This window comes from Lissotriton vulgaris, chromosome 1_1 (assembly GCF_964263255.1).
Source record: "Lissotriton vulgaris chromosome 1_1, aLisVul1.2, whole genome shotgun sequence".
Classification (NCBI taxonomy): Eukaryota; Metazoa; Chordata; class Amphibia; order Caudata; family Salamandridae; genus Lissotriton; species Lissotriton vulgaris.
The window spans coordinates 1,365,432,979-1,365,577,157 of record NC_141685.1 but is presented as its reverse complement, the minus strand read 5'-3'; the positions used below and the strand labels follow the sequence as shown (position 1 = coordinate 1,365,577,157).

Genomic DNA, 144,179 nt, shown 5'->3' with positions numbered 1-144,179 from the left:
ATGCCACCAACTAGTTTGGTGGGTGAGGTTTCTTCGATAAACCAAATGGGTTCCCTGCAAGGCAGACTTTTTCTGATGACCATGATGACTGGGTTGATTGAAACTTAGCTTTGATCTTGTTCTCTTTGTTTGTTGAATCTACTGGAATCTACATTACTTTTAGGTCTGACTGCAAATAGTGTTATCTTACTATGGCTCATGCCATCACCACACTCAAATACACAGAGAGTGGGCTTTGAAACATGTTCCAACAGATGTTGGCTTGTTCATTTAGGTCCCTTAATACATTGCTTGTGAAAGGTTTTTCACATATTGAATAAACCAATGACAGTATTGTGGATTTATACATTTTATAGTGGTGATTGAAAATGGGTCAATCACTAGCATTGCATATACAATACAAATTGGAAGCAGAAAAAAGCCATACACAGTAATTTTAAGTTCTCTCCTACAAATATTTCAAACAATGGCGGCATTGAAAATAGAGGCCCGTGCATTTTTGTCATTTTAACCTGCATATTTAAAACACTTCATTTTTGAGGAATGTGACAACTGAAATGAAGGAAATAAAACATCACTACTATGCTTTTCTACCAAGTGTCATAATGGGTATACACATAAACTCTAAAATGATTCCTTTTTAGACAGTGCTCATGAAAGAAACAAGCATGCCATCAGGAAGCTTCAAAATATGCAACTCCAGCAAGAGGCCTTAGAAGTGTATGGTTGTAACTTTAGCTAAATACAGGTCCACTGACAGCCACTTTTGAAGGACAAAATGTATTGCTGCTATTTTGGGTATTATGTTAAAATGATGAATATTGTTTTAGATTTGTTGACGTTTGTGGTCATTTCAAATTGCAGATACACATTTCAGCACCACATACCAGCAGAAGATGTTCCTTACAAGTGTTATTTCATTATGTCGCTTGCTAAAAAACAGTTAAAAAGTAAAACAGCTCTACACCAACTAGCTACTTAACTATTATTATTAAGCCTTTATTTGTACAAGGAAATGCAGCAACTCTGCTATAATTCTGAACTCCTTAATCACCGTCATAAAAAGGTGCAAGTGAATCCAGGGAAAAAACAATGTGAAACTTTCTTTTCTGCCTACTGATAAAGGTCGATTGCGTAACGTGCGTTGTGAAAAGATGCATTGTGGGAACATTGTTTTGGCTTGGCTTAGGCAACAGAGGCTCCCTTGGCTAGACTCCCTACTTGCTTTCTCCAGAACTGTTAGTATAAACGTTGCTGTACATGCAGAAAAGTGTTGACTACACCAAGATGCAAAAATTGTAGTAACGTCTTACTTGTGTGAGTCATGTTAAGGAAGAGTTGCAGTCATTTTGTCAGAAAAGAAAGGTCCTCATTTCTCTGTATCAAAGTTGGTGAAACCTGGTTCCCATATACCTGGAGGGTTTGAAGTTTTATGGTCTGCTGAGTAGAACATTTAGAAAGCAATACATCAAGTTATTTTACAAAATGTATTATAAAAAAACATAAGCTTTACAGCACACTCTTTATTTCAAGTTTTTATTCATCTTTTTTTTTTATTATTGATGTTTTTTCTATTTTCTCTTTTAGAACCAGAAATGGAACAATGCCTCAGTCTTATTCTCAGAACGTTCTGTCCTGTAATGAAGACTGCTTCTACAGTCAACCAGAAATTTTGGTTTAGCCTTGGTGTGTACTTGCAATGGTGTAACGGTGGGGCTCTGTTTGATGCTTGGGGAGTGTGGGGAGAGTACACTTTTATTAAGTTCTCTTTTGTAACATTACCTGAGAATACCCTTCATGCAAAGAGATGCAATTTCTGTTTGATGCAGCGAATACCAGTCCATATTCATCTTTTTTTTAATCTACATTGAACTCTCATTTGTTGCCCAAATCAGAATTCAACTGCAACATTGGTCTGCATAAAGTGTAACTCCCCTACTTTCTAGTACATCTGCATATTGAACTGGCATGCTGAGCTGCTGTGTCAAGTTTGCTATGTCATGACTGGAACACATCTCTTGTCTGAAGAGTACACCTCTGAGAGACACCCTATTAATTTCCGTACCAAAAATCTAAGGGTCTGATTTAAAGTTTTGGGGGACATGTTGCTCCATCACAAACGTGACGTATGTTCCATCAACTGATTTATTATAAGTTCTTTATAACATATTGTATTTGTAATAAGACGGAAGGGGCTATCCCGTCATGCTTTTGATGGGATACCCATCTGTAGAGGATGTATCCTTATGGCTAGATCAGATGATCTCGAAGCTGGGGAACAGGGTTCAAGTCTCGGCAACGACTCTGAACATCCTGTGATTCTGGGCAAATCACTTAATCTCCCTGTGCCTAACAAAATGAATATGTCCTTGTGTAATGAAACTGGTGCTCATGTACAGCACTCTGATACCTGATATCTTCGGGTCTAGTATGCGCTATATAACACTAAAAAAATACAGGCCTTATGTTGTGAAATCACATCCATGGAAAGAGGAGAATTAAAGCCTGTAGAAATTGTACATACATTTCAAGAGGTCATTGTTCATTTCCATGGCACAGACATCTAGTTGCAACCTACAGCTCGCACAATTGCAAACTCGGCACCATATTAAGTAAAGGTTTAGACTGGTGCAAATCAGGGAGTACACATATTTTAACCATTTTTCCCACAGGAAAAATAAAGAATGCAGGAAGCAAGATCTGCACCCAAAAAACATGTGCAATAATAGGACATAAAAAGGAGAAATGTAATTTCACACTTTTTGCTATGTTTAAAATAGGAAATTGAGTGAATTAGTGTTTTTTCAGATATGTGATATTAAATCAGTCCAGTTTCTTCCTGCCTGAGCAGTAAAATAGTGTATAACCACTATACCACATTTTTACTCTGAATCAGCACTTCTTTGTTAACCACATAAAATGATTCACAAAATTACTAATAAGGAATGTTTTAATGCATCATTTTTTATATTTTTACATGCACTTTTTTTATTTTGCCCAGAGGGCCAATATCTTCATACACTATGAACTTGTGCAAATCTGATTTATCCACTCTTATTTCAAAAACAACAATACTGTGCAAAATGGAATTGCTTTGCAACAAATTTTAAGTAGAAAGCAACCTGGTGACACGAATTCGGCCTTTCATTTCCTTTGAGTTCAAAACAATGAGTTGCATTAATGTGGAATTATTACCATGTATTGTCTAGAATGCTACAAAAGTGCAATAGGATGCAGAAGCGAAATGGAAACCATTACATGACCCATGAGAGTCAGAGAAAAGCTATGTGTATTGAGACTATTACCTGTGAATAATCGTTTAATATCAGCAGACACATTGCACTGTTTTTGCTCAGTATGTCCTATGCACTACCAGGCAAGGTGGGAAATATGTAGATAAATGCAACACTTAAGCCTTTGAGCTTTAACTGTGATTTTCTGTTTTTCTGCAAGTCATTGAGATGTTATCAGGCCAGTTTGCTGCCAGTGTAGACACTCCTGTAGTCATACTTTTCTTTGAAGCCTACTCAACCTGTAAGGCATTTCTTCTAGAAACCATCCCCAATCTCCAGGAGGTAAGTTGGGAAAGTGGGAAAAGAACAGAGCGCAGTGGATGAAGGTTGAGAGCTGTTACGTTTTGTGAGATGACTGATGCATACACATTGACTGCCCCTTCCTCTACCTTTGCATATGTACTTCATTTGATGAAATACAAAAAAAGGAAATTCATTCTCTTGACCCACATTTGTGATCGCCATTATTGTAGATAACTAAAATGTGTAAAAACCTTTATTGTACCACACCAAGTATCAAAAGAATATCAGGTCCGCTATATCAGACAAAATCAAAGCTAAACCATGTTAGAATACTAAAGTATTAAGCAACACTTTTAAGTCTAATAAGCATTTTTGAAAAACGAAAGTGCCATAGAGAGATTCTATGGCAATTTAATAAAATAAGTGTTACAGTAGTCTCTTTTTTATGTCTACCACAGCCTGTACATGAAGAGGAGTCAGAGAGGACATTGGGATAAAATGATGGCACAGCTGAAAAGTGGTTGTGAGGGTTAATGGCAGGAGTTGTAATGAGGAGCTTCTGGGAAGAGATGACTTAAGTAGGGGAGTAGAAATTGTTAAAAACAGCTGAGAGACATGGTGGAGTGGCAGGGGAAATACATACATTTAAAGAATGGATGAGGGGGAGAAAACAAAGAGGGTGGGTGGGGACCCTCATCCAAGTAAAACAAGAGAGGGTTGTGAGGGGTGCAGCATAGGAAGGTATGGTGGCGAACAAAAGGATCAATGCAATTTTAGCAAAGGAATATGAGGCAATTACTCTGATATTACATTCAATAATTATTATAAATATAACAACTTGGTACTATAATTTATTTGAAATATTTGTGGAAACAAATTCTTGGATAACATTTCAAATTTGTCTTGTAGATTATGCTGCCAGTAAAAACAAACCACTGCCTTTGCATGGCAGAATCACCTCCTAGGTAACAGATGTCTAGTGCAGCTGCCTCTCCAGGGAACCCCCACCTTCCACATGTGGCTCATGTTTTCTTAGTAGTTAATGTCTAGTGTGTGGAACTGAAAACCTGCTGTGATTTATCTTAACAGGTCTGGGGACAGGTCATCACCACTCTGGGACATTTGGCCTCCGTCCTGCCAGAGGAGCAACTAGATAAAGAGCTTCCATGGTTGGTCAATGAGGTTAAAAGGCTCCAGCCCCAACTGCCTGCTGATATGGCATTTCGTTTGCTCACGGTGAGTGTGACCTCTATTTGCTGTCCATGCATGTCACTGCAACCAATCCCAAGTGATCCACTCATAATGAACACCGTCTCCTATAGTGAGTGATTAGCTGCAATGAAACAATACATTATTGAGAAATGAAGGCTGAATACAGAACTAAAGGGTTCTATTGGTGAGTCAGTTACACCACATTTAGAGTCCGAGATGGTTCAGGCCTCCATCATGTGACTATTAGGTCATCACATTGGTATTCCACACCTGACAGTACAAATGTTGCGGGTATCAATAATTTTGAGATGTAAGAAAAATGCATGATTCCAAGCTTGCTCCTTAGGTACCCGTGAGAAATAGAAATACTATACAATTCAGACTGTAGTACCCCACTATTTGACACATTCAAGCATGGTAGTTTCTTAAGCATTGATCTGGTGTATTGTTTGGGGAGATTAAGGGATTAGGGGGAATATAGTTTTCCAGCATTCAGTCTAAATACTGAACTAAATACATTTTGATTTGTACACAATACGTGAAGGCAGCCTGAGAAGCAAAACTAACATTTTTATTTGTTACATATGAAATTGGGATAAATAAAAAATAAATATGAACCAAACAGTGGTGTTGAAATTTAAATAAACATTAGCATTGCAGTATTTTTCTCCACCTGTTGTTGTGATACTGAGTAAGTAAAATGTGGTTATGGAAGTGAAATCAAGCATACTGACGCTCCATATTGGTGCGTTGATCATAACGAAACAGCAAATCTTCAGACACTAGAGCCCTGTGATAGATCCTGAGCAGTTGGGAGGCTTACTGAAGCCTCAGTGTGCTCTTGAAAGTATGCTGTTTTAATTGTGCATACAGCAAGATCATTACAGCAGCATTTAACCCTTGTTGTTGTTGTTGATTTTATAAATAGCTTGGACCTGCGACCAATTTTATTAAATCCCATGTTATGAACCTGACACTAAAGTACATAAAAAGTGCCACTTTTTGCCCCAGGGCCATATTTAAGTAAGGTGGACAACTTTCCGTATTTAAGTATCGTATTAGCTGGCAGCCATTAGTTAAAAAGAACATATGTTCCTTTATGAGAGCACGTGCAGGTGTTAATGAATTCTCCTCCTGTTTGTGCCACAAACCTCTGAAAATTATTCTGGATATATACAAAGGCAAATGCATACCAATTGCAACCTTTGGCAGTGAAATATGGGGTAATCGAATATAAAACAACTAATGATAGCAGAGAATAACAATCTCAGAGGACTTTTGGCATTGGGACAATATATCATCACTGAAATTATACATTAGGAATTAAGTATCAGTTGCATTATGGATTATATTAGGTCACAGCTCTAACAGCTCTGGTGTAGCGTTTGGTTAAAAGAAGTTCTAAACCTAAACAGATTAATCATACTTGATTGCATGAAATTAGCCAATATATGCAATATACCATGGCTGGTTTACATCAGAGATAATTTTATAAACTTAGAAAGACCAGGTTTATTTTCTAATCCATCCAACATTACCAAACAAGACAGGACCTGGTTAAAGGAAGCTTTTAATGTAAGAATGGCTGCTGAGCGAGAAGCATGTAATCTCTTTATTGTTTAGTTAATTAAAACCATACCATTTTTTTTACATGTATCAACTTTGATTAAAAACATACATTGACATTATTTCATCAACCCAATATGTCACAATATAATATCACACAGTCATAAAACTAAAATCCTCAATTATCAGTGTTGGCAGAAACTCTCAAAATTGGTATGTAAACTATGTAAGACTATTGATTTGTTTGGGACTGACATGGAAAACCATCAAATAATGGGTGACAAAAGTATTAGTTTCATTTATGATAGGAGTAATTAATAAATTAAATGTTGGGGCCCTAGGTCTATTATATTAGTCATTAGGACCGGTTGCTGTAGGCATTGTTTCTTCAGTGGATGAACCCTCACATGGTGGCTAAGACTTCAGAGCCTGATCATGTATATGAAGAAACTTAACCAGTTTCGGTTCATCTGAGGGTCAGATGGATCAAGCCCTGTAATAACAGCGGCCCTGGGGGATCATATTCCTCTAATCCAGAAGGCTTCCTTTAGTAAATTGACACATTCTGGATGAAGTTTCTGACAGGTATATATCAGGTGTGTAAGATCTTCCTGATGACTACCACACAAGCAACGCATTTTTAAGCCAATGTTTTTCCACCTGGGAGCGCCTGATAGTGAGGGATAATTTCCAAACCGTAGTGCCATCAGCCTTTTTTTGTGGACTTAAAAAGTTAGGTCTAAATAAGCCGCTAGTTTGAGGACTTTATAGTTGTTGAGTACTGTCCAGGAATGAGATCTTTGACTAAAAGTACTTTTGTTCAATCATAAAGAATGGAGTTTTGCAGCTTTGTTTGGTGCTAACTTAATTGTTAAAAAGGAAAGATTTTTATTCCAAAGGCCCAAAGTGCAAGAGGATTTAAGTGCGTTGTGCAAAAAAACAGTGTATGGTGATTTATTCCCTTTCTCGAGTTCTTGCCACAATGCCTCATTAAGGCTAGCATTTTCCACATATTGTTTTATCCTATACCAAACTTTTATTGATGAGTAAAGTCGGCCCAGTGTTTCATTAATTAGGCCAAATTGTAAGGGCATTTGAGCTGGCGAAGCGGTTTAAGGGAGTTGGAAGACCTTTTTAAAAATAATAGTTATTAAGTTATTCAGAAAAGTTGAGTCTTTTCGTAAAGGGCAGCACTGGCATACATTAAACTTGGGAGTGTTTTGGCTGCCATTACTGAAATCAGTGGTCTGAATGATTGGCCCTCCAGTTTTTTTGCAAGTGAATTATAAGCAAAAGTTAGTGCACTTTCCTGTTGATCCATATAATTCTGCTGTTCGCAATGAGTCAGTTTATTGCCAATGTAATATCCTAGATATTTGTAGCTAGACACATTTTCTAAGGATTTTTCTTTCAGACAGATGTTATACAGGCGGGCTACCCGATGACTAATAAGCATGGTTTTTGTTTTTGTTGTGTTGGGTTCTAACTTGTTTGCTGTTAGAAATTGTGGAAGTTCGGGGGGCGGAGCTTGCGGCGAAGAAAATGGCCGCATAAGCCTCGAGCTCCGCTCGGTGATATCAATAATCCTGCACTAATCCTACATTAGCAGTAAATATAGCGTGCAAATTCTGACCTCCTGTCTGGAGGAGAGCTGTGCTGTGCCGAGTGGGAATCCCGACTCTGCGCCGACCCTGGATCCCTGCGAACGAGAAGTAGGCAGGGCCGAGCTGCGGTGGGCCGAGAAGCAGCAGCCTCGAGTGCTGAGGCGATCTGCACGCTGTAGCAGTGCGTGCAGCCGAGGAGTGAAGTCCACCCGGGAGTGTTGCGGACCCTAACCAGCTGCCCGAAACGGGTGCTGAGGGACAACGGCTGAGACTGCCTTGTGACGTAGCATCGCTGCCGCGAAGCCGGAGGACTTAATTTGAGCTTCCACCGCGAGATAGACCGTGTTTGGCGGCTGAGGCGATTCAAGAACAAAGGAGGCCTGGCGAAAGGGGGAGCGTAGCACGGCGCTTGCTGCTGTCTGGTTTGGGCGCCACATTGAGGGGTTTGACTGCGGGGCCCGAGTCAACTAAGGCGGTCGGCGTTGGCAGTGTTCACCCTCGAAAGTGCCCAGGGGTAGTAACCCATAACTTGGAGTTTGCTGGGCACCTGCTAAGACAGGAAGGCGGACGCCAGCGGGTGAGCCTAAATTGACAGCCTTACTGTGCTTCGGGACTGAACTCCTGGAGCTTATACATAATAAATTGGGCATAATTTGGCTGGAGGTGAAAGTCGGGCACTAAGGACGGATCTAGCGGGTCCGTGCTCTGGAATGCACATGGGGTGCCTGACCCGAGCCTTCCACTTCTCGATAGCCGAAACAACGGAGGTGTGGGGCCCTGCTGGATAGTTGCCAAGCACTAGGGCAGTAGTTGCGACCTAATCCCGCTGATAGCCCGATACTAGGCTGTAACGAACCCGGATCGTTATCCGGAAGACGGAGCCGCCCGGCGGCGACAGAGTTGGGGCCAACATTAAGGCAAGGGCACGACAGCACCAGATAAACACCGCCCTAGCCCAGAGTGCTGCACGGCTATTGTGCGCTCATCAAAGGTACACATTTTGCATCGCGGGGAGGGCTACCCCTGCAGGTGCCATACATGATGGGTCGAGGAGACAAGTCTCAGACTAAACTTTCCTTTGATCAACGGCGGTCTAAGTCACAGGACGCAGTTCACACGAAAAATGGCGCTTCACAGGAGGGCGAAGGCGCCGACGGAGATGCTGACATAAAATCTATGCTGCTAGCGATGGACAAGGGCCTTCAAAATAGCATGGCGGCATTGGGGTCTAAAATTGACGCCCTTACATACCGAATGGACCGGATGGCTGAAAGAATAGACAAGCATGCAGAAAGACTTGATATGTCGGAGCGGAGGCTAACTGAAGTGGAGGAAGCGCACATGGAGCTGAACACCGGGCATCAAAAAATTGAATCATTGATGAAGGCCCTGCAGGACAAGACTGAGGACTTGGAGGCGTGGTCTCGACGCTGTAACCTACGGATCACGGGTCTTCCGGAAACAACACAGACGGGAAACATGGAGAGATTTGTGGAAAAGCTACTCATCACTCTGCTTGGTGAGGAAACTTTTTCTCCGCTGTTTGTGATCGAGCGCGCCCACCGATCCTTGGGACCGTGACCGAAGCCGGGTGCCACCCCAAGCCCAATCATTGCTAAAGTGCTGAATTACAGGGACAGGGACGCGGCTCTACGACAAGCCAGAGACAAGAAAACGCTCCAATATGAGGGATCGGAGATCTCGTTGTACCCGGATTACACCACCAGAGTACAGGAAGCTCGCAAACATTTTGCTCCATATAAGAAACAGTTGCGAGACTTAGGCTTGGACTACGCGATGTTGTACCCGGCGAAGCTAAGGGTCAATAGTAATAGCACTCTCACCTGTTTACGGACCCACACGCCCTGCAGCAGGCTCTAAAAGGTTGGTCGAGGGAAAATCGCAAGGCTGCTGACGTACCTAGCAGCAAGGCTGAAGGGAGCAGTCAACTGGACGAGCAGGAGTGATTCGCCGCTTACAACTGTTCCTGTGTTACGGTGAGGTACAGGGGTAGTGCCTCATGGAGGAGCAATTCCAGACTGCCAGGGATTGAGGGGAGGGGGGATTTTGCCTGAAGGACTGCGCAGATTTCAAAGCTGCTGTGGAGAGACTAACGTTACAAGTGAATTTACAGCAGCAGTCACAAGAGATTAAGGGTCCGGGAAGTGCTCTATGCACACAGGCTACGCACTGTTGATATGGGGTCTGAAATGCAATATTATGCTGTAGTTTTGCTATGATTACTCACAAGGATGGGGGTTGTTGCACTATGCTTGCAGATTTTTCTTTGCACTCACTTACTCTAAGTGTGAGTGACCAGTTCCCCCCTAGAACTGCTGATGTGTGATTAACACCGTTGTGGGCAGTGGGTTTCATGTCTCCGGCGTAGTGCGACTTAGCACTGTTTGCTGACAACATGGCAACCTCGGCCCCAGCGCTTAATGCTCTTATTTGACTCTCAGGAGTTGGAACCGGTTGGGGAGGGAAAGAGAGGGAGGGGGGATGGGATAGGGTTCGGCAAGATCAGGTTTTGGGAGGTCTGCTGTGGGAGGGGGGAGGTTACTGCTGGTTATTGTTATTTTGAGGGGGGATTTATTGTTTGCGCAGACTGCCTGCCCTGGGCTTAAGCATCTCTCTGCCACCTATGTTACACGCGCTCCTGACAGATAGCAAATTCCTTGTTGGGGTCTCACGACACTGTCTGCCACTCAACTCACACTTCGATCGACCTGATGTTGGGTGCACTTAACTCGAACACACACGACTCACCTACTAGGCTTCGGGCTCTTACGTGGAACGTACGTGGCCTCAATGACTATCTGAAGCTTAGGAAGGTAGTCAGCTACTTGCAGCGACAGAGGATAGACTCAGCACTCTCGCAAGAGACACACCTACCACTCACAAGCAAGATGTTACAGAGCAGAGGTCTGGTGGGTTGTATAGCGGCGGCAGGATTCACGTCGCACTCCAGGGGAGTGTTAACCTGGGTCAACCCTAGATCGAAGCTGACACTGAAGCCACTACAAGCAGACAGGGAGGGCCGTTATGTGATCACACGGTGTACAGGGATGGGACTGGATTTACTAGTCATTAATGTGTATGGCCCTAACTACTGAGTTCTACCGTAACTTGGCCAGTGTGGCTCGCACCTTTCCCACGTCGCAGTCGCTGTGGGGGGGAGATTTAAACTTAATACTAGACCCGGCTCTGGATAGATCAGCTGGCCCCAATTCTAATGTAAAAACGTTCCTGCGGTGGCCTACTAATTCAATTACACAATTATGTTTATAAATATCTAACCAGGTGACAAAAAATGGAAAAAATACTGATATTATTCAAAACGTATAAAAATTTATTTTTCTCTTTTTATCTTTCAGTTCATATGAGTTCTGTTATCAATCAGAAATCACAAGACAAACATTTTTTCAATTCATATCAATTTTCAATTCATATCAAAAATTTCAGGACAAGTACAGTTAAATCATAAATATCTACAACAAAAAATTATGTACAACATACAAAATTATTTAATAGTAACCCTTGGTAACACCCATATCTCTCAACACACTCATGTGCTAACAATCATACCACACTCAAACTCCAAACTAGGATGGTGAAAGGAACTGAATTGATATTTTAGCAAGATGACAACGCTAAAAAGAGTTGGGCCAAGATGTAACTTAAGGCTCCCGTCGCAGATCAGCTGGCCCACCACGTAGACCTTCTGCTGCAGCGCAGGCGATGCAAGCTGAAATGATTAGCCATGACGTGGAAGATGTATGGAGGTATAAACACAAATCACAGGGTGGATTTACGCACTACTCTGCCTACCATGACATTCACACGCGAATAGACTACTGGCTGGCAAGTTCCTGTTTGCTGCGGCGCGTCAGTGCTTGCACAGTTCTGGCGCACACTCTCTCAGAACACTCTCCGCTTCTGCTGGAGTTGGAGTCCCCTAAAAAGGCATTTCCCCCGTTCACATGGCGCTTCCCCCCGTTTTCGCTTCTAGACCCACAGTTCCGAGGTGAGCTTGCAGAAGAGATCAATGTCTTTTTTGAAGCTAACATAGGGTCTGTAGACAATTTCCAATCAATCTGGGAGGCCTTTAAAGTATACATTAGGGGCATAGCTATGCCCAAGCACTCGAGCGTCCTTAAATCCATCCGGCAAAGACTGTCATTGTTAGAAAAGAAACTAGCTATATTGGAGGAACGACAAAGGAACACCACGGACTTAGCGATAGTTGAGGAAATTAAAGCACTTATAATCGAATACAACAAGGAGGCGGACAGAGAGGTACAACACATGGGCAAATATGCCACAGCACGAACGTATGGAGAGGGAGACCGAACTAGCTCACTCCTAGCCAGAATACAGAAGGGCAACAGGGGGAGGTCTCAGATTTCGGAGTTGAAGACGACAGATGGTAAAGTAATTACAGACGAGAGGGAGATAGCTACTGAGTTTAGGAACTATTATACTGACCTGTACTCCTCCAGAGGCGGAGACCTATTGGATGAAATCTCAGACTATCTTGAACACATATCATTGCCCATGCTTACTAACGCGCACCTGGAGTTCCTCATGCAGCCCATAGACAAAGATGAAATAGTTGAGGCCCTGTCGGGTATGCGCTCTGGCAGTGCTCCGGGAGCGGATGGACTCACAGTGGGATTTTATAAAGCATTCCAGGAGAAACTAATCCTGCACTTGTCCACACTGTTTGATGACATCTGCGTGGAGGGGAGCATGCCACGATCAATGAGAGAAGCTCTAATAGTCACAATTCTTTAACCCGGAAAAGCTCCCAATGAGTGCAGCTCCTATAGGCCACTTACGTTATTAAATGTTGAAGCTAAGCTATATGCGAAGGTATTGGCTACTCACCTCGCACTTCTGGCCCCCGAGCTGGTCGCACCGGAGCAGGCGGGTTTCATATCGGAGAGAAATTTGACCTATAATATTTGAACAGTGCTAGATACTATGCAACTCATCAGGCAGGACACTGAGGCCATCGCGGTCTTTCTCGACATGGAGAAGGCCTTCAACTCCGTCGAGTGGCCATTCTTAAGTAGAGTACTGCGACGAATGGGACTGGACGAGCCATTTCTCCAAATGCTAGGCGCTCTATATCACAAACCAACGGCCAGGCTCCGACTGGGGGATCTGGTGACAGACTCGCTCCCTATTAGCAGGGGTACTAGGCAGGGCTGCCCATTGTCTCCCCTGTTATATAAGCTGGTGGCAGAGCCTCTTGCCTGTGCGCTCCGGGAATACCATGGGAATGAAGGAGTCAGCTTTCCAACATATAAGATAGTTGTGTCGACATACGCAGACAACACACAGCTGTATGTTCGTGACCCAGAAAATAATTTGTCATCAATGTTGAGAGACGTGGTACATTTTGGAGCTCTATCGGGTCTTAGAGTCAATTGGACGAAATCAGTAGCATTTCCCCTCACCCCAGTGACCTATAGGGTTGACATGGAATATCCATTGCAGTGGTCCACAGACCCGTTTCGATACTTAGGAGTCAAGCTGCACATAGATTCAGAAATATTACTACGAGAAAACTATGGGGTGGCATATGGTAGGCTGGAGGGCGATGTAGAAGCGGGGTGCAAGCTCCCGCACTCCATCCTAGGACGTATAGCCATCATGAAAATGGTGGTCCTCCCCAGATTCCTCTTCTTGTTTAGCGCCATTCCAATGGTACTCTCTAAAACCTTCTTCCAGACCATGATACAACTCATGATTAAGCTAGCGTGGGGAGACAAACAACCCAGAGCGAAGTGGACTCTGCTTACGCTGCCGTGCGACATGGCGGACTGGGTGTCCCTGATCTAGAACTATATTACAGAGTGGCACAGGCATCCCACCTTCACACGTGGATCCACGGAGATGCAAGGATCCCCCACCTCCGCATGGAAAGGCTCTTTGCGGACCCTCTGCCACTCCCAGCCACAGTCTTCAGACCAGTAGATCGAAGAACGGGTGTCTTGGACTCCATTGCAGCTACCAATCATGCATGGTACTCTCTTTTGCAGTCTCGGAGGTGCGCGCTTTTATATTCTCCTAGCATGCCCATTGAGTGTGCCTTGTGGATAGCGCCGGGGAGAGAAAAAGGCGTGGTGCAAGCGTTAAGCAAACTGCACATCAAGATGGCGGGAGACTTATTCGCGGATGGGACAGTGAAAATAAGCGAGCAAATAACAATGGAGGGAGGTGAAGTACCCCTGCTATACCGCTTCCAATAACATAGGGTGCATAGTGCATTAACGGACCTGTTAAGCCCTGACATGGCGGAACCGCCGGAGGTCCCAGAACTCACATGTGTGATCAGAGCTGAGACCCCCAGGAATTTGATCACTAAGCTGTATAAACTTGCTCTGGAGCACAAAGGGTCTCAATTCACGAAAGCGAGAACGGCATGGCAAACTGACCTGCAAGTCGAAATCAATGATGACATGTGGAGGTACTGCTGTGCGAACACTAAGAAGGTGTCGCTGAATGGTAGGCATAGGTTGGCGCATTTCAAGTTTCTCCAGAGGGTTTATTACACCCGGAGCATCTACACAGATATGGCCTGAGACAATCTGCTGAATGTGAAAGATGCCATGAGCCGGTTGCAGATTTTATGCACCTAGCGTGGTATTGCCCAGGGGTACTGCAATATTGGGTCTATATCTTCACAGCCATAAACACGATCCTGGACCTTCAGCTGACCCCAGACCCGGCGCTTGTGCTGCTAGGATATTCCAGAGGCTTGCCGGTAGCAGTCAGACGACTCACAGATATGGGTATGTTAATAGCCAGGAGAGTTGTGGCGAGGTGCTAGATGAGGGGGCCACTACCAACAGCCAAAAGATGGGCTAATGACATGCTGTATTGCTGTACACAATCTGAGCTTTATAGCGACCTTCTCCTCCCCATGTCCCAACCCAAGAACTTCTGGGGCCTGTATCTGACGCACTTTAAGGCTGGGGATACAAACGATGATGCAGGTATAGCCCAGAACGGGGAAGGAAAGAGTCCTGATGTACTTACACACACAGGGGATGCACAACACACCAACGCTACGGGGTAACGTACTTGAGGCGACACATGGGAGAAATTCGCAGATAGGGGGTGGCGGTTTTCAGCAACTCGGAGAGGCAGACAGAGACCAACAGGTCATGATCACATTTAAGAGACATGAGTTGGCTCGTGCTACACTGTGCGGCACTGTCCGGCTGCAGACATAAGTGAGAATGCTACTTGATTACCCAGCCAACACAGGGATATCTGGGGGCACTTGGACTCCAATCCTAGATGGAAAGTCCACAGGGAAGGGAGTAGGTTAGCGCAGGACAGTTGGGGGGGGAGGGGATAGTTAATACATGCTACATGGTTTTCTCTAGACGGTAACATAACATGAATGCAATAGCACCTAGTGGGGCTAGATACATACGCACTGGGGGATAAGTTCAGTGTGACACAAGATTAACCCCTTCCCTGCTCATGACGAGCTCAGCTCGTCATGAGGCACAGTAGAGCTGTGCTTATGACGAGCTGAGCTCGTCATGAACAATGGTAAATCTGGAGTAACAGCACAGGAGGTGAAATCCATAGCAGCCAAGGTGTTAACAGAGGGGTAGGGATTCCCCATTACTTTTGCAATGGCAGCATAGACTTGATTTCTGAATGAACAGTTTGCCGCCGAACCCCAGGGTTGTCGGCTAAATGGCTGTGTCATGCTACTGTAAAGTTTCTTGTTTTGGATTCGAGATACTCTGCCGCCGGTCCCCCTGGGTTGTAGGCTACAGGCTGTGTACATCCATTGAAAGAAAACAATAAAGGTTGTTTGAAAATTTAAAAAAAAAAAAAAAGAAATTGTGCAAGTTCAGTTAATATTCTGGTTAGGCCAATCTTGGTTAAGCTGACTAACACAATATCATCAGCGTGAGCAAGGTGTGATAGGGCTAAGGTGCCAAGATATGGGGAATGAGAGTTAATTGCATTAAGGTTTATTGACAGATCAGATATGAAAAGATTAAATAGATGTGGGGCCAGCACATATCCCTGCATCAGGCCTTTGTTCATATATATTTTTCTTGAGACTCTTGAACTGTCCCCGAGTTATACTCTTACCCATGTATCAGTATAAAATAACATTTAGTCCGTTCAGAATTCTTTCTAGAATGTTCCATGCTCGCAGTTTAGTCCACAGAAGATTCCGGTCCACGCTATCAAATGCAGCTTTTAGATCAATAAAAACGAGATGCAGATTCTGTTTGTTTTGTCTTGCATTTCTCTGCAATTAGGGAGATGGATAAAATGTTAGATATAGTTCCTATCCCTTCTCTAAAGCCTGGTTGATTTGCAGGAATCAGATTGAGTTTGTTAGACCAATTATTCAGATCTCCCAGGATCAGGGAGGCAAGGTAATTTGATTCGACATCCAGCAGTACTATTAGCCTATAGTTGGATGGGTTTGTTTGTTCTCCTTCTTTGTATATTGGTGTAAAAATAGATCCTTGCCAGCTCTCTGGAATTTGGTTTAGGAGCTCAGCCTAAAAAAAAGGTTCTCTAGTGTTGAGCTCCAGAAAGCTGGGTCATGTTTAACAAAGGCTTACGGGACACCATTGTGCCCCGTTGCTTCATCTCTTTTGCTTTGTTTTTTTATACTTTTTATTGCATCTGCTGTGTAAGGGGACTTCTTTGTATTAGATTCCGTTATTTTGCCAAAGATCTTGTTTGTGGCATATGCAAAGGTGGTTGGTCGTCAGCACCTGGTTGCTGTGGATGACTTATGTGAACCTGCACTGTCTGTGTCCGTTGGGAAATATGGTGCTGTATTCCAAATTTCTAATTTATATAGTTTGTCCATTCCTGTTCCTGCATATTTAATGTTAGAGTGTTCCTTGGCCGATTCAATTCGTTTATTGTTTGCCAACATTTGTTTGAGTTATGATTTCTTGTGTTGTGTAATAGTTTTACCCAGAAGTTATCCGCTTTTGATCTTTTGTACCCCCATAGCTTTTTTAATAATGTTTTCTCTGCTCTTATAATGCTTCCCATGCAGGGCATTACTGTTTTTTGTTTGTAGCTTCCTTAGTGTTTTATTTAAGTCTCTTCTTAATTGTTGTACCTCACTTGTTAATCCTTTATGTGGGTTGAAGCATGGTATCTTGTGACAAGGTTTAATCCTTACAGTTGCTTGAGTAGACTCACCGAGTTGCACTTTCGCTGTTGTAAATTGCAGCTGATTGCTTCCTCTCGACAAGGTGAGGCATTTTAGTTTTATTGTGTTCAGGTTGCCTTACTGAGATGTAGAGGCTTGAAATCGTGTCAAGTTCAAGTTAAAAACAATGTGCTGAATTGAATGGTCGCTCAGTGTGGTGTATTCAATATAATAATGAGTAAGAAGTGGCGTTAATGGTAGCGTTATGATCGTTTAATCTAGTGTCGGCTGTGACATTGGGCCGTGGTATGTGTATTTGGGTGGGGTATCTTCTTCCGATCTTCCATTAATCACACACATTCCCTGGTATTCTAGAGCTTTTACCAGCTGTCGCTGATTTTGTCCTGTTGAGTCGGTCTATTTGAGAGCTGTTGCAGTACGCTCCAGAAAATATTGTCAGATCCCAGAATTTCATCTTCTTCAGATGTGTGGAACAAGTTTAGTTGAAATCCCCAGTTAGAACTATATCCCATGCTGGTTCAGCCCAATGTTATTCCACGATGGTTTTAAGTAAAAGTGCGTTGTTGTTCTTTTTGGAGGGGACATTCGGCTGCGTGTAGTAGTTGATCAATATTACTGATGTCTTTTTCCCAAGCAATGGTATGTAAGTTTAATATGTTGAATACTCTAATCTGGAGAATTCAACTATTAAGAGGTAAAGTTTAGAGCAAATGCAAACTGTCAGGACCCCATTGTCCAGCCATGTTGTTTGCATTTTTCTGCCACCACTGTGTAATGAGCAAATCCAACTATAGGAAGGTCTTCCAATGCCTATGTCTCCTGTAAGGTTAATTATGTCACAGAAGACCCACTCTTGTAGTGGAAGACCTTCTTCAAGAAATGTATTTGCCCCAGCTATATTCCAGGATAGAATGTGAATCTCGTTCTCGTAAGGATTTCTAGTTTTGTTTGTTCTTTGTCATTCTCTGTTACTGGGGGGCTAGTGTACCCGGAAGCCAGTGTCATTCATTTAAGCTTCAGTTGTTTACTGAGTGACGATCTATGGCTATTCTGTCCAATGTTGCATGTGAACTGCTGCGTCCCTTAGCGCTCTGCAGTATGGAATAAACTTGTTTAGTAACCAGAAGATTGTTGAGATCTTGTTTAGGTTGATGTAAGTGATTATCAATCAGTGGAGAGGGGTAGCAAGGGCTTGTTGGTATAGATAGTTTTATACCGCAGTCCGCATATTGTTGGGAGCTGTTTATTATTAGCTGAGCAATTTCTGCTGATTGCCATGTAGTTAATGTTTGTTCCCTAGAGTCTTTTCGGTCTGCTGTAAGGAACTGGACTGCCAGAATTTTAAGTTGTATGTATCAGTTTTAGGTTCCGGGATTACAGCCATGAGCCTTAGTATCTTACTTCTGTTCAAGATATCATGGCTGCCTTGTAAATTATATTCTGGAGTCCATATTATCTGCTAAATTGGGCTGTTGAGCTCAGTTATGTCCCTTAAGCTTTCCTTAAGTGTACTCTCCTTTGATACAGGGTTTATCTGGCTTGCAATATGATATCGTAGTGGTACTTGTGATAGCTGGGTTCCCTTTATCGTTTCTTGGCTTACGGCAATGATTCCGGAAATCTCTGGTGGGTCTGTATTATTATTTATTTCCTGCTGCTGGGAGCCCAGTGTATCGTCGTTGATTAGTTGACAGGTTTAGGACCTACTGTTATTCTGGGTAAAAGATTCCGAACTGGAGGCAGTGAGTGTGCGGTTGATCAGAGATGCAAGTTTAAAGGAGCTTGGTTTCCCCTTTTTTTGGATCCTTCTCTGTCTGTTCGCCTCTTGAGTTCTGATGCACACAAACCAGCTCTGTCAACTGACTTGTGTATTTCCATTTCCTCCTGGGGTTATAGCATAAACCGAGACAGTGGTATCAGTGGTTTTGTTTTTAAGAGACCCAGAGCCTTCTGTATTCATTCCTCCGGTCTCTTTAATTGAATTAGTTTGGATTAGCGGGGGATTTGCAAGTGTTGATGACGATAGACTCTCATCTAAGTTTTTAGTTTGACATGATGTAGTAAAGATTGGGTATAGTTTGGTGAAGCTTTTCAGTAGGATGTTCCTTTATTCTATTTCTTGCTTTCCTTACTCTCTTTTTTTGCCTTCTGGATTGCAACAGTGTGTTTGGTTGACCTGGATATAGCAATAGTTTTGTTAATTGCTCCGCATTTGCATATTCACCAGTTTCTGCGGTAGAAGACTGGGTTGTGCTATTAATTCCAAGTGCGGAGACTGGCACTACTTATGAGGCTGCTTGTTTGAAGTTGAATCGGTATGATCTGTAATGATACTCTCCGGATGGGGGTTAAAGTGAACCATGTGTTTGTTAAGACAAAGAATCTGTTCCATTAAAGCTGGTAGAAAGCTTACCTTATCTAGTATTGGGCCGCATGCACATGAAGTGGGCTGGGTGGAGTCAATGGATGGTTTTGACTTTATACCTGCAATGTAAGATGCAATAAAGTTTATTAGGTCTATTTGAATGTCAAGCCTGTCTGACTGCATAATCAGAGTTTCTGTTGATGCTTGCAGCAACAGGGGTATGAGTTCCATCGGAATCTGTGTCGTGGTCCTTGCCCCTCTGTCTGTTAGGGGAATTTGTCTGGCATTTTCCTTAGGTCTGAGTGGAAAATTTGCACCTAAACTGGCAATTACAGTGAGCTCTGGGAGTCCTAGAGAGTGCCCCAGGTGGGATGTCTTGTGCTTGTTTCTCTTGTTTAGTGACTAGACTTACTGGGATATTGTCTCCTTCAGTTTTTATTAGCCTAAGTGGCTGGACATGGGTTCCCCTTATATTGTTTTCTTTGCAGTCTGTGTGTACAAGAGCTGTTGTTGTTGAGATGTTATCTCTTGTTATAATTGGACTGAGTGGCAGCAAATGGGGAGTCACTAAACCTGGAGTATCTCCTGTTGCTGCAAAGATTACTAAACCCGGGTCCTTGAGCAACTGAAATATGAGGTGTTTCGTATTGCCTGAGTGCTCTTAGTCGATCTTCCAAACATAGTGGCTATTGGTGAGATCAATGGACTCCTTCATGTAGTACTAGCGCCGGTTGTTTTGGACGCTTCCCTAGTGTTTTGTTTTCCTTTAGTTCCTTTTTTGTGGGCTCCTGGTTTGTCGCCTGGTCCTTCCTGACCTTGCAAGATCACATATTTCTTGAGTTCCTGTTGAGTTTTCGTATTTGCCTTAAACAGGTTATGTTTACTCGTTTCTGTAGGAGAGTAGGATCTGCTTACTATGGCACTTTTTGCTGGTGTTTCACTGTTTTTCAACTTAAGTCTAGCTGGGACCCTGCTATTCAGGACCCCAGCCCAGCTGCTTCCTCTCTAACTTGATTTCATGTACTTTAGGTACACTCCAGATTGGTTACTTGTTTACCCTTGTGAGTCCCTAGTATGTGGTACGTAGGCACCAAGGGCATATGTACCCAAGAGGCCTACCAGAGGCTGAGGCATGTACTATGCCACTTCTGGGAAGCCTTCCAAAATGGCACCATAGGTCTACTACTGCAGCCTGGGTAAGGTGGCGCTTGCACCCCTTACTAGGATATAGGTTAGCTATATCGACCTTCAATCACTGACACATATAAAGCTATAAGTCACTCCTATGGCAGGCCTTATCAATCCTGAAGGCATAGTGCTTGGTTTTGTGTGAAAGGGTGCCCAATCATGAGATGAGCCACTCTGCAGCTTTCTGAATCTATTCTCTGAGGCTGTTCTGTGATGCAGCATGACCATATATTCTTAAGCTCATTATATCCTTGTGGTAAATGCTAACTTTGAAATGGCTGCATGGAAACATGTGTCAAACACTTTGGAATCCTGCCCCCCCCCCCCCCACCCCCACCGGTCCTGGTGGCGGGGGTAGAATTCCACCCTTCTAGAGGGAGAAGACATGTACACACTTACCTAACCGGTAATAGTTTAAAAGAGCCCCAGTATCACAAAACGGATGCTGCAGCCACAGACACGGGTCTAACCTCCTGCTGCTGGATGAAACCCCGGCATGGGAGGACTAGACAATAGGTTTCCTGTCACAGGGAGGTGTAACCACCATCCAGACAGGCTGTAGAGTATTGGGGCTGGATGGGTGCATTCATAGAATGCTTTTCAGACAGTGCTGGGGGCACACTTGGTGTCCCTGTGCATACCCCAGTTCAAACCGGTTGCAGGGGCACTCAGCCCCTGCTCTGATGCGCAACTGGACAAAGGGAAAGGGGTGTTACCACCCCCTCCCTGGGTCCTCCCATAGGTGGGCCCCTAGAGTAAGTCCAACCCCTAAACATAGTATGAGATTAGGAAACCAGTCCTTAAGACTTTAGATTATATCTGGACGAAATTCTGCAACATATATCCTGGAAATTTGACATTCTATTTCGACTAGAAGACAGACAGATCTCCCTTGGGGGTCAAGGAGTGACTCCCCTGTTCAATCAAGCACCAAAGAAGCATCTTGCCAGTCTGCATTTCCTAGGCTTCCGCTGGATCCCGATGGATTTGCGACACAAGACATAGAGTTGCAGACTTCTCCAAAGCCAACACGAGATCACAGCAAAGCTGAGACCCGCAGCCCTCACGAGTGACGTGGAACCGGAACTCCTGGACACCATGCGCATTTGCTAATGCATCGACTTCTCGAGCTTTCCCGAAGTTGCGCATTGGGCTAATTATAGTACAATACCGAGACCATCTGCACCAAAGATTGTGTGCCTACACTCCACGATTGTTCAGAGAGCCCGCCACCGCTCCCACCCAAGCTGCTTTTGGGGGTCCTGTAGGGGCTCTCCAGTGCATGGCTATGTTTATTTTTGCTAGGAGGATAGCTAGGGATGCGAATCGCCACTGCAGCTTATCAGACTTGTTTTCGGTAAATTCCAAAGGCACACTCCTCCTATGTGGTAATGTTTGGCAGGTTGACTATTGTTTGTAGTGTGCGATGTATTTTGTCCCCATTGCCTTGTATGGATGGGCAGTCCCAGAACATGTGTCTGAAGTTCGCCTCTAGTGTCAGGATATTAAACTGTATGATTTGAAACGTGTATTCCTGTAAACCTTTTTAGGGTATTCTGAGGCCAGGGACCATTCTTTGTCGTGGAGGGCTCGACCCACTTCGTCCTCCCACGAATGTCTCAATCTGTCCAGGGAGACATTGGTCAATTCCCCGATCGCTTTGTAATGCCATGTTACCAGGTGTCTGCCTGCCCCCATTCGTAATATCGTGTGCAGTACCGGGTGTGTTGGGGGTTCCCCATCTCGTAGGTCCCAGCATTGGCGACCACTATCCAAGAGTTGCCTTTGTGTTAAGAATTGCCCCTGCGGGAGGTCGTACCATTCAACCATTTGCTCATATGCTTTTAGTTGCCCTTCGTGGAACAGAGCTTCTACTTCCGTCACGTTGTGATCGGTCCATACCTGCAGGGCTCTCGCGGTGTAGTAGTCTTCCTTTCGGGGGAGGCCCACCAAGGGAAGCAGTGGGGAGTATAGCAGCCGCCATTTCAACATTCTGTGCACTCGCATCATGGGAGGAACGAGGTGGGATCACTGGAAGATTTGTGAAGTAATATAGCATTCTGGGAACCATAATCATTTTAGCTATAGCTACCCACCAATAGGTGCCAGGGGTAGTGTCTTCCAGAAGCCCACCGCTGATCGTAGGCCTGCTAACACTTCGCAATGGTTACATTCATAGAGGTCCTCCAGGGAGTGATATAGGCGTACTCCCAGATATCCGGGGTCGCTTCGCTCCACTTCAATGTCTGTGTGCCTATCTCTATGTTCTGTGGCGCCAATTGCGGACCGAGTGGGTAAACTGTTTATTTTCCCCAGTTGACTTTGAGACCGGATGTCTCTCCAAATTCCTGTAAAGCTGCCCATATTGAGGTGAAGCTGCCTGTTACGTCCTGAACGTATATCAGCAGATCATCTGCGTATAGCGATACGCAGTGTAGTGTTTCCGCTATCGGGATACCCCATGCTTCCCCCTCTCGTCGTAATCGTATGGCCAGGGGTTCCACTGCCAGTGCAAAAAGGAGGGGGGAGAGGGGGCACCCCGTCTAGTCCCCCTCTCCACCGGGAATGGGGCTGAGATAAGTTTGCTGACTCTCCCCCTAGAGGTGACGCCTCTGTATAGGAGCTTTGTGTATGCCATCAGTGTTGGGCCAATATTTATTTTCCAAGGGACTTCAAACAGAGGGGGCCATGTCAGTGTGTTAAATGCCTTTTCTAAATCAAGGATCAGGCACGCCGCAAGTGGGAATCTGTCTTTTACCCTGTCCTGTATATGAAACAGTCTACGTAAATTATGCGAAGTATTAAATCGTGGCACGAAGCCGCATTGGTCAGGATGTACCAAGGCTGGGAGAATTTGACTGTAGCGATTGGCCAACAGCTTTCCCAGGATCTTGCAGTCTGCGTTCAGAAGTGTTATCGGCCTGTAAGAGGCCGGGAGTGTTGGGTCTCTATGGGGTTTCGGAAATGTCACCAACACCGATTCGCAGAACGACTCCGGTAAAATGCCTCTGGTTAGGGTGTCGTCGTATGTGGATGCTAGGTGGGGCACTATCTGGGCAGCAAACGTGCTTTAGTACTCTAGTGGGAATCCGTCCATACCCGGCGCTTTTTTCTTTGCTAACGGCCCGATTGCATGCTTTATGTCGGAGGGTGTAATTTTGCTGTCTAAATCATTCCTATCTGCCAGGGAGATTGTGGGCATAGGCGATGGGTCCATAAATTGTGCCAGCTCACTTGGTGTCTTCGGTGTCGGGGCACGGTATACTTCTGTATAATAGTCCTGAACTATGTGCAAGATGTCGATTTGGGAGTGTTTTAGGTGCCCATTCCTGACTGTGAGCTCTGTGATGGGATGTGACGCCGTTTCCTGTTTGACTACCCATGCCAGTAACGCTCCCATTCTATTGCCCTCCCTGTGTGCCCTGGTTGCATATGCACCGAAGTTGTATTTGCGTAGGTCTCGTAGCGCCTCTGCGTGTAAGAGTTTTGCCACTGAGAGCTGCGCTAGTGTGGCCATCCCCTGGTCCGTGTCTCGGGACATGTCTGCCAATGTTTTCTCCGCTCCGTTTAGTGTCTGTTCTAGTGTTCTCCGTACCCCCACCACCTGTTGGATACATTGTCCTCTGGCGCTGACCTTATATGCATCCTACTCTATTGCCCTGGAGGAGGCCGAGCCAGCGTTCCGTAGAAAATGTTCCTGGATATATTCCCCATGGATGTGGCGAAAGGCCTGATCAGTGAGACAGTCTTGGGGCAGTTTCCATGTTGGGACTGGGGGTTGGGGCGGTCTCCATCTAAGGGTCCCTATGTGTGCATCATGGTCCGACACTATCCTTCCCATATAGTAAGCGTATTGCATCTTGGGTAAGAGGTCTGTGGAGCACAGGAACCTATTATGTCTAGCTCGCAAGTTGTGAGGGATGGAGTGAAAGGAGTACATCCTGGCATCTGGGTTCCGCGCCCTCCAGGCATCCACTAGTGTCCAGTGCTCTACCCATCTACGGAAGCGGTCAGTTTGTTTATGCGCAGGCGAGTATAGTGGTGGTGGATGTGATCTATCTAGGTGTAAATCTAGTACGCAGTTGTAGTCTCCCCCTAGGAGCCATGGGATGGCTGTGTAGTGAGCTAGCACTTTTGTAAGTTTGTCCCAATACTGGTCTTGTTCCACATTGGGGGCGTATATACATCCTATGAGTATAGGTTGACCCTCTAATAGCCCTGTCATGATTACATATCACCCTTCCCTATCTATGTGTCAAGTTTGTTCCTTAAAGGGCACCCCTGGTCTTATCCATATAAGTGTACCTCTGGTGAAGGCGGAGTACACAGTGGCACAAGAGTATGCCCGCCATTTTTTTGTGCAGGCGGCCTACTTCCTGTTCTGTCAGATGTGTCTCCTGTAGAGAAAACTAAAAATACGACTTAATGAACATAAGTCCAACATTAGAACCAAACAAGCCAAATCATCTGTCGCTCAGCATTTCCTAGAAGCAGGTCACGGCATTAGTCAAATACGATATTGCGCTTTGGAAACAGTTACCAAACAAGAAGGCAAAGACAATCATATTGAACTGCTAAGGAGAGAGAACTATTGGATTTTCACACTATCCAGCATGAAGCCACATGGTCTTAATGACCGCGTGGAATACTTATGTTATTTGTAAAACGCTGTGTTCAAGTTAACAGCTCCCAGAATGCGAGTAGTGACTAGCTCTCTTACTCTATGGTTATACTTTATCCTGTTAGCTATGATGAGAATTAGCATTGTTGATTTTATGTTAGATTTTATGTTATATTATTTGTTATACAATGTGGCAATTCATCAGCAGATCCGAGAACATTCGGTACTGTTCAGTAAACCACCTAACTGTTTAGAGTTTGTTACATTTTGCTTAATCCGACATATCCTGTTATATTTATGACATCACCTCCACTTCCTTTCGTTATTTTTATCTTTTATCTCTTCTCATTACACTCTTCGAGTTTTTTCAGTTACTCACGAGCGTTACACAATAGACACCCTGTACCTTTAACTAGGCGCCAGACGTTGCCCCGCAACCTCTTGGGTTTTAACTACATCCGGGGATTAGTCACGCCCAAACCCGGTCGAGAACAGTAACATCCACGATTAAACCCGTCCATGCATGCCAGGGTAAACCGCACTTGTTTTCGTGTAAATATTACTTTCTCTTGAGATTAATCAGCATGCGCCTGCATTCACCTTTGTTTATACTTTCACCAGAGCACTTTGGGTTCATTGTATATTATTCTACACCAGGCTTTTCGCTCCAAACAGCCATTTTTTATCGTATATTACACGCCGCCTTTGCAAAGTTTCACGGGGCTGAGCACCGATAGGAGCCACACTTTCTCACCAATCGTCCACCAGCATGATTTTCTTTTCACAGAGTCTCGCATTTAACTAGTTTGTTTTAGCCATTCAGACCCCTAGTACATCAATGTTTCTCTTTGTTGACAGAATATATATCCCCAGAAGAAGGCATGTGTGAAATGCCGAAATGCATTGGGATGGTTTGAGTGCATTTTTCCAACTTGGATGTTACCATCGAATATACACTTGTGAATACAACAAGATGCATTAAGAATACAAGATTAAAAATATGAGCATTACAAAATATGAACTTTTTCGTTTACTTTATGTGAATCATAAATGAAACCTTTATATAAGGACATTTGAGGAGCCCGGAGGACATTTCTCAATTTTGAGAGTGCTACCCTATTGTATCTACCACGCCCCCAGCCAGAGGGCGATTCTCTGGAGCACCACACAGATTTGAAACTTTATTAAATAGCTGTGCGTCCAGTAATAACCCTTTCATTCTCCTGTAGGAGGGCCACTTGGGTCTGTTGCCTCTTAACATAGGCGTAGACAGAGTAAAGTTTTGTAGCTGTATGCATACCCCTGACGTTCAGTGTGACAAATTTTATGTCTGTGTTTGGTGTTTTATGTGTCGTGTCACATGAACAATCCGCGTTCTTCTCTAGCTGTACTGTCCCCTTCCCCCTACCCACCCCACCCGCCCCCACCGCTCACCGTCTCTGAGAACTCTGTATTGTCCAGTCTCTTCACATCTCACCCGCTTAAGGATATCTGGGAAATTTAGGAAAGAAAGGGGGACAAACGGCAACTCTGGGGAACAGTCCCAACTTGGGGGACCTACTGCTGGATGCAATACGTTCAAACTGGTCATCATAGGTAGACTTTAGTTCATTGTTGTGGGGTAGTGGCGGTTTCTCTCCTTGACTTCTGCCGGTGCGGCCGCACATTCATAAAAGACTGCGGGAATGTGCCCCCTTGCATCACAGTGAATGTTGATTGTTTTCACTGGATTAGAGTGTGTTATAATCATCATAATAAGTCCTGACGGTCGCCGCTCTACATCCCGGTGACTGGATGCCATTGCGCATGCACGCGGTTCAGTTCCGGGCCATGCAACTCTCACTGTGTGTCCTGGGCGCCCACTAGACTGTTATATCAATGTGTCAGCTGTTTGAGGAGTCACTATTGGAGGCGTCATTGAGCCTTCTCAAGATGCAGGTGCGTCACAGCCCTCATCGTCAGAGCTGAACAGGCGAGGGCCTCCCTCCACGTCCGATCCTGACCCTGAGGCACTTAAAAGATCAGGGCGCCTCCCGCAGCGCGAGAAACTTTTACTTGCATTCTCTGGATAATCCTACCTGTTTGGGGACATCAGCAGTATCGCCGCTGGTCCGGCTCACCTGCCGGAGTGAACCGCCGCCCACGCAGCACCGTGACTCGCAGACTACACCTCCCAGGGTGCTTTGGGGGCCGCGCACCTGATTGACATCACCTCTAAGCGCCCGGAGGCGCTTAAAAGATAAGGGCGCCTCCCATGGTGCAGGAAACCTTTACTTGCATTCTCTGGATAATCCTACCTGTTTGGGGACATCAGCAGTATCGCCGCTGGTCTGGCTCGCCTGCCGGAGTGAACTGCCGCCCATGCACCACCGGAACCCGCAGACTACACCTCCCAGGGTGCTTTGGGGGCCGCGCACCTGATTGACATCACCTCTAAGCGCCCGGAGGCGTTTAAAAGATCAGGGCGCCTCCTGCGGCGCGGAACACTTTTACTTGCATTCTCTGGATAATCCTACTTGTTTGGGGACATCAGCAGTATCGCTGCTGGTCCGGCTCGCCTGCCAGAGTGAACTGCCGCCCACGCAGCACCGGAACCAGCAGACTACAACTCCCAGGGTGCTTTGGGGGCAGGGCACCTTATTGACATCACCTCTAAGCGCCCAGAGGCAATTAAAAGATCAGGGCGCCTCCCGTCCGCGCCCGTCACAGGCCGGAGGAGGCTGGGCTGGGCTGGGCTGGACCAGGTCTTTTGGTTTCATCACTAGCTTTGGAGCGGATTGAAATACTGAACCACGGGTAAATTACACTATAGACTTTATTGTATGTAATCCTTGCTGTCTGCAATAACCCATAATCGACTCGGGGTCTGCAACCCCATATTCTTATTGGGTCTGCTAATCAACCTAGAGGGCCAACAGGGGGACCAGGAAAGAAAGCTGGTGATAATTATCAACCGCACTGTAAGTTAAATACCCGGATATTTACTTGTGCACTCTATCTATTGTGTCTAGTTTGTACATGTAAGTGGCGAGGGTGTGCAGGGCTGTTTACTCATAAGTAAGTACCAACTTTGTGAAACAACAGCAAGGGTATAGTTCCATCAACCGATCAGGGTATAGCAGTTACTAACTGGCCTTTTGTTAAATGGGGAAAAGAAAGCTACACACTAGCCCACCGGGCAAGAAAACGTCTATTGTTAAAGAGTCGAGTACGACCCTAATGAAATATTTGACGGGTGCAGTAGGAGCCATAGAGAAGCGAATTTCTAACGTAGAGGAAAAACTCAATATAGGGCTGTCCGCAACAAGCATCATTGAACCTGTTAGAAACGAGTTGAGTGATGTACCTGCAATTTTTATAGCAAATGTATCTCCCCTGGATCACCACAATGTGTGTTTACAGCAGGGTAGCGACGAGATTTCTGTAATTGACCTAGAGGGCTCTGATCTCCCCTGCCAAAAAAGAGTATGCGTGTCTAAGAATCCTCCCCACACTATTTTAGTACCTCAGATCCATGAATTTCCAGCAACCCCAAATGTCCTAAAGATTAAAAGTAAATCACATATAGGGAAAGAGGTAAAAAAAGCAGAAAGGAACAAAAGAAAAATGTGTCCAAAATCCACTAACGATGAACGCTTAAGCAAGGGCCAAAACTACACTGATTATGGAGACATCATGAAGTCAATAGTTGATCTCACCATATTCGTGAAAGAAGCTATAACTTTGATGGGGAACAGATTGGGACAGATAGAATCCACTTTGATAATACTCACAGTGCAAGGGAAAGAGGTACACAGTAAACAGGTTGCTCCTAGTAGTAGTAGCAACACTCAGCCTAGCCGGCCTTGCAGTCCGCACAAAGTTAGGCCCCCACTTCTGCCAGTCAAAATAATAGTGGGCATCGTTCTTCCATGCCCATGGTAGATGGACCTGGAAAAACGGGGAGTAGTACACTTCCTTACCAAGATGGCGGCTATATTTTGCCAAATCTGAACCTCCCACCCGCGGCAGCTCCTTATACGTTGGTTTTGGCCAACGTTCCCATAGTGGAGGACGGGGTGCGGGAAAACTGGGAAACACTGAGAAACACAGCTATTCATTTCCTGGGTCAGAAAACGGGATTAACATGAGATATGTTCCATTCATTTAAAATGGCAAAGCGAGTAAGGTGGCTTGCCCCAAATAATAAGTCCTTTGTTGGGGACTGCTTAGTTTTATCATTTGCCTCCCCACCCTTAGTCAAAGAAATCTTGGATCGGGACGGGGATAATAGAAGGCGGACGGCGGGCATAAATGTGCTCCCACTTGGTTTTTCTACTATCCCAAAATGCCAAATAATTTTAATATTCACCCGTTTGGTCACCCTCTTAACAATCCACTGAGGTATAATTTGGAAGTTACAAATAGGTTTGCCCCTCTACACTCGCTAGATGAAGTAGATTTACCTATACTGGCAAGGGTCTTCCGGGAATGTAGTATTTCAACCAGCTACCCAACGCCCCCAATTATAAAAGACCCAGGGCATGAGGGAGTATTCATTTACGAGGTTAGGAATGCTAACGACAAAACCTTAAAATTGGTTGCTCCCCATTTTCTACCCCCCGTGGATGCTGACATGGGAATGACCACCTCAGAACAGGCACAAAAAGTACTGCTGAACAAACTGCCGCAATTAGGCCCTGGAACTTCTGGCAGTGATGGAGGTGTCACCCCGGTTTCCATAGTAACAATCGGGGAGGAACACAGGGCAGGGAGTGTGGTTACCCATGGCACCCAAGAGTCGTTTGTAAAGGGACGGGCGAGGGTAGTATTTTGGAATATTTCGGGTCTTCGTTCCAAGACTATTAACCCAATTTGGGTAGATTTCATTAAAAATGTTGACATCCTTTGCCTGCAGGAGACATGGTCTTTGGAGGAAATTCATCTTAGCGGTTTTAAAACGTTTCATGTTCCTGCGGGTTACTCAAGTCATGGAAGGAATAAAGGGGGGATCTGTGTGTATGTCACAAATCTTTTGGGGGCAGTTGGGATAAAAATGGTGAAAGCGTCCAGTTATTACGAAATTATTGTCATCAAAATGTCCTCACTGGTTGAGTTAACAATCATTAACATGTATAATAATCTGGATAAGGGCCAGGTTTGTGATATGCTCCGTGACTCAACGAGGACCTTAAGAGTGTGAGCGATAACTCAGGGAAGGATTGCATCCTCATATAGGGCAGCGATTTTCATCACAACCTCTGCCAACATTTCTTGAGCGGATGTGGCGATTGTGAGGTTGATGATGATGACCACCAGCCCCACTTTATCTACACTAATGGGGGCGACAGCTTTAACGAAGTCATGGCAACACATAACCTAGGTTTCTCTAACTGTTGATTTTAGTCCAACATTTGTAGGGAGAAGACTCAGTACCCTGATCGATTCATTGTTTGTTCAAACAGCTACGCAACCTGGGTAGCGGATTTCGCTACCCATACAGTTGGGATCAGTGACCATCTCCCGCTCAGTATTAACATCTTATTCCCTCATAAAAAGGCAAGCTCGCTGGTAGAGAGCTTAGCCTGGACTCAAGGGTGCATATTGTATAGACAAAATGGGTATTCCCTTCAATGGGCTAAGAGCGACCCTGAGGTCACTAATAAGAAAATAATCATGGAGGCTATAACTCCAATTTTAAAGTGTCTGCAGGAAGAGGCATCACACTTAGACATACTGGGTTCTTTTGCCGATATTACAAGGATAATCCAAAAAATCCTACAGCGCCCCAACAGAGATTTTAAATCCAACAAGAATGGATCGTTCGACTCTGACTGTACAAGGGCCTACTCCCAACATAAAAAGGCCTCACATAGTACCTGGAGGGATTCTGAAGAAGTTAGGAGTTGCAGGAAGGAATACTATTTAGCAAGAAAGAGATGCAAGCTGGCTTGGACCAATCTATATGATGCTTCGTTAAAGAAGGATAGCTCACTCTTTTGAGGAGCAGTTAAGGCATCGTTTTTTAGCACGGGGGATGGGGCGAGAATTGAGGTGGCTATATCAGAAGATCTATGGGTAGACTTCTTCGCAGAAGTATATAATCCTGGGAGGACTGATAAAATTGCATACACGGGGATCGCAACCCAGGAGGGTCCAGAAAAATGTGCACAAATTAAAATTAATATCAGTAACAAGGAAATATTAGAAGCCATAAAACAAAGTAAGGGAGGTAAAGCGCCGGGCCCCGACGGCACCCCGATCGACTTATTAAAGTACTCGGTTGAACTTTGGTCCCCACTATTAACCCGAGTTCTTGAATCAAGTTGCAAGTTGGGCTTCATTAAAACCTGGTCCGAATCAGTAATTATCCCTATATTTAAAAAGGGGGACCAGGATAATCCTTCCTGTTATTGTCCTATATCCCTGCTTGACTCCTTTATGAAAGTTACTGGCAGGGTTATTTTGAGCAGCCTCCAACAATGGGCAGAAGATACTAACGTATTAAGTCCAGTACAATACGGGTTTAGGGAGGGGCGGGGCACTATAGAGCAGGTGCTAAATTTTTCCATTTTACATGGAAAATATACTCAGGCTAAGGGAGGCAAATTATACTCAGCGTTTGTCGACTTAAGCGCTGCTTTTGACTGCGTAATCCATAGTCGTTTATGGCAGATTTTATCAGACATGAAGGTGGATGAGGTACTTATATTATTTTTAAAACAACTCTATGCAGGTGCTACAGCCAAGGTGAGATTTGGTTTAAAAGGTAAATGTACCAAGCCTTTTCATGTGAGGAGAGGCGACAGACAAGGCTGCGTACTCGCCCCTTTTCTTTTTACCTTATATACCAACGATTTGGAAAAAGAACTGGTGGCCAAAGTACGAGACTCACCCCAGGTTAACCATAAACAGATGGTTTCACTCCTGTATGCCGACGATGCCGTCTTAATGGCGAGAACACAAATTGGCCATCAGACGGCACTAGACACCTATATAAACTTTATGGATAATAGGGGCTTGAAACTTAATGATAAAAAAAGTTTGTTATGACCTGTGGGAGGGGCAAGGATAGATCCTGCGCCCTGTTTGCCGGGAATGAAAAATTTGCACCCACTAAAACATTCTCCTATTTAGGCATCATTTTAGAAGAATTGGGATCCTGGGGACCAGCTATTAGAAGCAGGACATTGCCGTTTAAAAGAGCAATGGCAGCAGTCATGATATTTGCAAGAAAAATGGGGGAAAGGCCCCCAGAAATCCTGCTAAAAATCTATCAGGCTAAGTGCATGAGCACAGCTATTTATGGAGCAGGCGTTTGGGGAGCCTGTGATAGCTCATCCATTCAAAAAGTAGAAAATGCTTTTTTAAGATTTTTTTTAGCTATTCCTCAATGTACTCCTGTTTTTAATTGTCATTCTGAACTGGGCACGGCCATGTCAGCGACTTGATAAGCATGCAACCAATACTGTTATAGCACAGAGCCTGGACCTCACCTGTCCTAGTTTTAAATAGAGATATAAATAAAGATTCCTTGGGTTTGGATCAGGCCGCCAACATTCCATGGTTGTGTTATATTCGCAAGTTTACAATTGACTTGGGGACACCAGAGTTTTACCATAAGCCAGACTCCCTAAACAACATAACGAGGAAAGATTTAAAGTCACTTTGCTGGAACCATCTCGAAACATTAAGGCTAGGAGTGGAATTAAATAAAAAAACTGTATTACAACACCAACTCACCCTGGTCTCGGCCTCAATTCAACCCTATTTGGTTTAGTGTCAGGAGGGCTATGATAGGTATATCCTGACAAGATTTAGATTCTACTATTTCTTTCGCTTAACTACATTTTCTAAAGTAAACGATTGGTCCAGAATGCTCTGCAAATGCCCGTGCGATAATATATCAGACCAATCTACTCTGCATGTAATATGTTTTGGTAAATTTTATTCAACAGAAAGGACAAGATGGATCAAACCGTTTTAAAAAAAACAAGGTTCATGGCATCAATGTCGCCCGGCTCTATTGTTTCTACAATCTTTAAATGATACATACTGTGTTGGAACAATGACAGGTTTTTTAAAAAGTATCTTGAGGAAAAGGAATAGTTTAATTAGCTCTTAAAACTATTATGAACCTATTTACTGTTCTCATCTGTAATTCATTGGAATGTTTGACTTAACAAATGAATTGTCGCTTTTATGATTTTATATTTTGTGAAATCGAATAAAGCTTTTCTACTACTACTACTACACTGCCACCTATAAACCTATAAGTCACTCCTTGGCAGGCCTTATCAATCCTGAAGGCAGAGTGCTTGGTTTTGTGTGAGAGGGTGCCCAAGTATGAGCTGAGCCACTCTGCACCTTTCGGAATCTATTCTCTGATGCTGTTCTGTGATGCGGCCAGACCATATACTCTTAAATGCATTATAACCTCGCGGTAAATGCTAACCTTGGAACAGCTGTATGGAAACATGTGTTTGGTGTCAAACACTTTGGAATCCTACACCCCACCAGTCCTGGCGGCGGGGGTAGAATTTCACCCTTCTAGAGGGAGAAGACATGTACACACTTACCTAACTGGTAATAGTTTAAAAGAACCCCAGCATCACAAAATGGATGCTGCAGCCACAGACACGGGCCTGACCTCCTGCTGCTGGACCAAACTCCAGCAGGGAAGGCCTGGGCAATAGGTTTCCTGTCACAGGGAGGTGTAACCACCTCCCAGGTAGGCTTTAGTGTATTGGGGCCGGGTGGGTGCATTTATAGAATGCTTTTCAGACAGTGCTGCGGACACACTTGGTGTCCCTGTGCATAGCCAAGTTCAAACCAGTTGCAGGGGCACTCAGCCCCTGCTCTGGCGCGAAAATGGACAAGGGGAAAGGGGTGTAACCACCCCCTCCCTGGGTCCTCCAGTAGTTGGGACCCTAGAGTAAGTCCAACCACTAAACTTAGAATAAGTATAGGAACCCAGTCCTTAATACTTTGGATTATACCTGGACGAAACTCTACAACATATATCCTGGAACTTTGACATTCTATTTCGACTAGAAGACGGAAGGATCTCCCTTGTGGTCAAGGAGTGACTCCCCTGTTCAAACCGGCACCAAAGAAGCATCTTGCGGGTCTGCATTTCCAAGGCTCCCGCCGGATCCCGACAGATTTGCAACACAGGACACAGACTTCCAGACTTCCCCGAGGCCGACATGAGATCCCAGCAAAGCTGAGACCCGCAGCCCTCACAAGTGACTTGAAATCTGAACTCCTGGACACTATGCACATTTGCTAGTGCATCAACTTACCAAGCTTTCCCAAAGTTGTGCATTGGGCTAATTATAGTCCAAGCCCCGAGCACCATTTGCACTGAAGATTGTGGGCCTACACTCCTCTAGTGTTCTGTGAGCCCGCTTCAAACATTTCTGCTTGAGCCCCCTTTGCGATCCCTGGGCCGTCGACTGGTGGGTCCCCATGAAGGTAAATCTTTTGTTTCTTGGGCTTCCCTGATTGCTCCAGATGTGCCCCGACTCCCCTCCAAAATGTGAGTCCCTCAGACCTTTCTGGTCTGCACCGAAGCCAATTTATTTGCTTTCTACATGGGTTGCTGTTGCCAAGGCTTGTTGGGTCCAATCCAGATACCGACACCACAGCACTCGACATCCCTCATGGCCTGCTCAAATCCAGCTCCTTATTGTTGTTGAGGCATCCTGGTCCTCATTGCTGAAGAGTCAAGCTTCACCTTCTGCACCTGAAATCACCGAACATCGGTGGGCATCTGCTCATCGCCTTCCTGGTCACTGTCTAGTAACCCAGACTCTGTCCTCTCTGCTTTCAGGTTCTTCATCTCTCTGATCCACCCTTGGATCCATCCGGACACTTTCTACTTGGTCGCTGCAGCTCTTTTCCGCAGCTCACCATAGAAAACGACGACGAAACCTGACACAAAAAGACACCTATGCACCCGGCTTCCACGGGTGATGTAACTCGAGTACTCGGGTGCTCCCGTGGGTATTGACTCTAGAACTGCCTAGTTCTAAATGGGTTTGCTCCAAGTCCACTTCTAAGTGTCCCTAATCTTTAAAATTCTAACCTCAACTTTCTCCATAGAGGTCAATGGTGATTCTCGGCTGTGTTTAGACACTGCACGTGTGCCCCGTGGGTCATCTCTGTCACTTCCTTGGATGGTTCCTGGTTGCCCCAGCGGTTTTACAGGCCCTAGGCCTTGTCTCTATGTCTATTGTAGTTCTTATACTACTTTATTAGTATATGGTTTATTACGCCCCTAGGGCTAATCATATAGTGTGCTAATTTACTGTGTGCTAAATAAGTTTACCAAATGTACTTTCGCCTCTAGCCTCATAAAGAGACTAGAGGGATGTGTTTAGAATAAATACATATATGCTATATATATACCTAGTGTGGTTCTCCTTTCAATTGGTCATTCATGAGATTATAGACTGGCAAAACAAGCTGCTTTACATACCTTCAAGACTTAGCCTGAAGGTTGCTCTCCACAGCTACCACTAGGATAGCTTTCTATATAGGTTATCTTTAAACCTACCATCAATAAGGGTCGTTTGGACTGGTGCAAGGTGCCCACTAGAATAGTGGACAGCATATGCCAGGCCAACTTCTCACAGTTTCACTTCCAGTGGATCTGCTTCTTGGCTCTAGTTGCATCTTAGTGTACCAGACAGTTTCACCAGCAAGGAGGAATAGACGCTGAGAGCAGAGGACAGCTGGTCAGCCACCATTAAGTGCACTGAGAAACACCTACTGGAACCCCTCTTGGACTAGGTGCAGTAAGAAGCCGGGGGCCCGAGTCTCTCAACCCCCAGCGACAGGACAAGAAAGAACTCTTAACCCCACAGGGCTGCTACCATCTCTGGTTGTCTTTGTACACCGCTTTGCCCTTGTTTTATTCTCTGCTGCTAATCTGCTCTCCTTTCTGTTTCTGCGATGCTGCTCCTGAATGCAAGAGGAGAAGTGGGAGGCAATCGGGGCCAACAAGTGGGGACAATGCAGTTCGCTTGCAAGCTGCACCCGGTCCTGTTCGGGCCGCTTCTGCTGGCTACCGGGTCTCTCACTTAGCAGCCACCTACTAATGGTGGCTGCGCTTGTGCTTGGCTTCCCAACCTGCTGGTCCCGCGACCCGTCTAATTAGCCTGACGGCTGCTCTACTGTGGCTGATGCTGCATCTCTGGATTTCAGGGGGCTTAGTCCTCCTGACTACCGTTTACTCCTCTGCACGGGTCCCCAGGCAGGAATTCGTTAAGAGTTGAGGCAGCAGGACGAGAAAGAGCAATAGGGCCTTATGGCCATCAGGGTTTGAAGAGGGGCTGGGCAGAGCCAAGAGGGTCAAGTGGGATTCAAGAGGGGGCCGCAACTAAGCGAAAGTAAGTACTTGACCATGGCTCTCCCCTCAGCTTAGCTCACCCCTCTCTCTTCTCCTCACCTCCAGATGACATTGATGCTCCGTGTTCTTTGCCGGCACAAGGGCTCTTGGCTCATATCACTTCAGCTGCAACTGCAATTGCTGCTGCAAGAGGCTGCAAAAGGCCGCGAGCAACCGTGGCACACACCGCCTGGTTCTTGAAGGAGCAGCACCAGCAGCGGGAGTGCCCAACACAGCCCTCAGAGGAGTGGCAGAGGAGTTATGGTTACGGCTACGGCTACAATGAGGCAAATCCAGCAATGTCACTTCCAAACGGCCGTTCCACTCTCCAACACCGCAGCCTCACTCGCTTGCTGACAAGAATGCACATGACCGCAGGGAGGAGTCCAACAGACAGTTAGTTCCAGGCTGCTGAGAGAGAAGCTCTATCACTGGCCAAACCATTATTTAAAAAAATTATCATGTTTAAGACAGTTCCAGTCATACTTACTCTATGGGATGCCTGTTCACCAGTACTGTCTTTTAACTTTTTTAGGCTGGGTCTGTTTCATCAGTTGTTAAATCCAGAGGAAAAATGGTTTAAGTATACCGATTCTCCATTTTGTTCCTGTAATTTGTCTTTTAAAAGTGATATTTTGCACATCGTGATGATATGTCCAATGTTTGAACATCTCCATCGCAAATTTTCAAATCCACTTCTTTTAATTGGTTCCTTTGATTGGGACAGGGCAACTTTTTTGTTTTACAACTTCTAAATTCGCAATTAATATATTATAAAGTATCAATGTTTCATATGAGGGGTTCATAAAGTGGTACGATAGGGGACAATACCACTTGTATTGTATGCCATATGAATCTATTCATATACTTATTTTTACTGTGATGGATTCTCTTATGTACTTGTATGATTGTATCGCAAAATCGAATATAAGTCTCCTATCATTATATTAGGACGAGCAGCTAGGTGAAATGTATCAGTATAATGACATCCATTTATGTTTTATTGCTTGAAAATTATATTATTTCAATCATTGCAGGGCTCATTAGTACCCCACCTATTTTAGTGAATATTTTTGACCTCCCCATACTAGACAATAAAATAGATCACACAGGTAACATTGGCGACCCCTAATGAGCCCACTTCCTAGAACTTTTTTCTGAGGTTTTTGTCCCTTCGGCTTTCGTCTTAGTATTGTTTTAGCATTTTCACAATCAATGTATTATTAATGTAATTGTTTTATATATTACACTGCTATGACCTGTAATTCGTATCTATTGTGCTTTTATGTATTTATATTGCTTTTGTCCTGTGCACTTTTATGGTTTCTTGAAACGAAATAAAGTTGGTTGAAGAAGAAGACCTCTTAGAACAAACTGTGTGCCATTGTATCTTCTCTAGTCTTGACGTAAATAATTAATTTACTCTCTTAATTTCTATGCAGGTAAGTACTTAATCAATAATAACTCAAATCGGAAAGAAAGAACCAGAGTCCGTGGTGTTAGAGTTCTTAGGGGTTTTATTCCTCAAAAAGGAAGGGTCAGGACCATAATATCATGTTCTTCCCACCGCAGGGGTGGAAGAAGGGATAGAGCGCTACATTTTATTGACAGTACATAGCTTATATACTTAATTCATGTCATAGGAAACAGTGCAGGAGGCGTAACAGCTGAGAGAAGACAAGATAACAGTATACACGTGTTACTAGTACGTAATCAAAAGGCGTGAACTAGGCGTGAACTGGAGGTGTGTGCTAGAAACGTCACAGATGGGTGTCACAAAGGGGTGGCACTAACAGAAATGTTGCAATGTCAGCAGAAATCGGAAGCTTGGATGCGCGCGCAGCTGCATGACGTGTGATTGACGTGAAGCTGGAGGGTGCAGGGGACTTGACATTTACACTGACGGAAAGAGACAGAAGTCTGGCATGTCAGATCAACTTGTACTTCTATCATATCTGATATCTGATGTTTAGGAACCATATTATCTGGACGGAAAGGTCTCTAGGGCAGAAGCTATTCTATGCTAACTGTGGATGCGTGTATAAGCGCCTAAGTGTCTGCATGAGAAGCGTGGGGGCACGGGGCCTTCCATGGAAGCATGGTAACAGAAGCTATGAATTACTTGCACTGAGACAGGTCGGCCCTTTGGCTCTGCAGCTGGAGAGGATGTTTACTGAAGCTAGTAGGCAGGAATGCATTTTCGAGGAGCGGAACAGATAACTCGAAGGTTATAGTCAGTTTTGGCAGAAAGCAGGCTGAGCTGAGCGCGAGGGGCCGCGCTGGAAGTAAGTCAGAGTTCATGGGTACAGAGGCAGCCTGGGCTGAGACTGTCAGAGTCAGAAGCCAGAAAAAGGCTCGATGGCAGAAATTCAGGGCCTACTTTGCCAGAGCAGAAAAACATGTAAAGTACACTACAAAAAGACGTTGGCATAGCATACATAGGAACGGACTATTTAATCCATTCAGGGTGGATCTGAAAGAGGACATGTTAACGTTGGACGCAAACGTATTTGCGTCTTCATAGCTGACACAGGAGGGAAGTTACATGCACTTTAAGCTGGTACATGGAGTCGGTGGGGTACGCGCTAGGGAACACAATTTGACCATAAAATTTATATCTCCTCAGTCTGAGGGGCTGCATACACCCTTTGAAATAAAAGTTAGACAGTCCAAGTAAATGTATAAATGACCTTCACTAAAGATCACAATGACTTTGCATTACACTCCTGGTGACCAAACAGGTAAAACAAAGCAGTCTTAAGAGGAGCCCTTGAAATGTACCATGTTGGAAATCAATAATGTGTTTGCATTATTGAATACTATTTGTGGTTGCGGTGTGAACTTAAAAAATATTTTTGCAAATTAAATAGTCTACAGTTACTGGGGTGTGAATTGTATTTGCTGGAAAAGCAAGAGAGACAGACCTTGGTGGATTCGCTATTGGAACCATTACTTCTTGAATCTGCCAATTTTCATTTGCACAGAAATATACTTTTATGAGCCTTGAGACTAGAAGATTAATGTTGAGGTCCAAAGTGATTCAGTTTCTGCCTGGTCTGAGCTCTTACAGTTCAAAGGACAGGGTGTTACGATTCCCTTATGGGCCTTCTTTTGAAAGCCTCCACTTAGAATAAAAAATTGAAAGCCAGCTACAAACCAAAAACAAATGACAACATTTTGGTGTAAACCCTACTGGCCATGCACATTTGAGGCTGTTCCCCTGATGAGTCTTCTGAGCCTTCACTGCAGGTGATCATTCTCCTCATTAACATCTGTGAACCTAAATGTGTTCCTAAATCTGCTTTCAGTCACCCATCTTATGTGCTGCAGCTACTGCCTCTAAGTCACCGCGGTGTCTCTTCTAAGCAACCCCTCCCCCTATTAGGCACATCTGCACTCCCTTGGTTCACAAAGTGCAGGGCTGCAAGAGGGACATTGAAAAATCCCTTATCCACTAATGCTAATACTGAAACAGGTGTAGTGGCACCTAGGTCCAGGGTTTAGGGGAACATCCAAATTATGACTGTATTTTACTGTCTAAATGTAAACAAGGGGCTAATTTCCTTTCAATGGTGTCCATCTAAACATTCTCAATCTCAGTGTGTCCTCTGACTGGAGGCTGTATCTGGTTGACTTTGGATGAGGATATATTGGTGAAGCACTTGCAGAATCAGGCAGATACCCAGAGGACCTGTGGGATGAAGAGGGAGAACTAAGGGGTGAAGAGGTTACACAGACGAGGAGGACAAGGGTACAAGAATCTCACAAAGGACCAGAAAAAGGGCCAGTACAACTGAATGGAGGAGGAGGCGAATGACCAGGTCCACCAGTAGGGTTAGGAACTGGATGTCCAAAAGAAGGAAGAGAAAGCAATATCAGTAGGGCCATGAAAAAGACCTGGAGGATCAGGCACCAAAGACCAAGTCTGCTAGAATGACTGAGGCCACAAGGACATGAGGACCAGCATGCCCAAGACAAAGGGGAGGATCAGTAAAACCAGGAGGAGAATTAGAATGAGGAATACCAAAACCAGGAGGCCAAAGAGGAGGAGAATGATTGGCAAGTGGAAAACGAGGGGCATCAGGAGGACTAGGACACAAGAACAAGAAGGAAGAAGACGGCCAGATCCACAAGGAGGACTTAGACCACTACAAAGACCACACACAGGATGAGGAGAAGGAAGATGGCCATGAGGATGACTAGAGGAGTTGAAGGGGGTCCAGGACCACTAAGAAGTTTATGAACTCCAGGACCACCAGAAGGATTTGGGTCACTTGACCAACAGGGGGCCAATACCTTGTCCAAGTACTAGGGAAACCAAGAGGATCAAGACCAGGAGGACTGGGAAAAGGACTTCCAAGAAGACTAGGAGAATAAGGAGGAAAACCAGGAGGAGCAGGAACAGAAAAAGGAGGAGAATTAGGAAGAGAAGGAGAAAGAGGAGGCCAGGAGGAACAGAACAGCAGTCACCGCCATGATCACCATGAGGGTCAACACCAGGACCGCTAGGAGGAATGGCACTAGAGGATCCAGAGGACTAGGAAGAGGATGACCAAGACTAGCTGGACCATAAGCACAAGGACAAGCAAGATCATGAGGACCAGCAGGACTGGGAACAGAAGGATGAAAAGTTCCAAGAACACCAGGGCAAGATCACCAGAAGAACAACAAGGAGGGACACAGCAAGAAGCACCATGGTAAAGATAATATTTACCAACAGGACAAGGGTCTCAGGAGGATGAGGGCCACTTATGACCAATTATCAATACCCAGAAGATCAGGACCAAGAATATGTGGATGAAGACCAGAAGTATGAGTTTGAGGAAAACTACGAGGTGGGACAGGGTAAAGAAGATTAAGAAGATAATCAGGAGGAAGAGATCTAGAAAAAAGGATAGCTTGAAAACCAACATGAAATTAGGAGAACTAGGAAAAGGAAGAGCTGGTAAACCAGGAGCATGAAGAGGAAAACCTGCTGGTGGAAGACCAGGATGAGGAGAATGACCAGGAGGAGCAGAGGGACCAGGGCAGCCGAGAAGACTAGGAGCACTAGGATTACCAGGTCCACCAAGAGAATCAGTCGACCATGACCTGGAGGACCAGGATACAAGCAACAAGAGAATCGTGAGAACAAGCATTAGGAGGACTAGGGATGGGTGTAGCAAATGCGGAATAAGGATTTGAAAAAGGAAAGGGAGAGCAACAAAACTGGTTAGTACCATCAAGACCAGCAGGAGGATGAGGAACAAGAAGACCATGACTGGGGGGAGGGACTAAAATGGCCAAGAGGATCTAGACAAGAGTGCCATAAGAAGCAGGCATAGCAGACAACCCAGAGAACTAGAATCACCAAGAGAACTAGGACAACCAAAACGAGGGCCTTCAGCAACTATGGTTAGGAATGCAGGGCCCACAATGACAAGAAGTGATTCTAGGCTACATGCGTTAGGGCATGCCCCAGTTAAATGCAAAAGAAACAATTGATGGACAGAATTCTGGACAATCCAAACATTCACCCACAGTCACAAAGACCTGGGTTAAATCCATAATTCTTTTGTTCACCACACCACCACAGTTTGGACCCAGCCATATGCAATTCAGTCTTAGACCTGTTCCTTGTGGGAACAGTCCAGCCTGAGCTACCAAGCCAGGTCCTCCCTGGACTGGAAGCAAGCATCCTAGGACCAGTTTCAGGGCATCACCCTTCATCAGCCAGGCTAGCTTGAATCCAGTGGTGAATTGAGCACGGCGCCCTCGTCTGGGCATACCCTTCCCACTTAGGGCGACATTTGCAAAGGAACAATTGATGAGCGGGCTGCTGGGCAATGGAAACCTTCAAGCCCAGTTACAGGGATCTGGGTTAAATCCATCATTCTATTGCTCACCACACCACCCCAGTGTGGACCCAGACTTAAGCAAATCAGTCTTCACCCTGTTCCTTATAGGAACCATCCAGCCTGAACTGCAAAGCCTTTCTTCCCATGGACTAGAAACAAGCATCCTGGGACCCGTTTCAGGACATCACCCTTCATCAGCCAGGCTAGTTTGAATCCAGTGGTGTAATGAGCACCAGACCCACGTCTGGGCATACCCTTCCCACTTGGGGTGACATATGCAAAGGAGCAATTGATGGACGGAATGCTGGACAATGCAAACAGTAACCCCAAGTCACAAAGATCTGGGTTAAATCCATCATTCCTTTGCTCACCACACCACCTCAATTTGGACCCAGCCATATGCAAATCAGTCTTGACCAAGTTCCTTGAGGGAACAGTCCAACACGAACTGCCAAGCCAGGTCTTCCCTGGACCAGAAACAAGCACCTTGGGACCGGTTTCAGGGCATCTCCCTTCATCCTCCAGGCTAGCTTGAATCCAGTGGTGTAGTGCACACGGGACCCACATCTGGGCATACCCGTACTACTCAGGACGACATATGCAAAAGGAACAATTGATGGATAGAATGGTGGACAATACAAACATTCACCCCAAGTCACAACAATCTGTGTCAAATCCATCATTCTTTTGCTAACAAACTACCCCAGTTTGGACCCATCCATATGCAAATCAGTCTTGACCCAGTTCCTTGTGGGAACTTCCAGCCCAAACTGCCATGCCAGGCCCTCCATGGACTGGAAACAATCATCCTGGGACTGGTTTCAGAGCATCACCCTGCATCAGCCAGGCTAGCTTGAATCCAGTGGTGTAGTGAGCATGGGACCCACCCACTTAGGGCGACATATGTAAAGGAACAATTGATGGACGAAATGCTGGACAATGCAAACATTCACTCCCTGTCACAAGGATTTGGGTTAAATCTATCATTCTTTTGCTCACCGCACCACCCCAGTTGCGACACAGCCATATGCAAATCAGTCTTGACCCTGTTCCTTGTGAGAACCATCCAGCTCAAACTGCCAAGCCAGGTCCTCCGTGGACCGGAAACAAGCATCCTGGGACCGGTTTCAGGGCATCACCCTTCATCAGCCAAGCTAGCTTGAATCCAGTGGTGTAGTGAGTTAGGGACCAACGTCTGGGCATACCCTTCCAACTTGGGGTGACATACGCAAAGGAAACCCAGATCTCTTGACTGGGGGAGAATGTTTGAATCATTCAGCATTCCGTCCATCATTTGTTGCAGTTACACTTATCGCCCTAAGTGGGATGAGTATGCGCCAGACGTGGGCCCCTTGCTCAGTGTGCCACTGGATTCAAGCTAGCTTGGCTGATGAAGGGTGAAATAAAACCGGTCCCAGGATGCTTGTTTCCTGTCCAGGGAGACCTGGCTTGGCAGTTTGTTCTGGACTGTTCCCATGAGGCACAAGGTCAAGGCTGATTGCATATGGGTGGGTCCAAACTGGGGTGCAGCAGTGGGCAAAAGAACAATGGATTTAACCCAGATCTCTTGACTTGGGGAGTATGTTTTAATCATTCAGCATTCCGTCCATCATTTGTTGCAGTTACACTTTTCACCCTAAGTGGGAAGGACATTCACAGACATGGGTCCCTTGCTCACTGTGCCACTGTATTGAAGCTAGCCTGGCTGATAAAGGGTGACATAACCTGAAACCGGTCCCAGGATGCTTGTTTCTGGTCCAGGGAGGACCTGGTTTGGCGATTTGCTCTGGACTGTTCCCATGAGACACAGTGTCAAGACTGATTTGCATAAGGCTGCGTCCAAACTCTGGTGGCATAGTGGGCAGAAGAATGATGGATTTAAACCATATCTCTTGACTGGGAGAGAATGTTTGAATCATTCAGCATTCCATCCATCATTTATTACAGTTACACCAGTTAAATGCTCCATGTGTCCTCTTGTGGTTCCTTGAAGGTCTATAATCCAAAATCTGACTCCATTAGGTAACCTCTACAGAAATCCCTATGCACATTAGAGATCTTGATTGCTGACAGGCATTAATTATAAAAGGGTACTCCTGTGTGAGGCACTGTGAGTCAAAAAAACAGAGCCATCAATGAAGAAACAATTAGACATATTAATGGTCACCTTCAAAAAATACTTATGGTCATGTGTATTTAGAATTAGTACATAAGAGAGCTTGTTCACACACAAACTCACTCTAGCATTCATACAGAATGTATAATTTGATGTTTGTCATTTACCATTGACCCTCACCATGTCCTCAATTTTGCCCTTTGGCCTCATCTCAATTGACTTATCTCCTTGCAGACCCTTGAGTTATGCATGAAGGCAGCTGTTACCAAGAGTTGCAGAGCACTGAAGGAAACTGTGCCAACCGTGCTTACGGCTCTGCATCACCTGTTAAGTATATACATGAGGACATGCAAAGTATTTCAGCAGGAGACAACTGACATTTCCTAACAAAGAGGGTCCTGCATTAATCCAATTTATAGTAAGAGTATTTTTAGAGGGGAACATTTGGGAACTCGCTTGTATAAAATATTAAATTATCACCCATAAAGAGCCTACATGAACCAATTTGCTTCAAGGATGCAAAGAAAGAATACAATGCAAATACCTCTGTCAGATCTTTCAGCGTTGAGAGGTCATCAGCAGGAACCACCCATAAGTCTACCTCTCAGCAACTTTGGCTCTGATAATAGGTAGCAACAGAGTGGCCTGACAAGGGAAGGGACACAGGGAGGTACACCAAGGATGGAGACATGAAAAAGAAAAGATTTGCCCAATAACAATGGTTTACAAACAAATATATAATCACTAACAATGATTATCTCTGAGGGTCAATTGTCCATCTAGACTTTACTATATAACATATACTTATATAAATAATGATAAATAGTATATATCATATACATCTGATTAATGTCATCGATCAAAGTAAATTCATTATTTATCCAGCTGGGGTTCCTAAAGTCAATATGTACAGAAACTACCCTACAAATAAGTTCAAACAATCCAAATGCATAATTCAAAATCAAGTTAAAGCCATTCGCTTTGCTATACAATAGCATTAGCAAAGCTAATGCCTTTAACTTAATCAAAAGCAAGACCTATGCATTTTCAATGCTTGTTTTTTTATTGCTGCTATGAGTACTTTCCAAGAGACTGGGAGCATACTACATTTACTCAGATCCTGCTTAATATCTTTTACTAATGCTAACCATTTATCAGGGACCATCTTTGGCAGTGATGGAGTGATGCAAAGTCTTTAATATTTAGTGTAATAGAAGTTATTTTTTAAATCCCTTCACTTCTGTTTGTGCAGGCATCAGTGCAAGTGTTTTAGATTTATTTATATTTAGACAAAACCATGCTATCCCATAAACAGTCTACTTGTTCCGAGAGTCGTGTATCAAGTCTTGGAAAACCATCCCTTTACAGGTTCCTCTTTGAATGGTCTTCTGTTTGCTCCTCTCTGCAAGAATTAATATATTCAGATGGTATGTGGTATCTTGGCAAACACAAGGAGATCTTTGCCACAATGTCCTGAGGTCTAGCTTTGTCATATAGCTCTTTCTCCCCCTTTGTGGTCTCTTTCAATCCCTATAGGGAAGTCTAAAGAGCTGTTCAAGCACTCCACCACATATTCTCCTTCTTCTCCCTTTCCTTTTCCATATTACAGCCTCTTAGATTGCCTGTCTGGACCTATTTTCTAGGTCTTCACATCTATTAATTAATTATATGCTCTCGGTCTCCGGAGTAACTATCGACGTGGTGGCAACCTGGCTCATGTTACATGAAAATTGCTCTTCAAAGCCATGCCTCCAGCCTGGTAATATAGATTCTACCATCTAGTGCAGTGGTTCTTAACCTGGATTCTGCAACACCTACTCAGGCTGCCCACAATAGAAAATCAAATCAAATAGCAAATTAATTAAGCAAACCTAGCTAAACATCGAAAATGTATTAACCCCTTCCATGCTGGTGACGAACCCCAGCCGTCATGCACTACGGTGCTCGTGTGCTGATGACGGCTGGGGTTCGTCATGTCCGGCGGCCGCACACGGGAAAAATCGCGGCCGCACGGAAGGGGTTAATGTTCTATAAATTAGTAGGAATTTGCAACTGGGAGTCTAAAAATTAAGTTGGTACTGTTAGCACGATTCGTGGGAGCAGCACAAGAACAGCAACTAGAATTCAGTTGGACAAATGGTGGCCTCAACTGGAGCACTGCTAGACACGAAAAACGCCAGCAGTAGGAACAAAAAAGAAAGTGATTTGCAACAGTCTAGCATATTGTTTTGAATCTGAGAAATAAAAACACATTTTGAAAAGTTCCAACCTTCCAATTAAAATGTCAACTTTTTCATAGTTTTTTATTTGTGAGTGAAATAATTGCATATGTTGTGTATTTTTTTTGATGTACACTTGTTTCTTTATTTTCCTGTATTGTTTAGATGTTTGAATCGAAGCAATTGTGCTCAGGCAGGGTCCAGCTTCTAGTAGTGATTCAGTCGGTGTCTGTTTACAGATGTCAAAAGTTTAAACACCACTTAATTGTAGTGGCAATTCCGCCTCACTTCAACATATGCAATGTTCCTAACCCCTTCCTACTAGTGTCATGCTTATCACCCACTTAAAGTTGTTCAGTATTTTCATGTGTCACGCTGTGTCTTCCCGGTAGCAAGCCTCAATGTGCAGGTGTTCCGCTACTAGCAGTTGTCATCATGCATCAAGCCGTCTCCCTTACGCCATGTCAAAGTCCTCATGCCCTAGTCTCTCTTCCTCCACCCATAACAATACATATAACCCTCATACACTGCCTGTCATTCTTCATAACCCACCTTGTCGCACACCATACCCGGATGGTGTCAGGCTTCAATCGGGGTAGAACGCATCTGAGCTGGGTTTTGCTTCTAACATCTGAAGTCACAGGTCTCGCCTTTTCAGACGAATAGCCAAGGCTATTGTGAAATATCCTTCAGGCTTAAAGAGCATCTTCATGCGTCCCAGACATACCAACTTTCAATGCATGTACCTGTCTTGTCATTCTCTATATCTCCTATTGTGTCACAATCCTTGTCCCCGTCTCGGACTTTAACCTGCAAGCAGCATACCTACAAGCCAAGTTGTCAAAATCCCATGATTTCAAACTCCTAGAATCACCTCGAACCACGAGTATCATAGGGTTTTACCAATTGTCTCTAGAAGGAAATGCCACTGTTCAGTGGAGTCGCTCTATCCATTACTGTTTCGGTTTCATCCAATCACCTACAAGATGCTGCTTTAGGTTTCACACGTGTTCAAAGATGACTTACAAAGATGTCGTGCTCATGTCAAAACATACCTGCTGTTATCATGGAATGTATGACCTTACAACGCGGTCTTTACACCGCGATACGTTCACAACGCGGTCATTACAATGCAAGTTGTTAGAACGACTTGCGCTAGAGGCGAGGGACTTAGGAATAGTATGATTTACTATTCCAACTCCAGCTACGTAACAGTAGGGAAGGTATTGGAATAGTAAATCATACTATTCCTTACTATATAGCGCCATCCAGCGCAAGTCGTTGTAACGACTTGCGTTGTAATGACCGCGTTGTAAACATATCGCGGTGTAAAGACCGCGTTGTAACTGTTGTCTCCCATTATCATGCTCTTCCCTACTAACAGACCTACATAGTCATCTTCCGTGCGGCTGCTCACCCGCAATTATGGCACCAACCAGTCATCAGAATGGCTGGAGTCGAAGACCAGTGTCACAACTCCTTAAATGACCAGTTCAGGTGTGGCACGTTCTGCCAGAATAATTGATGACAAATCACCTTAAAGTAATATTCAGTATTCCCTTCTACATAAGTATGTGTCGCTTAATAGCTACTACATAAAACAAGCTTACAAAAAAAAGTGCTGCAATTAACAAAATAAATAATTATGAGAAGCATACGCTTACCGTCATGGCGGCAGAGAATAAAGAAGCTTACAAAAAAAGTGTGGCAAGCTGATAATATACCTACTGTGTCACGCCACGGGTAAGAGATCCAATCCCGCTAGGCATGGCTAAAAGGAGACAGGATGGCAACAAGCAGTGATTTACATGCCTTGCATGCAATCATTGCACTGCTATCGGCATAATTTGTGATGCCAAACGTCGCGCACGAATCAAAGCTGAAGGTGGAGCTAAGACGAGGCTTTTGGAATTGTATCAATTCCAAGAAGATTCGTAAGACGAGAGCAGCACATGCGCTGCCTATGTCACAAGACCTAAAAAAGGAAGTACACAACTTGACGACCATGGCATGAAATTCTAAATAGCAATGCTGGTGTGCGGAATTTGCAATGAACAGGAACCAAAAAGACATGCAGCTCTGATGGGGACCAATCTGCGAGAACTGAATGCAAGCAAAGAACAAAAAAAAGAAATTATTGCTAGCGGTACGGCAGAAGCAGCGAGTGGCGGTGAGACCTGAAAAAGACCCTAATGCAGGCACCAACAGAAACACTCGCTCACTACTCTGCCAACCAGAAACTGGGGACACAAAAGGGAGGAAAAGTGCACAAAAGAGGCCCGCTCTGAAAAGCATGCAACCCACCTTGCTCGCCAGACACTGTGAGATGCAAAGGGGGAACGCACTTACAGTCCCTGGAGATAAACTAAGTTGAAGTGCAACAACAGCCTCTGTCTTGATTTCCTTGAACAGCAGACGCTGTCACTAGTGCCAACTGTGTTAAATAGCATTCAGTACGACTGCCTGCTGCAATGTTGTGAGACTTCAGTCTCCAAACCATGCAGAAACCATAGGAAACTAAGGCGTTAATCTTAGAATGGCAACTGAGAATTTGCAATTCCACCATCATGGCCCCACAAATCCTGACAAACTCTTATGCCGTCATTTCCCCACTGAATGGAATTTGCTTTCCAGATGTATAGGGTTGGCTTTCAAATAGCCTAGCTTCCATTATTGTTTAATATGGCTTTGTTATTGACAGATCTGCGCACCCTACCGTGGAGGTTCAGATGAAAGGGAAGAGTCAGTCAAGGTGTCCACGGCCATTATCCTGTCACTGGGTGAGTTGGTCATAAATGTATATATGTATATATTTGTGATACTGCAAGTATATGACGGTCTTTACCAGTGATCGGGTCCTCCGAAACATTAATTTCTGTCCACTGCTCTGCACATCACTTGATCTTCTTAAAAGCTATTGTTGCTTCAGTAATTACCTCCCTTCCCAGTGCATTTGTTAGCTTTCTATTAGAACACGTTGTCCAATTTACTATATACAGCTATAGTAGTCACATGAGTACCATGTGCTCCACCGATCATCATTAAATGTTGTAAACTATTGATATTGTACCTCCTGGATATGCGTTGAAAATTTCCTTACATTTGGCCTTGATGACCTGCTCCCCTGCGTTTAGTTCCTCCGTGCATGATTTTATTGTATGTCATTTTTCATGTATGTCTATTTTTCTCTTCACTTTACTCTTGCAGCCCATTCTAGCTCTAGTGAGGTCCTTAAATATTTTGGAAGTAGCTTGATCCATATGGGTGCAGAGTCCCGTGCCACAACAATAAAGCTGCTCTGCAAGCTTCTTGCTGAAACTGGTAAGCCTCTCAGTGGGTGGGTGGCAGCATGTGATTTCGATAGACATGGAAGATAGTTAAAGGACTGAATGCTTTCATGGAATGTGGAGCCCTAAGTTATAATTCCAACTTACCCTCTTACTTAACCAACATGGTGCAGCTATGAGCAAATCACCTCAATTTCATATTCCTCAGCTACACTGACTGCCAACAGTTCCTGGTAGAGCACAGTAATTTAAGAATAAATCCTCCCATCGTTAACATGAGTCGTGGTGAAGAAATAAAGTAGTGGTCAAACATTTCCACATCTGTCTTTTTGATAAATTGTTCCCACTGTGAGCCAATAATGGGACAGGGACACTGTGGAAAGAGATCCTGACATAGACTTTGGTGAGGAACAAAAAGGGACATAAAATATGGGGCAGGAAGACACAGACCCACTCAGTGGTACATGATGGCACAGACATGCACAGTAGAACAGGAAGACATTGATAGGCCCATGAGGCTCACAGTCACAGACACACACACCAAGACTTGACAGGACCCTCAAGTAGGTAGGCACATGTAATAGTGGAAGCTTCATCTACTTATCTATTATTCCTGATCGTACTAGACAAAGACAATATCTATGTGTTATGAACATTTGATGTATGGCTTCATTTCATAGATTCAGAAGGTGCCTCTTATCTGGATGCTGTCCGTCACGTGCTTGAGGATGACAATCACAAGGTACCATCAAGTTATTATGTGTGCAGCATTCTGTGGTCAAGCAGTTTCATAATTAGCAACACAATCTAATTTAAGTTATGCACTTTTTGAATAGTGCAGTATTCTCTACTTACGTGGACTCATTGCAGTGGTGCGTATACCACAGTCTGTTGTATTTTTCTAAGGCTGGTCTTTCGTGCAGGTGTTGGGTCATGCAACCTCCATCCATGTGTGTCTCCTCAGTGTCTTGTGTCTACTGTTTCCCTGTTCAAGTGGACATATCCAAGTTTTCCTGTCCTTCTCTGTGTCAACTCATTTTCAGGCCCAATCCCATAGAAAGTCCCTGTTCCCTAATTGCTGAATAAGTGTGTGTTAAGAAACAATTCTCACCAAACATGGTTCAATAATACAGGATAATATTCAATGTGCACATTTGAAAAGTCTGATTGTGATATAAAAGATGTATTTTGTGTAGAAATTGGAATATATATAACTCTGTTGACTCCATGTATGTCCACAATGTGCCCAATGTCAGTGCAATTGAGAAAGCAGGCAACTTCAGCATCAGCATCACCGTGTTCAGCATGTAAGCAAGCACAGGATATAGGCATGAAGGAAAATCAACAAAGTCATTTTCTTTGGTTAACCAACAAAAACTTGTATTTCCATGACTGGGTCTCTAGTGTATTCTCTTTGAGAGGTTTATTGAGTTGACCATTTTTTAACCTCAGGGCATGATATAAACCTTAAATTCTTGGTAGACTAAACCAGAAACATCAGACACAGAACTCTACCAGAAATATAAGAATCAAAGCAATAAAACATGGACGTATTCTTTGGAGGTTGAAGCCATTGGGTCCAGCCTGTGCAAATATGCAGCGAACAGAGTCATGTTAGGGATGTGAATTTTAACCAGGCTACTAGAGGAGACTGTGACTATATACGGTCTTGAGCCAAAATGATTTCTTGAAAGTGACATGGATCAACCAAACAACAAGGTGTGGGACAATGGACACTGAGTACTTTAACCCATTTGTTATCTGCTGGCCGTGTTGGGATAGTGTAGGTCTGCTAAATCCTGCAGGTTGAGTTAGACAGTGGCCATCATTTTTCCCACAGACTATTCTAGGTTTTTTTCATTTCCACATTATTGGAATCTACAGCCTACTGATTTCTCATTTGCATTTTTGTAATCAATACAAGGTCCTGAGAGCTTCTTTGCTAGTTGTAACCTACCTAGACATCTTTTGCAATGTATCTTTCAATCTTTTACCAAGTTCCAATCACCTATAGAAGGCGTACACCACCTGGAATGTTTGAATATTCCCTCAATCACGCTTTGGTCAGACATTCTGTAAAAACAGTTTAATTAAATTGATTCAAGTTTTATTCTCAGAGTGTCTTAATAACCATTTTCCAATATTTTTTCAAAGGCTATATCCAGGTACTAGCTTTCCACACATACAAGTGTATTTCTATTTCCTCTATGAACAAAAAGGAAGGAGAGATTGTATGGTTTTCTCACACTCCCGTGCTGCTCCCTCACCAGAATGTGGGATTTGGTTTTATTTATACATCAAAAGGGTTTCTCACTAACTATTTTTTGCTTCATCACAGGTTATTCTTGCCACTTTAAGTTTAATATCCAATTTAACAACCAAAGGATATTATGATATGAATGGAAGAGCTTTGATGGAATATGTGCTTAGGAAAAACAGTCTCATCATTGAAGAACAGGTAAGTGGCAGATGTACATATTTGGGTGGGTGAATGTGTTAGGGGAACAGCAACCGTAGTCAGCCCAAAAGAAATAAGTGGACCTTTTAGCCCCCTTGTGCCCCAATGTAGCTTGTTTGCCACGTAATACAGATCTGCAGTGTTCCATATTTGCCCCTGGTGGTGGAATATAGACCTTATGTACCTCTATTTAGTTCACATAGGCCCACTTAACATTCCATGTTCTCCATTTGAGCCTGATGTTCCCCACTTGCATTCCAGTGCGTCTTTCACCCTCCCTCAACCGTATGGGTCTCCCTTGCTCCATCAGGCTGATTACATTTGAACCTGAAATTCAGCTGCTGACTACCAGTGTCAACACTGTATATGCCATTTCTTTATGTCTTGTTCTTTCAGGGTGCCCATGACGTGAACCAAGCCACTCAAGTGCTTTCCAGTATATTTACTTGTAGCTTCACTTGGACAGTCATCCTTTCAGTATACCTAGGCTTTCCTGTTTTCAGTTTCTATTTGTGGTCCATTCTCGTGTTTTTTTTCAATGTTTTCAAGTTATTTCAATACCTTTAAAAAACAAGCATTGGCATAGTCAATAGAGCTCGCCTTTGGGACCTTTGGGACCTTATAAGTGTTTAGTTATCCAGCACAATATCCTGGTGCAACAGCAAGTGTTGCATGGCTAAACACTTATAAGGTCCCAGAGGAAATACATATTGGCTATGCCAATGCTTGTTTTAAAATCCCTTCTCAATGGTTTATACAATGATCAAAATTACAGCTTTCCTAGAAAATCTCATATCTCCACAATTTCCCAAGCAAAACACCCGGTAAGTAGGAGTAAATGTAAATTCTGCTGTGCAAATCACCAATATCCCTGTTATGCCCTCTTTTTAAGGGCACCACTTGTAACAGGCAAAAATGATGGCACCTTTTAATTTCCGATCCCCGTGGTGTTAGATGTAAAAGAATGCCATAAATATCTCATCCCCAGCAGGCCACTCGCAATGAGCTCCTAAACCATCCTTTCCGATTAGGATGTTTAAGAACTACTGATAAAAGGGATTCCAAAGGGAGTAAATGTGTTAATTTATTGAGCATAATGGAGCATAATGGTGGAAAGAATTGGCAGAGGTGGGCTGCAGAGTTCCTCACAGAACGCTAGCAGCTTAAAGCCATCTGTGGCTACACCAGGACTGGTAAGGGGCGAGATAGGACTGGGCAAATGTGTCGGAATTATTATGATTTATGGAGTCCTGCAGCAGGGTAGCAGCACCGGCCCAGCTCCGAAACAACTATCTCGCACTTCCATGTAAAAGAAGATGTGTGCCCACACTTTTCATCAGTTGTTCATGATAAATGTGCAGATAGTGCGGTTTTAATATTACATAAAGTTCCATGCAGCAGGACCATGACTCGGATAAGGCGAAATGAGGCAGCAATGTTAGGGTATTAGGACTAGGTGGCGCAATAAATCAAGGAAAGGCCATTAAAATAGACGGCTTTCCTTCTTTGCCTGGAGCACCGAGTATGCTAAACAAAATGGACTACTAGTGAGGAACAACAGTGGCTTGTGAGCTGCACTGCTTTAACAATGCTTTTGTTTACTTTTAACAATAACGGGAAAAATAGAGACTATGGGGATACGGAAAACAATATGGTTTATCTGTTAAACTTTTGTAGATCAGAAGTTGGCGTTGCACCTATAAAGCACTTCAAAATCCTAGAAAGGTGCAAAGACGCGATTTGACAGACTGGTACCCCAGTACTCATTTGCTTGGGCTTGTTTGGAAGCTCTGTGGGATCCAATATTTAATTACTTCCAGGGCTTACCAGCCTAGAAAACACATTACAAATCTACAGTCACACATCCTGCACAGCTTGAGTAAATATCTATTGCCAGTCTTTTACAAGACATACGTTAAGCGACGAGCGACCACGTTTACCCAGTCAAATGCAGCACTGAATAATCCAAACATACCAATGCTCGAATTGATAGGCAGGTTCTCTCTGCTCGCTACCTCCACTAGGTGGAGCCTAACCTCCATCACAGCTTCCTTGTGGTGCAGACTGAGCATGGACTCCCACAGGGCCTTCTCGCCAAAGAATGTAAGAAAACTAGAAACAACCGGAACTAAACAAAACCATGCATTTGTATTCTACCATTTGCTTTAGAATCTGCCCGGCACATAACAGAGAGCATACAGCTGCATGCTGGAAGAAACAGAGACGCCACATGTATCTCACTTGGTTTCATTATAGATGAACATTGAAAGTATAATAGTGAAAGAAACAGAAAAAAATACAAGCTTCAGCAGCACACGAGTGGTGCGCGCACGAGGCAAGAAGTAAACGAGAGGGAGGGGTGGGAGAGTGCCCGCGCGCATGCTAAACATCTAAAGGACATTTTGAAAAAAGCACGTAGGTGGTGGCCGAAAAAGCATTGTAGGTGCAAATGATGTTTAAACATGAAGCACAGCAACCTAAAGTGGGTCATCGCGATCGTTGTGAAAACGAAAGTGATTGCGATGACGTGCCAAAACACGTAAGGGATGCGCGCGCAGCAGGCCGCATGCTTGTGCGCATTCTAGCAAGCTGGTGGCTGCTTTGGGAGCACTTCCCAAAGCCGCTACTATATGGACAGCGCATGCGCGCTGACTCATCGAGACCTAATCAGTGGTGTCAGGGGTTACAACTTTTTCGCGCCATGAAAAGCAACAGAATCAGTGTTTTTCTGGTGTGTATGGAACATTTTGCTTTTATTATTGCTTGCTTTCTACACTGATAATGCATGGTATATAGACAGTGTATGTACAATGTATATGAGGTCCAAATACATTTTTGCAAATCAAACGTATTGTAGTACACCATAGACCAGAGACTTCAATGAGTCTTTGGTCATGTGCGCTCGCTTTTTCCTTCCCATGTCCCTTTTTTCTGTGAAAAGGCCCTCTCAACATTGGCACTTGAAATGGGCAATGACAAGACAGCCAGTACACTATTTGCTAACGCTGGCCACTGACATAGCTTTCTATACCTACACTGTGCCCTTGAAGATTGCAATTCTCTGGACAGGTTCTGCAGCATTTGCTTTGAACTGGGCGATTCTGCCCTCCGAGTTATTGAAGTGGTCAAAAATTAAGCAGCACTTTTGAAACTACTGAGAAAATTCCCCTTTACTGAAGGGAACTAGAACTTGCACAGTGTACCACAGTGAGGATTCATTGACTTTAAATGCCATGGTTGATGAAGGGACATTTCTATGTCAAGCCGTTTCTCGTACATTGGAAAATAAAAGTTCCTGAATTGCTCTTCAACACTGATTTGTTTACCATATGGCAAGCACTCTAACATGGAACATGTTGCAGTGCCAAAGTCAATTTAAGGTGTCACCCAGACAACTCTCAAGACGATGTTTCACATTTACATCAAGTATGCAGAACACTTGGCAGACCAGGGTGTTTTCCGCCTCTAGTTTTTTTTATGTCCACTACAGCAGTTATGTTTTCCTGTAAACATCTAAGACTTTAGTAGAGTGTACTTCTTTTCACATCACTAGTAATTTGCGAACAAATATCCTCACATTTCTTGCCTTTGGCATCATCATTCAGCAAACATGTTGTAAACGGTTTCCACATGGGTACTATAGCATTTCACAGCCCCTTGGTCCAAGAACCATCAGCTAAGTGACACAGTTCACAGTGGGATGACTTTTTCTTTGATGCCACACAAAGCACAAAATGAGAAATATTTGTGTTTTAGTCCCCTCGCACAACAAAACAGTGCACTAGGATGGACTAAAAAGTCAATAGCATTCTTCATTAACTCTGAAGATTGTAAAGATGCTTTTAGCATACCATCTAACAAGTGGAAAGGATCTCTTACAGGTATCAATTTTGAAAGGTCATTACACAGCTTTTTTGTATATGTAGCTGAATCACTGCAAGTACAATCAAAATCACTCCAATCTGTGTTGAATTTAGAAAGAAACATTTTGCAGCGGCATACCGAGTGACACTGCGATCCATGTTTCATCCTGTCATGTTTTCCCCACTATCCCAGATGCTTGGCGATAGCACTTTTTTCACATATACTTGTCATTATACATTGCATTGAATGTTTAAAGCCTGTGGTGTTGTCAATTCACCTACTATCAATACTGACTCACTAGAAACTTGGGGCTGATCTATCAAGGGCTTTTACCCATTCTCTGTGGATAAATGTGTTGGCACATTTTGGGACAGATTTGTATGAAACCAGCCATTTTACCTATCAGTAAAAGAATCAAACACAGCCAAAATATCAAATATGATTTTGATATTTCCTGATTCTCTACAGTTTATCAAATTATTAAACACGACCTAAAACATGCTTCTAAACTCTGCATCTTTAGACCAAAGACCACAAAACTTCAAAAAGCAAAAGGAAGAAAAAACATTATTTCAGTGACATCCCTCAACAGCAAAACTCAAGCAGAATAATGTTAGCCCAGTCTTTCTTGCTGCCACCTTATATAACAAAGTTATATTGTATAGGCCCCCTCAGGAAAAAATGACTCTTTCACTCTCCTTTTCCTTTCTTTGAATGGCATTTAATTAGTGGTACGCAGGTGTTTTTTCAGTGTTTATAAGTTTAAACTGGTGAGGGTTTATCAGTTATTATAGGTTTAAAACTAAGACAGCCAAAGTATACCCTATCCATGGTTTTTCAATTATTGCGAAACGATTAACACAGTGTACCCTTACTATTGTGGGGTCCGAGTTTTGATGTCAAACACAAGTGCAGTCAGTGTCCCCAAATAAGAGTCATTGCCACTGGTTTGAGTAGGACTGTGGCCCTTCTGATCCTTTGATGGCTTTCATCAAGCTCTTGTGGTGTGAAAAATTGTTCAATGTTGTGAACAACGCACATCAGAAAAGGGTCCAATAATATCCTTTAGTTATTCTCATTCTAATTATTTGCCCTCCTCTTCCTCCACAGATCCAATGAGTGATTTTGTATTGGGCACGTCTTCTGCCTCTTCTCTTTTCTTGGACCTTCTCAAGTCCTATGGACGCTTACACTTTGATCATATCTCTAGTCGCTGTAGAAACACCTGTCATCTGACTAGGGGACGGGAATGAGTTTTGGATCAGTGCCCTTCACCAGTGTTTGTGGGGCTGCAGGTGATGGTGTGAAAGCATGGGCAATGGGAGGTGGCATGGTGCCTGAAGGCTGCAGCACACTTGGCTTTGTCAGTGTCCCTGTGAGAGTAGGCCACAGTTGCTTATGCTCTCCCCAATCCTTTCAGAACAGCAAACGTACCATGTCCTTTTTGATCACTGTGAAAGATGGCGGGACCTTATTGAAGCTTGTAAGGAGAGGAACATGCACCACTTTTGGAGCCTGATAAAATGGGGTGCAGGAAGCACATGTAATCACTGCAAAATCATGTGGAGCCTGCTCTGTAGGTTAAGTTTTTTCAGATCAATATGCATCTAATAATAAAATTGATTATGACCCTTCTTGGGTTTATTTTAAATCATCGGATACTGTCTTCAACTTAGCTGATGTGACAATGGCGCTGAGCACTGTTACCATTGGGAGAGCGCCAGGCATAGTCAAGGTCCCCGCAGATATTTTTCTCCAGGATAAAGACAATGGAATTAAAACATAATGTTTTTAGCAAATGCAATTGCTCATGGAGCTCTGATCCCGGATACCTGGAGAGGGGCGGAAATCATCCCGATTTATAAAAAAAGGAGATACATCCTTACCCGGGAACTACAGGCAAATAAGCCTGTTAAACTCAATCCAGAAAGTCGTAGCTCAACTTATCTTGGCAAAAATTAAAACCTGTATTGATGATAATGACATTTTGAGTCCTCTTCTGGGCTAATATGAGCACTATTTATAAAGTATTCCGATTAATTAAAATTTATCGGTGGACAGTAACACTTGGAAAAGGAAGCCTTTATGCAGCCTTTGTTGATCTTAAGTCTGCTTTTGACTTGATATCACAGCCCAAACTGTGGAGGGTACTGCAGGAACTCGGCTTGCCCCCGACCTACTTTTCCTAATTGTGCGCCTCTACGAATACAACTATGACCACATTTGTTGGGGGGCGCCAGGAAACAAGACTGACCAGTTCCCGGTAATGATGGGAGTACGTCAGGGTTGCGTTTTAGCACCTACGTTATTCTCACTCCTTATTAATGGTATTATTAGCTTTTTAGCTTCCTTTTCCACAGATGCTCCAGTTTTAGCAGGCACAAAAAGTCCCATAATAATGTTTGCGGACGATATGCTTATACTGTCTAAAACACTGAGTGGGCTACAGCATTCGCTGTTGCATTTTGAAGAATTTTGCTTATTGCCTGGCCTAACAGTCAATAGTTCAAATAAAAGTTCATGACCTTTAAACCACATAGGTCATTTAATGGGGGGTAATGGATGGGCAATCCGTGGATCAGGTTGATGCATTACTTATCTAGGCATCACCCTGCATAAACGACTTAGCTGGAGGCCGCATATTGACACCATGGCCTTAAAGCACATGCAGTTGGCCGGAGCCATGAAAAAAAGGAACATAAGACATCACTGACTAAGCCCCTTTACCCCGGCACTGCACATCTATATTATGGGGCTTAGAGAAAATGCATCCTCTAGCTTTCTCCGAGAATAAGTTCCTGAGTGGGATAACAAGCCTACATCAAAGTACCCCTATGATTTAGGCAGAAAAGCCATAGTAGACCTTGCAAGGCTATGCCCTATTCTCTTCTGGCGTAGAATCTGGCGTACCCCAGAATTGGCCATCTTTGCAGACGGTCTTAAAGATATAATGGAGGCAGATCACTTCCACAAGATTGGCTGGCTATGCAACATCAGATCATTACTAATTAGCATGGGTATGCCATCACTGTGGGATGATCCTAGTGCTACTGGGTTCCCACCAAAACATTTAATTAAGCAAAAGTACTGGGAACCGATGGTGCAAGAAGCAAATAGAATGAGCGATGCCACCTCTCTAACAGGGAAGTTCTAACAAATTAAACCAAATCCATGTTTTACTGTGACGTAATTAGTACTAAGCCGCTAGATCGCAAACTGTGTTTTCAGTTTAGAGCAGGCTGCTTACCTTTGAAGTCCTTTACAGCTGCATGGTCCACTGCGGCCGATGACAAATGTCTAAACTGCACTGACACTGAAGAATCATACGCGCATGTGCTGTTTGTCTGTCTGGTGTACGCTGCTCCCCGCAAAGCCTGGCTGACACCCATTTGTAGGAACATGGGTACTCACTTGTTAAGTGTAGCAATGAGAATATTGTGTTCTGATCCATCAGTCCAGTGCGCAGTATCAGTGGAAACGTTTTTGAGATGGATGTGGACAATTAGATCTAGGCTCCTTTTGTACCTCTGTAAATGAAGTCTCCTACCGATAATAATAATAATATGCTATATTTTAATGCTTGGACACTTTTTTAAACTATCTATCAATTAGTAGCATTAATTTTGTCTATCAACATATAGTGTATGCTCTTTTAATGTGTTTGATTATCTCTTTTTATTGAAATTTTCAATTTATTGTATTTTTTTTATAACTTCAATCGTTTTTATGTGAATTGCTTTTGTGACGTCTGTCGAATAAAGCTCATGTTGACTGACAGTTAAGCAAGGCCCAACCTTAAAAAAACAAAACCTATGAAAAGCCATTTTTTGGAAAGGCAAGGGTCAGTTTTGGTCATGATTCAAAATGGTGGCCAAAGATAAAATGGTGCCGCAAATGCAAATTTTTACATGAATAAGTGCATAATCAAAACAGCAAAAACTATTTTATTCTAACAAGGTCTGATGCTGGGGACAATTCAGATGCCTGTCCTTGTGTTGCATCGCACTGTAAGAATGATGCTTGTACACCTAGATCCCATCTTAGTTAACCTGATGCACATGTTGACTGGCTTAAGCGCAAAGAAATAAAATGCTCAGACACTTTGGGAATGGGACTGGCTCAACAGCAGTGCTCACAGGCAGTACAGAGGCCAACCACACAATCCAGCCTATGAGATCCAACTGCCCCTTAGACTTTACCAAGGCTAACTGGGCTATTTCTGGGGTGATTGGGGAAGGCACATGGGCATTCAGCTACTGCACTGATAAGCTGGGCTTTTCACTGACAGTGCATTATCTAGTGGGTTATTTTCTGTTGCATACCCCACTTTACAGTTTAAATGCCTAACATGGCAAACCACCAAATCCAGCGCAAAGTAGCATGAACATACTTCAAATCAGTATTTTATATCAAAACTACCTACCATAAACGTGGTTCCTGGTATTCTTTAGTCTTTATTGAGTGTATTAAGTCCCATAAGGTATCACATACTTCCTCATCAAGTCATAGGGGAAGGGCAAATCTGTGTGGTGAGCACGAGATACTACTGTGTGGTGCCAGAGGCGCAATTTCTCAGGGGTAGTGTCCCATGTATCAGAACCTTATATATTATAAGTGAGTCCACCGGTATTTTGACAGTATATGAATGCTATACCCTCCCACGCCTAATGGCTGGGTACTTTTATACTCAACAGAGCGGAGCATGGGAGCATAATCGCATTTGTACATTTCTATTTACATGTTTGAGGCTAGTAGTTTTGCTTTCACATTTGGATTTGTCAAGAGGTTCTCTTTGTGCTTGACAACCTTGATTAGAAAGTTGTGATGTTTTAACTCTCAAATCTCTTGTCCCTCCATAAGGAGAGAAAACACAATTAAAATTATGTGCAAATACATCGTATTTTACTTTGCTTTCTTTTCCACATTTCCACAGAACGCTAGTCACCTGGATGATGAATCTGATGTTGAGGAAGAGACCATCCTCATCCAAATCTCTCAGCTCCTCAATACAATTGCATTACACCATAGAAATACTGATGAGGTAAGCAAGGGGGATGTGAAACAAGGTGGGTTATTTAACTAGGTGTATAGAAAATATAACTTGCAGAATGTCCAAAGACTCCTAAATTCCCGGGTGATCTTCATTATCCTCCGGCTCAAATACAAGCACATTTTTGTAAAGCTCCCTCTGCTGCAGGGTTGTATGTTGGAACCATGCAGGAATTTATCACACCTGCCTTAACAACGTGTTCTGAACCACGATTGCATGTTTGAAACGCATTCCTTTACCAGAGAAGTCGTTACAATGAATTGCCTTAGGGAAAGCGCTGGACTTTGGAATAGTAAAATGTACTATTCCAACTCCATTATGTGCAACAGTAGGGAAAGTGTTGGCCTTAAAGTCCAAAATTAGTCCAACAACGCTTTCCTTTAGGCGAGGCATCGCAACTACCTGTGTGGTAAAGGAATACATTGTAAAGATGCATTAGTGAGTTGGATCACATTGTTAATGCACACAGTGGTTCGAGATACGATGTAAAAGTTGTGTCCTCTGATGGAGGAATGGAGGTCTGCTGTCCCATGCAGAACTTCCCAGGGTTTGGAGCATTTGTACAAGAGCACCAATTGAATCCTACCTCATTCATTAGAATGAGGCAGAAGGGTTTGCAGCTTCTTCTAAATAGACTGAAATGAGACTTAATGGTACACCGGTTATATTGCATAACTTTGCTTCTCAATTTGCATCTCCTATTTGCTACCTGTCCCATGATACATCAGGCACCAATATTTCATATCAACATGGTTGTTCATTCCCAGCCATTGCTTTTCGTATTCTGGCACATTCCTAAAGATGATTCTATGAAGATTCCAACAGATAATGAGCTAATTTGCAAACTTCAGCTCACTTGTAGGGTTTTTGGAAAGTAACATGTTTCACACATTCTCTGCACATAATGGGTTCATTTTGATTGGATGCAGAATCCCAGATTGTAGCATTAAACACGGTTAGTGCTACATCAGTGTAATACTAGGCATCTGCCTTGGACCCCATCAGCGAGGAATTATATCAGCAAGGGGATGAATCAAATATAGCCCCATCTCTTGGATATGGGAGCTTGCAAAATGCCCTATGAACTAAATAAAATGCCAAAAACCCTCCCACCAGCCATGATTGTTTATCTGTGGGAATAAAGCCTTATTAAATGCTAATGATACAAATAACACGTTCACCACTCTTTCTTGCAGGACTTTTGGAAAGAGATTTTGCTCTACATGCTGGAAGAGGGCTATACTTCATCTGTGCCAGCACTGTGCCAGATGGTACTTGTTGTAGATAAGAAAGCAAGCATCAACTTTAAGGAATGTGGTGAGTCTTAAACATCCTACTCATTGATGCCGTGGGATCTACCATTGAAGGTGGTTAATGCTTCCTCCTCCTCTCCCCAGATTCCCTCATATTTAGTAATGATCTGGCATGAGGTGAAGAACCAGTCCATTAGCTCAGGAGTTTGGTTAATTTACTATAGTATGTGGGTGTCATTCTTTCAATAACAGTGTTTGCTCTCACTTTAGTGATATATGTATCTGTGTTGATGTTGCTGCTTTCTATATAATAATAAATCTTCATTCGGAAGTAGTCACATCCATAAAAGATTCAAAAAAATATAAAATATAACTATAAGAAGAACTTCATTACATTAAAAGAGATACTGTGCAAATTTGCATGGTCCAAGCTGACGTCAGTCGCATCTTGAGCTTCTTGATCTAAAAGAATCCCTCAGGAAATTTGTGGCAACAAAAAGGGTATGGTTGTTAGGCAAAAGCTGCAAATGCATTACTACAACCCAGGCTTGTCTAAATTTCATGGCTTTTAAAAGGAGCCTAAGAATCAATCTCCTGGGGTGGGGAAAATATTTACATAAGAAGACAAAGTGTAAGGTGTCCTGTGGCGGCCAAAAGTGTGGCAGGGTATGCTCAGACGTGAGTCCCTTGCTCACTTTGCCACTGGATTCAATCAAGCCGGGCTGAAGACGGCTGGAATGCCAGAAACCGGTCCTCGGAAGCTTGTTTCCGGGCCAGGGAAGGCATGGCTTGGCAGTTTGGGCTGGACTGTTCCCATGAGGCACAGGGTCAGACTAATTAGCATATAGCCATGTCTGAACTGGGGGGGGGGCAGAGTGGGCTAAAGAATGGTGATGGATTAAACCCAGATCTTTTGACTGGGTGTGAGTGTTTGATTGGTTTAGATGCTCCGTCCATTACCACCCCCTTTTGTACTGCTATTGGCCGCCATAAGTGTGGCAGGGTATGCTCAGACGTGAGTCCCTTGCTCACTTTGCCACTGGATTCAAGCAAGCCGGGCTGAAGACGGCTGGAATGCCAGAAAACGGTCCTCGGAAGCTTGTTTCCGGTCCAGGGAAGGCATGGCTTGGCAGTTTGGACTGGACTGTTCCCATGAGGCACAGGGTCAGACTGATTTGCATATAGCCATGTCTGAACTGGGGTGGCAGAGTGGGCTAAAGAACGGTGATGGATTAAACCCAGATCTTTTGACTGGGTGTGAGTGTTTGATTGGTTCAGATGCTCCGTCCATTACCACCCCCTTTTGTACTTCTATCTGTGACTAGCATAGATGCCTCCCCTGGTCGCTTAAAGATAATGTGCCCAGTGATATGGGAGGGTCCGCCGCCTTGTTCTCTATATACTTATTGTAGTTTGTCAGCCATAAAGTTACTTTCTGTTGGTTTCAGCTCTTCATCTGGTTATTACCCTCACGCCACTTAAATGCAATGTGCTGACTGTCTCAGGTTTCCACACTCTGTGAGACTTCTCAGGCCTCTAATGGTCCTCTTCAAACCTTGGAGTATTCTTGCTCTCCATGGAGTTACCTATCTCTGGTATGGTGATCAGACCTTTCTGGGTATGGTACCTATTTATACGCTTTTACTTTAGTCAGCCGCAAAATGGATGTATTTTATTTCTCTATGGAGTTACTTTTGGTTATGATATTTGTCTCTTCAATGTTTCTGGTTCATTATTTTGGACTTCAGATCCAGACTAAATTGCTAGTTATTGGCTCTCACTTGACATATGGACCTGATAGACAGGGAGGCCTACTCAATGAGGGTAAGTGAAAATAATTATTTGGACTGACTCCAAGGTCAAGAAGTAGATTTGCATCATGTGGTGAGAACCTGTAATTGAAAACTACATTTCCAGAGCTCCAATTAGCAGTCCCCACTCAACTTTCCAATGAATATGTTGATAAAGTACAAGTAACCTGGGCAGATGGTATCATAGTCTATTTCTTTGTCACTCATGTAAAGGGTCCTAAGCAGAACAGAACAGGTAATTATGTATTCATTATAGCCTGCTCCCCAGGTGGTTAACATTATTAGAAAATGGTTATGCAAGAACATGTTTTGGTGTCCTCTTTCTGTTGGGATATCCGCTGTCGCAGAATGACTCCTCTTTAGCATGGTCCATTCAATATGTAGGGCGTGTCCACGGCTCCTGTTGCATCCTCTCTTATCCCACTGTAGTCTTCTGTCACTCAATGACAGCTGAAGCAGGACCATTGCATGACAGCTTAGGTATCATCTTCTGCGGCTGTCATTCCTTGACAGCAATTGTTGGGGTAGGGAGGTGGAGCATTGTAGCACAGACCATTGAGGTACTGTATACCACTAGCAGCATCCTTTGTGGTGGGGTTGTCTTTGTCAGTATCTGCAGGGACATTAAAGCATCCTCATGACCTCTAGTGCCTTATTGAAATACCACCCATCACTCCATCCTCTTCTTTGCAGATACTACTGAGTGTCTTAAGTGTGTTTGTCAGCCACATGTCTTCCTTTGGCAAGTGTTGCTCAGTATTTTATGGACTGAGTATGACATGTCTTCTTTCTTTTGTATCTAAACAGCTAAAGGAATTCCAATACACAGCCTCTTCATAAGATTGCTTGTGAGTATCCACCCCCACCATATTCCAACAGATCCCTCTCCTCAAGTTCTTTGCTGGCATTTCTATGCAACCTGCCCATGGAGAGCTTGCATTCAACTCGGCTTTTATCCTTTTGAACTTGATGGTTTTATTTCTAGTCAATTGGTTATCAGTAAGACATACTATTTATATCACACAGAAACAGCCAAAATGAGGTATTAAGTACTGTATAGAAAACAAGGTAGCATTTCCAGATGCTTTAAAGACCAGTGAGTATTCTCTTGCTGAATTCTTTGTTGTGTGTTTTCAGGTCATTTCTTCACATCCTCGCTGGGATGTCGAAAAGGGAACCGCTGTCTTGGCTCTTCTCGAACGCCTGATTCCTGCAAACTACCCGTTTTTAGCGAGGCTCATCAGAATGAAGATCCCCCCATTGATAACATATTTGGAAGGTGAGTTCCCAAAGCACAAGCCATTGAGCACCCAATTTAAACAAGCATTAATGGTATTTCAAACAAGCATTGACAAAGCTATTAAGCCTGGTGTTGGCTGCTAGTTTTTAGGCTTTGTCCACGCTTGTTTTTTTTCACAGTTTTTGTAAGCCTTTACTGTGGGAGGAGATGCCAGGTACTCAAAAAGCCCACATTCCTTTAGTAGTCCCTGGAACTAAAGAAAAATACTTTGTGGATGTGCTCCTTGTGACCCTCACGGGTGAGTAGTGCGCTCTACAAGTGTATTGATTGATTGATTGAAAAAGCAGAATGCCATCACTTACAGTGAAGTTAGCTTAAGGCTGATTTGGCCCATGATGAATGCTGTGGAGGGCAGAAGAGAATGTGAATGATATGAAACAATAGGTCAACAGATGAGGAGGTCGAACTATGAAGTGTTATAATCATTTTGGTCTTTGTTATAATAAAGGAGTATTTTTCTATATGTATGTAATTTTAGAGCAGGTATGCACTTTTTATCTCTGAACCACGACGGCCATCCCCTATGTGATCAAGGCTGCATCTGACAGCCAAATGCTTTCAGGCTAAAGCTCTGTAAAATAGATCTTCTGCAAACAAGTGATGTGGCAGCCTTTCGGTTATATAAGAAAGGAAACAAAAATATATAAACCTAAAATTACAACCAGATATAAGGATGTAAGAGTGACATCAAGGGCACATGAACAACTGATGACATTGAATTCAAATCCCAGGACAGGCTGAGCCAACAGCCAGATTTTGCACACTTTGAATTGTGTGACTCTACTTCTGCTAGTGCTTGGTATTTAAGCCCATGGCATTTGAAATGTTGCCTGCTGTTCACTTTTACTTACATATTTTCTTTTTTCCCAACTGCTATTTCAGCTGCAACTGAAAGAAACTTTGACTTGGAACAGTGGAAATGCGCGCTTGTTTCAGTAAGGATTAATTGCTAATGAATGTCACACATGGCTCTTAACGCATTGTCTTTCATATTCACTCATTTAGAGTGAATTAATGCAGATATTAAATTCACCCCATCATAGTGCTGTTCTGCTATGTGGTTGCAATATGTTCACCATATGCCTATTGTTTCTCTGGATTGTGAATGGGCACGGTGAGGGAGAAGCCAATCTCGGTACACAACTTTTTCCTAGAATGCAATATTTACCAGAACCATTTAAAACCTCATTGGCCATATTCACATTCAGAACCTTGGAATTACGTGCTTACTGCAGATAGTCCTGCATGTATAAGATTTTATCTCCATGTTTTACCTACATAAATTACAGGCACTGCAGTGATTATTGCATTAAATCAATCTGACTGTTTTTACACAGGGTTAGAAATGTAGCCCCGTGTTGGAAATCAGGTCCTCTGACTCTTTTTGTCCCCAGGATAGTCACACTAGCACAACATTCTTCTTTCCCTGGATTGTCACAATATCACTCTTCCGGGTCTGCCAACTGCTTTTCACATAATCAGAATTTTTATATTCTGCAATCAGTTTGGCATGTGATCAGTGCTCCCCATATTCATCTGAATTGTTAATCTGTCACTGTTCTAGTTTAACCTTGGAATGGTCAGGTTATAACTGTCTCTATTCAATCCTTGGTTATCGCACTCCTACTTGGTTCCTTTGTAACAGTGTATTCTTTGCCAGGTCATCACACTTCACTTTGCTTTTATTGTGCTCCTGTGAGGTAATTTTCTTTTCCTTGTGTTCAGTCTTCACCCTTATTAACACTACATTTTCATTCAGCCCTAACTCTGGTGATCTAAGGGTATATGGAGCAGATTTACAACCCTGTCCGCCCCTTTTGCGTCACTTTTCCCACTTTTCACATGTTAAAAGTGGCTCAAGGGGCTTGTAAATCAGCCCCTAGAGGTTTGCATTCTGCTCCTAAGTATATGATATAGCTGCAAAATCCCCATGTGTTTTCTGTCTGGATGGCTGCACTGTAACTCTTTTCACAATAATTTGCAGGTAGCATGCTTTTGGTGCGTATGTTTCTGTGTAAATCACTGCCACTGTAAAGGCATCCTATTTCTTCTGACCACTGATTTCACACCACACTATTTACGTGCTGCTCTATGTGTTCTCTGGTTCTTCTGTCCACACATTATTTCATCATTACTGAGGTTGTTGTCAGCTGAAGTTTGTTTTCCCATATCTTCTCAAAGTCACTGCAAACATCAGCTGTGGATACTGCATTAATGTTTATATTACTGCATTAAAGTCTCTCACTGTTTTCTTTTTAGTTCCTGGGGACTATCCTGAAGCAAGCACCATACAGAAAATGGCATGCCTTTTTTATGGAAGAACTCACCGCACAAATTGACAGTTTTGCCCATCATGAGAATGAGGAGGTTAGTGCTCTCAAGGGTCATTTGGAAAGGCAGTTTAATACAAAGTCAGAGAAGGATATAACTTTGTATTCCAATCGCACTGTGATTGGTAAACTACACTTGTATACTATGGGTGCACAGCACTGGAATTAGTCAGTCGGGAAAATCAGGTATGGTTCTCCAACTCCCTGGAAAAGCCAACCTTCTTAGAGTCAGATGGAGATAAACACCATGAGGTAATTCCTCTCCACCTGGCTCGTTAGGAGACACCACATACCAGGGCTATACTCCTTGCCCTAATGGATCTTCTTTAGCCAATAGGTATTATTCATTAGAGCCACTCCCCATTCAGTGGATGTAAGGTCATATTCATGCAAAAATCAGTGGAGCTATTGTTCCTATTGAAAAGCAAGGATGAAAGAAAGGCAGACAAGAAGGGGGAACCCTAAGGATTATTTCTTGGTGCCCTCACACATCAATGAGGATGTCATGCTTCATAGTGGGCGTGCTCCTTGTAAGACCATCACTGTAATGCTCTATGGGCCCCACAAAGAGTCGCTTTAGCGGGGATCTTTTTATTTTTGCTGTCTGATGAAAAGTGTCTGTGTGAGGGCATTTTGAATGTGGGGGTGGAGTGAAAGTCTAAAGTGAAGGGAAGGGAGACTAAAACTATCTAAGAGATACCAAACTGGACCTTAATGTGATGGGTCCCTTGCAAGGATTAAAAAACATAATTTAGTAGGGTGATGTACCCAAGTAGCCTAAAGTGTGGGCAGGTCGCTATGTTTCACGCCCAATGGCCTAAAAAGGATCCACAATGCTTCTTCAGTACCTAAAAAACGGGTGGATAACCCTTTCCCACACCTAAGGCGTGACATCCAGTGTAGGTATTCCCTCAAAAGAAAATACCCGGTTCAACAAGTTAAAAATTGATCATCCAATCTAGAAAATAAATGAGAATATAAAAAAAAACACACAGTAAGCAAATGTTTTGTATATATGGTCCAATGATTCACTGGAATCGCTTTTCCAGCTCACTGTATCACATTGTCTCCAAAGGTACAAATGTTCATGCTAATATTGGTGCTGATCAGTCACCACAATGTGAAAAATGTGAAAAACACACTTGTACTTACAATATAACAGATAAAGCAAGTGGACATATGTGGAACAGACAACATAAAACCAATCTCTGGTGGTGTTACACATCGCTTCATGAGTGATTGGTTGTCTTCAGGTGTGAGTGCAGGGTCTTACACTTTGATACAATGTATTATGCCCCATAGTTCAAAAGCACAAGAGTCTATTCTCCTCTGCTTTAAGGTGCAGGTAATTGGAGTGATTTTTACAGGTGTGGTGTGTGCATTTGCGGGAAGAAGTGATGACCAAATGGCCAATGAGGAGAGGAGGGGTAACCTTGAGCCAGTAGGAGCAAGCCCCTCACGTGCTGGTGTAACAGAGGTATCATCCCTCATTGGCGGCCATCTCAGAGTGTGTAGTGCTGAAATGCTGGCCGACCCAAAGTCAACCATGGTTTTTGAAAGGTGGCATCTAAGCAGTAAACTAAGACAGTTGAAGGTTTTCTTAATGGAAGGTGATGGTAAGAGAAATGTATGGGGCACCTAAGTGCTCACGCATATATAGTGACGGGAAGCAAGTCAGGTGCACATAAGTGCTTGCCATCCCTCATGGATTATTCTAGGCATATTGGCGTCTATGTTCATGTTGTAAATATGGGCGGTCACATTTAATAAGTAACAAGGGCGGCTAACTGGTCTACTGCCAATGGATTTGCATGCTTGGAGAGCACTGTTGGGCAAATGGCTAATGAGGATAAGAGAGAAGAGTAGGGGTGTGCTAGAAGTCATAGGAGTGAGACCCTCATGTGCTGGTGTAACAGAAGTATCATCCTTCAGTGGTGGCCATCCTGGAGTCTGTGGTGCGGTTAAATGTGGGCTGGCCCAAAGTCATCAATTATATTAGTAAAACGGCGTCTAAAACAGTAGACTAACACAGTTAAATGTTTTCTTATGAAGGGTACCACCTCATTGTTTCCACAGAAACATTTGTAGTAATGAAGAAGATACCCATGGCAAGTCGCAAAAGGCTTATCATAAGCACTGCTTTTTGTGGTATATGAGACTCTAAAGCAGGTATGTTACATGGTCTCAATGGTGAAATGGTAGATCAGATCCCCTGTATGACGGCATGTCAATAAATCCATTGTAAGGGAGTATCTGATTTAGCAGGAGTCTGACATGGGAATTACACCTTGCACCAAGGGATTTCATCATTCAGACCTTTGCTGTTCATGGAGAGGCAGAAAATACACCATTGCTCCCTTCTGAAAAGTTTAACAGGACTACATGAGTTACTTGCCATACATGAAACAAATTTGTTTACAGTGTGTCTTCTTTATTTTCTAATTTAGTTTCTAGGTTGGATGATCAATTTTAAAAATTTTGAACAAGAAGTTGTTTTCTAGGGCAATACCTACACTGCATATTACGTCTTAGGTGTGGGGTAGGGTTACCCCCCCCTTTTAGGTTCTGAAGAAGCACTTTGGATCCTTTTTGGACCATCATGCGCAAAACATGTTGACCTGACCACACTTACAGATTTAGGCTACTTGGATACATCACGTCCCTGTAATAGCCCCTACCAAATTACGTTTTTCAATCTTGCAGAGGGAACCATCACATTAAAGTCCTGCGTGGTATCTCTTAGACTGTTTTAGTCTCCCTTCATTTCACTATACCCATTCACTCCACCCCACACATTCAAAATGCCATCACACTGGCACATGTCATCAGATAGCAAACCTAAAAAGGTCTTTGCTAAAGCGACCCTTCGTGGGGCACTGCAGCACCAGCCCTATGAGGAGCACATCCTATGATGATATAGTACATCTTCATGGATGTGTGATGGCACCAAGATATAATCAAAGGGATTCTCCCTTCTTTGTCAGCCTTTCTTTCTTCTTTGCTTCCTGAAAGGAACAGTACTTCAACTGCTTTTTGGATTAGCAGTTTCGGAGCATAGGTACTGGACCTTTACTGGCTCCCAGTCCTCCCTCTTCATTGTTTTGAGTCATATTCATGGCCATATCCAAATCTCTACAATGTCCAGAAGATATAACATGACATAACATAACAAACATTTCGCTCAACTCATTAAGAGTTGTTTCATAGTGTGAGTTGAAGACATGTGTAGAGTGAATCAAAGATGAATACTCCTCTATAAGTATTACTCTCATAGAGTGGGCAGGAGTTTCTTTTCATTCTTAACTCAGACTGTCTTTAATTTACTCCTATATTAGGGTTTTATTTTCCGGTGCCTCGGGAAGTGCCTCGCCGCATGCGATGATACTGAGCTGATCTTACGTTACCTTCGAAAGATGTTCAATTCTACTAAGTTTATTACAACTCCTCACCATGCAGTAAGTATCAAGTGTATTTCTATTCCCCTTAGGTAAAATTTGACCCTGTATGACCAGAACAAGCACATGGAGTCTTACGGGACTGAAGAGCATCTGGGTTATATTGTTCTGGATTGTAACTTCATTAAAGGAGCTTGATGGTAAATTAATGATAACAGGAAACACCTTCCTCACTTAGCACATCCTGTCACCCAAAAGTGTGATATCTACCCCATGGATAGCCAAATCATATCAGAGTGGAAACCCTCCGCAGAGTGAGTGAAGACTAAGCTAGCTGAAACTAGAAGTGTAGCGCCTTTGTTCGGGTTACTACTGCTGCATTTCATCAGGGATTATTTTTGCCTCTTTAGGTGATCCGTCTTGATGGACACAAGTGAATTATTTATATAAATCAAGCTTAATCGATGTAGCAGATAAATGGGATGACGATCTAAAGCTTTGTGAAGCTTTCAGAAAGGCCCAAATAGATAACAGAGCTGTCTGTTTCTACCTGTTGTCAAAGGGGGGCGATTTATCAAAGAATGAAGGACAGAGCAGAATCTGGTATAATCCTTGCACAGTACCCTTGAGGAAGAGAGGATAAGCATTCCTTCTAAAGAAAGTGCACTCCTTCTTCCCAAATGCTTGTGTACTAAAAAGTCCTTGCAGTTTCTTTAGGTGAAAACCAGAAAGAACTAAGTTACAGAACAGAAATAGTGACTGAACTCTCATCTTATTGTCCATAGATGTTTCTTCAGTAGCATGGTAAGGACACTCCAGCATAGTTGTATAGGGGGTATCCTTAAATCATGCTTTCTGGAAACTGAATATATTTGCTTTACTAGTGGAGAACCATTTGTAATTGCCAGTTGTAAACACTGAAGGTCCAATCAAGAACCGTATCATTATAATTTCTTTCGAATATGGAATCTCTATTCCTAAATGCCTGTGTTTGGTTAATGTTTCCCTAATGCTGTGAGTTGTCTTTCACTCTTTGCAGGATATAATAATTGGATTTCAAACATGTGCCAAGACTCATCCATTCGAAAGCCGTCGGGTGATTGAAGAGTACAAAGGCTATCTTTTTGCTATTGACCTGGTAAGAACCATGCATCTCTTTTTGTCTCATATTTCCAACTTTCCTCAGCAGTGGCGATTCACATCTATAAAAGTGTAATTTGCAATTAGATAACAGTTTACAAGAAAGAAAAGCAAAAATATGTCTAAAGGCGTAGGTGGTCTACAATACCGAAAACAAAAGAAATTTAAATATTTATTTTGAATGGGCTTATGATACCAAATGCAACAATGTCTTAAATTCACTATAAACAACAAGAACATTCAACCTTTACTTCCTCCTTTGCATTACTCATGACTTCAGAAGTGATAGAGCACAGAGGGAAAGGCTGCCCTCCAAGGCGACTCGCATTTAGGAATCAATACAAGACAGGGTCTAAGACCGGTCCCTGCACTCCGAGGTGGCGGAGTACTCAGGATCAAACACCAGGCCTGGCTAAAGGCTGGGCTCTGTATCCACAGGATACACAATACAGTTACATTGAGGAAAGGGGAAGGGCTCTGTTCATAACTCCAGTTGAAATAGTGACTGGCTTAAGCCAGGAGGCAACCTTCACTGGCCCTGGTGTGTTGTGCTACATTCAGGACATCCTGGGGCCGAATAGCAAAGGCAATCTGAGACAAAAGTCTAACTTTACAACTTTTGGTATTCACAGAAGTTATTTATGACTTTTGGTATTCAAAGAGGTCATTTATGAGTCGTATCTATACGTTTGCAGTCGGGCCGGAATCTTCGCCTCTGTCCCAAACTCTACACACCCAGGCCTTACTCTCCGGCTGGGGCCGTACTCTCCAGCTGTGGCATTACTCTCCATTTTGAGTCGTTCTTTCCAGCTCAGGCCGGATGAAGTGTAATAAATGGGCTGGAATGCAAAATTTACAAAAAGGAACATTAGGAACATGTGATAAATTATAGAGGAGGCCATTTAAAACAGTCTGGCAGGGAAAAGGGTATGGCCAGACACTGCATCATGACCCAGATAAGTTTGCTCCTCTGTATCATGGTACAATTTGTGCTTACCTCAGTGTTGACTGTAGTGTAAACACTACAGTCAACACTTAGGGCGCTCCCCTTAGTGTTGACTGTAGTGTTAATACCAGAGAGTGTGTGTGTGTGTGTGAATAAGAGCTACAGTAGGAGTAATGGGGCACATTAAAGTTAGGTGCAGTGATAGACTCCAGGTTGTGTATATTGTGCCAATTATGGAACAGTTTTTGTTTAATGTTAGTCTTAGGGATACCTTTATGGCTAGAGATGAAGTATGGGTTTGATACAGGGTATTGGTAAATGATTTTCTTAAGGTTAAGGATACTTTGCAGGATTGAACTAGGTTTAGGTTTATGGAATGTAGGTGTAAATAATGCTGCTAGTGTTAGGGGTTTTGTGTTTGGGTTACATTGCATAAGAGTAATGGGCAATTGATGAGGATAGCGTTATCGTTAGGCATAGGATTTGCAGTTCGTGTACCTGGTTCGTGAATGAGAAAATGAGCTGGGTGTCGGAAGCGTGGAATACTATCCTGAGTCTGTGTTTTCTGACAATGGTGGCAAGAAGGACCATGCAGATGTTGAGGAGCGTGGGGCTGATAGAGGATCCTTGGGGTACTCCGCAGCTGATCTCTGTTGGTTCAGAGAGGAAGGGCGGGAGTCTGATTATTTGAGTTCGGCCGGTGAGAAAGGAATGGATCCATTCCCCTGAATGCCGGCGTCGCAGAGTCTGGCGGTTAGTGCACGGTGGGAGACGGTGTCGAAGGCTGCAGATAGGTCTAGTGGGATGAGGGCAGCCATGTGTCCTTGGTCAAGGAGGGTGAGGATGTCGCCCGTGGCGGCTAGTTGGGTAGTCTCATGCGGAGGTTGCTACGGAATACAGATTAGGAAGTGTAGAGGATCGAGTTGGATTCAATAAAGTTCGTGAGCTGGTTGTTGACGATCTTCTGTTTGACTTTGGCTGTGAAGGGGAGGAGAGAGGTGAGAAAGGAACGGATCCATTCCCCTGAATTCCGGCGTCGCAGAGACTGGCGGTTAATGCACAGTGGGAGACGGTGTCGAAGGCTGCTGATAGATCTAATAGGATGAGGGCAGTCATGTGTCCCTGGTCGAGGAGGGTGCGGATGTTGCCCGTGGTGGCTATAAGGGCAGTCTTAGTGCTAAGGTTACTACGTAATACAAATTGGGAAGTGTAGAGGATTGAGTTGGATTCTATAAGTTTGTGAGCTGATTGTTGACGATCTTCTCGGTGACTTTGGCTGCAAAGGGGAGGAGAACGATGGATCTATAGTTCTGGAGGTTGTCAGCTCTGCGGAGGGCTTCTTGAGGAGGATCTTGACATCAGTGTGTTTCCAATCACCGGGAAACATGCCTGTTTTGAGGGTGCTATAGGGGAGGTGGCTCTGTGGTAGATGTACGTCGGGCTGGGGTCAGTGGGGTTCCTGAGTGTATGCTTCTCATGGTTTTAGCTGTGTCTTCTGTGGTGACAGGGGTCCATGCGGTGATGGTAGGCTGGTTGGCATTGCTGGTTGTAGGTGTAGTAGCGGTGCCTAGGTTCCGCTGAGTAAGTCCCAGATTTCTACTGCATGTCTGTGCAGGGAGCGTATGCTGAGGAGTATGCAGCTCAGGGGAATGGGTGCACTGGCATCCGGTGGGTAGGCACAAATAAATATCACGTAGTCCCAGGGCTTTAAGTGGGCTGGGTCTTGACGGTGCACCAGCAGTACTAAAAAACAGGTGCTGAGATGGGTCCCTATTGGGCTTTTTCATTTGTATAACGTGCCCTTATTATTGCTCTCTCTTTCTAACTCCTGGGGCTAGGTACCCTCTCACACTCCAGTGGATTTGAAAATGCAAAAGCTTATGTGTCCCTTGCCACTGCCTACCTGGGCTCTCTGCAGGAGGGGCCTTTCACTGCAGTGTGGGCCGCACTGAAGCAACCTCTCAATCCGTGTGCCACCTCTTCAATAAAATAGGAACAACGCCTACTTTTCTCAGAACGTAACTGTGGGTCGAAAGGTTGGTATGTGATCGAAAAGAGTGGCAGATTGTAAGGTACTACACTATGAACATTTTGAGAACCATCGGAGTCATTTTACACTCATCTAATTTTAAGAAACCTGTTACATATGTTTCTTTTATTATATTGGATTACACCATATTTGCATGTACATGTGATTTTCCTAGGATTACATTTGTACACATGTGTGCTACTTTGTGTGCATACCCCCAAGGACAGGATGCCATATTGCACATTTATGTCTGCATCTACAAATTTGTCCACTACCCCTATACCGTGGCCAAAACACACGCAGCCATTTTTGTTGTCAGGCATACTGCTCCCACTTACTCATAAACCACGGTGTCTGCTTGGTCAGTCTATCTTGCTCTATGCCTCACTCTGAGAATGCGAAGAAAACATATATGCATTGGTACAGGCAAAGCCTTGCACCGCTATTCAGGTATCTCTCTGATGGTAAATTACACAGTTAGATTATGTCATGTTTTTAGGTCTTGGCTCTAGACAGCACACATGAGCTGTCTCAAACCAAGAAATACTGCATCTACTACATAGGCTTTAGCCTGCCCATGGGCTTCCAATTTGCTGAAACCTTTGTCACTCTTAAATTCTATCCGCATAATTCCACAGCACACCATGCCACATATTTCCACTACACAACTTCACACTACGCCACACAATTCCACAACAAACAATTTCAATCCAACACTTGCACTACCACCAAACCTGTCATCTCTCTTCCACATACCCACAGCCCCTCTCATCTCTCCCTCACACTCACAGTACCCGCTCTCATCTTGCAATACCACTGCCCTCTCATCCCTCCCTCACATACACTGTCTCCTCTCTATCCTGCCTGCTCACACACGCTACCTTCCTGTACCTCCTCACGCTCTGCACTGGTCCGCTTCTCCCCCATGGGTGCCCCTTCCACTCATGCCTTTTTCTCTCTCTCTCTCTCACTTGTATTCTCTCTCACCCCTCTCTCTCGCTCCCTCACACACGCTTACCGCCTCTCTCATATGGTTCTCTTCAGGTCTTGAAGCACAGTTTCTTTCTCGTGCCTTTTCAAAATTTCAATCCCTCAAACCCATCCTCTCCTCCTCTTCTTTGGGTGTCTTCTGCTTACACATGTGGTCCCACTGTATGCATCTGTGGCCTGCTGTCCCCTTCTTTTTGCTACCCTATCTCAATATCAATCACCACTTCCTGCACAAACTACCTATTCCTCTCGATCTTCTTTTCTATCTATTCTGTGCAGCTCTCCTCCCTATCTATTCACTATGCCACAACATTCCCTTTCACAAATACACAACACAATTTCAAAACTAACAATGTCCAATACAACCCACATATTTCCACTCTACACCACATACATCCACTTCACTCCAAACCAAAATATATAGGTAAAAGGCATTGTCATGTACGTCAATTGCTCTAAATATCAAAAATCTGAGTCCTAATGTATTGCAAATGCTTGTTAAATTATGCAATCCAATAACTGTGAAGGTCTCTGTGCATTGGCTGAGGGTTATGAAAGGGATAATGTAGATGATCAGTGGCTAATAAAGCAAGACAATGAAAGGCTCAGACTAGATGAAGAGTTTAGAGAAATGCAACAGAACCTACAAAGGCTGAAGTGAGGTGCCTACTTTAACCAATAGTTGTCAATCTAGAAACATGTAATTTGATTCTCTTAGAATACATCAGTCACAACAGCAGTCCCACCTCTTCCTAGGTAACCTAACACTCTACACTGATATTGCATGTATGTATGCATAGATATTTCTATAATCTGAACTTCATAAATATTGTAGTGTTGATGGATGGGCCAGACCATCAAATAGTGTACTCCGTTTGGACAGGACAGTGGTGGCATGTACTCTACTGACCTGGCAGACATACAGCCAACCATATTGAGGGATTTCTTCCCTCTGAAAATCCCATGCTAGTTTGTAGGACTTGGGTCAATAATACCAAAAGTTGTGAAGAAATTCAGCCGGCACATCTGCAGGGTCAGCTTTGACTGTGATGTGAACAGATTGGTGGAGATTCATTGCTGCATTTCACTCTGATTCGAGAGTAGCTATTGCACAAGAGATAATTCTTGTTGTATTTCCTGTAGCTGGATAGTAATTTATTTCTTTAAAAAAATTATTTTACTGTGTTTTCAACAATTTTAAGATCACAATACTGTGACACTGCTTCGCCATCCACCTGATTCTCCCCTTTCTTAATATCCCATTTAGTTCCAAAATACCATGAAGTAGACCACAGTCAAGTCCACTGCAACCAGTCCGGTGTACTATAGATGGGTCTGTGCCCCAGTCAACTGTGTGCTTTTCCCCAACAAATTCCTATGGGTGGGCCGCTCTGGGTATTTTGTGAAGTGCTTTTTACTGTCCCCAGATGTTATCATACTTTTGTGGTCCCCCTCTGGACCTATTCACTGCTTCTTCAGCTGAAAAGAAGAAATCCATCCCTCTTAGCCACTTTGAGATTGGGAGGGCCCCCCGGATCCTCAATGGCCCGCTATGTGATGTTTAGCCAAAAAACAACTGATCCCAACCATCAATTTTTGTCCCCTTACCTGTCCCAACCCGGGAATAAGTTCTGTGTAAATGGCATTCAGCTTTGAGATGGTCAGAGAACATCATATGGTGTGTCTGCCAGACGTCTCCCAATTTTGAGATCCCCAACTTATTTCAGTGTACTTGAGCCCTACTGTTTTCCATAGCCATGTACCCTTCCACAATGGCTTCTTCCTAGTGGGCACCCTCCACTTTCATATCTATTGCAATGCCTCTTTCCAGCTAATCACTGGAATGGCTGGAATGGCTGGAATGGCCGGGGGAGTGGGTAGGAGGGACTCCCCATACAGCCAAAACCCTGGTGCTTGCCTGGTAAAGTCCATGTGCGTCTCGTAGTGGGTCCCCGTGCACCAAAGATCCAATCAATAACCACAACCAGCTGGGCAGCCCAGTAAAGTAATACAGTCTGATGTCTACTGCCCCTAGTCCACCATCATAAGGGGATTTTATGCAGTTCTTATGGGAGATTCACAGCAACGATCCTCGCTACTTGTTGCTATTGACGTTGGCCTCTAGGGTTGTAAACAAAAGGCTAGGGATTTTGTGGGGGTAGTGTTGCAAAACATACAACAGCTGTGACCAGGCCACAATTTTGAAGAGGGCTATAGACCCCATCATGATCAGGGGGAGAGAGTTCCATCTTGCCATATGTCCCTTAATTTTGCATGTCAAAGGGGTTATATTCCTGCCCCAGCGTTCCTCTGGGTCTCTTGATAAGAGCATGCCTCAGTGTTTGAAATTGGCTTTCTGGTTGGCACAGGTGCGCACCCTGTCCAAGCAGAAGCCATAATCCTGGTCAGGATAAGCAAGATACACACTAAAAGATAACCTGTGCTCAACTTGGCACAGAACACTCAGGGGTATCCAGAGACAATGTGCAAAGTATGTGTGCAACACACACACATGCACAGTAACACAATGAATACACCACAACAAGACTCTAGACAGGTTTAGAAAATGATAGACAATTATATTAGAACCAAAACAAGCCTAAAATGACAAAAATCCAATGTATAGAAGTTGAGATATATAACATTTTTAAATGAATAAATGCATTAAAGCACCTAGAAGCAAGCAGCTCTAAAAAGGTTACTTCAGGTTGCGCTGTATCGGGTCAAAGTTCAGGCCAAACGCGTGGAAGCGCAGGCCAGCTACAGAACCCCGGCAGGAAGAAGTGAAAAAAGTACCTTTCCTGGTCTCAAACAGTGAGATGTGTTGATCTGCTCCACGTAGTGAAGGCGATACGTCAGTTCTGAAAATGAGTGGTAGATGTGTTGAGTGATGTGCCACATCGGATTCTGCGACACAGTCGAGGGGATGCATCGATCTTACCAAGCTGCCGCCGAGGCGATACGCAGTCTAATGTATCGATCTCTGAGGGCAAAGCGCTAGTTCTGATGCGCTGTGCCCATTTTACTCCTGCAACTGGTTGATGCGCCAGTTCTGTTAAACACAGACATACAATTCATCAAATTCCATGCTGCAAGTGTCTGGGCCACTTCCAGTGAGTTCAGGTACTGGAGCAGGGATAGAAACTTTGATGTCCCTCAGTCTCATGCAATAGGAGGCCAGCCAACAAGCCCTTGGAGATCACTTGGAGGATAGGCAGAGCCCAGCTCTCCTTCAGGGCAGTCAGAGAAAAGCAGACAGCAGAGAAACACCAGAGAAAAGCAGGCCTTCCAAGCCTGCAAGCCAAAGATAAGTCATTTAAGCAGAACAGCAGTCCTTCTGACATAGATTCAGTTCAAGATCCAGAAGTGCCTGATTTTGAGTGGGGCGTGTTGGTCAGAGACCCAGACTTATAGCCAAAAGTGCCTTTGATGCTGGTTGGTGAATTCAAAGCAGCTCTCTGAAGTGCACAGCTTCCTCTTTCAGCCCAGTCCTGTCCTCCAGGCTATCTATAGGGGATAATCAGTCCTTTGTGTGGGGACAGGCCACTGCCTATTCAAGTAAAGTGTTAGACCCTCTGTTGCACTCTGCCCAGGTAAGGCCATCAGAATACAAATGCATGTTGATGGCTACTCAGACACACCTATCTTTTCTGGGTTGTGGCTGTCAAGAGGGAATGCAAAAAGTGTAGCTGTCACTTACTCCAATTATTGGAGATGGGCTGTCAGGCACACAACGCAGTATGTGCAGATAAATGTCTACTTTCTTATTGTGAACAAAGCAAACACAAGGAAATGATGTACGGAGCGCTGACACTTTTCAGACACTCACCCCCTGTCACAGATTGGGATGAATGCATCATCATTCTTTAGCTCACTTCGCCACTTCAGTTCAGACCAAGCTACATGCAAATCAGTCTTGAACCTGGCTTGGCAGTTCAGGCTGGACTGCTCCCATAAGGAACAGGGTCAAGACTGATTTGCATATGGCTGGGTCCAAACTGGGGTGGTGTGGTAAGCAAAAGAATGATAGATTAAACCCAGATCCTTGTGACCGGGGGTGAATGTTTGCATTGTCCAGCATTCTGTCCAGCAATTGTTTCTTTTGCATACTTTCTTAAAGCATAGCGGCATTTCTAAAATAGCAATGTTAAATTCAACTTCACCAGTAAGTAGGATTTATCACTACCATTCCAAACATACGAAACACAAAAAAGCCTCATTGTAGTGAAAAGTGAAATATGCTGTTTGTCACTATCAGGACACGCAAAACAGAAAAGTACATGTCCTACGTTTTACTTGCATACACTGTGCCCTTAGGGCTACATAGGGCCTACCTTAGGGGTGACTTATAAGTAATAAAGGGGGAGTTTAAGGCTTAGTAAGTAGTTCTAAATGCCAAATCAAAGTAGCATTAAACTGCAAACACAGGCACTGCAGTTGCAGGCCTGAGAGAGGTTTGAAAGGCTTCTTCTGTTGGTCGCACGATCAGAGCTGCAGCCCACTAGTAGCACTACATTTACAGGCCCTGGGTATATGATATACCACCTTACAAGGGACTTACAAGTTAAATAAACAGGTCAATTAAGTATACACCAATTATACACATGTTTAAGGAAGAAGCACATGCTCTTTAGCACTGATTCAGAGTGGTAAAGCGCTCAGAGTCTTAGGACCAACAATAGATTCAGCCAAATGTGGAGGCAAAAAGATTGGGGAAGACCACCCTCGGGCTGACAGGTCAAACACCAACTATTTAAGTGCTCCAGATCACCTGGAAGTAACTCTGGAGGAATGGCCACCACAGGGATTATGACTGATTTCCTCCAGTTCACTCTCAGGCCTGTTTCTTCTTTGTAGATTTCTAGAATGCAAATCAGCTGTAGGATCAGTTGGTTTAGGTGCTGAATATAAAGGAGGACATCATACCACATACAAAGAGATGCAGTACCCTAATTCTACACCCCACCTCAAGCCCCAAACCTGCGCATCCCCCGATCTATTTGGCCAGTGTTTCAATCACAAGAGCGAACAGGAGAGTAGACAGCAGGTGGCCCTGCCAGTGGCCTCTGCCTAGCTGGAACTGTTGTGAGTAAATGGTGTTCACTCTGACCCTATCACATGGCACTGTGTATAACATCTTTACAGACTGAAGGACTTTAGGGCCAAAATTAATCTTTTCCATGATGCGTGGAGGAAAGGTCATTCAATTGAGTCGAAGGCTTTCTCTAAGTCCAGATGCATCACTAGGAATCTCACCTGTTTCAGTACCCTGGTGCTACGGCCTTTGCAAATATTTTGGTTTAAATATTACTTAGGGGAATCAGGCTGTAAAATGCACAGTCTGTAGGTGGCCTATATGGTTTGGGGAAAACTACAACTGAGGCCCCCTAGATATGATAGGGAATTATCATAGCTGTACCTGCAGCTTCGACCATTGTAAAGAAGTGAGAGAGTAGTGTTGGTGTAACCTTTTCTGCACTTGAACCGGGCACCTTCTCAGAATGCATCTCCTGCAAGGCTGAAAATAATTCCTCCTTAGACAGAGGTGCATCCAAGTCCTGCAGCATGATCAGGTCCGCAGCTATGGGGTGTTGTTGCTCCACGTGCCCGACGTGTTTGATTGGTAAAGTTTCTCATAGTAATGTGTGCAGTCATTGCCGATTGCCTCAGCATCATGTGTCACCTCACCGTCGGGCCCCGTATCTATGGGACAAACCTGTCTGCCTGTGTAGCAATGTTCCCATATTCTCGCTGTTTTTGAGAATCTGACACTGCTGCCCATGCAGGGTCTGCTATTGTGTTCCCCTGAAGAACTGCTTTCCTTCCCTCCCACAATGTGATTGGGGAGACATCTGTTGTGGAGTTTGTTCTGAGGTAAAGTTATATCTTTATATCTAGTGAAGTAGTGTGGCTCACTGGTTAGAGGCAGCAGACCCGAGAGCAGAGGACGGCCCGGGACCAGGGTTCGATTCCCGGCGCGGCAGGTTTCTGGACCAGGGTCAGCGGACTCGATAATTCTCTCGCCTCGGTGCCCACTCTGATCAGCGAACACACTCGGCAACTCTGGGCATTAGCTTGCCTCATCTTCACTAACGGCCCCACCAGACCGCCGGGGATGCCTGGTCTCACCCTGGAGATACCCATTAAGGGACCATCTCTCAGGGAAGCCAGGAAGGGTTTCGCAGCGGTCGAAGCGCCTTGGGACCCTACGGGTAAGTAGTGCGCTATATAAATGCCAATACATTTACATTTACATTTACATTTACCTTCATGTGTTCCGAAAATCTAACATACTTCAGTCACCCAACCTGAAGGTTTCAGTGCGTATTAGACCTAGGCATCCCCAATTAGTTAAATCGGTCAGTGGTCCAATGGTACCCTTCTGAGAAATCGGAGTCCAGCAGTGAAAATAATACATACTGACTAGTTATTTGCTTTCCATTGATTGCAAAGCATCAGGGACTCCACCCATGGCACCAGGGTTGAGCCTCTCTTTTCACATCAAGTTGTGGGTGCATGACATTATTGAAGTGGCCTGCTACAATAAGGTCCCACTCCGAGACTGTGGTGATAACTGTCATCAGATCTTTCATTGTGGTCGCCTGCAGGTTCGGTGAAATATACACAGACACTACCATCCATAGGATGCCATTCAGGAATTGAGTAACCACCACATATCTATCCATGGTGTCTCAGATAGCATGCGTGACCATCAGGGGAAAGGTAACTCTTGTTGAGCACCTAGTAAACCCTGCATGATATACGCAGTTAAAGCCATGCTGTACCAAAAAGGAACCCCTACTCCCAAGCAAATATGTCTCTTGCAACAATAGAACCACCAGGGTCAGCTTGTGGACCTATTGAGAATTGTTGTGCATTTTATTTTATCCAGCAACCCACTGACATTGCAAGACAACAGCTTTTAGTGGATGGTTTTGTTGTCAGAGGTCTTGGCGAGTCGTTGAGCCCGTTTGACTAGGGTCCGTGGCCGTGTAATGTGTCTTGCGTGAGGCATAGTGTTGCAACCGAAATCAGCCCTATAGTACGCAACTTCAGGCGCGGCTGGCACAGGTAACAGCGGTGGGGTGTGAAGGGGTGGGAGGGATGAAGTCGGCAGAAAGTAATCACCATAGTTTTGTGTAGCTTCGCTCCAAGCAAGCCCCTCTATCTGGAGGCAATGTGTCTCTTCTCCATAAGTGAATGAGACAACATTTGTAGCTATACATGGAGGAAAGGAAGGAAGGGTACCAAAATTCTCCTGTCTGAGGAGGATGCTCTACGTCTGTCCTCTGGTTGTGACCTGAGTTGCCCTCCTATCAGTCTGCTACACTTCTTCTTAGGGTGGGATGGTTGACCCCCTACAGTCTCCCGAGATGTCATTGGCTCCTTTGTTTATATGGGCAGTTATTTCCTCTCCACTGCTCACTCCCAGGCCTCTTCCGGGCTCTCAAAGAAAATGGTTCTCCACTGTGACATTAATTTCAATTTGGCAGGTTATATCAGCATATATTGAATGTCCACAGCCCTGACTTTCTACTTAATCTCTAAGAAAGATTTACAAAGGAGCTGCACTTTAGTTGTGTAATAAGGGAAGAGTATAACCCTGGAGTTGGTGCAATGGATGTCTAGATGTTGGCGTACCTGCCACAGGATATATTATCAGTTCACAAAGTTCAGTACCCTGATGACAATGGCTCTAGTGGGTCCCCCCCGTCGGAGGCCTTAGGGCAACCACCCTGTGTGCCCTTTCCAGAACAAAGTAGGGGGAAAACTCACAATCCAGGATCCAGGGTCTGAAGCATTCCATGAGGAATTTCTCTGGGTGCTGGTTTTACATGCCCTCTGGGAGGCCCACCAGCCATAAGGGCAGAGGAGGGTCACCCCCTACACCTGATACAGGGAACATCTGCCTACGCTGGTCCAGGACAGGGGCCACACCCTCTATCCTCTTGAGACACCACAGTGAGGTGGAGTATTGCTGTACTTGTTTGACCGTCCAAGCCCAGTGTTTGCTGTAGTGGGCTCCTGGGGGGTCACCTCCTGAGGGGGAAGCTGTGTGCCCATCTCCTACCTTTGGGGTGAGACGTCATGTGCGGGTTTCCACCCACCCAGGCTGCAATCGTAGTCCTGGATTCTCATGTTGCTCAGTCTGTCTCATCTACCCTTGTCCGCCAATTTGGCTGGGCTGTCACAAGCCCATGTGGCTGCCTAAAGGTGAAAGGGGGTCCCTACCTCTCTTCTCCATGTGACTGTTTCTTCTGACTCGCTGTGCCCCAAGAGTGAATGCTGAGGTAAACGTGGGTCGCTGCTGTGGGATTGCAGCTCCAGGTTGTGTCCGTTAGCGTCATGCCAGTCTCACGGCAGGGCATTGTTTGCCTAATGCGTTTCTCTTGTCCCCGGCTTGGGTAAGCTGAAGGGGAAAAGCGCGGACGCCGCCTCATGGATTTTTGCCTCAGAGAAAAGGTTGCCCCATAGTCAGCTCTTCCAGGATGCAGTTGCAGTCCTGGCTACTTATAGCGCCCGGCCCATCTCCTCCACTTTAAGGTACCCGTTCCGCTATTACGAGCTACCGCTTGGAAGTGAAAACAGCTTTGTCCCACACCCCGGCTAATCAGCTGTCTTCTCTCCCTCGCTCATCCCAGGAATCGATGCAAAGGGGGGTTTGCCACGGTGGGTTCACAGCTCCAGGTGGAGTTTGCCACCGGCAGGCCATACGCACACCCATGTTGTCGATCACCAAAATGATCTCTCTCATCCCGGGCTCCCTGGATGGGCCAAAGGGGGTGAATATGAGGGCCATTGTTCAGGTGCTTGCAACCGAAAAAAGGTCGCCTAAGGGTCGGATTCAGCACGATTCTCAGAGCAGACACCAGTTTGTTAAAAATGTGGCCACAATCCTAGGGTGCTTGGCCACGCCCCCCAGTAATTTCTTCCCTGATGCTCTTTACAATGTAGTTGAGGAGAGTGATATGTCAATGGTAGATGATCCCTTTGGAGCCAGGATGGTATTCATCAATAAGGTAGAAAAAGGTAGAAAATGTATTGTTTAGGAGTCATATAAGATTTCTTGAGTAAAGAGCAGAGTGAGCACTTCTAGTAGCAGTACACTTGTACACTGCCAGCTCACCATTATTCACTATTTCTGCATCTTTGATCTATTACTCACAAATAGAAACATTTCACTCACACATATCTTCTACTTTAAAAGGTGATGAACACAAGGTGCTATGGATGTGAAATGCCAAAATAGGAAGCAAGCATAGTATGCAGTTACTTGTACAATTTTTTTTCTCCATTTTTAGTTGTTTGAGGTGTGCAGCGTTTCATGACTTCCATCTCTGGAAACTTATAACAGTCCACATTTGTTGACAACGGTCTTGGTAATGCTGATCTTTTTTATTATATTTTCAGTATCCATATAAACTACTTGAAGAAGTAACACCACCGGAACACAGAGATGCCTTCAACATCCCCACCTTAGCAGCTGAGAAACATGTGAGTCTTCTTTAAAATACCATAACATCATGTTTATGTGCCTCCTCTCTCGGACTCTGTTTCTTCCATTCCATCTTCACAAATCAAAGTAAATCTGCAAGATATCACAGGAATAACTGCCTGTGGAAAATGCACTCCATTCTCAGAAACAAAGGAATTCTTTACGATACTAGCAAGGAGTGAATGGTGTAGCAACTCAATCCGTCTCTCAGCCACTGGTACCCTTAGAAAGCTAGAGCTGATTTCTTAATTTCAAAGACGGTTTTAGTGCATAGAGTAAACAGATAGAGTTGGAATCTATCTCCTGCTGGTAACAGGGATTAATTAAAACAATTGTCTTGACTACTAGACTAACCTCTTCTGTGAGAGATGAGAAAACAATACACTGGGTTGATCCTACTTGTGGACAAGCAAGAACTTATGGGCTCAAAAATTCCATTTCACTCTAGGATCAAATTTTGCCTCACTTCTAAACTAGACAAAGGAAACAGCTGGCATTGGCTTTGAGCAAAGAATAAAAAAATCTTCTCTTAAAAAATTGGTCACTCCCAGATTTCGCAGGTGCAAGTGGGGTGGCCGCTCCGTTTCTGTGGCAGCCGTAAAACTCTGGAAATCTTTGCCCCTTCTGATATCCAAGGCAGAGTCCCTTCAGGTCTTTAGGAAGCTCTTGAAGACCTGGGACCAGATGCATGACCCATTTTTGCATGCACAAATGGGTTAGCGACCTGTTTGCACATGCAAAATCTAATAGGGCCATGTACAAACCCTATTTAGCAAGTAGCAATTTATTTGCAATTTGATAAATAGGATTTGCAACTCACAATTAGGATGGGGCATTCCGAGGGTGTCCCTTCCTAATTGCGATTTGCTACCCTATGTAAGGATGTTTTGCGATTGCAATTGCAGTCACAAAACACTCACAATTTACCGCCCTCTTCAAGAGGGTGATAATGCACTCTCAAATGAGAAGGTGTCCCCAGGGGACCCTTCCACTTTGCAAATGCAGGGGAAAACAAAAACGTTAATTTGTAAACACATCCAGTTTTCCTTTAAGGAAAAGGAAAAGGGGCTGGATTTAAAAAAAACTGCTTTATTGAAAAGCAGTCCCAGACATGGAGGTCTTCTAAGTCGAGCAAGTCGCCATACCTTTGAAGGCCAGCCATTCTTACTGGGGTCGCAAACTGCGAGTGCCTCATGAATACTGATGAGGCATGTATTGTGCAACCCCATTGGGAATCACAAACAGTGTCTCTGACACTGTTGTACATGGCATTTAGCGACTCGCAAATTGCGACTCGAAATTGAGCGTAATTTGCAAGTCGCTAAATGCCCCGGTCGTACATCTGGCCCCTGGTTATTTGCCTCCTAGCAGGTTGTTGTTGCTGTCACTTCTCCCTGTTCACTTAGCGCCTTGACACCAGCTGGTATAAGTGCGCTTTATAAATACTATCCTATCGTATTACCTAGGATCAACCATTTTTGCCATTTTAGAGAGAAATATATCAACAGTTTTACAAGTCTAAATAGCCTTCTTGTTTCCATTCTCTCTATCTATCAGCTTGAGAACATGATCAAAATGATGAACAGCACTCTCAGGTTGTGCGAGTTCATACTATCTACAGAGGGCGAGGTAAGATTTTGATGCTTTTTTCTGTCAATGTGAGAGAGAGTGTGAGTACTATCCAATTGAAAGAATCACACAACTAACCGTTACTAATCAATGTGGTCTCTGGAATGTAATGTAAATGGAAGATGGATTTGTAAAGCAGTGCTTGTCACCCATGAGGGTATCCAGGGGCTTCTTCCATCCAATTATGGGTTTGCTTTACTTGCCAAATAATCCATCCTATGATACACACTTTGCAGTTTTCCACAAATAAATGTTTGGCTTGTTTAGAAGGATCAAATATAACACATGGTGCTGCGCGGTGGCAAACGTTAACTACTCACCTGATTGTTTCACCCAAGTGTTATATTGGTACTAGAGAGGCAGAACGTCTTGTGAGAACAGCATTAATATGTGATGAAACAGCAAAATAGTATTATCACAGAATGCACTACATTATGTTGCATCATTTTCACTGTGTTCCATAATTTGGCCTTCCAAATGTGTCTCTGAACATGAATATTGTGAGGCACTAATATCATTGACAAAAAGTCGAGAGACAAAATGTCAAAAGGTATTTGCATAGATTTTCTGTACCTAATTCCACATCTGTGTACCAAAAAAAACATACACATATATCTTCATTTATGTGGCGTTAATAATGGCAAATGTATACATCTCTCTGTGCATTTACCATTCGATATTTTGTCCCTCTATATTTTGTCCACTGTTTTACTGTGCCACAATATTCTTGTCCTAGATATTAAAGAATACAATCGGCCCTTCATAGTCTTGGAATTCCAGAACCACTTCTGATGGAAGACATTTGATTAATGTTTTAAATTACATTACAGTTGGGTGTGTAGAAAAAGAAGCAAATGCATAGGTTTTCAAGAGTCTTGGGAAAAAGTTAAATCAACATACGACATGTAGAGACTGAGGCTCACATCCCAATGGTGCTGTAGAAGGAGCGTTTCTGGGGTAGGGTCATTCAAAGCAGTCCTCATCATATAAGAAACACATTTATGTTGATTAAGATTGGGTGCAAAACCTTTTAAAAGAGAAAGACTTTGTTTATATGAATTAATTACATGCATCATGTGAGAATAGAGCTCCCAAGAGCTTGACTGTCATCCCTATATGGATGATTTGGGATTGCCACAGAAGAGCAAAATAATTCTGCAAATCTAGTTCAGATGCAAGGGGGGCCCGATGGGTAAGTAACATTATCTGCCCCCTAGAGTCCAAGACTGGTGTTTATCAGGTCGCGGTCAGATTGTTATAAATAATCTGAATGAGTACAAAACTCCTACTGGCTGTTTAGAGACTTCAAAGAGTAGTAGAATTCTGTGGAGTAGCTCCTGCGTGGGAGAGGTTGCGACACTGGAGAAGAGATGAGGCCGCTACTGGAGTACAATATTGTATGGAAGCACATTTTTATGAACTGTCTTACCTCTTGTAGTGTTTAAAGAGGCATAATCTCTTCCCAGCTAACTCCCCCTTTACCTTACTTAAAGTTATTTAAATTCTTTGCAAGCCAACATTTAAAGCAAGGCAAAAGATATTTTATGAGCTCATGGTGCCTCCACGTTGCTTGCTAGACTGTGAGGATGGGCAATTGCCTACTTTACCAATCTGACCTTGTACCTTTCAACTTTCAGGTTCCAGCCGAAATGCAATCTTTCGATTCTGACCACTGTGACTGATATCACTGATCACATTTATGGAGGATCCCTCACCATTTCCTTTCTTTACATATTTATTTAAATAAACATTTATTATATACCTATTTATGTATTCCATATTTATTTGTTTTATTCAACAGCAAATGTTATACCTCCATTGATATCTTTTTTTAGTATTGTATTTATTAACCACTTATTGATGCCTTATTATTAACTTGTATTATATTATAAAACTCAATACAAATTTTCAACACAAAAAATATGTGTAATGTGAATGTTCTTACCCACACTTAACTGAAGGTAAACATTGTCCATTTTTTGTTTGTTATGCATTTTAAGGTGCCCTTGGAACATAATAAATTAAATAAAGAAAATCCATACTCTTGCCTTTAATGAGAGCTATCATATATTCTTGGCTACATGACTGGCATAATCCTTCAAGATAGAGTTTTAAAACTAAGTAGGTGTGGGGCATATTGCAACACTCTTGAAAAGGCACACTCAGCAAGGTTTTTTAATGCAGAATTTAAGATTTGGGTGGAACATGTTTCTTAAATCACATTCCCAAATTTGAAACACAGGGACACACTGGTCTTTGTCTATGAATTTGCTTGGTTCAGACATGTGCAAGAGAAGCAACATGAAGAAAAGAATTCTGTTTATTAGCTGGGCAGTAAACTCTGCTGCACTTCCGGAGTTTGCAGAGTATTTCCCACTCTGTGCCCCGCACAGAGCACAGAGATCTGAAAAACTCTGCAAAGTGGCATGCAGTGGAGTATTTCCTCTCTCCTGGCTCACCAAGGCTAGACTATCTCCTGGCGAGAATCCTCAACATGGGTGGTCACAGCAGATCGTTACTGCTCATGTTGAAAAACCGGCCACTTGCATTGAGGAAGCTGCCACTCAAGTTAAACATGTTTTCAATTGGCAGAAAGAAGCTTGCTCCTCTTGCTCTGCTTGTGGTGCTGTTCACGCTGTTTTACTTCTTGTGGTAAAAATCAGCAGCATGACTTATCTCACTCTGCTGCTTGTGGACCTCCATGGAGCGCTGTGGAATTTTTTGTCACTCAAGCCTACTAATTTGTCCCTTGTTTATGTAAACGCTTATGCCAGCCATTAAAAAGCCATGAAGAATCTAAGAAACCACATTTACACAAATTACCATAAAAAACGAAATCCATGCTGATCACATTTATGAATCTTCTTCAACTATTCTCAACCATCTTCGTTAGTTGGGATGTTTCAATGGACAAAAGAAATCTCACTGTTTCAATTATTATATAGTGTCCTTGAGCAGGGTAATGGGCACATACATCTTTCTTGAGGAAATAAATAACAAAGTAAAAAAAAAGTGAAAGAGTATCTAAGCCCCTAACTCGCAGGAGATTTTTCGCTTTTTACCCCAAATGATTTTTTCGACTCCTGACTCATTCTAAGAAGGAAGAGATGTAACTGAGGATCATATGGCTTCTCTGGCATAAGTAAGAGACAAGGTAATTAGTAAACAAACCCCGTAGCTGTGTGTCTCAAAATGTCCTTTCTTATTGTTAGATTTGGGGGTCTGTAGTTGGCCCAGGTAGGTACTTGTGACAAATAGGACCCCTTGCCTCTAGTCTGGGTAAGGGGGGTATACTCCTAAAATAACCCCTGCTCACCCTATTGGTAGCTTGGCACGAGCAGACAGGTTTATCTCAGAGGCAGTGTGTAAAGCATTTGTGAACACATACAATAATCAAGTGACAACACTACACATGGATACCACACAGGTTTTATATAAAAAATAAGTATTCTTTATATAGGCTTATCACAAGACCACTACCAACAAAAATTCACAATCCTAAAATTAAGATGGTCGTTTTAGCTTAGTTCTCTTTAGTTCTTAAAATGCAACACTTTGAGTCTATGTACCTTAAGATGCGACACGAAGGGCAACGAAAGTGTTGCAATGATGGAAATGCAGCTAAGATCCGGTGCAAAGAAATAAAGATGGTGCTTTCTCCTTGATGCGACGCGCTTCCCGGTAATGCGGCGGCATCTGCTGCAATGTCGATCCTCTTCTCCGGCGATGAGCGGCGACAGGCCCTGCGACATGCTACTCGGAGATGCGGCGGCGACTGATACAACGTCGATCCTCTACTCCTACGACACGCTTCCCGGTGAGGCGGCGGCGTCTGCTGCAACATCGATACTCTCCTCTGGCGATGCGAGGCACCTCATGTTGTGAAGAGGCAGCTTTGCGACACACTTCTCGATCTTGAGTCGTGCTACCAGCTCCTTGCGACGCGCAAGTCCCTAAAAAGTCCAACACAACTGCAGGGACTTCAGGAGAACTCTTGAGGAGCCAGTGGGTGAAGTCTGCTGTGGTGTGGAGTGCAAAAAAACGATGGATTTGGGCCCAGATCTTTTGACTGGGGTGAATGTGTGACATTGATCCACATTCGGTCCATCACTTGTTGTTTTTGCAATTGCCGTCCCTGAGACTTCAGCAGGAGGCAAGCTCTGTTGCAAGCCCTTGGAGAGCCTTACACAAGTTGATGAAAGTACACACAAAGTTCCTCTCACCTTTCTTTGGCAGTCAGGCAACCACTGTAGGCCAGTCCCCCAAGCAGCACTTCAGCTTAGGGATAGTCTTTCCTCAGTTTCGTCAGGTTCCTCTCCTCAGCAAAGGTTTTTTCTTGTTGTCCAAAAGTGATCTAATTTCTTGGGATGAGGGTCCCAATATTTATACCCCAAAATTATTTGTCCTCTGAGGGCAGAGGGGGTTTTGCCTAGTCCAAACCAGTTCTGGAGCATTCTATTTACATGACTCCTTCTTTCCTTTCACAGTGCAGGGCAGAAACATCAGAAGCCCCACAGGAGGTGGAGCCAGCATTGCGGAGGAAAGGAACAGCCCTGGAGCACTCTGTTGACATGATTCCTTCTCTCCTTTCACAGTGCAGGGCAGAAACATCAGACGCCCCACAGGAGTTGGAGCCAGCATTGTGGAGGAAAGGCACAGCCCTGGAGCATCTGTTGGCATGACTCCTTCTCTCTTTTCACAGTGCAGGGTAGAGACACCAGACGCACCACAGGGGGTGGAGCCGGCATTGTGGAAGGCAGGCACAGCCCTATTCAGGTCCCAAGTGCAACTCCTCCCACCCATCTAGATGCAGATCTCTATATTCACCACTGGGCTGACTCATCCTGTCTCCTGGAATCCCCCAGCCCTGTCACTCAAACTCCAGACAAGGAATACACAAACTAGTAGAGGCAGGCTTGGGTAGTTAGACAAGAAAATACCTACTTTCTAAAAGTGGTATTTTCAAACACAGAATGTTAAAACCAACTTCGCTAAAATATGTATTTTATCATTCTGAGTTCAGGCGTACTAAACTTGAATTTCTACCATGTCCTCTGAGTCAGTTAGAATTATAAGAGGTTTAATCTAACTGCCCATTCTGGCACATGGAGAACAGGTATCCTTGCAATAGTGAAAAACGAAAATTGCTGTAATTCACTATTAGGACATGCCACACACAACAGGGCTTGTCCTAACTTATACTTACAATGCACCATGCCCTGGGGCCTACCATAAGGGTGTCTCATATGAAGAAAAGGGAAGGTTTAGGGACTGGCAAGTGGGTGCAATTGCCCAGTCAACATGGCAGTAGCAGACTGCACACAGGCTCTGCAATGGCAGACCTGAGACACACTTTTACAGGCTGCTTCTGTGGGTGGCACAACCAGTGCTGCAAGCCCATTAACAGCATTTGGTTTACAAGCCCTGGGCACACTCAGTGCACTGTACTAGGGTCTGATAAGTAAACCAAATCAGCTAATCATGGAATCACTAATCCATACATCAATTTACAATAGGGAGAGCATATGCACTTTAGCACTGATAAGCAGTGGTAAAGTGCCCAGAGTCAAAAAACAACCAACAACAGGTCAGAAAAAATAGAGGAGGAAGGCAAAAAGTTTAGGGATGAGCCTGCAAAAAGGGCCAAGTCCAACACTTATAGAGAATTTTCTTGTTGTTTATAAAATTGGGAGGGATGGGATCTGATGAGCAGAATGAGGGTTTGGTGCTTTTTATGGCAGGCTTAATACAGCACGCTCGGGAGGGATTTCTATCCTCATGATGCACCTTGTTACTTCGTCTTTACTTGATATATGAAAACTCATGTTATAGAGTATAGTGCCTCACTAAAGGCCTATAACTGCCTCTTGGGGCACCCGTCTTTAAGGCCTAAGGAGATTTGATTGTGTGCAAATTGTAGAACAATATGATAGTGCTACGTTTTTTTTTACAGAGAACTGTACAATATACAAAACCTATGGTCTGTTTACAAACAGTGTTAATCCGCAAAAGGATGTTGCCCTAGGTCCCCATATGAACTCGCTGTAATATGATGGTTGTAATACGACCTTGCCCAGCATTAGATTGCTAAAAGACTAGACCTTGTAATAGATAACTTATAATAGATAATAGATCCCCCTATATATGGGATTTATTCTTGTTGTACATGGAGAAAACCTTTAGGGGTCCATTAGGATGGCGGGCGGGCTTTGGCCGCCCGCCACCCTAACGGAGAAGTGGACCGCCCTCTCACAGTGCGGGGGTCCCAACAATGGCATTAGGATGCGCCCGCCACACAGGCGGGCGCATCCTGTATGTTTACCATTGCGGCGGGCGGAGCAGGAATCTCCGCCCACCGCAATGGTAAAAGTGCACGTTGTACTTTGCAAAGCGCAACATGACAGGCACCGCACGGTGCCTGCCATGTTGCACACATGGTTCCCCCCATGTGCACCCCCCAAGCCACGGACTCCGAGGGGGCCCGCAAGGGGCCCCCGCAGGGAGTCTCCGCATGCCTTTCCGTGGTGGCATTGCCGCCACGGAAATGCATTGTGCAAAGCCCATTGTAATGGTGTTGTTGTCAGAGGTAAAGGCGAGTCGTTGAGCCCGTTTGACTAGGGCCCGTGGCCGTGTAATGTGTCTTGCGTGAGGCATAGTGTTGCAACTGAAATCAGCCCTAAAGTACCCAACTTCAGGGTTCGCTGGCACAGGTAACAGCGGTGGGGTGGGACGGGGTGGGAGGGGGGAAGTCGGCAGAAAGTAATCACCATAGTCTTGTATAGCTTCACCGCATGCAAGCCCCTCTCTCAGGAGGCAATGTGTCTCTTCTCCATCAGTGAATGAGAAGAAATCTGTAGCTATACATGGAGGAAAGGTAGGAAGGGGACCAAACTTCCCCTCTATAACGCTGAATAACTTCTCATCATCTACTAGTAGGGTCCCCTTCCCGGTGATCACCCGAGCTCTATGAAGAGGATGCCCTATGTCTGTCCTCTGGTTGTGACCAGAGTTGCCCTCCTATCAGTCTGCTGCATTTCCTTCTAGGGTGGGATGGTTGACCCCCTACGGTCTCCCGAGATGTCATTGGCTCCTATGTTTATATGGGCAGTTATTTCCTCTCCGCTGCTCAGTCCCATGCCTCTTCCGGGCTCTCAAAGAAAATGGTTCTCCACTGAGACATTCATTTCAGTTTGGCAGGTTGCATCAGTATATATTGAATGTCCACAGCCCTGACTTTCTACTTAACCTCTAGGAATAATTTACAAAGCAGCTGCACTTTAGTTGTGTAATCGGAGAAGAGCATAACCCTGGAGTTGATACAATGGATGTCTAGATGTTGGTGTACCTGCCACAGGATAGATTATCAGTTCACAAATTCAGTACCCTGATGACAATAGCTCTAGGAGGTCCCCCCTGGTGGAGGCCTTAGGGCAAGCACCCTGTGTGCCCTTTGCACAACAAAGTAGGGGGAATACTCACAATCCAGGATCCAGGGTCTGTACTATTCCATGAGGAATTTCTCCAGGTGATGGTCTTACGTGTCCTCTGGCAGGCCCATCAGCCATAAGGGCACAGGAGGGTCCCCCCCTAACACCAGATACAGGGAACATCTGGTTACGCTTGTCTCTGTGATGCCATGTCTTGAGGGTCCAGGACAGGGGCCACCCCCTCTATCCTCCTGAGACACCATGGGGAGATGGAGTATTGCTGCACTTGTGTGACCGTCAAAGCCCAGTGTTTTCTGTAGTAGTGTCCCAGGCCCTTTGGGCTCCTGGGGTGGTCACCTCCTGAGGGGGAAGCTGTGTGCAGGTCTTCTGGCTTTGGGGCGAGATGTCTTGTGTGGGTTTCCACCCACCCAGGCTGCAATCGTAGTCCTGGAGTCTCATGCTGCTCAGTCTGTCTCATCTACCCTTGTCCATCAGTTCAGCTGGGCTGTCACAAACTCTTGTGGTTGCCTAAAGGTGAAAGGGGGTCCTTATCTCCCTTCTTCTTGAGACTGACTCCTCAGCCTCGCTGTGCCCCAACAGTCAATGCTGAGGTAAAGGTGGGTCTCTACTGTGCGATTGCAGCTCCAGGTTGTGTCCATTGCCGGCATGCCAGTCTCACGGCAGGGCGTTGTATGGACTAATGCGTTTCTCTTGTCCCCGGCTCCCAGCATGGACTTGGGTAAGCCAAAGGGGACAAGGGTTCGGGCCACCTTATGGATTTTTGTATCAGAGAAAAGGTTGCCCCATAGTCGGCTCGTCCAGGCAGCCCATCTCCTCCACTCTAATGTACCCGTTCCGGTATTACGGGCTACCACTTGGAAGTGAAAACAGCTTTGTCCCACACCCCGGCTAATCAGCTGTCTTCTCTCCCTCGCTCATCCAGGAGTTGATGCAAAGGGGTGTTCGCCACTGTGGGTTCACAGCTCCAGGTGGTATTTGCCACCGGCAGGCAGTCTTCCGGCAGGTCATATCCACACTCATGTTGTCGATCACCGAAATTATCTCTCTCATCACAGACTCCCTGGATGGGCTCAGGTGAGTCAAAGGGGGTGAAAATAAGGACCATTGTTTGTGTGCTTGCGACCGAAAAAGGTCGCCTAAGGGTCAGATTCAGCAGGATTCTCAGAGCTGACACCAGCTTGCTTAAAACGCGGCCACCATTTTAGGCTGCTTGGCCACGCCCACCAGTAATTTCTTTCCTGATGCTCTTTACAATGTAGGGCAGGAGAGTGATATATAATGGTAGGTGAGCCCTTTGCAGACATGATGGTATTTATCAGATAAGGTAGAAACTGTATTCTTTTTTTTTTTTGCAAGACCTTTATTGTCATTTGATAATCGTACACAGCCAGGAGCCTACAACCCTGGGGCCGGCTGCGAGGTAAGAAATAGGACAAGCCAATGAAGGAGTTACACAGCCCTTCAGCCGACAACGCTAGGTCCGGCGGCTTAATGCATTACATGAAGTCTTACAGTTTTATGGTTCTTTTGTAGATGTCCAACGACAAACAGAAAACAATTACTTAGAAACCTGAAAATGAGACCATTACAATCCAGCTGTCACAACAGTGTAATCTGTATGATTCATGACATGTACAATCCGACGGGACAGTACGGCACACAACCATCACAATATCGACCCTTACATTGTAACTCGTGTATATGGATCACTCACGCGCGTCCACATCCAGTGTACCCATATAATCCGTGAAGTAGTCCCAAAGGTTCTTGGGCCTAGATTTCACCGGTAGCTCTTCCTCGTATGTTAACAGCTTATCTCTACAGCTAGACATGTCGTGTAGCCATATGGATGCTTTTGGCACTTTCCTACTGTGCCAGCATTGTGCAATCTGTCTTTTGGCCAACAGTAGGGAAATCACACAAAATTTGCGTTTGGCGGCTTTAAGATGTGGTACGATTCCTAGCAGGCAGGACCGTATTGTGCATTCTACCTCTACCCCTATCATAGTAGAGAGTGTTGTGGTTACCTCCGCCCAGTAGTCTTGGACCTTTAGGCATGACCAAGCCAAGTGTGCGAAATCTGCGCCCTCCACCCCACATCTCTTACACCTGTCTTCTACTTGTAGGCCAAATTTACACATACGCGCAGGCGTGTAGTACGCCTGATGTACAAACTTTTAATGGATAATTCTGAGGTTGCCATTAGGAGTGAGGATTTGTGTTAATGCACAAGTTTGCTGCCATTCTTGGTCTGTCAGTGAATCCTCTAATACCGTGTCCCATCGTGCTTTAGCCTTCTCAGTGGTGTGTGGTATCTCAGCCTGTGCTGTGGAGTATAGTCTTGATACTAGGTGCGATAAGTCTTTGGTTTCAATGAGCAGCTGTAGTGTGTCTAAACTATCTGGTTCGTTGGGGAATGTAGGATAAAGTTCTTTCAGTGCGCGTTTCAATCTGAGGTGCGTGAAGTGGAACATGGGCGACTTGTTTTGAATATATGTTAGGTCCTCAATGTCAAGAAATGTGCCCTCATGAAACAGGTCACCCATTCTTTCTATGCCCACTTGTTGTAATAGTGACATGCCCACTTTTTCACCTGTGACCGACAACGCCTGATGGTGATGTAATGGCATTGCAGGTGCATATAGCGGGGTCTTATGCGCCAGTTGCCCCAGTTTCTGCCAGGCTTTGACTGTGGTGTCGATAGTGTTGATGTCTTGAGCATGAAGGGGTTGTCTGACATGAGACAGGATTGCTGTCAATGGGATTGGTTCCCCGTCCCCTTCCTCAATGGCAGTATGAGCGATGTACGGTAACTCGTGGTACCAATAAGCAGCATATTGGGCCTGGGCACATAAATAATACAATAGAAAGTCCGGCACCCCGAAACCTCCCCGGATATATGGAAGAGTTAGATCCACGCGAGCCTGTTTGCCTGCCCATATGAGCTTTAGTACGAGTGATTTTATGCGGCAGAAAACCTCTCCAGGGGGTGTGATAGGGATGTTATTAAAAAGGTATAATAGTTTAGGTAACACATTCATTTTCACGATCGCTATGTGATCCGCCAAAGATAGTGGCAATTGTATCCAACGCTGTACCTTGTCTTCCAATTTGGAGATCGCTGACCCATAGTTCGACCTGATAATCACCTCAGGGTCTCTATGATACATCACACCCAGATACCGTATTGGATCTTTCTGCCATTCTAGCGGATATTCAGTGTCAAAGGGAGTCGTCGTATCCGTTAGAGGGATAATGGAGGATTTGGACCAGTTTATGGCCAATCCCGAGTGTACCCCGAATTTGATATACTCTCGCAGCAGCCGATTTAAATGTGTGTTGGGATCGCGAACGTATAACAACATATCGTCTGCGTACAGCGAGATATGAAGTGGTCTGGAAGGGAACTGCAGGGCCGACGATTTGTATTTCTGTCTGATCAGGCAGGCCAATGACTCCAGTGCTAGCGTGAAGAGCAAGGGTGAAAGCGGGCACCCTTGCCTGGTACCTCGCTCTATATTAAAGATATCAGAGACATAACCATTCACTCGAACTCGGGCGCACAGATTGGTGTATATCAACGATACCCATTGTACGAAACGTTTGGGGAAGCCCATTCTCTGCAGAATAGCAATCAGATAGCTCCATTCAATAGAATTGAAAGCCTTGGCGGCATTGAGCATGACTGCCACTGCCTTCGTGGAAGGCTAAAGATAGTGCGAGAGGGCAAACAGTGTCCTAGTGTTATGGGATGTTGCCCGCGTAGGGATAAACCCTGCCTGGTCCGGGAGGACCAATTTCGTCATCAGTGGAGTCAGCCGAACCGCCAGTAATTTCGCAAGTATTTTGGAATCAGTATTGATAAGCGATAGCGGTCTGTAAGAGTTGCACAATTCCGGGTCTTTGGAGGGTTTTAAAAGGGCGATTATCACAGCTTCCGAAGTGTAGGGGGTAATTCTGCCCGGTCGAAAGCTGCACCGTACATTTCTACCATATAAGGCGCAAGCACATCTACGCATTGTTTATAAAATTCATTTGTGTACTCGTCTGGGCCAGGTGCCTTCCCGTTCGGAAGTGATTTGATCACGTCAGTCACTTCCTCTACCGTAATGGGTAACGCCAAATATTCCCTCTGGTGAGGTACCGGGTTTTTATGGACCCGGCGGTGCTGGGGGAAACACCCAAAGACCTCGAGTCCCTCCTGTTTTGGACCACAGAAACACAGAGTCTTCTAGGTGATGGCAAAGATCGTATTTATTGGCTGCAACCAGTAACAGGTATCCTAGAAGTACAATAACATGAAGCGCATGTATGTTCTCAGGAGACTGCTTGTTTTTACAGAACCAGCCTTCTTTTTTTATACAAAATATTGAGCTTCGGGCAAGAATTCCTTGTTTTACAGTTTGACCATATACATATTTTCACTACAAAGAAAAAGCAGAGTCACGATGACAAGCCCACATTTCAGTCTGTCCAGTTTGTGATAGATTACCCGGCAAGGCCCAGAACTTTCATCAGATATCGACAGACCCCTAATAAAATCGGGCACCTCCTCCTTGTAAAACAGGTCATAAAGAAGAAACAGGGACAGGTGTGTGTGAGATAAAACATAGCTTGTATGCGATGAACGGTTTATGACATTTATGCCTTGATACTAATCTTGTTCGGCCATTGGGAAAGGAACTGCCCGAACAGGTTTGGCATGAGGCAGTGGAGTCAACTCGCCCAGGTCACAGAGGAGTCAGCAAAGGTGTACGTTGTACGTGTCCTTTTAGATCGAATTCGGCCTTTGGTCGTTTTGACTATGTAAGGGCAATCACAAAATGGATGCCGCTCACAAGATGGAACCCGAGGGTTCAAAGACAAAAACTACGATTTCAGGGTGATTGCGTCACTCGATCATGACGCAAATGTTGATGTATAGTATCCCAATCATTACCGGTCTGCCGATACCAAAATCGTCATGGTACGATGATATTTATGACACAGATGCAGAGCTTCGGTACCACACAATAGCGGGGTCCAGAATTTTCAGTACCACAGACCCTCCTTTTGCCCTTATATAGGCAATAACCTATACTCATGCTAATCTGAGTCTAGGTCTGTATACATAAAGTCATTGAGATGCTGCTGTAGCATCATCCTATTACTTAGTTTACCTCTTGATACAGGTTTCCTTACACATGATGTAGCACAGAGGGCACATATTGCAGGAGCACACTGCACGCACAGGCAGAACATAAACAGAACGGCTAAGACCATCCCAATGACTATCAGAATCTTCCATCCCCAGGCAGATATCAGTTCCCAGAACCACCCCATTAAGGACCAGTCTCTTTTGTCCACATGAATGGACTCAGAGATCTTATGCAATTTGGAGATGGCCTGGTATACTGTCGGAGAGTTATCTGGGATGAAGATGCAGCAACTGGATTGGATCACCTTACATACCCCACCACGATCTGCAAGTATGACATCTAGGGCAACCCTGTTCTGAAGAGTCATAAGGCGGTCCGACTGGAGCTCCACAGTCAAGTTACTAAGGGCACCAGCCGTTTCAATCACGGCGGATTCAACTACCCTCGTCAATTGGCGAGTGTTCTTGTTGTTCACCATAGGCCCCCAAAACGGCAGAAAACCTTTTGCGAAATCCCCAAACTCCTGTTCCGCAGTGTCGTCTTTACTCACAACACCCCTAACTGTCCTTGTCCTATGGTAATCTGCCGTGTAGGTGGGTGGCAGCAGGAACGAGATAAAACATGTGCCCGAAAAGTCAGGGGGCAGCCATGTATATGCTCTATCATGGCAGATGAAATATGTACCCTTAGCTGCTAAGAATGAAGGGGAGGTCTGAGACGAGAAAACATATGTTTCGGTACAGACGCTCTTTCCTAGCTGAGCTCGGGGGTTTTTGCCATTTCCCTGCAGACATAGGTGACCCTGATGGGGTACTATCCAGATTGGGCAGGACTTCTTTGCTCGCTGGCTCTCACTCAAGGAAATTTCATAGTTTGTTATCTTCCATCTACTGTAAGCCTGCAATTCGTCTCTGGGAATCGTTCTATACGTGTCGATATCTCTACTCATATTTCTGATTCCCGCAACTAGTGCCTTGTTGCTCGAGTTGCTTCCTGTGGAACGTGAGGAATATGGTTCGAGGGCAAATAGGAACATTGTTTGAAATGCCCACAGAGAACCATAGTAGCTAAATGGCAAGACAAAATAAGGGATACCTTTATCTGTCGTGTGCGGCATAAGTCCACACACCCAACAATTTGTCGTGTTCACTACAAACTGGTGTTGGTGTAGGAGCTGAACGAATGAGTTATTTATAAATTCTAATCTCCTAGAGGACTCATGTTCGGGCAGGGGGTGAAAAGAATGCGAGGAAACAGTAGGAGGAGGTATGGGCTGTGTAGTGGGTGCAAATGAAACTCGAAAGGTGTATAAAGCATAGCCAATTAAAAACATCATTATACTACACAACATAAAAATGCATTCTATTAAAAATCGTGTTTTTGCCATTACAGTGCATATTCTGGTTTCAAAGTTCGTTGATCTGGCAGGTCTCTCTATGTTGGGAAACTCCATCCTCCCTAATTTGCTGCCCGCGGTGGGAGGTTGTTTCTGCTAAGGAGTGCTTCTGTCAGTCCAGGGTAACTCTCTTGAACCGACCAGAACTGTCGACCTAACCGTCTCCAGCTGCACTCCAAAGACTGTGGCAACCGCGACCCTAGCAGCAGAACCGGATGGCGGTTCAAAAAAAACAAAAATGAGCAAGTTTCCTAGATGAGAGAGCTGCACAATAAAAAGTAAAAAAGGTTTATTTGTCCATAGTCATAGGTCTCAGCCTCAAATTATAACGATTGGTACCAGGTGCCGTTTGGTCTTGAAACAGAAGTTCAGGCTCTGTAGTGTCCAATCGCATTGACGGTGGCACAGATCCTTGCAGAATGTCGTCACTTTCGCGTACAGAGTTTGTTCCTTTTATCTGTGCATCACTAAAGAGCAAGAAGCGAGGCAAAGTTTTGGTCTCAGAGTCAGCAATCCCTTCCTGGACCCACTGGTCGTAAGGCAGAGGTAACGGGACCCTCTTGCAATGGGTCCCGTGGATCCAGTTTTTCTTTCCTTCCACTCGAACCGACGATCTTGTGGAGAGGAGAACTAGGTGGGGACCGGTCCAGCGGGGCTCATCATTCTTTGTCCGCTGGAAGTTTTTCACGAGGACATAGGTTCCAGGATCGATAGGGTGTCCTGGAGCTTCAGAGGCCTGAGGTAGGATGTCGTGGACCTGTTGGTGTAAAACACGCAATTTAGCCGTCAATTCATACAGATAGTCAAGCAGTACAGGATGCTCTATTTCACTGAACCTGGTGGGCCTTGGCACTCCCCATATGTTGGCCGGGCGGCCGAACACAATTTCATGTGGACTAAGTCCCACTCTAGAGTGAACAGTCATTCTTGTGGATAGGAGTGCCAAGGGCAGGGCGTCAGGCCATTTAAGACCTGTGCTTGCTTGAATCTTGGCCAGTTTCAGTTTTAACGTGCCATTATAGCACTCTACTAGTCCAGCTGATTGGGGGTGATTTGCAGCGTGGAACTTCTGTTGTATGCCTAGCCCCTCACACACTTTCTTCATCACTCGTCCCACAAATTCACTTCCATTATCACTCCAAACCATTCTAGGCATTCCAAACCTAGGGAAGAATTCCTTGACAAGGGCTTTAGCTGTGGATAAGGCAGTGTTGTCCTTAAGGGGATATGCTTCCACCCACCTGGAGAAGGCACAAACAACAACGAGTACGTATTTCAGATTGTTGCACCTTTCCATGTGGATGAAATCTAGCTGCAAAACCTCGAACGGATACGTTGGAGGCGCAAAATGACCAGCTGGAGTTGGGGTTCCTCTACCAGGGTTGTATTTCAGACACACCATACAATTCTTGACCACATTCTCTGCACACTTAGGGATCCCAACATTTTGCCATACTGGAGCCAACAACTTACAGATCCCTTTCACGCTAATGTGAGCCATTCCATGAGCCATTGTCACCACGGCAAGCACATACGCATCGGGTAACAACCATCTCTGATGTTCTGACAATTCGACCCAACAACCATTCGCATCCAATTTACCCTTACTTTCTCTCCATTCATTCACCTCTTTCTCTGTGGCTTCGGCTTGGATAGACTTCACACTCTCAATCGTATCTTCACACATACCAACATCACCAATCCATCTCGCAGGGCCTGCAACATACATTCGGCTCATTACATTCCTTGCAGTTTCTTTCGCGACTTCATCCGCAAATGCATTTCCACGACCAACATCATCCGTCACCTTTTTGTGTGCACTGCATTTCACAATCGCAACTTGTAATGGCAAGGTCAGTGACTCGAGAAGCTTATTTACTAACTGACCATGCTGGATCTTAGCACCATGCGAAGTCAGGAACCCACGTTCTCGCCACAAACGTCCAAAACTGTGAGCCACGCCAAAGGCGTATTGGCTGTCGGTGTACACATTCACTCGTTTCCCTTTTGCCAAAACACATGCTCTTGTAAGTGCAATCAACTCTGCTGCTTGCGCGGAATTGTGGGGGATACGTGCAGCTTCAACAATAGTATGCAACGTCGTTACAGCATATGCTGCAGTCGTATCGCCATTCGGCAACTTGAAACATGAACCATCAACCCATAAGGTATCATCACATTCAGGAAGAGGAGTGTCCTGTAAATCTATTCTCCCTCTTGTCTCTTCTTCTGTCCTAAAACAGCACTCATGTTCCTCAACTTCATCTGTCTCTACTGGAATGGGCAATAACGTGGCTGGGTTTAGTGTGTCGCACCTCTTTATATGTACATGACTTGCTAACAGTGTCAGCTCATAACTTGACAATCGAGCACTAGTTAAGTGCTGTGTCCTTGTTCTGTTTAGCAAAATGTCTACTGCATGTTTGACCATGACAATTAGCATGTTATTCATTACTAACCCAGCAGACTGTCGAATACAAACAGCTGCTGCCGCAGTGACTCTCAAGCAACTTGGCAATGCCTTAGCTACCGGATCTAGAGTCGCTGAAAAGTACGCGCATGGACGCTGTTTGTCCCCGAAAGATTGTGTCAGAACTGATAAAGCACAACCTTCTTTCTCATGGACATACAATGTAAAAGGCTTACTGTAGTCGGGGGTACCCAACACAGGAGCCGAACACAATGCATCACGCAATTTGGAAAAACTTTTCTGACACTCTTCAGACCACGGAATGGGTTTCGGTGTATCTTTACGAGTTAATGCTACCAAAGGTTTGGCCAATAAGGAGAAATTCAATATCCATTGCCTGCAATATGATGTAATGCCCAAGAAAGCACGCACTTCTCTCTGTGTCCTTGGGACACTCAATCTTGCAATTGCCTGAATTCTTTCTGGGGTCAGTTTCCTTCCCTCCTTCGATAAGAGGTGACCTAGGTAGGTCACTTCTTGTCGACAATATTGCAACTTTGAAAGAGAGACTTTGTGGTGCAGATCACATAAATGACGCAACAACGACAATGTGGCTTCCCTACAAATATCCTCAGTATCTGCAGCTATTAGCAAATCATCGACGTACTGAATAAGGGTAGCACCGTCGGGTAAAACGATCGTGTCAAGCTGCGATTTCAAGGCCTGACTGAATATTGATGGACTTTCACAGTAGCCCTGAGGAGGGCGTTTGAAGCGGAAACTTCGGCCTCCTAAATTGAAGCCAAAAATATCTCTGCTCTCCTCGGCAATCGGGATGCTGAAGAGAGCATTCTTTAAGTCAATCACCGAGAACCAAGTGGCTGAAGCTGGAATCATAGTCAATAGGGCAGTGATATCAGGGACGACTGGAAATTGTGGCACAACAATCTTATTGACCTCTCTAAGATCAATCACAAATCGGTACACAGGTGGCTGGGAAGGATCAGTACGCTTCAGAACCGGCAGAACAGGACTATTACTGATGTTGCCTGCTGTCTCCTCAATGACATCTTTCTCAATCAGATCATAAGTGATCGCTAACAACGCTTTTTCACCTTCACTAGAGATCTTGTATTGGGGAATGCGTGGCATTCTAACATTAGTTTTCAATGTTATAACATATGGCGCTATTTCCAAGAGACCCACATCATTAGAGCCAGTAGCCCAAAGTGTATCCGGAAGAGAAGACAATTCTGCTGGGAGCTTTTCCCTTGACATGTACATTGGAGAAACCACTTTCTTACCCAGTGTAAGCTGTACTCCCGAAGGAGAACAGTACAAGGTCGCATACAATCTTTTCAACAGATCCAATCCCAACAAGTTTTCGCCACAACCTGTTGTGAGAATAAGGGGTGCTTCTAATTCACATGGCCCAACAGAAAGGGACATAGGACTAGAGATCGGTTCCTAACCGGGGCGCCAGAAAAACCTACTGAAACATTCATTTCGCCAGACAAAGGTGCGCCAGGGAGTTTTGAGTGCATAATAGAACTCTTTGTAGCACCAGTATCTAACAGAAAAGGCTCTGACACACCTGATGTAATCACCTCAACATAAGGTCCGTTCTGATCTACTGGAACTGAAACAACTCCCTCTCTTTGTCCATGGCTGTCCTAGCAATCATACATAATCGTTTTCTGCATAGTAGTCATCAGCATAGTACTGAGCTGTCCTGGCGAACGCGTTATTCTGCTGGTCAAAACTATTCATAGAATTCTGAGGTGGGAAAGAGGGAGCATTCTGGGGGAAATTTCCACGGCCCCTACCTCTAGGAGCCTGTTGAACACCTCGACCTCTTGCACCAGAAGCACCATTCATACGTCGTAACAAAACCGGACAACTACTCTCGAAATGACCCTCTTCCTTGCAATACGCACACTGATTCGGTCCATACTGTAAACGTGGTTGAGAAGACTCGTTTCTTTGCGAGTTTCTCGAATACTGCTGGGGTTGCTGATAGTCACGCTGACTAGTAGTACTAGGTGGATAAGCTTGCTGTAGAAGGACTATAGTTTTCAATTCCTTAGTCTTTTTATCCGCTTTCTCTAGCTCATCTTTGCGCCGATTTTCATAGTACTGGGCCGTAGCTAAAATCTGTGCTGATGTAGAAACGGCCCAAGCACTCTCAGAATCCTTCAACTTATTACATAATTCAGGAAGCAAATTATGTACAAATTTGTCAACAAACAATCTCTGGCCACCCTCAGTAGCCATATCCTGACCACTATTATCGACGAAAGTCTCCTCGAACTGCGTGAAAAAGTCGGACACAGTCTCATCTTTCTTCTGCTTGCACGCAGACAACTTGTCCCAATTCACACGCAATTCGGGCATTAAAGTCTTCATATACGTAATAATCCTACCAGGAAGTTCTGCTACTAAAGGCTCAGGTTTAGCACCACCAACTTGTCTAGCATCAGCAGTTGCAATATTAACCCATGTGTCACCTAACTCTTGATCATGATCTGTATGACGAATCTTTCCCCATAAAGGCTGTGGAACAACATTTCCAAACAACATGTCTATATCGGCTAAATTCATGATGCAGGAGCTCGCAGTCTGTGATAACTCCTTATAATATCCTGCAGGATTTTTACGGGGATCAGGCAATGTCTGTTTAAGAGCCAAAACTTCAGATCTCTTCCAAGGAACATGTACCCACACACGCTGAAAATGCGGCGGAATGGCTGGATTAGCATTTGCGTCACCTTCCCTCCAAACTGGGGGAACCTCTCTCATGGGATACTGTTGCGCCTTTTTCCTACCTGGTGCGTCACATTCAGATAATGATCTGGAAGTGCCCCCTCTACTCCTATAGGATAATAATGTCGCAACCGCTTGTTCAACATCGGTGCCCACAATCATGCCCTCCGCGAACCTGAACCGCACAAGGTAAAACTCAGACAGATCGTGTTCCGGATCATTTCCCTTCAGATCTTCGCGGAGAAGTACACACATTTGTTCAAAAACATATCTCTGTTTCGATGCTTCCCATTGACGGAAGACTTCTATAATAGACTCTTCATCATGTCTTGCAGTATCGACAACCCATTTGCGCGCTAACTCATCCAATAATTCTCTCTCCCGATAGTCAGGCAGTTGACTCCGCAACTGTCTTCGTTCTGAGTTAGGGGTCGTATTAGGCGACCCAAAGAAAGGTGAGAAAGGTGAGAAAAGGCCAGTAACAGTGTTTGTTACTCTCTGTCGAACAGAAGGAGAAACTGACGGAAAGGCATAAGCGCCGGAAAAGACAGGCTGATGTAAAGCAGAGGTGGAGGCAGTAATAGAGGAAGTATTAGGATAAGCAGTTGGAGCAGTAGGCGAAGTCGTAGGAAAAACAGATGGAGTAGGTAGCAAAGGCGGCGACCCTTGAGAGGGCTGCGCCGGAGCAGTAGGAACCAGCTGAAGAGGAGCTGTGCTTGTGGTAGAACCTGTGGACCAACAATGGGAGGTTGTTGGGGTGCTGTAGCACTCTGCGCATAAGGCGGTGGTGAACTCAGTAAATGAGACATTAAAGGATCTTTATCGAGTTCTTCTTTTGATCCTCGTCCTTTACGTGGCAAAACTGGGTAGACCTTGTCTACCGCTAACTTCCTACTTCTAAGTGTTTGTTCACTCTCTTGCTCTTCCTCATTATCCCTGAACGCCACGGCAGCTTGTACCATCGACATACCTTGTTTATTTTTCTTTGCTAATTTCATTTCTTTCTGTTTGGCTTCTTTGCGCCATAGGCGAAAGGAATCAAACATCGCCGGCCGAGCTTTCATCTTGAAAAGTTTTACCTGCAGATTATCTAAAATCTCTGTGTCAAAGCTACCATATTGGGGCCATTTTAAGACACCATCGTTTCTGGTGTATCGGATCCACACTTCATTATATATGATAGGGCCTACGCCATGCTTCACATAGAGCTCATACGTTGGAGTTCCAATCGGAGGAACCGGACACGAGTCCTCCAATCGGGAGTCCCTACTACAACCAAGACAAAACAAATTTCCAAGTCTGCTAATACCAGGCATCTTCGCTCTCTAGTCTGGCTACAAACTGCAAAGGATTATCGAATACGATAGTCTCGTGAATACACGAGTCCTTCGGCTTTGGCGCTTGCAAGTTCCAAATCAAAGCGTATCCGAAGGATACCAAACAAAGAACCAAACTAAGGACTGGGAGACGCTCCACTTATACTTAACTGAAGTATCGATGATCGATGACGTCACCAGAAGACTCGTCTATCGTTTCGCTCTACCAATCATCAAGGGTCCAAAACAGGGCGATAGTCAGGGCAGCAGTCCTTCGTAGCCGTCGGGACACGGGGAACCTCGCAGCAAAGACCTTCGGAACCACGTCGACATACAGGGGTCGCTGAAGTGGCTGGCCGTCCTCCGGAATTTTCACACGAAGCTCCTCACGAACCTCTGGCTTGGACCGGTACCGCTTGATACCGCCCCGAGTTGGGCGCCAACTGAGGTACCGGGTTTTTATGGACCCGAGGGTGCCAGGGGAAACACCCAAAGACCTCGAGTCCTTCCTGTTTTGGACCACAGAAACACAGTCTTCTAGGTGATGGCAAAGATCGTATTTATTGGCTGCAACCAGTAACAGGTATCCTAGAAGTACAATAGCATGAAGCGCATGTATGTTCTCAGGAGACTGCTCGTTTTTACAGAACCAGCCTTCTCTTTTTATACAAAATATTGAGCTTCAGGCAAGAACTCCTTGTTTTACAGTTTGACCATATACATATTTTCACTACAAAGAAAAAGCAGAGTCACGATGACAAGCCCACATTTCAGTCTGTCCAGCTCGTGATAGATTACCCGGCAAGGCCCAGAACTTTCATCAAATATCGACAGACCCCTAATAAAATCGGGTACCTCCTCCTTGTAAAACAGGTCATAAAGAAGAAACAGGGAAAGGTATGTGTGAGATAAAACATAGCTTGTATGCGATGAACGGTTTATGACATGTTATGCCTTGATACTAATCTTGTTCGGCCATTGGGAAAGGAACTGCCCGAACAGGTTTGGCTTGAGGCAGTGGAGTCAACTCGCCCAGGTCACAGAGGAGTCAGCAAAGGTGTACGTGTCCTTTTAGATCGAATTCGGCCTTTGGTCGTTTTGACTAGGTAAGGGCAATCACAAAATGGATGCCGCTCACAAAATGGAACCCGAGGGTTCAAAGACGAAAACTACGATTTCAGGGTGATTGCATCACTCGATCATGACGCAAATGTTGATGTATAGTATCCCAATCATTACCGGTCTGCCGATACCAAAATCGTCATGGTACGATGATATTTATGACACGGATGCAGAGCTTCGGTACCACACAATAGCGGGGTCCAGAATTTTCAGTACCACACTGGCCGTCCGACAGCCAACCTATTGCCACATCCTCCAAATAGCTAAAAATCTCCTCCGCCGTTGCTATCGGTTGTGATTTGTATAGTGCCCCGTGAGTGTCAACAAAGCCATTCAGAATGTCCGTGGCTTGTGTCTGTAATGTACCATCCCTAGACTTGATGCGCAGTATAGCCGTGTGTCCCTTGACCTCGCATATTTTGGTTGCCAGTATGCCGCCAGGTCTACCGCCCTCACCGAAAGATCTAGCCGTGTGTTTTCGATCTATATACTTTATTTCATCGTCAACAAATGTTTGATGTTCTGTGTGTATTAGACGCAGTTCCCCCAGTAGGGTGATATCGTGAGTGGTCTCAAAGGCCATTTCTTGCTCCTTCATGCGCGTCTCGCAGCGCTTTATCTGTTGCCTAATGTCCTTTAATATGCCTATTGTAGTGCTCATGCACACGCCCCGTATTGTGGCCTTAAATGCCTCCCATAACAGCCCTGGATCCTCCACCACTGGTGCATTTATCTGAAAATATTCCCTAATCGCTTTATTGATGGTTTTAGCGTAAACATTATCAGCTAGAGCACGTGAGTTGAACCTCCAGTGAAACGGGGGTGGTGCGTAATGCGGTATCGTGAGTTTTAACAATACAGGGTTATGGTCTGACAGTGTTCTAGGTAGGACGCGCAAGTCCTGTGCCCACAGTGCAATGCTATCCGTGCCCAGCCAGTAATCCAAACGTGACCAACTATTGTGGATCGCTGAAATGTGTGTGGCCCCCGGTGTGTCAGGGTGTCTGTGTCTCCAAAGATCTGTTAACGACAGGTCCGTCAGCATATGAACAAGTATCGTCCTTGCCTGCTTGTGCTGTTCCGAGGAGTGTAAGGAACGGTCTACACCATCCACCATAGCCACATTCCAGTCACCCCCGCATATGATGTGTGTGTTTGTGAGTGTCTGTAAATGCCCCCACACTTCTTGAAAAAATTCGGGTGCATCCACATTCGGACCGTACATGTAAAGGAGCGTTAGTCGTTGCCCACGTAATGTGCCGGACACAATAACATATCTCCCATTGGTGTACTGTGAAGTTCACACCCCTCCGGATCAGTGTGCTCACCCCTCTCGAATAAGAGGAGTAAGTAGCAGTGTAGGACGACTGCGCCCAGCGTTTGCCTATGTGCTGATGTGTGTTAGGTGCGATGTGTGTCTCCTGCAGCACAGCCACATCTATGTCCCATCTATTTAGGTAGGCAAACACCTGTCTTATTTTCTTTGGTTGTGTAAAGCCTCTGATATTCCACGAGAGGAAATTTAAATGTGTTCTACCTGTACCTCTACCTTCCGGAGTCATCGATAAGGCCATTGAGTCCAAGCTAGCAACAACTTACAATCATGATCAGAATCAATACGCACTGCAATGTGTGCGGTCACGTGTGACCTATTAGCCCCTTGCCATACAAAACACAGGAACTTGACATTTTCATGAAAAATACCCCTACCCCTCCCCCCACCCACTCCAGCAACCCAAATCTGCCCTTCTGAAACATACCCTTCAACCTAGAGAACTTCAGAACAATTCCCATCTTAACAGAACTTACGTGGGGGGATACCCTTGCGGAGGTCCGCTTGGCGCACAACTCAACACCCAACTTAATGGGTGCGGACGACTCACTTATCGATCGATTCACACATGTGTGGTATGGCTGGCTGCCCCTATCCCACCCACCACCAACAGGAACCTGGATACAGTCTGTGAGTAGTAACATCAGTGACCTCGTAGAGCATGACAGTCCAGCATGAAGATGCCAGCGATTTAGGGGGCTTTGTGTAAGGCTGATAACAAGGTATACAGTGTGCACCTATATCTCACCCGGTCATATCGAACCTTCCGTATTATGACACTGCGTGAGGCCGTAATGGCCGCACCACAAATCACAGGTCATGTGCTCCTTTGCCATTGTTCACCCTTGTCCTTTCGTCAAACGGGCAGTGGTCTACAGGACGCATAGGAGCGTGAAACATTATCATGCAGAGTGACAGAGTCCCGAGTGGAGCGGGACAGTATAGAGGGTGTGTGCAGACCCATTGGCCAGCACTAACAATCAGCCAGCAAGGCACTTCCTCATTACATCAGAAGTATGTTAGGGTCGTAATGCAGATATGCCAGTGATGTGCAACCCATAGCGATAAAGGGCACTCTGGAGGCTAGGATTAATGCATAACAACGCCTTGTTAATGAGCGTAGCAATGATACAGTTCTCATGGCTACACAGTGGGCCAGTCTCTAGTCCTGTCACGCCCAGCGGCCTCCAACGATTACACCCAAAGCAATAGTTTGCATATCTGACAGCCCTTTGAAACAGTTAGTGCAGGCCACGGAAATTGGCAGTCGATGCCACCTGGGGTTTGCACGCCGTGAATATGACCGTACCAGTTATTGGGAACATCAAACCACAAATGATCAGAGATCGTCTTACCACAATTTTCGCGGGAGTACTGCCCATCTGTCCATCCCCCTCAGTCGGAATCCGGTTTCTGTTCCACTCGTGCATTAAGTTTATTCTGTTTCATCACCTTTTTCACAAATTCTTGCGCGGCCTTAGGGGTCGACAGCAGTACAGCTTTACCTTCCCAAGACACACGTAATTTGCCGGGTATAACATGGAGTAACTGATGTTGAGATCTCGGAGCTTGGCCTTCACAGACGCAAATTCTTTCCTTGCTTGCTGTACCGCTACAGTGTGGTCCGGGTAGAATTCTAAAGTGTTACCTTGATGGGTGATCGTTCCCTTCTCACGTGCGAGCCTCAAGATGGTGTCCCTGTCACGATAATTAAGAATTCTCGCCACTATGGGCCGTGGTGGAGCTCCCAGCGGTGGACGAGGCGCGAGGGATCTGTGAGCCCTCTCAACTATGAAGATCGGAGATAGCGCGTCTGCACCGAAGAGATCTTTGCACCACTGTTCTATGTATACCTCCATGCGACCGGTGTTTGTTGTTTCCGGAAGGAAGGCCAGTGATACACACATTATTGCGCCTGGACCGCGCTTCCAATTCCTCCTCCTTCGCCTTTATCACTTCCAACATGCGTTCCATGCCGGCGCATTTGTTGGTCGTGGCGCGCGACTCATCTTCTACTGTTGATATCCTGGTTTCGGCCGTTTCCAACCTCTCGCCATGTTTTTCCAGTTTGTCAGACATGCCGTCCATCGTGCATGTCAAGTTGTCCAATTTGCCGTTAATGTCCTGTAAGTTCGCCTGAATGGAAAGCAGTATCTTCTCCATATTGTTACTCGGCGCCAGGTCGGTCGACACCTCGCCGTCCGCCATCTGCTCCGTGGGTTTAGGTGCTTTTTTGCTTTCAAATGAAATCTTTTGCTGCTGTTTGTCTGGCTTAACCATCTTCACTGGCAGTGGTGGTCTTGGTTCCACAGCCTGAAGCGAGGACCTGGTGATCCTGGTTGATGCCGCCGTCGTTGCTGCCAAGCGATATTTAACTATGTGCACCGCGTGCAAATCAGGGTCCCTAGCGCCGCCGCTCCCAATGTCCAACCGAGGCGTGGTTTGAGCTGCCTGGTGGGGTGCAAAGTGTTATCTTGTAATGGGGCTGAGGGGGGCACCACTGCAATACCCAGCAGGATGGCTGATCCCCACGATGTTTGTTTAAGGGCGAGCAGCCTTCAGCCCTGACGAATCATTGGACGCTGAGTACAGTGTTGGCTTTATCAGGTGCATGAATGGAGCGACACGGCGCATCAAAAGCCACTGCAAGTCCGTATCCTCCCAATGGCACCACAGCGAATCGTCCTAGTCCGTAGGCTTTGCTTGCATACAGGGTTGACCAGTCCGTGCGTTTTCGCGCCCTTTCATTGCCATAGCGCCTGGCGAAGTATCGCCTCCTGGGCCGCGAAGCACTGCGCGTGCTCTGGACGCCACTGCCGCCTACACATCCAAGGGTTGGTTTACAGTGAGAAGTCTTCCCCCAGTCCCACATATCACGTTGGTCGTATAGTAAGTGCAATGCTCGCCTGCTGATCACAGGTTACACGGGCGCTGCCATTTTGCCTCAGTGCATTCCCGGGCGCTTAAAGGAGCCGTACCCCAGCCATTACGGTCCGGCACTGAATCCATACCTTCCGGTGCTCGTCTCAGCCCGCATGTCACAGCCCACACGTACAGCGCTAACGGTGTTGCTGGTCTCCGCGTTGCTTACTTCGGAGTTCTGGGCTTGTACGAGTCGGCAGCAGACGCGGCGACCGCCATCTTGAATCGCCGCACAGTCCCACTCTCTTTTGTCCGCAGTTTTCTCTACTCCACTCGTGATATTGGCGTTCAAACTCGCTTTTTCACCATCCTGATGTATTCACACGTCGGGGCCATATTCCGTCGGCGACATTGCAGGCCTCGGGGCGAGCACAGACCGCGTTTCCTTCGGTTGTCCGGCGGAGCTGCGGTCTCACCAAGCCATTCCGCTGTGCGCCCCCTAGCGCCTCATTTCAGGTAGAAACTGTATTGTTTAGAAGGAGTCACACAAGATTTCTTGGGTAAAGAGCAGAGTGAGCACTTCTGGTAGCAGCACACTTGTACATAGCCAGCTCACCTTTATTCACTGTTTCTGCATCTTTGATCTATTACTCACAGATAGAAATATTTCACTCACACCTATCTTCTACTTTAGAAGGTGATAAACACAAAGTGCTATGGATGTGAAATGCCAAAATGGTAAGCAAGCATAGCATGTAGTTACTTGTGCAAATGGTTTTTAAAATGTTTAGTACCTTGAGATGTGCAGCGTTACATGACTTCCGTCTCTGTGAAACTCATGACAGTCTACATTTTTTGACAATGGTCTTGGTAATGCTGATCTTTTTTATTATATTTTCAGTATCCATATAAACTACTTGAAGAAGTAACACCACCGGAACACAGGGATGTCTTCAACATCCCCACCTTAGCAGCTGAGAAACATTTGAGTCTTCTTTAAAATACCATACCATCATGTTCATGTTCCTTCTCTCTCAAACTATGTTTCTTCCATTCTATCTTCACAAATCAAAGTAAATTTGCAAGATATCACAGGAATAACTGCCTGTGGAAAATGCGCTCCATTCTCAGAAACAAAGGAATTCTTTACGATAGTAGCAATGAGTGAATGGTGTAGCAACTCAATCTGTCTCTCATCCACTGGAACCCTTAGAGAGCTACAGCTGATCTCTTAATTTCAAAGCTGGTTTTAGTGCACAGTGTAAACAGACAGAGGTGGAATCTATCTCCTGCTGGAAACAGGGATTAATTAAAACAATCATCCTTCTGACTACTAGACTAACCTCTTCTGTGCGAGACGAGAACAAAAAACACAGGGTTGATCCTACTTGTGGACGAGCAAAAAGCTATGGGCTCAAAAATTCCATTTCACTCTAGGATCAAATTTAGCCCCACTTCTAAATTAAGCAAAAGATTCGGCTGGCATTGGCTTTGAGCAAAGAATAAAAAAATCTTTTTCTCTTAAAAAATTGGTCACTCCCAGATTTCGCAGGTGCAAGTGGGGTGGCTGCTCCTTCTCTTTGGCAGCCGTAAAACTCTGCAAATCTTTGCGCCTTCCGATTTCCAAGGCAGACTCACTTCCGGTCTTTAAGAAGCTCTTAAAGTAATTGGGCCAGATGTACGACCCATTTTTGCATGAGCAAACGGGTTATGGACTCATTTGCGCATGCAAAAACAAATAGGGCCATGTACAAACCCTATTTAGCAAGTTGCAATTTATTTGCAACTCGCTAAATAGGATTTACAACTCACTATCGGAAGGGGCATTCCAAGAGTGCCCCTTCCTAATTGCGACTTGCTACCTTATGTAAGAATGTTTTGCTACTGCAATTGCAGTTGCAAAACACTCACAATTTACCACCCTCTTCAAGAGGGTGATAAAACACTCTCAAATGGGAATGGGTCCCCAGGGGACCCCTTCCACTTTGCAATTGCAGGGGAAAATGAAAACGTTACATGTTCTATTAAAATACATCCAGTTTTCCTTTAAGGAAAACGGGCTGCATTAAAAAAATGCTTTATTGAAAAGCAGTTTCAGGCATGGAGGCCTGTTGAACTGAGCAGGCCGCCATACCTGAGAAGGCCAGCCATTCCTATTGGGGTTGCAAACTATGAGTGCCTCATGAATATTGATGAGGCATGCTATGTGCAACCCCATTGGGAATGACAAACAGTGTCTCTGACACTGTTGTACATGGCATTTAGCGACTCACAAATTGCGACTCGCAATTGAGAGCAATTTGCGAGTCACTAAATGCCCGGGTCGTACACCAGGCCCCTGTTTATTTGCCTCCTAGCAGGTTGTTGGTGCTTACTTCTCCCTGTTCACTTAGCGCCTTGACATCAGCTGGTATAAGTGTGCTTTATAAATACTATCCTATCCTATTACCTAGGATCAACCGGTTATTGGTAATGCCCACAGTTTGCTATTTTAGAGAAAAATAAATCAACTGTTTTACATGTCTAAATAGCCTTCTTGTTTCCATTCCCCTTATCTATCAGCTTGAGAACATGATCAAAATGATGAAAAGCACTCTCAGGTTTTATGAGTTCATACTTTCTACATAGAGCGAGGTAAGATTTTGATGCTTTTTTCTGTCAAAAAGAGAGAGCGTGAGTACTATCTAATTGAAAGAATCACACAAATAACCGTCACTATTCAATGAGGTCACTGGAATGTAATGTAAATGTAAGGTGGATTTGTAGAGCAGTGCTTGTCACCCTAGAGGGTATCCAGGGGCTTCTTCCATACAATAATGGGTTTGCTTAACTTGCCAAATAATCCACCCTATGATACACACTTTGAGTTTTCCACAAAGAATTGTTTTTCTATTTTAGAAGGATCAAAAATCACACATGGTGCTGCCCCGTGGCAAACGTCAACTACTCGCCTGATTGTTTCACCCGTTTTAAATTGGTACTAGAGAGGCAGAACATCTTGCGAGAATAGCATTAATGTGTGATGAAACAGCAAAATATTATTGTCACAGAATGCACTACATTTGCTGCATCATTTTCACTGTGTTCCATAATTTGGCCTTCCAAATGTGTCTCTGAATATCAATATTGTGAAGCACTAATATCATTGACAAAAAATCGAGAGACAAAATATCAAAAGGTATGTGTATAGATTTTCTGCACCTAATTCCACATCGGTGTACCAAAAAAACATACACATATATCTTCATTTATGTGGCGTTAAGAATGGCAAATGTATACGTTCCTCTATGCATTTACCATTCATTATTTTGTCCCTCGATATTTTGTCCACTCTTTTACTGTGCCACAATATTCTTGTCCTATATATTCAAAAATACAATCGCCCCTTCATAGTTTCAGAATTCCAGAGCCATTTCTGATAAAAGACCTTTGATTAATGTTTTAAATTACATTACAGTTGGGTGTGTAGAAAAAGAACGAAATACAAAAGGTTTTTAAGAGTCATGGGGAAAAATGTAATCAACATACGACATGGAGAGATTGAGGCTCAAATCCCATTGGTGCTTGAGGAGGAGCGATTCTGGGGTAGGGTCATTCAAGTCCTCATCATCAAAGAAACACTTTTATGTTGATTAAGATTGGGTGCAAAACCTTTTAAAAGAGAAAGACTTTGTTTATATGAATTCATTATGTGCATCACGTGGGAATGGACCCCCAAGAGCTTGGCTGTCATCCCACTATGGATGCTTTGGGATTGCCACAGAAGAGCAAAATAATTCTGCAAATCTAGGTCAGATGCAAGGGGGACCCAATGGGTAAGTAACATTATCTGCCCCCTAGAGTCTAAGACTGGTGGTTATCAGGTCGCGGTCACATTGTTATAAATAATCTGTATGATTACAAAACACCTACTGGCTGTTTAAAGACTTCCAAGAGTGTTAGAATTCTGTGGAGTAGCTCCTGCATGGGAGAGGTTGTGACACTGGAGAAGAGACGACGCAGCTACTGGAGTACAATATTGTATGGCAGCACATTTTTATGAACTGTCTTACCTCTTGTTGTGTTTAAAGAGGCCCAATCTCTTCCCAGCTAACTCCCCCTTTACATTGGTTAAAGTTATTCAGGTTCTTTGCAAGCCAACGTTTAAAACAAGGCAAAAGATATTTTATGAGCCCATGGTACCTCCACGTTGCTTGCTAGACTGTAAGGATGGGAAATTGCCTACTTGACCAATCTGACCTTGTACCTTTCAACTTTCAGGTTCCAGACTAAATGCCATCTCTTCAGCTTTTGATTCTGACCACTGTGATTGATATCACTGACAACATTTATGGAGGATCCCTCGCCATTTCCTTTCTGAGAAGCATTCAGTGCTGAAATGCCATATCCCACCAGAGGACTTGCAGAGAACATTTATAAATCATTGAATAGTAAAGCTTCACCAGCTGTAGAGAAACATGAAGGTTCGACTTTTGTGATTTGGTGAAGAATGACGACAGCATCTCAACGGCTTAGAATCACCTCCAATGACAATGAAGTACTGCTTCCTCGAGTCTGGGGCTCCTACATCAAATCATTCTCCAATATCAGCCATGAAACATTGGTTCATCACAACTTGAGCAATATTAAGCAGTTAATAAATAGTTATTGTACAGCTATGATGAATATGAAATTGCTTACTATTTGTAAAGTAAATCTGACTCTTTAAAATAAATGTAATGTGAATGTTCTTACCCAGACCACTGAATGTAAACATTGTACATTTTTTGTTTTTTTTATGCATTTTAAGCACCCTTGGCACTAAATAAAAAAAATGAAGAAAACAAATATTCTTGCCTTTAATGAGAGCTATCGTATATTCTTGGCTACATGACTGGCATAATCCTTCAAGATAGAGTTTCAAAACTAAGTAGGTGTGGGGCATATTGCAACACAATGCATCACTCTTGAAAAATCACTCTAAGCAAGGTTTTTATGCAGAATTTAAGATTTGGATGGAACATGTTCCTTAAATCACATTCACAAATTTGAAACACAGGGACACACTGGTCTCGTCTATGAATTTGCTTGGCTCAGACATGGGCAAGAGAAGTAACATGAAGAAAATAATTCTGTTTATTAGCTGGGCACTAAACTTTGCTGCACTTGAGGAGTTTTTGTACTGAGTTTTTCCCACTCTGAGCTCCGCACAGAGCACGGAGATCTGAAAAAGTCTGCATAGTGGCATGATATGTGAGTGATACTTCTTAAACACTAACAGAATACTAAGCAAATACTTATTTGCTAACCATATAGTCTTCATTTACAATGCAGAACATTTAGTGAATACAAACAATTTGAATACTACTGGACTTTACCCAGACTACTATTAACATTCTAATCAAGCTGCATGCTAAATAGTAGCAGATTGTGAACCTTATTAGTTATTAAATATGAAAAAGATGTTCAAAGCATTTTGTGTCCAAACTGTTAAAGCTAAACCGAACGGTATGGCTAGGTTAATAATATATCATAATATTTACAAATAAACAGGTACACTAGCAGATACTTTCTAATTACACATGCATAGATTGGAGGATCTCACAACTTCCTCAATTAATATATTAGTATGAATTAATGGTCAAAGTATTTCAGCACTGATGACCGTTTGTTCATATGACTATTTGGTTTATTTTCAAAAGTCCTAAGATTACAATAAAGTAAAAGTATATGAATTTTTATCAGTAATACATTGAACAATCTCCACATACAATGACTGAGACGCATAGAAGCCCACCTTCATTTGTCACCCTTAAGTGCTATAATATTTATTTGGCTTGACCATTTGAACTAGCTTGTGCCTTCTTTTTTTTTTAAACAAATTTTATTTGTCAAGTTGCACATACATTGCAGGGCTCTGCACCCCAGAGACAACTGCACAATTCAACCATACAGTGATAATGACTTTGACATTTAATAACCAAACACATATTAACAACTACCTCCTCCTCCCTCCACCCCCCAGATCGCGCCAATTCCACATAAACCTGTCCACCACTTGGAGACACAGCAGGAAATGCTAGCCCCTCTGAGCCCTCCCACAATTTGCCCCATGGTCTAAAAGTATGCATATGTATAATTCTGACAAATGTGCCTCTACCACCGGCGGCGGCGGTTCCAACATCAGACCCTGATAATCTCCCAACCGTTTCCAAATTTTGTAGTGTTTGCGCGGGCACCCCCTAGCAATCAAAATGGGTTGTTCTAGCCCCATACAGAAGTCCAGCCCATTCTTCCATGCAGCCACCGATGGGGCCCTAGGTGCCTTCCATGTCCTGGCAATATCCCTTTTTGCCAGTGTAAAGCCCAATTGCATGAGGTGTCGCTTATAGTTATTACCCCCTACCTCCTCCATAACATGCAGTAGGGCAAGCTGCAGCATGCGGGGGAGACCCCATCCCAGAACCTCAGAGAGGCTGGAATATACCCAACTCCAAAAGCGACTAAGAGACGGACAGTTCCAGAACGTGTGAATAAATGTGCCCTCCTCCCGATTACAGCGAAGGCACATAGAGGAGGCGATCAGCCCTGCCTTCCACAAACGCACTTTGGTGAAGTAGACCCTTTGTAGGTACTTGAACTGCACCAGCCGAAGGCGCATCGCTATTGCCGCCCCCGCGGGGCTGCTAAGGCCTCGGTCCAATCCTCCTCCTCCAATGTGCCACATCCTCCTCCCAAGCTTTCCGAAGCCTCTGTAGCGTGGGGTAGCAGTGATTGACCAGGGATTGGTAAATTCGAGAGATCTTCAGGTCAGTGAGATCTCCCATGAAGACCTTCACCGCTAATGGACTGAACTCCGGCAGTTACTCCAGGCCCTCTAAACTAGGGGATAGGGCATGCCTAAATTGCAGTAGCGGTAAAACTGGGATTTCGGCATCGAAGATTCCTTCTGCAGGTCTTTAAAAGATTTGAGAGTCCGGCCCCTTATGACATCACCAAGGACCGAGATACCTATTGCGTTGCAACCCCGGAAACCCTGTAAGGCCGCTAGCTGAGGCAGAAGCCCATTGTCCCAGAGGGGGGGTCTCACGAGTCAAAATGTTCCACCACCTCATGTGGCGTAGAGCTTGCCTCAAAATCAGAAAAACTGCTCGCATGACCGATGGCAGCGACAAATATAATATCATATGTAGGGAATGGCGCTCCATGAGCTGCCGCTCAACTGCATATGCCGGGCCGCCCTCGTCACCGTACCACCACTCATTAAGAACCAGCAAGTGTGAAGCTTGATATTAAGAGAGGACATCCGAGGACGCCAGCCCTCCACAGTAGGTGGACAGGAAACATCTGCGCAAGGCCACCCGCACCTTTCCCCCCTCCCACAGGAACTGACCCAGTGGTGCGTTCACTTGCTTAAACCATCGGGGTGGGATCTGGTATGGATGGTTCTGCAATTGGTAGAGGAGCAGAGGAAGCACCACCATCCTGTATAGGGACAGAGGCATATGGGACCAGGACTTAAGATCTTCCCGAGTGCGTTCCCACACTGGGACCAGATTGCGTTCCCAGGAAATTGCTGGTATATCTGATAGAAACATGCCCAGGTATTGCAGCTCCCCCGCCGCCAGCTGGACCGAGGACTCCCACGCTCCTACTCCAGTGTGATCCCCTAAAATTCATAGTGTTGACTTATGAGGGTTCATATAGAGTCTTGGAGTGTCCCCAAAGATTTGCAGAATGCGCAATAGCCGCAGCCCCGTCCTATCTATAGCCGTGAGAAAGAAAAGGACATTGTCCGCGTATAATGCAATCCTATCGAACAGGCCCGGTGCCCATTCAAATCTCCAGATCTGAGCGTCAATGCGCCCCCAGGCTGCCAGCGGCTCCATGGCAAGCGCAAATAAGTATGGGGACAGGGTGCAGCCCCGCCGTGTACCCCGCTTAATAGAGAAGGATGAAGAAAGTGCTCCCGCCACCCGCACCGACGCCGTCAGGTCTGCGTATAGTAGAGTTAGGTAGGAAAGAAAGCGCGGGCCGAAGTTGATCCTTCGCAGCAAGGCAAAAAGGTACACCCAGCTCAGGAAGTCAAACACCTGTTCATATTGGCCAATTACAGTGCAGTTGGCTCCTCCAGTTGCCCGCTGGCCGCCACATGTGCCCACCTACCTGGTCGCCCTCTGGGGCATAAACCCAGCCTGGTCGGGGTGCACCAGAGTGGAAATGTGGGGCAGAAGACAGTTGGCCAAAGCCTTGGCCAGAACCTTCGCCTCCACATTCAAGAGGGAGATGGAACGGTATGAAGCATGCTGCTCTGGGGGCCTACCTGGTTTGTGGAATACCACCACCTCCACATGTCTCCAGTCCGGGGGAGCGAGCCATCAATGGGGAATCCGTTGGGTCCCGGGCATTCCCGGGGTTGAGTTCTCCCAGCGCAGTACCCAACTCCTCATCTGTCAGTGGCAGCTCCAATTGTTTTCGCACCTCAACCAACACATCTTTAGACGGTAAATCATCGATAAATTTACCTATGACGGCAGCTAATTCATAAATTACAGCATTCTTTTGAAGCGCAAAGTTCCGCATAATAAGGAGCCAAGCTTTCGGCAATAGCCGCGGAGTCGATAATTGATTCTCCCGCCGGGCCGCATTGATACACTCTGCTACGCATCGCCAGCCAGGCTTGGTGGGCCTCATCCATTGAGAGGGCCGCATAATTTTGTTGTACCACTAACAGTTGCCACCTCACTGGGCCCCCCTCTACCTCCCGGCTCCTACGTTCAAGCACCTCTATTCCTGCCTCCACTTGCAGTAGTTCCTTCTTACGCTCCCTACGCGCTGCTGCACACCACGAAATATCCACCCCTCTCAGCATGGGTTTCAGTGCCTCCCACAGTGTCTCAGTACAGGAAACGGACCCCACATTAACAGTCAGGTAGTGATAGATAGCTTAACTCATGCTCTCCTTATAGTCATCTTTCTACAGGTACCACACAGACATACGCCACCTAAACGGCTGTCGCCCTCGAACCATCTGAAGTGTAAGGGCCCCCGGGGAGTTATCCGACAGGCCCCAGGGCAGAATGTCCGCTGACACCACTGCACTCACTGTCACTCTGGGGACAAAGAGATAGTCAATTCTGGAGAACGGGTTATGTACTGCGGATAAATAGGTGAATTCCCGACTATCCCCATGGAGGCGCCTCCAGACATCCAGCCCAGCTTGTGCTTTCTGAACACTCACAAGCTGCAAATTATCAGGCGCAGGTAAAACATTGCAAAAATTTGAGCACGTACCCCTACAATATTTAATTTGCTCTTAACTTGCAGCAGACCCATACGCACAAAGCAGGTTCATTGATAGCTACATTTAAGGAACATTTTTCTTTAGATATTCATAAATCACAGCAGATCAAGCACTTCAAAACATCAATGCTTTATTGAAAACTGTGTCACATAAATATAAGTGTTAGGAATACTGGATGAGCATCACCTGGATGAGCAGCAGCTGCCTGAAGCTCAACTCTGAGAAAACAGAAGTCATCATCCTCAAAACCACCCCCGCCTCGTGGGACGACACCTGGAGGCCCGCCGCCCTCGAAAACACTCCCATGCCCGTGGACCATACCCGCAACCTCGCCATCATACTCAACTCCTCCCTGACCATGAACTGACAGATCTACACACATGATTCAACACCCTCTACATACTCTGCAAGACCTTCAAATGGAGCCATCCTGAATCGAGGAAGACCGTCTTAAGCTATTGGGCGGCATACTTACCACACGTGAATAACATTATCGTATGGTTAGGTATTTACAATTCAGGGTAAATGCCTCTTATTTCTAGTTTTCAACAAGAAAACAACGCCCAACATAATTAGCCTCCAACACACCAAATTGCAAACGCTTTGCCTTTTTTCCCCCAGACATTTTTCCCTGATAAATTTCTGCAGGTTGACAAGTTACTGTTTTTTGGTGTCTTCTGAAGTACAACTCAAATACTGAACTCAAGGTAACCAATATGGATGGGAGAGCCAAGCACCACTCTCAGAAGCGTTCTTAAAGCTATTTCGGTTGATCCCACAAGATGTAATGCTGCACTGCCAAAGGAGACCTGAAAAAACTGAACTCTGCTGGGGCCACTCAGTATGCAATAGAAGGGTCTACCAATATGAGACTACTGCAACCCCACACAATTCTGCATAATCGCGGAGCTATATTAAAGCTGCTTGTTTCAAATAATCTGTTAATATTGGGATATAGGATTTCAATTAAAAGACATCTTTATCACTTCGGAGGGGATTCGAACTGGACAAACGAACAGTGCTGTGGCTTTGTGGTGATGAACGTGACCGATTCGATCTACAAGGTCATTTCGAGGCAAGAGCACCAATTGGAAGCTCTGTGACACAAATAATACCAATTACCCTAGGACGTGTCTCACAGTCACTGAAGTATACTCGCCAGGGTAAAAAAACCTCCAGCACAATTGATTTTGAATCTACAACCAAACCTTTAACCAGCAAAAACATGCCACAGAATATAGAACTCTACCACTTCAGCAACCAGGAGATCATCCCTTAAAAGAAAGGACCCATGAATCAATCTTATTCCTTCAATAGTCCGACTAAATCTGCAGGCCTGCTAAGTATCACGCATCAGGTGTTAGACTAATGCATTTCAGTGTGTTGCGCATCACCGCACTGAAATGGAAAGTCATGCATTTATATAGCGTCTCCTGGGCTCTCAAAACAAACAGGAGCGCTGTAAATTAACACTACAGACAGAAAGCTGACAGCACTCGGAGCGCGCAGCTTGCAGGCTTGTTTGGGGGGCTGGCTCAACTCGCACAAGGCTCAAGCAGGTGGGGTTACAACTTAACTAATTCACCTGTGCCGCGAGCGCGAGGTTGCGCAGACCGTTTCTGCTGAGTGCTCACACTGCGCATATTGCGTCAGACTATTATGTACCGTAATATGCCCACGCCGTCATCACCAACCCGTCTGCCACCAAAGTGACAGTGCATCAGCAGACACTGCAACCTGTAGCGTGTCCAGCAGCATTGAGGCCATTATCAATGCTGCGTTGGCACTGTCCTCGACTCGAGCCCTGGACCACGGTTGGAGCTGTTTCAGGGGAAAGTCATCGCAGCAGGGGGGCCCAGCAGTCCGTGTAGTTGCGGCTACCAGGAGCAGGCTCGTTGGCAGCAACTGCTGCGAAAGTAAGTGTCTCATTACAAAATCCTACTTGATTATGCTGCTGTTCGACTGTTTTCGGCGCAGTTAGCCACAGAGTTGTGGCATGGCTGAAATTCCTCATTTTTGGGCGACTGAGCAATGGCTAATTTTTGCTCGAGTGAGGCTGAGCTGCAGCAAAAACAGCACAATGGCGTCCGCTGTGTGGATGTCCATGGCAGCCATGGCAGACACTCCCAGAACTGTGTCCGGGGATGTTCATGGCAGACAGTCCCAGGATTGTGTCCTCTCTGCCGAAGTCTCCCTTGTCTGGACCTCCCCTCCCGCACATTCCTTCTCTCCTGCTTTGCATGCTTCTTGAGGTGGCCTTATATACGACACCAGCAAGGCCACGAGCTGGCAGGCGTGTTTCCCACAATCCTAGAAAGCCTTGAAGACCGAGTTGGAAGCTGCAGCCAGAGAACGAGGCCTCCAAAACCAGGAAACAAACCCAGGGGCGAGATGCTCCAGAACTCCCAGGGGTGCCACATTGTACTTAAAAGATCAGCAGGTACAGACAGTGATAGGGAGCCCAATATAATCTCGGGAAGGGAAGGAGTCGGGGAGCCCTCACAGAGCACCTGTGAAGGCTAGGTCTCCCAGGGAGCGAGGACAAATTATCCACATGGGAGGGGCGGTCTGAACTAGGGAAGCGTGGATTGTCAACTCTTGAAAAGGAGAGGTAAAGAGAGAGAAAGTGCCTAATTAAACAAGCATTGGCATAGCCAGTAGGTCTCGCCTTTGGGACCTTATAAGTGTTTAGCCATGCAACAGCTGCTGTTGTTGCAACAAGGATATTGTGCTGAATACCTAAATACTTATAAGGTCCCAAAAGTGAGACCTATTGGCTATGCCAATGCTTGTTATTTTTAACCTCACTAAATAATGAAGTAATACTATTACAAAATAAGCAGCACTAAGCTGCACAATTTGCCTTTTCTTGCCGCATAATTTACTCAGTCCTGCCCCATAATTTGGCCTTTCCTGCAGTATAATTCCAGTGGCCCAACCTATAAGGCAATTAGGCAACAGCTCGATGGTATGATGCCTTATGTTCCCTCGCCAGTAGGAGTTTGTGGGTGGGACCATTTACAAAACCTAGAAACATAGATTACCTCCTTGTTAGTCTTCCTCGCCACATGACTTACATAGTGAGCTTCAGCTCCACGACAGAACCCTCCAAAGTAAAAAAAGCCTCCCACCCCCTCCCAACACGGCCGACCAGTCACCCCTGACCTCTATAAGAGGCGGGCCGGCCCAACCAACAGCCTGTTTTTTTTTGTTCTGTGCGATTCTCTCCAGAGGCGCTGTACAGGTAAGGTTGGGCCTGCTTTAGCTGGTCCATGGGTTTTGGGGTTGAGGGTCCTGCTTTAGCGGTCCCTGGTACCTGGAACTTCAAATCCCCCCCCCTCTTCCTTCCCCCGGTACTGTGGGGCCGGTTAGGTGCTGCTATAGCGTGCCAGGGGTTTACAGGGGGGGGGGGGCGGCCGGGGATGTGGGGTGTTTGTACCATTCCCTTGTCAACCCCCGGTCCTTACTGGGTGGGCCCTTGCCCTTGAGTGGGCTTTAGGGTCCGGCGCTGGGGGTTCTCCTGTTTTTATTGATGGGGCTCCGGTTGCTTTCAGGCACCTTGCGTGGGTCCTTGGTACTCGCGCTGTTTTGCACAGCACGCCCCTGACTGCCGCGTTGGTACGGCTTGAGCTGGCGCGTTTCCTTTGGTCTCGTCAGTTGCAGTAGCTCAGTGGTAGAGCGCATGCTTCGCATGTATGTGGCCCCGGGTTCTATTCCTGGCATCTCCGGGAGTCTCTGTTCTCTATCTTGGATTGTCTGCTGCACACGCTTTGTTCATTGGTGTTCAATTTTATTACGTGCTCGGCCCCCTTTGCCGGTATGCTGTGGAGTGCCGCCTGTTGTGTGGGTGCGGCGCGTCCCTGTCTGCTAACAGCTTGGGCTAGCTCGGTCCTACCGCGTTTTTCTGCGGTTCCTCGGGGGCTCTGCTGTCCGGGTCCATGTGCTCCCCTTCTGCCGGTCTGGGTCTCGGTTCGCGGCGCTGGTCGCTGCCGCCTGCAACGGGATTTTTGTCTTCCCTCCGGCCCGCGGCTGGTTGCCGCGCTGGGGTTGGCTCCGGGCGCATCCCGCCTCTTGTGGGCGGGGTTTGTTTACGCCAGGTGCGGCTTATGGGAATGCCTTCATCTTCCATGTCCCTGCTGAGAACCCCTACTGGCTAATGCCTTTCCGGCGTCCTGGGGGCCCGTGTTTTCCTCCGGATGAGGGGGTGGCCTGGCGCCTGGGCGCTCACGGGCCTGGTGGTGCTGGGTTCGTGTCTCTGCAGTGACGCTCGCTCGTCCGGTGATTCTGGGCGGTTCGTCTCGTCTCCCCGGGTCGACCAAAGGGGATGTGTGCTGAGGTAATTTGCATTCTGTTGCCTGCTCTCCCTTGTTTGGACGGGGTCGGGGTCTGACTACTGGTCTGCATGGTCTCCCTTTTGCTGCGCTGTCCCTACTTGGTGTCCTTGCGCGGCGGGTTGCCCTGACCCCTCCTCACCTCGACTCCCTCTCGATGACCCCGCTCCATCTGAGGTGGTGGGGGGGGGGTGGATAGTGTGTTTTTTTCGCTCATCTAGGTTGCCTTGCATTTCCCTCCTCTGGCGGCGGTGGTTGTTCCCGGGGTTCTCTTGGTGCGTTTTCTACGCAAGACTACCGGACTGCCTTCCTCTGCTTGCGTCCGTCGTGATGGGGGTTGAGGAGGTATGGTTCACTGGAGTTTGTCCTCTGGCAGCGGGGGTGGACTCTCTGGTGGTGTGTCTGTCTTCACGGGGTGCGTTCATTTCGGTGGGCGCCTACCCCTCTGGCCCTGGGTTCGAGCTCGTGGAGGCGGCTGCTATACGCTCTTGGGCTACGGCTCATTTCGCCATTCAGGGCCTGGGCCTGTTTTTCTTACACTGTGCTTTCTGTGGTGCTGGACTTCCGGGCCCTGGGGGGGACACCTGGATCGGGGGGGCGGTTGTTGTCCCGATCCTTGCCTTGATGGCCCGGCGGTCACGCCTTCTGTCGGGCGTTTCCTTTACCACTCTGGGTGCGGCTACGGCCGCTGAGGTGCTGCGATGCTGGCTCAGCGTCTGGTCTGGCTGCGGCCGGGACGTCGGTGGCGGCCAGGGGTGCTTTGCTCTGGTGGATTCGGAGTTTTCTGCGGGAGGCCAATATTGGCTGTCTCCCTTCCATTCGTATGGGGCCCGCTTCCATGGGCGCGGCCAACTTTTTTCTCCTCGTCCGCCTATGGGTGTGGGCGTCTCGCCCTTTCAAGGGATGGGTCGCGGCCGGGGCACCCCGTTCCTCGGCTATTCCCGGTCTCGTCCTGGTGCTGCCGCTCCCTTTCCGCCACTGGATCCTGGCTTTCGGCCGTCTCCCTCCGGGGTGTTCCCCGTTTCGTCCCGGCATGGGACGTGTCTGTCTCGGATCTTGGGCTCTTCGGACTTGCTGGCGGGAGTTCGGTCTTGCTTGTCATGCGGGCCTTCCACGGGGTCCCGCCTTCTCAGGGGGTTCGGGCATCTACTCCTTCCTTGGTCTGCTCTGGAAGGTTTTCTGGGATGTTTTCGGCCAGTTTTGGTTTTGGTGTGGTTGTATCCCGCCATTCCACAATTTTGTATTCGAGTTGGCTCTCGGCGGCATTGCTGCTTTTTCTGGTCTCCTTCCTTCCGTGTCCCATGGGTTGGACTGAGTGGCCGGATGGTTTTTCCGGTTCTGCGATTGGGGGTTCCCACTCTCAGTTACGGGTGCTTCCGTTGGGCTTGCCTTCTGGCCCGTGGGTGTGGGCTGTACTCCTGGCCCGCCTGGTGGGCCTTCTTCGCCGGGAGGGGGTCTTGGTTTTACTTGTCTGGATGTGTGATACATCTCGGCCTCTTCTTTTTCTTGGGTGAGGCTTCACGTCAGACGGTGTCTCCCCTCCCTCGTCTCCCTGCTCTATGTGCGGTAGTCCCTTCTGTTCTCGTCTCGGGCTTGTCCTCCTTCGGGGGTCGTGTGCCTGGACCCGGTCTCCCCTCTGCTTCGTTCGGAGTTGGGTTGGCTGGTTGGTGGAGTCTCGCCTCCCCGGGGGTCTTTCCTCCTTGGTATCCCCGTCTAGGGTGGTCACGTCCGATGCCAGTCTCCTCGGCTGGGGGGCGGCCTTGGGCGCGGGGTCGGTTCGGGGTCGTTGGGATCTCCTCCTGTATCGCTGCTCCTTGCACCATCGGGAGTTGGTGGCAGTCCTCCTGGCCTGCCGTCGTTTTTGCTCCTTCTCTACGGGGTCACCGTGTCGTGGTCAGGACAGACAACCAGGTTGTGAGGGGCTATGTCACCCATCAGGGGGGGTGCAGGGTTCGCTCCCTTTGGTTGCTGACTCTGGAGTTGTTGACTTGGGCGGAGTCGTCGGTCCTGTCTCTTCGGGCTGTCTATCTCCCGGGGTCCGCCTATGTGGAGGCGGATCGTCTGAGTCAGTTCTTTCCATCGTTGACTTGTCTCTCCCTGACTGGTGTTTTCAACACCTGGTGTCTCGCTTCGGTCTGCCGCGGGTGGATCTGTTCGCGGACGGGGTTTCGGCCCGCCTACCCAAGTTCTGCTCTCTCCTCCCGGTTCCGGGGGTGTGGCGTGTGGATGCTCTGTCTTTCACTTGGGCCTCCGGTCTTCTGTACGCTTTTCCCCCGTTCCCCCTGACCCTTCGGGTCCTCTGCGAGGTTCGCTTGGACAGTGCCAGGGTGCTTCTGGTGGTTCCCGGCTGGGTCCGCCGCCCCTGGTACTCTCTCCTTTGCGAGCTGGCGGTTAAGGCCTACTGGCCGATCCCGGATCTTCCCTTTCCTTAGACGGGCCCCCCGCTCCCGGAGCCGGTGTTGCGCCGGCTCCTTCTGCAGGCCTGGCTCTTGAGCGGGTGATGCTGCTGGATCGGGGTTGTTCTTCTGGAGTGGTGGATTTGCTGCGGGGCGCCCGCAGGTCTTCCACCTTGTCCTCCTATGCCCGGCACTGGGTTTCTTTCTCGCGTTGGTGCGGTCGGCAAGGTGCTGACCCCGCCTCTGTGGATCCCTTGCGGGTGTTGGATTTTCTGGCTGAGGGGTTTTCCTTGGGCTTGGCCTCTTCTTCCCTAAGGACCCAGTGAGCGGCCTTGCGGGCCTTCCGCGGTCCGGATTTCGATGGGCTGGATGTCCTGGTGGCTAGTTTGCTCCGGAGTTGTTTTCTCCGTCGCCCTCGGACGCTCTGCCTGTCTCCCCCTTGGGATCTCCCTCTCGTCCTGCGAGCCCTTCAGAGTCCCACCTATGAACGCCTGGCCTCGGTGGCTGTGCGGTTTCTCACCTTTGAGGTGGTTTTCCTGGTGGCCGTTGTGTCTGCCGGGCGGATGGGCGTGCTGGGTTTGTTCATCCGCTCCCCTCCCTTCTTGCGGGTTTTGCCTGACAGGTTGCTCTCCGTCTTGACACCCGTTTTCTTCCCAAGGTTCCTTCCTTGGTGTACGGGTCTCGGGAGGTGTCTTTCCTTCTTTCCCTCCCGACACGGATCCTTCCTTGTCCTTGCTGGATGTCCGGCGTGCTGTTTTGGTTTATCTTGAACGCCCGCCTTCCCTTTCCCAGTGTGATAGCCTGTTCGTGATTTTCGGTCCCGTTCTTTCTGGCCACAAGCCCACGCTTTCCACCTTGAGTCGCTGGCTTGAACAGGCTATCATTCTTTCCTATGCTTCGCTGGGTTCGGTGGCACCGGCGGGGGTCCAGGGTCGTTCCACTAGGAGTGTATCTGTATCCTGGGCTTCCTTCATGGGTGTCTCCACTGAGGAGATTTGTCGGGCGGCGACGTGGTCATCCCCCCACATGTTCATGGAACACTTTCGTGTTGTCTTGGGTGGTTCTGTCCCTGGGGACTTCGCTGGGGCCGTTCTGAGTGCGGGAGCTGTGACTCCTTGATGGCTTTTTCTATTGTGTCTTGATTCAGGTTTGCTGGAATTCCTGTTTTCTTTTCATTTGTACTGCATCAACCTTGTGTTGGTTTTTCTGCATCACCGTGTGGTGTTGTTCTTCTTGTGGTCAATGAAGCCTTTTGGCTTGGGTATTTGCTCACTATGTAAGTCATGTGGCGAGGAAGACTAACGAGGAGGTAATGCCCCGGTTACTTACCGGTAATCTTCATTACTCCGAGTATAGTCTTCCTCGCCACATGAGTTCCCTCCCCCCCTCCCTGTCTGACTATCGGCTTCATTGTTTGCTTGGTGGTTCAGGCTGTTGGTTGGGCCGGCCCGCCTCTTATAGAGGTCAGGGGTGACTGGTCGGCCATGTTGGGAGGGGGTGGGAGGCTTTTTTTTACTTTGGAGGGTTCTGTCATGGAGCTGAAGCTCACTATGTAAGTCATGTGGCGAGGAAGACTATACTCGGAGTAATGAAGATTACCGGTAAGTAACCGGGGCATGGTTGAGCACATTATAAACTTGCCCTCAAAATTGCCAAAACAGAGCTTAAGCATTAGAATTGGGATCGTGTTTTTAGGTTTTAGAGAGGCGGCGTCCAAATATCTTCTAGCAGACGATCAATTCAATTAGGGTAAGTGATTGCATTTTAACTATAATAAGTACTCAAACCACAGACCCTCAGTGGGTTTCTCATTTTAAGGTAATTTATAGTTTTGATGCTGCTACTAACCCTTATGTTCAAGGTAAACCTCTTAGTGAAGCTGCTGGTTTTAACTTGAGCTTTAATTATGACAAAGTGTTCTTAGTGCGTAGATACAAAAACCCTACCACCTCTCTTGCACCCCTCCACAAACTCTTCCCATAGTGGGACAACATGCCAACTGTTTTTAGAAATGTTTTGTACAGTGTGATGTCTGTACATGTAATGGTTGAGAAGCTGGCACCAAAGTGGTGGCAATTAGTTACTTGTGCAGTACTGTACATAGCTACTCACACCAGTTTTTATATTTCCAAAAAGTACTTTAAGCAAGTCGAGCCTCCTGACATACAGCCTACAGAGAAGGAATGAATGGTTTGTAAGCCTCAGCAATGGTAGTGTGTTTAGAGGGGCTGTGCAAGTGCCTAGTGATCCATTTGTTGGTTTCACTAATTAAGGTGCACAACATGGATTTGATGTATCCTTTTTAGGTGCTGATCTCCCCCACAGATACGAAATGTGCCTTTAAGTACGAGTTCGCAATTAAGCACGGGCAGGGATCCTAAAAAATAATAACGAAAGAAAATATATGCAGATAAAGTAAACTGTAGTGTTTTATCAGGTTTTTAAGAGAGGGAGGAGAGAGAGGAAGAGTGAAGGGGGAGGGTGGGGAGCCAGTGAAGGGGAGATAAACGGGGAAAAGAGCTAAGAAACAATGCCAAAAAACAAACGGGAAAGAGACATAAGAAACAGTGCTAAGCAAGACTGCAGCAACATTACATTTGCTCCATACATGAAATATAGCTCTTATGTAAGAGTGTGCTTTGGGGCAGGGCTGATATCCAGGGACTGTTTAGAAGAGGCGCTGAAGCATGTGACATTAGACAGAGAGGGAGAAGTTAAAACATTACGGATTGTTTATAGGCAATGGCATGTGAGAATTAACATCACACAAAGTTATCAGAGGGGGCGTTTATAAGAGGTGCCGAGTGAGAAACATTAGATGCAGCTATCAAAGTGGAACATTGTGAGCTGTCACTTATTAGAGCTATTCTGTAAATAATGTCCTTTATCGGTGCTGCAAGTATGTGCTGTCGTAGGTGCCTGTTTACAAGAACTCTGTTAAGTCTGGAACATCCTGTGCAATTTAAGTATATGTGGCGGAGCCACGGAAAGCTCCAGACAGAGACTGAGCTTTCAAGTGGCTTCTGCCAGCAAACCCACGCTCTAACCTCAAGCACCAACAATTGAAGAAGACCTCAATTTACTGGTCTGTCGAAACGCCCTCCAACATTGATTGTTAAAACAATTCAGCACACACACAACAATAACGGCCCTACCAAAAAATTAATGTTACAATGTGTTATGAAACTGATGCTTGCGTAAAGCGCTCCAATACCTACGGGCCGAGATCGCTATGTATAAAACTGCAAAAGGGGAGGGAGGAAATCAATACACAGTGGAGCGGAAAGAGGTCACTGAACGCAGTGACCTCGGAGGGCAAGTGGGAGTGGTGAGATGGTGTTGGGCAAGGCACGGGAGATCGGGAAGATGAGTCATGGGCAAGCAGAATAATAAAGCGGCTGGGAAGGCTTATAGGAAGCAAACCAAACTAACCATTTAACAGGAGCAGAGACAGGATAACCAAACGAGTATTGGCTGCACAGCACTAAAAGTAATGCTGCGCAGACGTGAAAGCGAAAGTCGTCGCAATCGTGATCACTCTGATAGCGCAGGTGATCACGATCGCGATGACGTGCTAAAGCACGCTAGGGATTCGCGTGCTTGTGCGCGTTACAGTAAGCTGGTGGCCGCTTTGGTAGCACTTTTAAAAGCAGCTACTAAATGTCTCGGCCAGACCAGCGCATGATCAGTTCGAGACCTAAAAAATAACAAGCACAGGGCCCCAAAGATTTTCTTAGGGGCCCGCTGCAGGAGCAGTAAAATGCTAGAGTGCCTTGTAGATAACTAATGCCTGTTTTTCCACCCCAAACCCCAACCCTGCGTGTCTCTTTATCTCTCTCTTATAGGTTCATTTTTAGGTCTCGCCTACGCAACGCACAAGCGCTGCATAGGAGAGAGACCCAATGCCATTGGCACCGCTTTCGGGGCAAATACGTGCACGTGTTGCATTGCTTGCAATGGCAACGCGTGCACGTCTGGCAATTTCCTTAAGGGAGCGCGCAGCGCCATATGGTTGCACGCTCTCGCAAGGGAATTGCGCAGGCTCCCTCCCCTGCTGCCGTGCGAGGGCACTCTTGCTTTCATTCTGAGGGTACGTCGGAAAGTATTTCCTTTTATCTCTACTGAAATGCAGACTATAGTGATGGTAGTGTTATTATTGTCGCGCAGAACGTAGTAAAGCCGGACCTATACATGGTGCAAATGTACTTAACATTTTCATTGTTTAGGCGTACATTTTCTTCCGTATAGTGCCATCGGAATTTCCAATGGAGCTGCTGTGAGGCCGTCCTTTACACCACACCACCTGTTTTAAATCAGCAGTAAACTTGTAATTGGACCAGGTAAATACCTGGGCTCAAATAGTTATTTATTCTTGCGGGACATGTAACAATTTCTGGACTGTTCTGCAGTAGATTTACCCACCCTTTTGGCACGCGACCCAGTCTGCTTGGCTTCCAGGGTGTACCTGCCCTGGCAACGCTTATTTCCCAAACACGAAAGAGAAACTTGTTCTTCAACCAGTGCTGCAAGATCTGTCTCATTTTAGTTTTCAGGATAAATATGTTGAATTGAGGCAACCCAAAACAGAACAAGCAAAAAACACATTCGCCCCTTGTTTTAGGCATGCAGCTGACAGCTCACGTTCGCTCTCTCACACACTCACACACACATTCTAGGAATCACTGATTGACAGGTTCCTCCGCCGGTGGATGTATAGCGGGAGGCGGAGCCAGGGCGGGGCATACTGAGGATAGGTAAATAGAGTCTGGACCAGGTTGGGTCTTGTCCTGTGAAATGGAAAGTGGGTGGTGCTGTGTAGTCGCAGGTGGAGATTTTACCTCGTGTTTGAAGGGGGTTGTAAATGGTTTGGCCGATGCCCCCTGTGCACACCTCAGCAAAAGGTGGCGGCTGGCGTGTTTCCTCTGCAAAAAACATCTTTCTGACTGCACCAAAAATCGACAGGGAGGGTGGGGAAGAGAGCGGCAAAAAAAATTTTTTTTTGTGGTTCTGGTGGAAGCAAGACCGGGGGGTTGATCTGATCGCTTTGTTGTGGTAGTCCTCTGGTGTTTCTGGAGGACCCGCACCAGTTACCTTGGCATGGGCTGACACAAGAGCACGTGTACTGTCCCAGAAACAGGAGCCTTCTCTTCAGTGAGACATCCTCAAAAGCAGTCCCGTTCAGCTGACTTGAAGCAGCCTGCACATGAAGAATGGGAGGCATGGGGGCCACCAGGCAGACAGCATGCACCCCATGTCTGCTCTACCACGGCAAGGTGTTTCCCCTTGTCATCATGGTACCCACCGCCTCCGCCACACCAGACAGTAAGTTTCAAGCAATGTGTGTGTCTTTTTGGCAAGGGCAACAAGCATTGGCATTGCCAATAGGTCGCCCCTGTGGGACCTTATAAGTTTTAGCCATGCAACAGTTGATGTTGTTGCATCAAGGATATTGTGCTGGATAACTAAACACATAAGGTCCCAAAGGCGAGACCTATTGGCTATACCAATGCTTGTTGTTTATGCTTTCTCCTTTTTTACAGTTTTCCTATTCCCCCTTTTTCTTCCGCCTTTATCCAGTACCCTGTCTGAATAAGGAAAAATGTGTCCCATTCCTCTAAAAAAAGAGCAGCACACCATGTTTACAATCCAAGCCTTTCGTTTTAGGTATCTTTGTTTTCAAGTGTGTTTATACAAAGCGCTCCACTGAGGCATGTCAAGACTACAGCTCCCAGAATGCACTGAGTGGTTAAATCACTATAGCTGCAATGGTCTCAGATTGCTATGTGTGACAGTTTAATAATTTCATTGCAATTATGCGTCAGCGGGCGCATCGTTTGCACCAGTTTTAAGTGCACTTCGCGAGCTACGCATAGCACTCCGCAAACTGCATAGTAGCCGGTTCGCACTGTGCAAGATGCCGTTTTCAATGATTGCATAGTGCGGATAAGCATCTGGCACTGCGCAATCATAAAAAGCAGCATCTTGCACAGTGCGAGCTGTAGTTTTCTGCCGCTCGAGTAGATTTTTACTTGAGCGGCAGCTTTCTCAACAAGGACTGGTAGTTTCTCATCGCGAGCGGTCGCGAGCATATGTGACCACTTGCAATGAGAAACCTGACCTACCCGCGTTGAGAATCTTGCCGGGAGGTTTATTTTCCAAACTCGCAATCAGCAACTTGATGTTGCTGATCGCGAACGAGGAAAAAGTCTCGCCGGCATGTCAAAATGAACGCTACTCGTGTTTGCACTGTGCTACGTACAGTATGCGTAGGGCGAAGTAGCAATAACTTTGCAAACAACGCAAGCGTAGCGTAGTGCTTCGCCCAGGCCTAGTTTTAGAGATCTTCTTAGAGTTTCTCCATGCCTAAATGAGTCTAATTTCTGATATTTATAGTTACTTTGTCGTCATTGCTTGATTTTTGCTTGTAAGAAAGTGTCACTTGTAGTCGTTGAAATGTCACTCATAATTACACTGTAATTATGAGAATGTCACACACAGCAATCTGAAACCTTGGCAGCTATGCGTAAAGAAACCTCTTCGGATATTGTCCATCTTTGGAAAATAACATTTCTATTATACAAAAAGATTTTAGTCTTCTGCCCAATCCCTAAAGTGCCATATCTCCCAAATGTAATTCACTTACTCACCAGAGAGGGCTGTCACGCTCTGGCAGTTACCTCCAATCCTCTTGAGCGTGCGCAGAATGGCTGTGCATCATGATTGGGCAATGGACTTGCATCGCTTACGTGCACTGCAAGCACACCTGCTGCTTATATGGCTGCAGTGCACTGGGTCACCGGGCCATCAATCGAGCAGCACTACCAATGACAGCCCTGGCAATTAAATTGGCCAGCCCCTGCAGCTCTATCTACAAAAGCTGCGATGACGCGAGCGATCTCTTCAGTCGACACCGCAGAGATCATGACTCTTTTGTTATAGGCCTAGGGAGTCACAGATGAAGTAAGTTTGCACATGTGCCCAGTCATCCTGAACGGTGGGGCTTAAAGCGGATGGTACGTATAGGTTAATTTATGCCGTACATTTTTAAAGCCACGATTTCGAGGTCGGATGGGATAACCTTCTCCTTCTATCCCACGTTGTAGTGTTAGAATACCCCTGCGATAAATAACGCACTCAGTTTTGGGAGCGCGATCATGCGCCTACAAATTACACGCATCAGGTGAATTTACTTATTGTTTATGGCTCGCAACCACTCGTAAACGTTGTAAAAAGGCGGACAACCAAGAGAGTAAAGGCAGGTGCCTTCGAAATGGGACGGTCCTCATACAACGAAGCAGGCTTCTAGGCGCTGTTCACTGATGCCAAGGTCCTGAATAACCTCCCCTATGTGGAACAGTGATGTTTATTGTTGTGCTATTTGCATGCTGTGTTGCACCCTGGTATTCAGAGGAAAGTCTGCTTGGTGTAAAAATAAATCCAGATTTTTTTTCGTGCTAGCCTGTATTCCGTAAGATGCTGGTCAGGCAGAACATTTGTCTTGGTGTAGCGTGCGACCATAAATGAGCGTTTTTCTTTGCCCTCCCCCATCGCAGACATAAAATGGCTGAATGAGAATTGGCCTGGTTTCGGTTTCAGCCTCATGTTTCTGCTCACTCCCCTACTACGTGCACACATTATGGACATTGCGGCCCCCGGGGGAAGTGAAGGTCGCAGACCAGTCTTCCACCGGGGTATTCGCGCAATGGCGGCAGGACAAGGTTGGGGGCGGGACTAGAAGGGTTATATGAAGGGGTGGTATTGGGAGGGCATATAAGGTGTCAGGAGAGGAAGATCCGGCCTCATCCTGACACCTGAGCACCACCGGGAGGATTTAGAAGGTTTGTGGTTAAGAAAGTTTATAGGTAGGAGCATGGCTGGGGGACAGGAGGCCGATTTGTCGATCGGCTGGTGGGTGGGGGGCTAGCAATTTGTTGCGGCTGAACTAGGTAGAGTGTCTCCGTTTGAAGTGCCCCCAGGGAGACTTACGGCGCGGTGGCTGGCTTTGCCACGATGTGCGTGCGAGTCCGAGCAGGCCGTGTGGAGAGGTCGCGGTGGGCGAGTCCAGCAGGCGCAGACCTAGGCCTGGATGGGGTTTCGCGAGAAAATTTGTGCACGTGCGAGGGACGGCCGGGTGCTGCTGCGGTGGTGGTTTGCGAGGAGGAGCCCCCACCGTACACGTCGGACGTAGCAGGTAGGGAGGGGGCACCCTGTTATGGGAACGGGCGGTGGAGTCTCGCTGTGCGCCTGTGGTTTCGTTATCTGCTCTGGCGTTATCTGTGGTTGGGTTGCATGCTGCCTTCGCCCGTGGGGGGTGGGGATGGGGAGGGGAGTTGGAGCCAGTGTGCGGGCTGCTGGGGGCCCTGTAGCGAGGAGGGGGATTTTCATCGCATCTTCAGGCTTGGGGGGTGTGGGGGGCTTGAGTCAGGGTGCCAGGGGGGTGCGTAATCAGGCCCAGATTAAGCACAGGGATGAGTTTTTGTGGTAGCTGTTCGCTGTCTTTCGGTGGCATTCCATTCCTTAATTCAGATAGTGGCACCTTCATTTTGAAGAGGGAATTTTTTTAATGGGGTTAGGTAGTGGACTGTGAGCATCTTTTAATGACAATCCTCGGAGCCGGCAGTGGTTCCATCAGGCATCTATCTTTTTCTAGCAGCGAGGTGGGGGTATGGGCCCATTCATTCTTGGAACCTGCTCCATTTAGTTGGTCATGGTGCACTGGAGACAGCTGGGGGTTTATGGCGTGGGGGGGATGGAGGGGGTCGGGCGACGGGTCCCTGTTGGAGTTTGTAGATGGCACTGTGAAGGGTATACGGGACAAGGTTGAGGGACTGCCAGCACTGCACGAGGCCCTGTGGTGCTTGGGCCCACCTGGTTGTGACGACCCGGTGGGGGGGGGGCGAACCAAGGCCCGAGGTCAAGCCCGGCAGTAGGTGTGATGCCAGCGGGGCGCACAACGGCCTCCGAGCGCTGGCCGCAAGCAGTAGGGAGAGCCGCAGCGGCCTGCCCTCGGTCGGGGCATCGCGCAGCGACCAATACAGCTTTCTTAGTCGGACAATGTTACGAATATAATGTGTGAGAGATGCCATGGATGTTGAGGGAAAAGTGGGGGTTGGCTGGCGTGGTTGTGAAGGGCGAAGTGGGCTCTGTGATGGTGTGTGGTGTGAATGCCGTGGAGAATTGAAGTTGTAGTGAGAAGGGCTGGGGCTGAGTGGGTTGCTGCGGGGGGAGGGGGGTGCATGGTAACTGGGCGGTTTCCTTATTGTTCCAGGGGTCAAGTGTGGCCACGGAATGACCTGTGGGTATGGCCACTGTTAGCACGGCAGCTACGAACAAATGGAAGATGTACTGGTTCAACCCTCAGCTACGTGATTACGGCTGTGGCCTGGGAAAGCAGAAAGCTTTTGGCGGGGACACTGGCAGTTCAGCACCGGTGCGCTATGAGTGTGGAGGGGTGTAGTGGGGATACAAGTGCTGCTGTGGCAGGAGTCACGATGAGAACCCAATGTTGGGTGGCATGAGTCAGAGAGGATAATATGGCAACTGGGGTAGCAAGGGTGGACGGTCGGCTCACAAGCGGTCATTTGGTGGCGAGGCATTGGCATTCATATGATGGTGGGGGTCAGGGGTTGGACAATTACCCTTGCGGCGGGGGGTGTTTCGCAAGATGCAGACACTACCCACAGCATGGCTTGCTGGCGAGCTTGGCAGCATTACGTGGGCTCAATGCAGTAGCAGAGAAGGGGACAGGGCAGATTGGGGGAGGGGGGGTAGGTTTCCGCAGAAGGTATTATGCCGGACAAGTCCCACGGGATCAAAGGGGACGGATTCCACAGATGTGACGCAGGCGGGGTGAGGTTGGGGGCCTGGGGGGTCCTTCCTGGCTAACTGGGGGTCATGGGGTCATGGCGCTAGATGTCTCCTGGGTGGAAGCCAGGTTTTTTGGTGTACGATGTAGGAGGCGGCATGTTTCGCATCATGGCTCATCGGATGTGCGGGGTAGGGGCTTGTCAGATGGGCTATCCACACCAGGGTGGGGGCCGGTTATGACGGGCTATAACGGATGGTAAAAGGTTTTAGTATCCGGGATTTGTTGCATTGCAGTTTCCGGGGGGCGGGGTGGGGGTCACGTGAGCCGAGGGCAGGATGGAAGGCACAGTCTACGATAGCGAAAGCGGGTATGATGGTGCTACGCAAGGGGTTCGTGGGTGAAAGTAATAAGGTGACGGGCGACTGACACGTCGGCATGGGCAGGGAATTTTGGCGGGATTGTAGGGGGAGGTGTGTTTTTTGGCAGGGGAACGAGGAGATTCTGAAGGCGAGGCATGTGTGCAGGGGTGCAGGTGGCGGCTCGGTGGCCATTGTTTGGGTAAGTGCGCATGATCTGACAAGGGCGCGTAACGTGGGGTTTTGTGCGGGGTTGGCCGAGGTGGGACAGGAAGATGGAACGCTGTGGTAGAGGTATAGAGCTGCTGGGTTATATTGTCTGAGTTTTTTCGTTGAACTGCGTGCTTGGTACTGCACACCCTGGAGGCGGGAGTTTATGGTTCAGAGGGAGCTGCGGATAAAAGGGGGCTGTAGGGGGGGCAGGTTGGGTTGCGCTGGGCGGTTGGTGGTGCCAAAAATGGGGCACAGGCATTTCGAGCAGAGCAGCGGCAGTGCAGTACAGAAGTGACAGAGGTGTGCCCGGACATTGGGGCAGTGGGGGCCGGGTGTAGTGGCATTATTGGTGTAGGTTTGTTTGGGGGCAAGGGGGTGTGCGTCAAAATAACAAGGTATTGAGAGTGGAGGACGTTGGGTGGGGGGGGCCTTGTTTTTTTCGAAGGTGAAAGGCATTTCTCCTGGCCTTTATTGGCCTTGTGCGTAGGCAGGCTGTTATGTGGTGGGGTTATCTTGCGGAGGCGTAGGGTTCTTGGGTGCTCGAGCGGCAACAGCTGTGGTGTCATAGGGTGGGGGGGCTGCGGACTCGGGCGACAGGAGTACAGTATGGTGTCTGTGGCGACGTAGGTACTGGGGCATGGGTTTTTTGCAGAGGTGTTTAGGACGACTGCCGTAAGGGGGCTAGAGACCACAATGTATTTCTTACAGAACTAATTTTTCTTTTTCTACCATAGGATCTGGAAGTAGAGCGGGAGCAAGGGCAGTCGCCTGGAGGGGGGTGGTCTTTCTCCCGGCATTTGGACAGCACAGGAGGCGCACTAGCGGGTGTGCAGACATCACTGGGGCAGGGACCACAATCATCAGGCTGTGAGATGATGGGGGAACCAGTCGAATTAAAATTGTGGGGGGATGTTTGTTGCCAGTACGGTTGACATTGGGTCTCAGAAAATATGAGGTTGCCCCGATCTGAGAATACACGCGGGGGAGAAGTTTACTGGGATATGTCAGGTCTGGCGTTATCCTGGGATGCTTAGCCGGGGATGTGTTTCAAATGAACGGAGCATGAGGCATCCTGGTCACGCGCATGGATTGTGCTTGCTAGAGGACGGGTTGGGGAGTTATGGATTTGGAGGTCCAGGCCATGGCGCCCTGGTGATGAGACTGTTTGAGGTGAAATTGAGGGGGCGTCTTTTTTCAAGGGGGGGCACCTGTCACGGTCCAAGAATGGTCGGGGACTGTTACTCACTTACATTAGGACACAGGGGCAGGTGGTGGATGGTCTTCCACGGGGGGCGCCTCTCATGGACGAAGTTTGGCCCGAGAACGTTCTGTGTACGGGATGCAGGCCCGGGTGGTGAATAGTCGTTCACTGCATGTAGCGGGATCCAAATGTAAATATCCAAAGCACAAAGATATAAGAGACAAATTAAAGATTAACATGCAGAAGTTTGATTCTTAGCAAAGACCAAAGTTTGTTCACTTTGCAATCCTATGATCATCTGAAGATCACGACACATTCTAGAATACGTCTGTGTCATCAGGAACTTCTAAGGTTAAACATTCCTTAAAGATGCGATGCAAATAAATATAGAAGGGAAACAAACTTACAAGCTACACAGTGTTGGGGGGCACTTTTTTATGGACAAGGAGCGCTCTAAAATCTTATTGTTTATCAAGGGACGCAAAGGACGGATGTACAAGGGGTGGATGGTCATTCACCTCGAAGGTTCGGTGGGGGCGCACCTTGGGTGATCAATAGATTGGTCCAGAAAGGTTGCTTGTTTTGCTGGGCACAGGTACGTGTGGTGGACAATTGTCTCTGGGTCAAGGATTGGGCCCGACAAAGGTTGCATGTACATGGGACACAGGTCCAGGTGATGACTGGTTGTTCACGGCGAGGGAGGTGTCTGTTTGTGGACAGGGATTGGCTCTGCAAGGTTACCAGTTCCACGGGATGCAGGCCAGGTGGTGGATGACCGTTCATCGCTAGAGGGGGCACCATTTTTCGGTCAAATGATTGGGCCCGGACATGTTGCTGGTTTATACGGGCATTGGTCCCGGTGGTGGATGGTCGTTCACCGCGTTGGGGGGTGCCGTTTACGGCAGGTAGTGGCCCCATGGGATGTTGTTTGCTTACCCGGCACGTAGGTACAGGTGGGGTGATGGACTATCACCGCGTTGAGCGCATCTTTTCTTCTTGGGGTTTGTCCCAGGAACATTCCTGACTTGCAGGGGACGCATGTTTAGGTGGATGGTCGTTCACCAGGTGCTGCAGAGTGGGGCAGCCTTTAAGCGCACAGGACTGAAGGGCACGTGGGCCCGCTTTGGATGGGCACCTTTCGCGATTCACGTTTGTACCAAGAATGTTACTTTGCTGCAGGACACAGGGTGAGGTGGTGGATGGTCGTCCACTAGGAGGCCGCAGGGTCGGCTGGCAGGAGGGGAAAGGTGCACAGGACAATGTGGGGGGGTGGGGCAGGTAACCACCCCACGGGGGTTCCCTGGTTGGCTGTACTTTGGAGGGGTGGGGAGTCACATACGGGCGGATCCACCCCTCAGGTGGGGGGAGAACGGTACACAGGTGACTGATAGCAGGGCACGGGAGGCAATGAGCAATGAAGGCAAAGTCAACAGATGATGCTTGGAGGGCAAGTGAAGGTGAGAATGGGGAAAGGAAGGAGGTTATCGAGTGAATGGGGAAGAGTCAAACAGGTGAGATGGTTTTGAGAAGGCAGAATGGAGAATGCGTGGGAATGGGATGGGAACATATTTCTTGCATTGATGTACTGTTAATAAGTCTAAATGATTGCAACCTTGTCCTAATAAAATGGCCTTTTACACTTCAAGTAACAGCGTGGAGTGTAGGTATTGCGCGATGCGGCCCCCGGGGGAGGTGAAGGTCGCAGACCAGTGTTCCCCTGGGGTATTCACGCAATATCGGAAGGACAAGGTGGGGGGTGGGACTAGAGGGGTTAAAGTAAGGGGTGGGATTGGGAGGGCATATAAGGTGTCAGGAGAGGAAGATCCGGCCTCTTCCTGACACCTGAGCACCACCGGGAGGATTTAGAAAATTTGGCCACCCACCCACCCTACAGGTTTTCAGTGAAGGACTAGGGTGACTGATCGCGGGGCTCGGGAGGCAATGAGCAATGAAGGCAAAGTCAACAGAGGATGCTTAAAGGGCAAGTGAAGGTGAGAATGGGGAAAGGAAGGAGGTTATCGAGTGAATGGGGAAGAGTCAAACAGGTGAGATGGTTTTGAGAAGGCAGAATGGACAATATGTGGGAACGTATATTTCTTGCATTGATGTACTGTTAATAAGTCTAAATGACTGCAACCTTGTCCTAATAAAATGGCCTTTTACGCTTCAAGTAACAGCGTGGAGTGGAGTTATTGCGTGACGCACACTCTTTGGGCCAGCAAATGAAGGGGAAGAATGGATGCGTGCTGCTCCCCTCCTGCTTTGTGAAATAAAAAATGTTTAACTGCCTTTAAAATGCAACATACGTATATAAGAGCAAACCACACCTTATAGCGAAATTATAAAATGCCCAAAGAACCCCAGTTGTTTCCAGTAATAAAGTGGACGTATCCACATGACTCTAAGAGCCCTGCAGTTTATTGCACACACAGTTGTAAAAGTGAATGCTGCAGACATATCATGTCACTTTGATATTGGTCATATTCTCAAAATTAAAACACCGGGAAATGGTTTGCGCTATTTCATTTAATAAACGTTTCTTTAAGGCGCATAACGCTTCTTGTCACCTCCTGGCAGCGTTATGACACTAGTCATGAGAAACTAAAGCGGATAAATGATTTATCAGAGTGTGCATACTTCAGGTGAATTAAATGGTTGCTCTACAGTTGGTTTTGTTAATGTTTGTTGATTTGCATGTCTTGCCTCCCTCCCTGGTGCTTTCCTAGTACAGTGACAGTGTGTGCTCTTGCACTGTTGGCAGCAACTTATCTTGCTGGTAAATCAGCTGCTTTGGGACTGGCAATCGCTGGAGCGGAGGCCTTTGGATATGTTGCTTTTCATTTTATTTTTCATATACATTTTGTTAAAATCATTTTCTACAGAACATATGGATGCAAATGACCACATTATATGAGCTGCTGACAAATAGCACATCAGTGCTTTAAAGTCTACCCTTACTTAAAAGAAAATACTGTATAGTCTCGCCTTTAAAAAAAATTA

At 45.6% G+C, this 144,179-nt stretch overlaps 1 protein-coding gene across 1 annotated transcript; it reads left to right on the top strand.

Annotated features, from left to right (window-relative positions):
- The first annotated feature begins 35,876 nt into the window (after positions 1-35,876).
- LOC147749190 (maestro heat-like repeat-containing protein family member 1) lies at positions 35,877-89,485 on the top strand. Its single transcript, XM_086936546.1, has 18 exons — positions 35,877-35,897; positions 44,841-44,932; position 45,001; positions 49,527-49,605; positions 50,033-50,146; positions 50,793-50,854; positions 52,451-52,570; positions 61,368-61,475; positions 62,681-62,801; positions 65,356-65,396; positions 65,686-65,827; positions 66,731-66,783; positions 68,108-68,215; positions 71,514-71,633; positions 72,613-72,711; positions 86,090-86,173; positions 87,732-87,803; positions 89,441-89,485. The coding sequence occupies exons 1-18, from the start codon at positions 35,877-35,879 to the stop codon at positions 89,483-89,485; spliced, it is 1,482 nt and encodes a 493-aa protein (XP_086792672.1).
- The last annotated feature ends 54,694 nt before the right edge of the window (positions 89,486-144,179 follow it).

Coding starts and splice junctions, on each gene's coding strand:
- LOC147749190 (XM_086936546.1), top strand. CDS start 35,877: ATGCCAGGCCAACTTCTCACA. Junction 66,784..68,107: donor GGAAATGCGCGCTTGTTTCA/GTAAGGATTAAT, acceptor TTTTCTTTTTAG/TTCCTGGGGACTATCCTGAA. Junction 86,174..87,731: donor CCTTAGCAGCTGAGAAACAT/GTGAGTCTTCTT, acceptor TCTATCTATCAG/CTTGAGAACATGATCAAAAT.